The sequence below is a fragment of the Carassius gibelio genome, chromosome B19, assembly GCF_023724105.1.
Source record: "Carassius gibelio isolate Cgi1373 ecotype wild population from Czech Republic chromosome B19, carGib1.2-hapl.c, whole genome shotgun sequence".
Lineage (NCBI taxonomy): Eukaryota > Metazoa > Chordata > Actinopteri > Cypriniformes > Cyprinidae > Carassius > Carassius gibelio.
In genome coordinates, this window is record NC_068414.1 from 35,321,772 (window position 1) to 35,465,950 (window position 144,179).

Consider the following 144,179-nt stretch of genomic DNA (forward strand, 5'->3'; position numbering starts at 1 on the left):
ACTGGGATTCCCCGCACGTGTCTCCCTCTCTCTGTGGGGTCAGTCTTAAAGCAATAAACATGTCGACATAAGCAGCATATGCCTGAGTAGGCTGAGAGACAGAGACGTGTGTGTGTGTGTGTGTGTTTCGTAGCGAAAGGTGTAAAAACCTCTGACTCACAGAGATGGGCCCATGCACACGGCTGCTCCTGCGCTGAACTGCAGCGGAGAACTGCGTCCGCTCGCCGTCCCGAAGAAAGAGAGAGAGCGCCGAAATGCAGTTTCTGAGTCAGAGCTGTAGATGTGATAAAAGCCCTGCTTGTTCCTGAGTAACAGCACTCGCAGGCCGCCGGAGGACGGCACGCGGGAGTCACCGCATGACCCTCCGACGCGCACACACACACACACACACCGAGAGGATAACGGTGAATTATCTCAGCCAGTTAGTATGCTACGCTCAAAACACAGACTCACAAAGACTGATCTCAGAACAGCATCTACTGTAACTGTTTCTGCAGTATTTAGTAGACACACAGAGCACAGTATGCTAATGTTCTGATGCATCACAGAAAATACTGCATTCACTGAATACTGTATCCCACAATGCAATGTGCTCAACTTGACATTTTCCAGATTAGTGTTCTCTTAGTATCACTGAGACCATTAGAGTTGTTTGATCGTATAAATTAGTTTTCATTTTTAAACTTTCTGTTTCCTTTTAAATTTTAGATAAAGTTTTATTAAGAGATACAGAGGAGATCTCAACAACGTCTCAAACTTATTTAACTAAAAGTCATATATAAATCAGTGTATGTGCAGTAAACAATATTTGAGTAAATCGAGTACCAATCAAGGTTATTACTAACTTCAACTAAAAATATTATAAACATTTATGCTAGTTAAAATAAAGCTAAAAAATATATTACAATTTATAAAAAAAAAAATATTAGAATAAAAAAAAACATATAACAGAAAACGAATTGCTATAACAGAATATGTAAAAAAAAAAAAAAAAAAAAAATACTAAAATGGCACTGATTCTGATGCAGATGCCGACACACACACACACACACACACACACACACACGCATCACTCTCCTCAAAACATGTATCTCTGGCCTGCGCTGTCAAACTTTTAGCACCTGCCATCCTGCGCCCGGCCGGTCGATGGCTCCGCCGAACTGAGAGGAGAGAGATCAGAGGCGAGAAATGGGTCAGCGGCGGGCCGCGATCAAACCCATCCCGGGGTCAGCCAGAGGTCAGCTGAGGTTACGAGGCCAAGACCGGGGCCAGACAGAGAGTGACTGCTTTAGGATATCCACGTACGGTCCGTCTCATGCGTGAGGTTACACTCAGGACCCATCCATGTGTTTGTTAATGTTATTATGTGGTGTTCGATGGCTCCAGTTCCCTTGGATGACTACAGGAGATCAGATCGAGGAGATGTGCAAAAACCAGCAGAATATTCAATACACAATACACAATATGCACACACATCTAATCCACAGGCTTTATTGTTTCTGTCATCTTAGAGAGAATCACACACAGCTGGAATTCACAAATATAAGGAAATTCACACACCAAATCAAACGCAAACACCAAATTTCTCAATTTCTTTTGGAAGGCCTTGGGTTAGTTCAGCCAAAAATGTCAATTCTGTCATTATTTCCATGTAAAACTATTGTGTGGCTTCAAAAGATGTAGTCAGTTGCACAGCCATTTTTATGGTGTGTTTTCAGCAGCATCTGTACACATTTACTTCAGACAATCTGCAATTCATCTTCTTTCCACTGCTGTGGAAGAAAGTAATATCGGTTTAAAGTGCATAAATGATGACAGAATGCACATCTTTGGCTGGTTTATGGCTGGTTAACGTTTTTAATTATAGTACAGTGGGAAAAAAGGACACGGCTGGGAGAAAAAGAGAGAGTCTGGACCAGATCACATCACAGAAACATTATTGGACACTAATGACTATATAGATAAAGAAAATTAATGATCTTATTTATTCAATCAAATTGGGAAAAAGACAAGATTGGGAGAAATAGAAAGAAACTGGGTCTGATCATATGTACTAAGAAACGTACAACATTGGATTATTGTGAACTTTCACTGCATTTTCTTTTGAGTTGCACAGAAGCTCCTTATAAAGCGAGTAAATGATGACAGAACTAGCCTTTTGGGCTTATTTATTCCTGATTTATAATGTGATTAGCCTTTTTACTTGTTGTTAAATACTAAAAGAACAAGACTGGGTAAAACACCGAGAAACTGGACAAGATCAGCTAGTCTAAAATTCACATAAAACTGTCAACACCGGCCCCATTGACTTTAGACTGTCTCTTCTCTTAATTTGCAGCTCAAACAGGTTTGAAGCGAGTTACTGACGGCAGAGCTCTCATTTTCGGGTGAACTCTCTCTTTCAGCATTGATTTGTTTGGGGTTTGTGTTACGAGAAGTCGGGGAACATTTAAGGGTCACTTAACATTACTGAATATTCACCCGAAAAGCTCTGACAGCAAACAGGCATCCGATACTCAAAGAAAGCACTGACATCCATCTCTTTAAAGAGCGAGTGACAGCAGATGCCACGGGCCTGGGTGTGCTTCATGTGCGAAATAAATCCCCATAACGCAGATGAGAGCGCAGACCAGCACAGGTGAAAGCAGACGGGAGCGCAGACGAGACGCCCTAATGGCAGTGTTTCTCAGCTCGCCTCCCGCCGTGGCTCTCAGCGCCAGGATCCTCTAATGAGACGTACAGCGCTAATCCTGTCCACGGCGTTCATGAATCTCGCACCGATCGCATCATAAAGCAGGAATGCACCGCTTTCATGTGCGTCCGCCGCTGATGGACTCTGACAACAATATGGCGGTACTTCCTGACCTCTGGCCACCGGGGGTCACGCAGCTTTTATGGGTGGTCACGCTACATGGAGAACAGGTCAGAACGGGAGCGGGTTTACGAGGAAACGTAAACTGCGGGCTCAGTTGGAATGAATCAGTGCGTATGAGCTGTAATTCAACTTTATTTGGGTTTCTGCTGGTCTTGAGGTTCGCTGGAGTGATGGAAGCTTTAGAAACACCGGGGATCCTGAAGGATTGAGATATCTATACTGGTGCGAGTATCAAAAGTATCGAAACTCAAATGAAAAATATCGATAGTAAGGTGTGCTTCATTTCTAGTGATTTTATTTATTTTTTAAAAAAAAATGCAATGAACTGTAACCTATGTACGTGAACGATTGTGAAGGACAGAAATAAAGCTCATCTGAACACAAAGCAAATGTTGTAAGACAGAACCAATCAAACACGCTGTTTTCAAACAGGGCTGCATTTCCCAAAAGTATAACAAGAAAGCACTGATGCTTTTGGGAACAGTAGCCCAGAACAATGCTTATCAGAGGACAGAAAAACATATATGTTTGAGTTATTTAACAATATACTATTTGAAATTGTAGCCTACATAATCTGTGCAATTACATTTATTTAATTTAACGTTCATATCAACCATGTTATAATCGGTTATGTTAATATAAATCATACTCTGTCACAATAAATTTGCATTCTATGTGTGCAACATAAGTCGCTGGCACTCCCTTAAGAAACGAAGTATTTTCAGCTATATTGTTTGTAAATTTTCACGGTTACCACTACAGTAAACATATCTGAACTAAGTGTAAACAAAAATAAAATCGAATAAATTTGCATATTAAGGCCTATTAAATGTTAAATATGTTTCAATATAAAGTTAAGCGGGTATCATTACATATTTTACTCTTAGTAATTGAATATTTGTAATAATTTAAACGTTCAGTTTAGAAGTTTCATATCATATCAGTATCGGTATTGGTAATGACAATAATAGACTTTAAAAGTATCAGTATCGTATCGAAAACAAAATAGGTGGAATCGCCAATCCCTAAGAAACACTGCTTCAAGAAACTTCGAAATTTTAACATATTTTTTTATTTCAGACCATTGGTTTGGACGCGTATCAAATTGGGCAAGTCAGATGATTTCAGCAAATGAGGCTTCTTTACATCATTACTGTTTCAGAAACATTTCGAAACTCAGATAGTTGCCTCTAGGGGGCGTTGATCTCAAAGTGAACCCATGAAACAGTGTCTACTATGGTTTTAACTGATTTTGGACTACTTTTATGCATTAATATTAAAAAAACTGAAGTTAATCAAATGTTTTGTACTGATTCAGGATTAGAAGCCCAGTTAATCTCATAACGTGAAATCCAACAAGATTTTTATTATAAAAACTAAAAATAAGATGTCAGATGTTGTGGGTTACTGAGTTGCGAGAAAATTTATAATTTACAAAAAAAAAAATTCTAAAATGAGTAGAACAAAGAGACTAAGGGCCTAGTTCTTGTTGCTTTTACACTATTTTGACCAGCGGGTGTCACCAGTGTGTGGCGTTTTGGCTTCGAAACACTGAATTATTTTACGAAGCAATAGGTTAAATTGATTCAAAGCTGTTAAAAGCTTTGTTTCTCACATCCCTAGTGATGAGAGATTGATACACTCTTCAAAAACCAGTCCATACTCCTCATGACTGAAAAAGCTGCGCTTTTATAGTTCGTTTTATAGAGTTTTGTGCAGCCAACCGTGAAATATACCTGTAGCAGCGCTAATGCATGTAACTAATTACCAGGGTTTTTATAGTTAACTAAAACTAAAGGAACTTGAACTAAATACAGTTGAAATAAAATTATTAAAGTATAAAAACTGAAGTATTAAAAAAAATCTACTTCTTTTTATTAAAAAAATGTTTTTTTTATTTCTAGTAAGTAGCCAATGAAATTTTTTCGTACTAAAATAACTCAAACTAAATAAACTAATAAATAAAAACTATTATTGTAAAACTACAATTTTACAAAATGACAAAAACTTTAACTAAAAGTATAGACATAAAACAATGTGAAAATAAAAGAACATTAAAAAACTTATAAAGTTATATAAGGTTATTATAGTTAACTAAAACTAAAGGTGCTTAAACTAAATAGGCTACAGAGAAATTATTAAAGTAAAAAAAATTGAATTACAAAAATTCAACTTGTGAAAAAAAGGTTTTTATTTTAGTTAGCAGCCAAGGCATTTTTTTTTTTTCATTTTTAAGTTAGGATTCTTTAAACTAAAATAAAAATGTTCAACTTGTTATTTTTTTCTTTTTTTTTTTTTGCTAAAAAATTTCTAAAAAAAATACAAGTAAAAAATGAACAAAAATAAAACCACTTTGGCCCAGTATTACGTACTATGCTGACAATACGTACTATGCTGACAATAACCAATTGCATGTAAACAATAATGCCAGTAGTTTGTACTTAAAACGATTTGAAATGAAAAAATGTATCGATTACGTCGGGACGCTGTAAATGGCCTGTTTTCTTCCGTAGTTTAACGCGGTGTTGACAGCAGTTTGAGAGGTAATGTATTTCCAGTATGTCACTGACTTCAGTAACGGTACAGCGGTATGATACACGCCGAGAATCGTTTCTCTACCTTGGCGACCCCTCCTCAAGCCATGCGCTGATATGACGCTGTCACGTCAGGTGTGCGTGCAGCGGCGTGACGTCATAGGTCAAACTGGCGTGAGCGCGCGCTCGTCAATTTAGTAGCAAATAATATAGTTTTTCTTTCTTTCTTTTTTATATTATTCATTTAATTTGCGATTTACAATAATATGCATATGCAAGCTTTATCGACTTTTAATTGTCTACCACTACCAAGTAAAATAATATTTTAATCATTTTTGAGCTCTACTAAAAAGGAAGTGTATGTATATCTTTTAAATCATAACCTATATGATATTTATTTTTACCTTGTTAATTCATTACTTGGCACTTCTTTTATTGCTATTGTTAGCATATTTTAAATGCCAGTAGGCCTGCTTGTTTTGTGTGTAATACTTTGAGAATACTGTAAGTAAACACACATTATCATGCCAATAAACTCCTTTAAATTAAATGTAAATGAATCATTTTAATTTACTTTTTTTTATTTGCACAAATAAATAGCCATGTTATTAGCACAAATTTTAGATGTGCCATCTAAAAATAAATAGGCGTGTTATTAGCACAAATAGTGAAGCTGAAGATGCTCATGCAAAGCGTGTTATGATATTAATAATAACCTTGATCACCATCACCAATAAAAACTAAATTTACAATATATAGTTAATTTTTCATGTACTACTTTTCATGACATCTGAGGGGCCTAGAAATATGCATTATACTCATGAGTTCACATTTATCTGAGTGAAATCACTGTGACTGACCCAGATCTTCAGCTCTGTGAACCACAATGAAAATACTCACAATTTGCATTGGAAAACGTAAAAAAAAAAAAAGAGTCGTGATTTTTCAGGATTCCAAACTCCGTCACCCTTCTCAAAGCCTCTGAGAGTTACTAAAGAACATTTAAGACTATTACCATGCCTTATGTATCTGTCCCATCTAAAAGCACAGTATTGATTTTGCCTGACCCTGATTCACCCGCAGCCTTTCGCCCGACTCTCTCCTGTGTGCTCGGACTGGAGAGAGCGAGAGAGAAAGCGAGCGAGGGAAGTAAAGACTGGGTGGCATTTTGAGTCAATAATAAAATGAGAAAGACACTTTCAGAGGCAGAAGAGTGTTGAGGGGACGCTGCGGGGCCCTCGGGGGCCGTGGCAGACATCTTGCGCCTGGTCACCGAGGTCCCAGACCGGAGAGGACAGCAGATTCTTATTTCCTCCTCAGGCTGGCAGCCAATCAGTTTCCAGCTGAGCTCCAGACCCCCTCTCTGTCTTTTCACAGATTTTTAGCCCCTTTTCCCCAAATTCTTCACACGTCTCTAGATTGCACACATGCAAACACACATATACACACATATTCCCTGCTCATAACACACATCTGCACACAGATAATGTGCACACATATTTTGGCCTAAATATACAAAGCAGTAAACTAAAGCAATACATTTACTTCAGCATCACAGTATTGCAACAGAAAAACCATTTTCTTAAAATAATGGTTCTTTATTGTCTTCTGAAGAAGAGCTTTTGACATTAATGGAAACTTTCCATTCCACAAAAGGTTCTTTGGATGATTCAAATGTTCCTCACACTCAGGTTATTTTACTGAAAGATTCCAAAAATGGGATCACTATAAAAACTGCATTTGGGAACCTTTATTTCTTTAAAGTGAAAAAATAAAATAAAAATAATTATAGTAATAATAATAATCTTTGAATGATTAAAATGTTCTTCACACTCAGTAAATAAATGGTTCTTTTAAAAATAGTCCAATGAAAGGTTCCAAAAATTGTTCTTTCATGGCATTGCTGTGAAAATCTCCTTTTGGAACCTTTATATTTTAAAGTGATTTTAGAATCTAAAGAACCTTTTGTGGAATGTTGAAGATTCTTCATGGAATCATATAGACACCAATAAAGAATCTTCATTTTTGAAACCATCCCAAAAGCTTAATTTAAATCTTTTAATTACATGACGGATACACTTTTAAATATAAAGGTTCCCACAGCGATGTCATAACAGAACCATTTTGAGTTCCTCAAAGAACCTTTCTGTGATTAGGAAAAAAAAAATGTTCTACAACATTTTAATAATCCAAGCAACCTTTTTTTCCCCACTATTAAGAACATTTTGTCAAATGTAAATGTTAAGGGTTCTTAAAAGAACCATTAATGCCAATAAAGAACCTTTATTTTTAAGAGTGTAGAAGAACCATTTTTGGTTTTGGCTTCCTAAAGAACCTTCCACTGAACAGTTCTTTAAGAGCCATTTTTTTCCTGAGCAGGAAGAACCATCTAAAATACCTTTTGTGGGATGGAAAGCTTCTGTAGGTTCTTCGTGGAATCGTGCAGATGCCAGAAAACAACCTTTACTTTTAAGTCTGCCAGTCTAAAGCTCATTTCTTCTGCAGAACGCAGAATTGTGTATTGTGCACGGTGAAGTCGTTCTCGTCTCAGTATTCCTCTTAGCTGGGAGCTGATCCTTGTGAATCTCACACCTTAAAAACTACAAGGCACTTGGGACCCGGGATCTGTCAGGTGAGAACGCATAATCATTCCTGCCTGAGAGAGTGTGTGTGTGTGTGTGCTTTGTGTGGATCGTCTTTACATCACACCTTCTTATCCTATCAGTTGGGATGATTTCAGCTTTTGATTTCATAATTTAGACACACCGAATGAGCTGAAATGACAAGTCTGAATCCAACTTTGGTTTTGATTCCACTGATAATGATTGAGCAGGATTTAAAGATTGAAGATGTCGTTGATTTAAGGCACGATGTGTGAGAGAAATCATATGAACGAGGTCAAATGGGCCGAATGAAAAGTGTGAAGAGGTTAATGGATGACAGTGTTATTTTTGCGAGTAATATAATCACAACATGTGACTTATTAGATGTAGCTATAACTGACTCTCTTTAATTTGTCATGCGGCCCGTGGCTGTCATCGAGGGGTTTTAATTACAATCAGGAGCTAAAGAGAGTCAGCGGATGGGTTTGATGAGGACACCCGGTGGGGTTTTTCATTAAAGAGCTCTCGTGTTGAGCGGGTGACCCTTTCCGGGTAACCGACCATTATCACTTGTAGTACACTTCAACCCATCCTTTCTAGTACACTCAAGTGGTAACAAAATGCATTTTTTTTTTTTTTTTAATACAGATATAGTATGTTAAAAGCCCATTTTAGTGCATATTTTAAAATGGAATCATTACAAAAAACTGCATTTGGTAACCTCTATTTCTTTAAAGTGAAAAAAAAAAAAAAGTTAGGCATTGCTGTGAAAATCTAATTTTGGAACCTTATGTTTTTTAGAGTGATTTTACAATCTGAATCTGTTGTGGAATGGAAACGGTTCCATGGATGTTAAAGATTCTTCATGGAACCATTTGTTGTACACTTCAGTTTACTTATGTATGGTTTATATTCATGGTGTCCCAAAATAGCACAGTTGAGTACACTTTGTTGATCTTAAGTGTCCTTAGGAAGCACATTTTTAGTAGCTATATTAATAGAATTAGTGTGCGACATTAGAGCACTTTAGTATAGGCTACATTATGGAAGTGTACGTTTTTTTAACCTCTCTGTCTCTCGTTGATCATATTTGTGCTACAGAAGGGTTTTAATAAGGCGGTGTCTATCCTCCGGCTGTCTCTTCCTTCACTATCACCGGTTCCTTCACACGGAAAAATAATTGGCCGGTTTCCCCGAGCTTGGAGAGGGGTTGAGCCGGGTGGGATTTCCCCCGCCCCTCTCTTTTTTATTACCACCGCCTGATGATAAAGACAATCAGATATTACCTTATGGTGAACTGGGGCTCAATTGTTTTTCCATCTGTTGACCTGCGTTTTTTTTTTTTTTTTTTTTTTTGTGTGTAGATAATGTGTTCGGACAACGTTTGAATCGTTTTGATAATTACAACCTGCTTATTTCGAGCTTTTTATTTATTTATTTATTATTTTTTTAAACGTAATATTCCGCAGCAAACGTTTTGCTTATAATAATACGCCTATTTAAGAAACTAGCTTCATATGAGTACTAAATTAGAGATAAAGACTTTATTCAATAGCTTAAAGTAGTAATTTTATATTATTATTTAATAAGGAATTGTAAACAAATATATACGCCTGCTTTTGTTTATTAATTTTAATTCTAAAATAATACGCAAAAATAAACGAATGCTTGTATTTTTATTTACTTTAACTAAAAAAAACTATATATTTTGTTTTAAGAACTAAATCTAATCATATTAGAATTGTTATAGGCACAAGGTTTTTCTTTTCTTTTTTTAACCCCTGAGGTGACGCGTGCGCGCGCCTCTAACCACACTCACCTCGTGCACGCCGAAAACAATCTCCTGCAGTTTTTTCGTCCGTACCATGTAGACGCTGAAACAAGAGTTCACAATAGACACACACATCAGAACACGTAGATTAGGCTCGTAAATATGTAAATGCACAACACTTTTCACTGGGGGAAATGATATGAGCAATTACACGTTAATATCTCACTGGATTTACGAATGTTTCGGCTACTTGTGTGTTTCGTTGTCAACAGCAGAGAGAACTTACGCTGCTGCAGGTAGCTGACATCGATTTATTTATTTTATTTTTATTTTGCGCGTTGAAAAGAAGTGAATTTACCCCAAACACACACTGAGCCGGAGAGGTTCAACTTTAACCCCGGCTCCAGCAGAAACTCAAGGCATGGCGGTGTTTCCTGACAGTCTGTGGTGAGTTTGGTTTCCTCGTTAATCGTTTGTTAATTATTTGGTTTGCCAAGTTCAGCGGAGCTCCAGTGTATTTAGATAAAACCGTTCTCAGGTCAGCCTGGAGGACTCGTTAATTGTTTTGTTTTCGGTTCTTCTAAAACGGTGTCAGCTTCCTCTGTGGGTTCAATGTCAGTCTCAAATTAACACTCATTAATTGGCTGGAAACGAATTTTGAAATATACTGCAAGGAAAGTTTAAGTCAAAAACTATAATTATGGTACATAGTCCAAATGCAGCCATATAAAAAATGCATGTTTTTGAACAGCCTAGCAATACCAAGGATACATTATAAGTCAATAGAAACAGAAACCCTGAAATGTAAACAAGCGCAAGAAAATGTATTCGTTTTAAATGGTGTAGTTAAACCAAGGCCTCCGAGCCAATGAGAAAACAGTCAGAAGCCACGAATTGCCAGAGCCCCGCCCCCTCGAGCCGGATCACATATATAAACTCTCTCAAACAGTTCTGTCACTCACAGATTACAGTAGAAAGTCCGGAGGTGTCGCTTCAGAGGTCAAGCTGCGGGGCGCACGGATCCGCGTCCTGGTGTGATCCACTTATCGATCTCCACCTGCTTTGATTGATCTTCATCAGTGCAGTGAAGAATGCAGTTAGAAAGCATCCTCCCTGGCGCATCTGTAAACTTACCCAAGACCTTCTATAACCTGTCGTCGTCCTCCGGGAGCACCAACAACAGCCCGGGGGCAGCGCAGATAGACTTCCAGGACATGGACCGGACTGAAACCGAGCAGAGCTCCGGGGCAAAGAAGTTTCTGAGCGGCGGGAGCGCGCTGATGGATGAGGCTGACAGCGAGAGCTTCACCGGGAATAAAGCTGCGGCATCCGCCGCACCGGACGCGCGGAAAACTTCCCCGGTGATCGGTGGAGATGATGAGCTGTCCAGCGCCCGCCGTTACAACATCGACGAGCTGGGCACTGACCGCTATTTCATATCCTCCACCCAACCGAGCTCAGACGTCCCCAACCCGTGCTCTCTCTTCCCGTACGGAGGTCAAACCGGGTCGGTGTACAGCGGCTCGAACGGGTCCCGGTATTCGTCGTCTCTGCATTACGGCTCGGTTCTTCCGCCCGCCGGGTTCTCCTCCGCCGTGTGCGCCAGTCGGAGTCAGTTTGGGAGCGGGTATCAGTTCGGACAGGGTCCCGGGTGTCTGTACCCGTCCTATCCCGGACCGGGCTCCGGTTTGAGCTCGATGCCCATCCCCGGTTCGGGCTCCGCGGCGAGGGCGCAGGTTTACCTCTGCAACAGACCACTGTGGCTCAAGTTTCACCGCCATCAGACCGAGATGATCATCACCAAACAGGGCAGGTGAGAATGAGAAATTGGTGAAGTTTCGCTTAAAAACATAGCAGTAACCTTTAGAACATAAATGCATGAGTTAAAAAATATTCAAAATATAAGTTAATAAAATTATACGCATGGTTTGGAAAACGAATTAATTTTCGACGGGTGATAAAACGAACCCGAATCTGCCCTAATTCGTTATTTGTGTTTTATGAACGATTATATTCGCAGGCGAATGTTCCCCTTTCTGAGTTTTAACATCACCGGGCTGAACCTGACGGCGCATTATAACGTGTTTGTGGAGGTGGTTCTGGCCGATCCGAACCACTGGAGGTTTCAGGGCGGGAAATGGGTCACCTGCGGGAAAGCGGACAACAACATGCAAGGTGAGGAAAGAACAAAAATATAACCCCGAGATGATATGAAAATAATTCGAGCAATATGACAACCTGATATATCTTTAATTAAAAATGAGATGCGTTTTTGTTATAAACTTAATTACACATGCATGCAAACTGTGCGATCAAATAAATCGAAAATATTTAATTAGACTATTTGTATTTTTTTATTTTGAGTGGAATTGCAATTTTAATTTTATGTTGTGATAACTAACACATGGAAATAATGGAAATGCATGCAAATCAACGAATTTATTAAAATAATTTACCAGGTATTTTAAAACTAATACAGGATGTTACGATTTCCAAAAATGTTTCTGTATGCGCGCGTTTATTTTATTCTACCCTAATAAAAATAAAATCACCGTTTAAGAAGACATTTCGTTTAAAATGAGTGTATTTAGCATTGAAAGAAGTTTCATATTTACCGTGAGCGATCCGCACACTGGCTCCCGAGAGCGCGCGGGGGTGGACGTGTTATTCTGCTCTATGTATTAGAATTATTCAAAACAAATCGCTCTTAGTCACGATACATCTGTTTTCCACCAAGGAGCTTTTTTTAATGCTAAAGTTCACTGCTGCTTTTCTTTTCTCTCTCTCTCTCTCTCTCTCTCGGTGGATTTTTTTCTGTCTGTATTTAATACCACACAAAACATGAATATTCTTGTTTGTTTCTGTAGGAAACAAGGTTTATGTTCACCCAGAGTCACCAAACACTGGAGCACACTGGATGAGGCAAGAAATATCATTTGGAAAACTGAAGCTAACCAACAACAAGGGCGCAAATAACAACAATACTCAGGTAAACAAATACCACTCACACTCACACATCCGAAATTAATTCGGATTAGGAATGTTAAGAATTGTTGATGGAAGATATAATAAAGGCATGCATTATTTAATTTTTTTCATGCATGCATTTTTTTATTTGTTGCACACAAAAAAGAAAAGAAAAAAGATTGAGCTGACATAATGTTGTAAAGTGATGTTATTTTTTATTCTGAGAGTGTAAATCATGCTGTCTCCAACACCAAAAATAAATGTAAAACAGAACCTTTATATATAACTTATTTACTGTGTGATATTTTAGTACGTTTCAAAGAAATGATGTATCTGGCATATTTTAAAGATAAAGATAAATGTGTGTGTGTGTGTGTGTGAAGAAACTTCCAGTCATCTCAGAGGTCTTGAGTGTGGCTTTGACACCTCTGTTCGTCAAACTGCAAGCGCTGGCCATGAACTCTGCACAAACACTGATGCCTTCTCTGTGTGTGTGTGTGTGTGTTTGCTGAAATAGATGATCGTCCTGCAGTCCCTGCACAAATACCAGCCTCGGCTGCACATCGTGGAGGTGACAGAGGATGGTGTGGAGGACATGAGCAGTGAAGCTAAAACACAGACCTTCACATTCCCTGAAAACCAGTTCATCGCTGTAACGGCTTACCAGAACACAGATGTAAGCAGAAACCCAGCCGCAGCTCCCTGCAGCCACTTCTGCATTCTGCGCTGCTTCTGAACTCCTGCTGTTTTTTCTGTTTAATTGCAGATCACACAGCTCAAGATCGACCACAACCCCTTCGCTAAAGGCTTCAGAGACAATTATGATTCGTAAGTGCATTTCATACAGAAAGTGATAATGAGCGAATTATGAAACCCCTCCAAAAATATAAGGGGCCTTCCTTTTTTCAGTCCCTTTATTTTAGCAAAAGTTCTAAATAAAAACATTACACACTTAACCCTCAAGCTCCACACTTTACTTTCAGAGTCTGAAAACTTTCGGTTTAAATAATACAAAATTGAACATTTTCCAGTTTCATTTTCTATGCATTTATGCTGCAATGCAATGTTTACAAAATTCGATTGTATGACGGGTGAACATAGATGAATTGGGACTGGATTTACAATATTTATAAGGAAACACTTTACAACGAGGTCCTATTAGTTAACACAGTTCATGCATTATTAACTAAAATTATGCATTTATATAAATGCAACTGTTGATGTTTGCTCAGGTTAATTAAATATTACAATAACAACTTTTAATTTCAGTAATGGTATAAGAAATGCTTTAAGTATTTTTCATTGCTAGTTTGTGTAACCTAATGAATTTAATGTTTATATATCTATGAAATAGCATTTTTATATTTTTATTAATATACACATATATTATGTATTCTTTGTAATTTCTGCACCATGTTTTCCCCCCACTGTGCTTCGAGTGATATTCTAGGCATCATATTTTAAGCAGCTGACCAGTGCTTCAGAGTGATAATACACTTCTAACATCCTCTTCTCTCTCAGGATGTACACGGCTCCAGAGAGCGACAGACTGACCCCATCTCCTACTGATTCTCCGCGCTCGCACCAGATTGTCCCCGGCGCCCGCTATGCAATGCAGCCCTTCTTCCAAGACCAGTTTGTAAACAACCTGCCGCAGAACCACCGCTTCTACGCCAGCGAGCGCGCCGTGCCACAGACCAACGGCCTGCTCTCTCCTCAGAGCGAGGACTCGGCTGCAGGCTCGGCTTCGGCTCAGCGCTGGTTCGTCCAGCAGAGCGCTGCGTCCGGTAAACTGGACCTGTCCTATGACAGTGAGTACTCGGCCTCCAGCCTCCTGCCGTATGGCATCAAGCCACTTCCTCTGCAGAGTCCACACGCGCTCAGCTACTACCCCGACTCGGCCTTCGCCTCCATGGCGGCCGGCTGGAGCAGCAGAAGTTCGTATCCGAGGAAGATGACCACCGGCCTGCCCTGGTCTCCTCGACCGAGTCCTCCGGCGTATACCGACGACCTGCTGTCCTCTAAAGACAAGCTGCAGGACGAGAGCTCGACGGCGGGCCCCGCGGCCGGCAGCACTGGCTCCTGGATGGAGGCCCCTCCGGTGCTGAAGGCTGTAGACTCGGGGGACACCAGCGGATACTTGATGGCGTGTAAACGGCGACGCATTTCTCCTGGAGGCTCCAGTACAGACGCTTCACCTAGTATAAAGTGTGAGGACTTGAGCTCTGAGGAGTATAATAAAGAGAGCCATAAAGCCATGGGTTATTACGCCTTCTACACTAGCCCTTAAGAACTGCTTACTCGGGTCGACTCTCTCTCTTTCTCTCTCTCTCTTTATTTAGTTTGAAATGATCTGCCCATGTTGTGTTTTTAATCTTTTAATCTGCAAGGGCCAAAGCTTTCGTGCTCCCAGTTGTGCTTGTTCTTTTTTTTTTTTTTTTTTTTGCTCATTTGTGAAATAAGCTTCATTTTAATGGGGGTTTTACTTTGGATTCTTTTTAAAGCATGCCCTTCATGCTTTTTAATCATATTTTTCTATGAAGCCCGATGTGATTTTTTTCCTTTTATTTAAGATCCCTCTGTTGTACAGTATTTGTGCACTTTAGATTGTGATGTATCTTGTACAAATGTTCTAATGGCACTGTTATGAAAGGTGAAATAAAATGTGCTTTTCATAGTTTCTTTGTCTTTATTTGCACTGCTAATTTTTTTTTTTAAACAATATAAGTAGTTTTTATTTCTTATGTGATTAATAGCTGGTGTATTTATTTAACGAAATCTAATTTGAAGCTACGGTTCATTAAAAAAACTATTATTCGTTAATTTAATATTTTATTCTACGTCGGTTTTTAAACCTTTAACACGTCATTTTTATTAACAGGTTTGCTCGGGAACGAGCGTTTCGTAAAGGGCACAGAAAATAAAATGCGTTTGTTTATTTTGAAATATAACCAATGTATTGGATTTATTATTATTATTATTATTTCAACGTCTTAAAGCCATTTTAGAATCATCCGCAGTTCGCGCTATAAAGAAAAGATCAATATTGTTTTTAGAATGTTTTATTGATTTCTAACATTCTAAATCGAATACTTCAGTAAAATCGTTCTTTTTAAATGTTGCACTGTACTATCGTGTATTCTAATTATTCTTCGAGATTCTGTTCGTTTCGTGACGATCTCGATCTCCAGATCAACCACACACGCACCGTTGTGTCTTTCTTTAACCCTTGCGTGTGGCGTTTCTTTATTCTGAACGTGTTCTGGCGAGCAGGAGTCAGTCGTCTGTATTTTCCCGGAGTTATTTCGGATCATACGAAACGCATTTCTGGCTGAATGTGACAGAGGAAGTCAGTGCAGTTCCTCATTTGCTCTCTTCGCGTATTACGGCACTATTTTCTGCGCTTTAGATGAAAGTGACACAAATACATTTTACTTTTCAAGCCCTGCTGAACACATTTATAGCTGCTTCTGTACAGTGACCGCACGCTTGTATACTTCCAATGCGTCCAACAGATCTACATTTTATCGGAGAAATAACGCATTAGTGTCTCTGCAGCACAGAAGCTGTCATAAATAGCACAGGTGTATTTGTAGCAACAGCCAACAATACACGACAGGGGACAAAATTATTACCTTTTTCGTTTATGTCAAAAAATAATTAGGATATTAAGATATTTTGCAATGTTCATACGCAAATATTTTAAAACTTAGCTAATTTTTGATTATGCATTGCTCAGGACTTCATTTGGACAACTTTAAAGGCAAATTTCTCCATATTTTTATATTTTTGCATCCTCAGATGCCAGATATTCAAATACGTGTATCTCGGCCAAACAGCCTATAGGCCTATATTGTCCAAATATTGTCTTAACAAACCTTACACCAATGGAAATATTATTTATTCAGCTTTCAGATGATGTATAGGCTACATCTCAATTTAAAAAAACTGACTGGTTTTATGCTCCTGGGTCACATTTATGCAGCGAGCAACAGAAGCCTCTGTACAGCATTTATATGCGTTTTAGGAAAGCATAAACCCAAAGAACTTCAATAAACATCAACAGCTTATTCAAATAAATCCTTAACTAAACCTGATGTTGTTTTGAAGACTTTATTTCCAAAAGCGCAGTTGATTTATGTTGAACTATCATTAAAGACCGTGCGATTTTAAAGCTAAATTTCTTAATTGAGGAGGCAAGAGACTTCCTTCCTGCTGTATTTTTCGGAAGAAGCTCAATGAAAGTGTGAATGTTACGCATTAGATATGAGATGCTGGTCGTGCTGATAAACTTTCTAAGCGAGATGCACGAGGTTGGGCCGTGTTTGACATCTTTAATGAGAGTTGGACCCTCTCGGAGCTCTGTTCTGTCTGTCAGCTCACAATCCTTCCTCATCAGCGAATCCCTCTTCGATTCATTTCAATGCCCCGGTATTTTTAAGTCTAATGAATTCTGTTGTCAGACGTCTTGACAGAAATTGAAGACTCCGACTAACTCCAATTAACACCTGCTAATGATGCTGAGCTCCTGATGGCGCGGAGATCATCTGCCCCGGGCGGGGTACTGATGGGGGAAGAGGGGCTAAAAGTGTCTGTGCTGCTTCATCACCCGTGTCAACGAATCCCAGACCGGATCACTGATCCAGCGCGCGCAGCGTGCACCAACTCCTGGCGGTGACGAGCGTCTGCGCGGACGCGCGCGCCTCGCTGCTGCCGCGCGTTCACGAGCGGTTTCTGACTCTGAGTCCGCGACTGTGGCTTTTCTTGAAGATATTATTTTTCCTTATATAGTGCACTGTAAATATTGGTATTAGCTATCTAATTCTGGTAACAGTGTTATAATGAAAATTTTAATGGAATCTACCTGAATAAATCATGTAAAATTTCCTAAATTATTTAATTAATGAAACAAGTAATTTAATATTATTAGTGAAATGTGCTCAGTTATTTTGAGCTGGTTCTCAAAAGTTTGAGATTTTGGGTAAGGCCTGTTTGCATTTGACTTTGAGTTATTTTGTACAATTATACAGCCAGGTCGGTTAAAGCTTCACTGCATTAGTAAAGCTACTGCTCATACCTCACAGTGTTACATTCAGTTATCCATAAACATAAGTTCTGCTCTTCTGCACAATGGTTACGGCAGGAACTTCAACATAACAGAAACTCTTTCAAATGTCAAACACAACTGAACATTAAACGTTAATAATGCAGATGAAAATTAGCCTGAATGTCCCTTGACTAAAAAAAAACGCATAAAGTAGCACTTAATTTCAATATTTAATCTCCATATCCAGCCATTTGCAAAACATGCTGGGAACTTAAAATCGCACCACCAAAAATAAACTAGCTAATAATCTAAAAAAAAAAAATAAAAAAAAATAGGTGAAAAGTTAAATAGGTAGCCTTCTTTCCTTAAGTTTTTTTATTTATTTTTGTTCAATCAGTTCCTAAATTCAAACCTCAAACCTTAAAAAAATAGGAAAACATAACTCTTGATTTTATTAGTGAAAAGTTCTCAATATTTTCTATACCACACTGAACCACAATTTCTTTAAAGGTACATGCTATTTTATTTATCACCTTCATTTTTTAAATGGACATTACAAGACCCATGGTTCATTTTTACAGTGTGTCCTTCAGTCAAGCCTGATAGCTTTTAAGTCCCCTTATTTTTAAGGTCACAGCTTGCACACATTTGTAATGTATATATGCGTGTTACTCGCTTCCAGTTATTTTGCCCAAAGCCACTAAAAGGCAAGCCTTTGAAAGCACATTTCCACCACTGAATAAAAAATAGCTACTTTTTATCTCACAATTCAGATTTTCTTTCTTGCAATATTGACTTAACATCCCACATTTTTTCCTTTTTTTCAGAATTGTGATATAATCTCACAATTGTGAGAAAAAAAGTCAGAATTGTGAGATTAAAAGTCACTATTACCTTTTATATTTTCATTCAGTTGCTGAAATGGGCTTCCATACAAGCCTGCAACCATTAGCCAAAAAAGCGAAACGGCTAATCTTCAACACGTTTTAAACAATACTTTTGATTTGAACTATTTTTACCGCACCTCTCATTAATTACTGTAAACGGCGATTGACCCTGTGGTCCATTCAGAAGGACTCTAAACCCCTTCAGCCCTAATCCCTTCAAAGGGTTTACCCTCTGCACTGAGAGCTTTGAAAGGTTGAAGGGTGTAGGGGACCAAACAACTGTTTCTTGTAGTGCACTTCTGTGCCATCATTACGTGCCCACACTGAGGCATCATCATCAAGCAAAGAATTTGCAGAAAGGATCATGGGAGCCCAGAGTGTCCATCAGTCGTACCCTTCGAAATCCTTCATTCTGAAGGGCCCTATGAAGTGACCAGTTTTAAGCACTTGGGTTTGGAACAACCCTTCAATATGGCGGCCATGATTGTTTTCACTCTCAAGTGCCCTTCGGAACGCAACGTGAGAGTCGCACAACTCTGACTGAAATTCAGTGACGTCAAGGCTGTAATGCGATTGGTTTATTAAGAGACATGTGATCAATGTTGACCGTTATGATTTCTCCAATAGTAAGTGATACAGACCATCTCATCTCTCTATAGTATGACAATCTCTGATTTTACCTTTATCAGTTTGATGCTTAATATTGCAAACTTTGCTTATAGTGGCTAATAAACCAGAAGTCTCACACATTCATGTAAACAGGCCTATTATCAGGCAAAATAAGATAGATTTATCCGTGTACTCCTGAAAGATGACAAAAACTATTTTAGTGTTGCACATTTAAAAATTATAGTTATTATCTTTCATAAAAACAGACCAAACATATTGTTGGAATAATATTGTATGCAGCGGCTTATATATATATATATATATATATTTATAACCCAATAATCTATAGGTTAAGAATGTATCTCTCCAACATTATAAATAGCCCACCACTAACAGTTTCAAATAGAAAATCATGTCTTATGCCACATAAACTAAAGCCCTAAAGTTTTCTTGCAAGAACAGGAAATATTTTAATGAAACATTAAACTTCACTCGTCAGCAAATAAATGGTAACAAAATGTGATTTTGGGCCTATATGGAGATGATGTCAATGAAACACAGCACACATGCTCACATTCAGTTTATATGTAAGTAGTTAAGTAGTAGTAGGTTTTCAGTGACTCATTCCAGTAGAGATGAAACTATGTTGCGTGACAATTTTTTTATGTCCTCACCTCTAAAGGAAAGTTTTCTCCATGTGTCATTGTGCTTTGAGATTGAACTGGAGGATGCCTGATCTTGTCTTGTTCGTTTAGCTAATGGATCACATGCACACATGACCCTGAGCTTTGGGAGGACAGGAACTGTACTCCTACAACGAGTCAATCGACTGCAACACTAACACGCATTAATGCAGGAACTCCACTAATCAATAGACACTTCACCTGCGCTCTGCATGTCGAGTCACAGCATGTAAACGAGGAGAGAAAAACATGACCCGTCTGATCCCGGGCCATCAGACACCTGCAGGGATTCCCAAAGAGGAAGTGATCCGGAGTCACTCCAAACCGCTTTTATACTGCACTGGCTTCATGTGTGAACCAGTTTGGCACATGCCAACATCATGAAAACAGCAGGAGCTCTGAGAAACACTGCATCGTTGGCCTAAAGCATGAACAGTAAAGCAGCAACATGAGAAAGTTGATATTAACATGCAAAGCTCTTTTAAAAGTATTTTCTTGTCATTAGACAGTGAATTTGGACTGCGTTGCCTCATGCAAATCTGATCACCCATGATTCATTTATTCTACAACCAAATGTGTCTGGCAATAAGATTAGGAGATTAGACGAACATTATTAGTACTTCACTAGTCATTGTGTGATTGAAGCACCTTTGTCTTAGGACTAATATGACTTTGCACTAGTAAATCGTCATTGCACTTCACATTTGATTTTAGGTTTAAGGTGTAAAACTTATGAAAACATGAATTTAGTGCAACAAAAAAAGTGAAAGATCAGCAAAGCTAATTGCACTGAGTTCTTGCTGCAAAACAGCATTTTATTTTATATAATAAAAAAAAGATTAGCAGATCTATACAGGTGAAGCTGGGGTTTATAAAGCACGGTGAAAACTGCTACAGCAAGCACTAGTCATATATTTGAATGTTGAGCAGCAAGTCTATTGGCTGGATACAGGAGATAACCAATCAGCTGTGGCATGTGATGATGATGTCATCAGGTCAGACTGACTTAGACCTATCGGACTGCACCATCTAGAGTTTCATACCAGAACCCCTTCTCTTTCTCTCAAATAATAACAGGCTCTGTGAGCAGAAAAGACTAGTTTGAAGAAAAAAGCTCTCTCTCTCTCTCTCTCTCTCTCTCTCTCTCTCTGTCTCTCTCTCTCTATATATATATATAACTGTGGAACATCTGTTTTGTTTCACGAAATAAATAAACTGTGATCAAATGACGACAGTCTCTATTCTTGGGTGAACTATCTCTTTAAGGGCCTCAAACATCAGTAACAGACAGTGAAACAGTCCTCTAACACGGACGGAGTGAGTGGACATGTAGCTTCAGGAGGAGGTGTGGGGAGTGAGAGAGAACGGAGATCAGTCTGTTCTCAGATTCATCTCACTCTTCAGGCTGATTTGAGGAGGTCAGGTCTGTTTTGTTGGGTCGTGATCTCACAGATTGTCCAGCTGTATCCTGGCCTGTGTATGTGGCTGTACTGACCTCTCTCTCTGTGTGTGTGTGTGTGTGTGTATGGTCTGGGTCAGCAGTGCGTGAATAACAGTGTTGGGGACTGAAACTGTCCCCTGCTCAGACCTGCACTTAACACTGAATTGATTTCAGACACCCCTTGCCGTCCTGGGAGGGTCCCGGCTTTACCGCTGGAGAACAACCCCAACACACACACACACACACATATACTGTAAAATCAAACTTCTGCATTAGACTGATCACCAGCACTGATTTAGAAGAACGAAACACTGGCTATGTTCAGCATACTAACAAGCATATAGTAAGCAAACTTTCTTTATGCATGAAAAACACTGGACAAAAGTGCAGTATACAACCAGAGAGCACTGCACAACTGTATCCCACAATACAATGCACCCTATGAAACCCTTTATTTCCAGTATGACAAATGAATCGGAATCTAATCAAATAAAATTTTAAGGAACAGTTCACCCAAAAATGTTCACATGTTAATTCTGTTATAATTTTTTCACCCTCATTTCATCCCAAACCCATCAGATTTTAGTTAAGCGTAAAAAAAAATGACCATATTTTTAATGAGACCAGAGAGTTAAAAGTCCTGATAACTGAAACATAGAAGCATTTTTAATTGAATTCATAGGAAGTCTTGCAAAGAAATATGAATGCTTTTTATGGTAAACAGATTTAATGCAGGGGTTTATTTGATTGTATCAATTGCGTTATTATGATAGAGTGCATCAAATATGATCTGTTCATATAAAGCAAACATATCTCTTCACAATCCAGTCATATGGATTCATTTTAGGATGCATTTGTGATCTTTCTGGATCTTCAAGGTTTTGGTTGTACCAAAGATGGACAGGTTTCATTAAAAATATTCTAATCTGTGTTTCAAAGATGAACGAACGTCTTATGGGTTTGGAAGGATTGCACTGTATCTTTAAGATAATTTGACCTAAGATTGAGTTAGAAATGCAAAAATCTGGGATGATCTCATTTGTTGAATTAAAAAATGCTAATTCGGAGGTCATGTGACAACAATACAGCATATGGCTTCTTGATGCATAATGGGCATGGATTCATATACTGTAGGTCTACTATTCACTGTACAGTTACTATCATGCCAATAATCCACTTGGAACGCAGCCACACTTTTACTTCAACAGTTCTGGGTCAGGATAGCGGGTCGGGGTTGTTGTTCGGTACCAGCGCCCCCTGTGGCTCTCCCCAGAGACACCAGCAGACACACAGAGCACTAAAGCTTCCAACACGACTGCAAACATGTTCCAGTGAAGTGTGTGTGTGTGTGTGTGTGTGTACAGGGAGCGCGTTGTCCGTAGCCGGTGGGCTGGAAAGTCGCGGTGGATGAAATCAATGCACTGGCACTTTGAGGAGCGTTCGACAGATTTAAGATGTCCCTGTAGGGTCCAAGAAAAACATCATCCCTCCATCCCTCCAGAGCCCAAGGGAAAGAGGGATGCTATCTCTCCATCACCCCGGGGAACAAATGCAACACACTTGATAACCTCCATCCTAGATAGCCCACTCGACACACACACACACACACACATGTTTGTTCATTGGCTTTCATTGTTTTAACACTGCAATAATGATATATTGCTCCAAACCATTCTGCATTTTAGAGCTACTTATCAGACAAATGAATGTAAACTAATTATTTTAGTGTATACTATTTCATTATGTTAGAAGAAAGATTAGCACAGCTATGTGGGGAATCTTTTGCACGGGACAACAATAACATTGACCAATCAGAATCAAGTATTCCAAAGCACCACAAATAATACAAGTACATCTGAAAGTTTAGCTTTCTGTCTAATTATTGCACTTTTCTTAATGGTTTTAGTCACCGGTTATATCGTTATATGAAATAATACACATACACTGTGGAAAGGATTGGAGTCGGTGTGATTTTTAAAAAATGTTTTTAAAAATAAGTCTCTTCATTTATTTGATCAAAAGTAAAAAAAAATATTACAATTGTTAAGAACTATTGATATTTCAAATAACTATTTTTTTTATGAATATAATGTAAAATGTCATTTATTTCTGCATTTTCAGCATCATTACTTGTGCTGCACAATATTTTTGTGGAAACCGTGATACATTTTATTTTTCAAGATTCACAGATGAATAGATATTTCAAAAGAACAGCATTTATTTGAAATAGACATCCTAAAATGTAAAATGTCTTTACTGTCACTTTTGATACATATAATGCATATTTGATAAATAAAAGCAATATTGTCTTTAAATAAACAAATGCTAGTGTATTTTTAATATGCTAAAATATACTTCGCGGATCATGCCAGCTGTGATCAAATGCCTTTTGGAGCAGATGGTGGCTCCTCTAGAGCTGAACTGTTGACCCTGTTGGCCTCAGTTATGACAGACCTACAGGAAACCCAGAGGATGCATTGGTTCAGACTGATCTGTGGGAGTTCATCGGTCTTAGTTTAGTTAGCAGGAGAGTATAATCTCCTGAGCGTTGGAGGTGTGATGTCTCTGTGCAGGCCACTTAACCACAGCTTGCTCTAGAGATGGACTAAACCTGAGGTATAGGTCAATATGTGTCTTAAAATGTTTCTCATTTGAGGGTCTTGATGAAAGTTATTAATTTTATCAAGTAGAAGTACACAGTGTATATTTCCACACCAGGGCCAGTGTTTGTGACACAGAGCAGCACATTAATTTATAATGGGGTTAGTCTCCATGGAGTAACCTGAGGTTAAGTGTCTTGATAACAGACACAATGGTGATAATTCATAGGTCAGTCCTTGTGGGAATCGAACCAGCAACCTTCCAGATACCAGCTCTGAGTCCTGACCACAACACTAAACCACACAACACCACAAACCCTCTGGAAATCACTTCAGACGGATAAAAACAGCTCCTTCAGCACCAGGACAGCTGGTGTCTCTGGAGCACAGAGCTGGATAAAACAACCTGGAATTAATCCAAGCTCAAAACTATTAAACGCTCCCAGAGAAATGCTGTTTAAAGGGTTAGATCGCCACTTTCTCATCCTCATGTTGTTCCCAAACTATCCTCCAAGATTTACTTTCCTCACAGAAACACAAAAGGAGCTGTTGTACTCCATTCAACGAATAAACTAAATATAAAGGGTCTATGAAGCTCCTTAGAAAAGACAAAGAAAAAGCACTGTGACTTTATCGTATTTTGATGGGGCACTTTTGACACCATCCAATGTTCTGTTGCAGAAGAAATCAATAAAAATGATGGTCTGGTATTCCTTAAAGACTCGGTTTTTACCGCAGGCTGATGGTGTTTGTACCTAACGGTTGGACACGTGAATGTCTGAAGCCTCTGGCACTGAAGCGTTTAGACTCCATTGCATTTCATCGTGATGTCTGGCAACTCGCATCCAGACAAAATTCAGACAGCAGCTCTGTATGACACATAAATAATAGCCAAAAACAATGCTTTTCAGAGCAACGCAACAATAGCAGAGCTTGTTGACAATAAAAGGTGTTATTCTACAAGCTTGGCACTGAAAGAAATGCAGGCATTTAGGAGAATACTGAAGTTCATGCATTTAGGAGAATATCCAAATTTGTGCATTAAGGGAAATATCGAAGTGCATGCATTTAGAAGAATAATGAAAGATACTTGTAATACATGTATTTTATTTATAATGGTGGTAGCAGCCCAAAACGCAATTTTCTGGGTGCCAGATGGGTTTAATACAGTATATATATTCCTGGGAATTAAACCGGCATTTGCAAACTATTATAAGAATGATAGGAATCAAAGCAAAAGATTCCAAAGTGGATCTGATAACTTTCGTGCTGCAGTAGAAGCATCACATCTGTGCATCAAAGGTGTGCTCAGGTAAAGCAACCCACACACACACACCTCTGGTACTCAGAGTGTGTTAAAGGATCTGAACAGAACTACAATCGAGGTGTAATTCACTGGTGAGAGTGTCTGTGCTATCCGTCTTCGGTGGTGTGATTTGCCTTTTGGGAAAATAACTATTTGAAGACTGAACCCCCTGCACGGTGAGAAAGCCACATCTGACATCTTACAGTGCACAGAGCGATGTGCTGTCATATTTAGACAGACTTATGTCTATCTGTGTATGAGCACGTTTCTGTCTGATACAGCTGTTAGAAACACACTGAGAAAACTTGACCAAATCTGAATATATCAGATGAGCCTTCAAACCACATGACAAGCAGCCATCAGATCATTAGAGAGGGACTGAGAGTAAAGCAATCTGTTAATGAATGGATGAGCTTCATGAAGCCTTAAAGATGAACATGTGTTTATGCTCTAAGCAGATGTTTCATACCAAATTGACAATAAAAAGCACCATCACGTTATGTGTAAATTACCATGACAGGGGGCAGAGAAATACACAGCATGTGCTCAGATAGGCCTCAAATGACAAGAGGAATTAAAAAATAAATGCAAAAAAATAACATGCAATATTTGCAAAAGCATTGAACTATAAATCAAGCTGCTGCTAAACTAATATTACATCAGAGAGACTGCACAGACACACAGCTGTTCATATTGTGAAGTTATGCATCACTTTGATGATGAAGTTGCAATGCAATAAACTGAATTTAAGAAACCATACCTAAATATATATCTAAAGTATTATGCATTTATATCTTATTCAAAATACAGTGCCTGGTACAATGAATGTAAAACCTTGTGTAAAATGGTGTAAAATATCCCTCCACTTACAACTGCACTGCATGTAATCATAATGGTTCATACTAGTTGTTAGTAAATATGCTGATTCTGAGGACTCAGATGAGGAGTATAACCAAAATACCCACATCTAGTTTGATCTAACCCAGTCAGTTGTCTGATTCTGTGATCATTTAGTGAAGAATCATATATAACTGAATCATCGTCAGAGCATATATTTACACCTAAAGTTCCTAAGGAGCACAGAGTATTTATAGCGCAAGATCAGAGCTGATGAAGGTCCCAGAGCTGGCCCATCACGAGCAGGTGTCCTAACACTCATGCTATAAACAGCTTTTGATTGATATGAACATTAGAAACTGGGTTTTGACGGATGGATTCCTGGGATCACGTGACAGACGGAGGACAAGGCCTATGCTCGCTCCGAATAACAGAAGCTGTCTCAATCCTTCCTCTTTATTGAAGCGTTGAGTTTTTCCTCAGTTTTCAGTCTTTTGCTGCTATCTAGTGGTGTTTATGGGTAATTGATTTGGATCAACACATTTCTCACAAACTAGATCAGATAGGAAAGAAAGTGTCCCGCTTAAATCGAAGTCCCCATAAAATCATAGCAAAGCATAAAAACTTGAGTTTTTTTCGCCCTTACTTAAACAGCCTTCGGAAGCACTGTGGTACTGTGATGGCAGTATACCATGGTAAGTTACTCCAACAGGCCAATATAGCATGGTATTACTGTACTGATATATTATTTATGGTAGGCCTATAACATGCTGTTTCAACGAATGTCATGGCATGCAATATTACGATACATTTATAAGTAGCCTAATAGAAAACATACTTACATAAGGTCGCTGTCGCCTTCATAATCTTGGGGAGAAAGTGCTTTAACTGACGACACGCGAATAAAGCCGTTATATTTTTTTTCCCGCTCATCAGGCATTTTAAATGATTCGGCAGGGAAACTTTATAACGTAAAATATAAAAAAATAAGGATTAAATTACTAACATTAAAATAGGTTAATTATCATATGTAGGCTACCTTACGATATTGATTTGGTCTGTTAGTATTCCAAATCCCGAATAAAGTTTGAAGCTCAATTTGGATGTCCTCACGTGATCACATGTCTGCAGTGATTGGATGATCCAAACCCTATACTAAAAGTGCATTTATATGTATGCTGCTGATAGTTTACTAATTAAACACTTTGTACACTTTGAAGTATAGTCTCAGTAAACTACAAGTTTAGTAGTTTTATACTGCAAATAAGTTTTCATTGAGTGAACTTTACAACATACTTTAAATTTAAATATACTAATATGTCCCTATTTAGGTTTTAATGTGTATATATTTTGTTACATTAATATCTGAACATACAAAACATTCAAAGAAAGAACAGGTATCTGCTTCTAATCAAAAACATTTTATTCTAGCTTCATGCATTTTTTAAACACTTTAATGTGGGTAAGTTTGATAAAAAAATAAGATAAAAATAAAAAAGCTGAAAAAAGACTATGAATTTGATTCAGAATGATAATCAAGACGTGTAGTCGATCAACACCACAAAACTCGAATGTAATCATTACCTCTTCATCGGTAGACTTTTCATTCCATGACGTTACAGTTTTGATGCTGTTTCATGTCAGATGATCGTGTTGCATGTGTTTTCTTCTTTTTCTTCTTCACTTGTGTTTTTTTTGGAAATTCTGTGCAGAAGATGTTTTCTAGCGCCCTCTGTCGTATAATAATGAAAAAATTGATTCCAGGAATAGCTCAAATATATTTAGACTTTTTGTAAGTATAAGTCAGGTATACTTTAATGTCATTTTAAGTATATTTCTGAGAAGTACATAAAGCCCATTCCTGAGAAGTACATAAAAAGTAAACTAAAAGCATACTTTCCTATTTTTTTGTTTAAAAGAAGCATACTAATAGCACATTTGAATAAACTTCTTTTTCGTAAGGGTTAGCAAGCTAACACATTCACACTTGTATACAGTGAGCATTGATTAGGTCTATCATTGTTTACATACTACGTGTGTCTCTGAACAATGTTATTTTGTTGTAAGACACATCAAAAAGAGGATTTCATTACTCTTAAAATTATAGATATTGATTGTTGATCAACACTGCATAGGAATCGTCAACCATAGATGAGATTTTCAGATGTACAGCTGTTGAAATAAGTCGATGCTAGGACATACAGTTACATATTAAGTGTGACTTGTGTGATACATTAGAGAAGTATTACAGTATTTACAAATACTCAAAATATCACCTGAAAGCTTATTTAGGTTTAAAGTACCAGTGGTGTGAGCAGAAACAAGCTCTAATTAAATTTGACAAAGGCATTAGACTGGATTACATTGATTTATCAGTGTAACTGTCCACAGGGACTGTGCAGATGGACAGATCATTAATATTTCAGATGATCTGATGTGAAGAAACACTCAGTTACTATGAATAACCAGCAGGTGGCGCTGCAATAGAGCCAGTGTATGCTAGGATGGATAAAATAGTCACTCAAACACACATCAAACACACACACTGTGTTTGTCTGTAATGTTTATTAACATTCCTCATTTTGTTGTAAAGTTAAAATAGACAGACTGGTATTCAAGAAGAAACCATATACAAAACTTGTTTTTTATTTGATCACATTGCAAAAACTCAAGTGTGTCTCACTGCAATACACGCAATGCTCTCTCACTCACTCATACTCTATATGCAATGTCAGAAATCCTATTTTACAATCACATGATGAAACCTATCCTATCACTCCACTGTTCCATAAACATATTAAATCTAAGCTTTATTAATCATAATCATACATCACAAAAGAGAGTGTACTCTAAACGTGACACTTGGATAAAGAGGTTTTAATTTTCATTCATGAATAAAAATAATCCCCTTAAATGATGTAAATTATATCATTGAAGTCTATTCCAGTTATTTCTTAACACAAGCATTTTAAAATAAAGCATTCAGATCATAAAGATATTTTTTTTTTATTGTAAAACATGTTAAATTGTGCAAACCATCTTATCAGACCTGAGGACATGTTTCTGTGAATCAGAGCAGCACAGAGTAAAATTAAAATGATTATTATTATTTTTTTTTTTAAAATCTCTGAACATGAAACAGAAATGCTCTCAAAATAATTTCATGAAAAAAAATTCTAAAAATATTGTGCTTGTAAAGAATCTTTGATTCTCTGTTCGGACAAGTAAAACAAAAAAAAAAAAACACATTTAAAAGCATTTTTATAAAAACTTCATTACTTACACCTGCACATTTAAAGGATTACAAATTTAAAGGATGCCATGGTTTGTCATTTGGAAAGTCGTTTACAGGATTCATCTGGGGGAAAAGACAGAGAAAAATATTTTAAATCACAATAAAAATTATTTTCATCAATTTTGAATGAAATCTTTTTTTTTTTTTTTTTTTTTATTGGCTTAATGTTTTTTAACTGGAGCTGGACTGTGCCAGATTCAGTTTTTTATTTTTAAGGAAGTTCACCCAAAATTAGCTGAAAATTGCACTCGAGCAAGTGTTATTATGGATCATGAACTCATATTTTAGCCAAGAAGCAATGCCTGGATGTTTTAGACTCTCATTCTGACGGCACCCATTCACTGCAGAGCATCCATTGGTGAGACACTGATGCAATGCTACATTTCTCCAAATCTGATGAAGAAACAAACTCATCCTTATCTTGGATGGCCTGAGTGTGAGTAAACTTTCAACTAATGTTCATTTTTGGGTGAACTATCCCTTTAAGAGAAGTGCATGCAAAAACAATGATAAAGTCAAAATATGAGCTTTATGTTTATTTAGTAAAGCACACGTGCATAGACAAACTTGTGTTCTCCAAGCTCTCTAATACTACAGATCACACACACACACACACAACATCTACGTCTACATGCAGTCATTCAGCAGAATTAAAGATGCATTTAAAAAACACATCACAGTTATTTCTTCATCGAGGGGAATCAACCTCATTTAACTTGTGCACTTTCAGTGTCAGTGTAGCTTATGCTTCACTTCCTGTTTGACTTCATCAGAAATGAAAGTTATTAACAGAATTCTAAATCTGTCACTTCTTTGTCACAGAATGGCCAAAGAGTTTATTAATGTTTCTTTTAATAAAGAATATAAGGTTTGTTGGTTTTGCTCATATGCTGATGATGTAGTTTAAAGCCACTGACCCACTTTGAGGAACCGAGCCCTTCCTGCGCTCTCATTCACACCGCTGCGAGAGACAAGCGCCGCGCTCTCCTCGTCCTCGTCCTCCTCCGGTCCCTCGGCGTCCTGCTCGTCGTGAGGAGAGGAAGGGAGCGATGCTAGCGCACAGTCTTCTGAAGGATACTCACACACTCTCTCCAGCTCAGCCTCGTCGAAACACACCTTCACCTACACCAGAGCGGTCAGGAAACACATTACTGCACAGTCTGGGCAAGCCAAGTGCTCATGCTAAAAAAAAAGAGTTCGAAAAGACTAAAACTTTTATTTATTTTGTTTTCCACAGAAGAAAGTCTTTCGGGTTTGGAACAGCATGAAGGTTTGGCTGAACTAATGTGTAAATGCATACACTGATAAAAATTGATGCAACTGATGCAAATTTTAAACAAAAATGATTGTAGTATGTTTGACAAGAAAATGGAACTACTTCACATTTATTTCAAAGTAAACCTTGCACCATTTCTCTCTCTCTCTCGCTGAAAATTCAACCAGTTGAACAACACAAGGATAGACATAAATCTGCTCTTTTAATTCCTTCAAATAAATAATAGAAAATTGTCTAAATTATTCTTGAACTGATTTAAGTATTTAAAGGGAGAAGGTTACATTAAAACATGTATTTTAACATTAGATGTTACATTTTATAGATGTGTTCTAGTATACACAGCTTTGCAATTACAATGCATTTACATCAGAAGTAGCTGTAATTAATTAAATTACAGGGAAATTAAAAGTAATCCCTTACTTTTTCAAGGGCAAAGAAATTAAATTACAGTAATAATTATAAAGCAATGCGTTCCACCCAAACCTGGCACTAAGACATTTCAAAGAGTTTCTTCAAATGTGTAACTGTTCGAGCAGGACAGACATCATTAAAAGGTTAAACCACAGCTCCCTAAACGTATCTAAAATCAAAGCAGAAAATCTTCAATTCATAAGGTCATGACATTAAATGTTGCATGTATTGCAGAAAAAAATATATATATTATCTTGTTTTTCAGTGCAACTATTGAAACTTCCACAAGACAAGGTACATTTACTTGAAATGCGCAATGGAGATTTGATGTCTTCTGAGAAACAAGTCAAAATTAAGAGAGATTATGCTTAAAACAAGAACAAATATCTGCCAATGAGGTCAGAAAAATACACCTGTTTTCTCCTCGAAAAGGTCATTTTTCGAACCTCACTGGTAGATATTTGTTGTTGTTTTAATTAAACTCACTTAATTTTGATCAGTTTCTTTGTGCCCCTTCCATTTTCTTTAATTGGTCTTTAGAAATCAGGGATTTAGAGTCCATAAATGTTGTTAGGGATTTATCAGTTTATAGCCGTTTAACAACTGTTTATATCCAAAGGAACTTATACTGCAAAGGTGACATTTAACACTTTTTACAGCTGGTCAGAAGCGCTTAAATTCATTTGCACAAAAATTATGAATAGATTTATTTGATTAACTCTTAACTTGGTTGTATATCCAATAATCAATACATAGCATACTTGAAATCAGCTGCCATTAACCCTTTGAAGGTATTGTATATTATTCGAACAAGGCATCCAAATGATCAACACAATCAAAACTTTGCTGCTAAACCTGTTGCACACAATCTACTACATGTCTTTCATGGTAGAATAAAACAATTAAACACTAGCATTTGTAAACATTCAATTTTTTTTTACTTATTTCTTATGTCAGGTGTTTTTTTAGGGTTAATGCTGATAGTTCATAGCAGTGAACCCTCAAACATGCTGTACGATAAAACAGAAATAACACAGTGGACATGCAGCTATACAGAAAGAAGAGCAGCACTATAATGGCTTAAGGTTCAACAGAGGAAAGTGTAGCGTCACCCCCTCCGACAGATTAAAAGCTGGTGAAGAGTCTGACGTCAATCGCTCTGCAGGGGGCAAGCGGTAATACTGCCACACTACATACTATTTCTGTTTTACGAAGTGTGGAAACAGTACAAAACACAGGTGATCTTCTAGATGCAACAGAACGTTTAGCACACAGCCAGAGAAGTGTGTAAAATACTGATCCTCAAAGTCAATCTAAACAACAGGCCGAGTGAGCCCAGTCACAGATCAGAAAACTGCCTCCAAACACAGTCAACAAGCGTGAACTGTAAGGAGAGTGAATGTTAGATGTGGTCAGAGTGTAAACAGGGGTAATGACTCTTGGAGCCAACACACTTTCACACATTCGCTGTTAAATGTAGCGCATGTACACGTGATACTGTCCATCATACAGCATATAACTGATAACCCTAGGTTGCTCTTGGTTTTTTGCATTATCTTCTGTATGTGCTACAGGAAGTGACACAGCTCAGAGGAGGAAGTAGCCAGAGTTGTCAAAAGACTACTTTAAAGAACCCCAAATGTTGCAGCTATAAAAAACACATATAGCTTTTTTAAAAAAGAAAAAAAGAATACATATATTAGGCTCATCACCTTCCACCATGTCTACAGTTTAGCTTTTCATGCTATGCTCTGCTTTTAATGCCTTGTTTTTGTCACTCTAATTTGAATATATATATATATATATATATATATATATATATATATATAATATTTACACTACTATAAAAACATTTGGAATAATTAGTTTTTTTAGGTTTCCTAAAGAAGCGTAATTTTTTACTCTTTAATCTAAAATATTTACTCGCAGTATCCCTGATATTTTACATAAATATTAAAATATTTACCAAATTATTCACAGTTCTGTGATACTGGTTAGTCAGTTGTGAGGTAAACACATTTTTTTTTTAGTACGTGATTTAAAATTATATATATATATATATATATGTATAAGAAATACAAATATGTATATATATAAATATTATATATATATATGATTTAATAATTTAAATTCCATTAATTTTTAAAAACTTTTTTTTTATAAAACTATTAACATTTCATCAACTATGTATTTCCCCTACAAATCCCAGTTTAAGGAAGAAACACTTTGCCAGATATTATACTATAGTTCATTGCCATAAATGCCATAAATAAGTTTACGTATTCTAATTTCTTACATGCAGTTGTAGCTGATTTCACAAATTCACTTAACATAACTATTTCATTTATAAAACTGAATGCTTTCTCCACTATCATAGAAGCTTGTGGTCTTCTGTCTCAAGCGTCCGATTTCATTGTCATCTTCCCTTCATGTACATTTGACTCCAGTTCCTGGCAGAAGTTAGTGTATGTGGTTACACTGATCGCCACAATGCAAACATACTGCTCTATTAACTCCCTGTGAAAACCCAGCTAAATTAAAAGGTCATCCTTCTGTTCCGAGTAGAATGCTGCCAAATTCTCTCGTTCCCTCTTTCTGCTCTGCTGAGTTCTTTTGTGCTTGCTGTGTCCCACTTACTACAATGAGCTGTGTTTGATGAGAACAAGCAGTGCCATTAAACCTCATATCGGAAGACAGGAGCAGGACCGTATATCTCTCTGAGTAGTTGTTGATGGGTGAGATGCAGAGGTTTCCAGAAGTGAAAGTTTCCAGCATTGTGTGTTAGTATTTCTTTTGAGCTCTAGGGAGGAACTTCAAAGATATTGAGAGGAAGCCAAGCATTCAGTAGTATATCATGTGTATCAGCCTCCCTGACATATCCTGCAATCAGATGCCATTATAAATGACTTGTGGTCTCTATGTACTGTAATTCCCCCATAGTGTAACCGAAGAATAAAAATAAGACATGACTGGAAGTAATGATGATGTACAGTTCAGTAAGTCAGATGTCCATTAAGCAAACCCTGTGGTTAGGGATTAGTAAAGGATTTGTGAAACTGATAGTTCAAGAGTTTGTCTTTTGTAACAATCAGACTGCATTGGTCAAGGTTAGGTTTGTTTTGCGTGAAAACAGTATATACAGTGCAACACAATAGCATGTTTCTTCATGCGTGTAGAGATGTTGAGTATAAAGTGTTCTGTAAACATCCTAACATTGTTATTCTTATTCTTCTTTAGACTTACAGCTACATAATGCTTTGCCTTGGGTCATTCTTGACTAACAGACATCGAGGTCAGGCAGGACAGTGTCAGGGTGAAAGGTACTGAAGAAGGCATGACTGCAATAGATTAACCCCAATCTATTCATAGACATGCATTCTACTTTGAAGTCAGGTATTTAGTGTAATGGTCTTTTTTGGTTGATAGATTTTAAAGGTAGGAGTAATAATATTTTTATGACTTGGTTTGTTTGTTAATTACTCAATGAATGTTTTGTACACAATGCACAATGAATCGGGTGTTTCCGAAAATAATTTTCCAGTTTTTCTTTTTTTCATGAGGGTTTAGATGTTAACTCACACAGGGACTATCTTCACCTGTGGACTGTTATGGCGTGAGAGATAAGCCTAATCCAGGCTTAACGCTGAGCAACTGCTTTGGCCACAATCAAAGACGACAGAGATATTCTGGCATGACTATTGAGAGATCACACTTTGATTCGCTCTTAGGAATCTACTCTAAGTGTAATCGTCTCTTTCTTGAAATAATAATAAAAAAAAACTCACTAAACCATAACCACACATCTAAAACATTGCAAAATGCTAGCATATCCCATTATAGCATGCTCCGATGTATTGGCCTAATACTAAATACAAAAACCCACTCACCGCTTTCGGTGTCCCTTTGCTTTTCACCAAGCATGACCGTTCAAGGTTCTGGTAGCCTCCAATCACCTCAATCTCTTCTGCTTTGGGATACCGTTTCTTGCCTGGCTCCTTGGTGCTGTTGGGAGCAGGGGTGGTTATATGGCCTTGGGGGGCTGCTTTGGGCACTGCAGGGGTGACTGTTGGGATGTCACCAGACAAGGCTGCCCCCGCAGGTCTTCTAGGGGTGATTGTGATGGTCGTTCCTCTCTTACCTGGTCCACCTGAGGCACTCCTAATGGAGAAGAGAGGTGGAGATGGAGAAGAAGAGGGGGATGCGGTGCATGGAGAGGATGACGATTGAGAGTTTTGTTCTGGAGGTTTCTGAGAGTTTTCTGCTGATTCGGTGTTCCGGGCGTTGACTGTGAATGACCTGACTTGCTGGGGTTTAGGGGGTTGGCTTTGGACTTTCTGTTGGGCTTGTGGAAATCTGGGACTTGTAGATGTTTGGGATTTCTGCGTCTCTCTTAGTATGTCTGGTTTCTTCTGGCCTTCAGCTACCCTAATTTCTGGTTCTACAAGCGGACAGCTCTCCATGGTTGGCTGTGCCTTTTTGTCGTTGTTGGTACCACATCCTGCTTCCTGTTGTCTCAGCTGTAATCGTTCCACCTGCCGCTGTACCATCTGAGCACCTGTCGACGCCATCATCTCGTTTTTGTGACTATCCCTTCCATGATTCCACAGCTTAGCAGTTTCTGGCAAGATGTCTGGTGACGGTGATTGTCTGATGGGGTTGTACATACCCTGAGCTCCGCTGTGTGAGGGCATATCAGCTTTCCTTTCGCTGATAAACACAGTCCTAGACCCCACAGTCTTTAGGTTATAGATCCGGCTCATGGCGTCCAATGAGTCTGAAAGTGGAGGGGAGGGAGAAAGAGAGGGAGGAAGGTACCCTTCCTCTAACGACTCTTCCTCTCTTTCCTCTTCTCTTTTGTTAAACTCCTGTGATTTCCAAGCGATGCACGTCCCTCGCTCCTCTACATTCCTCTCTGCTTCCCTCGGGCAGATATTGCTCTCTGATACATCTCTTGAGAGCTCCCCAACTTCTCTTTCTGTCGAAGCTGACTGCAAGAGTGACAGAGAAACAGGAACAGGAAGCTGAGGGCTTGCCTTTGTCATGTTAACGTCCTGTGTGACGTCAAACAGTCTGAGAGTCTGTAATGTGGTTTCTTCCTGTTGTCTCGAAGTTCCCACTGCTTCTCTGCTGCCCTCTTCTTTGTCATCATCTCGTCTTTCCTTCTCTTGCTGGCGAATTCTCTCTCTCAGAGACTCCACTCGGGTCAGAGGTCGCACAGCCTTCCAGCTCCCTCTCCTCTCCACTTGTCCTCCATCTTGTTTATCCCCAGCAGGGTGACTTGCCCTCCTTCTTTCTGCTGATATATCGACTCCATAAAATACAGTCCTGGGAATGGTAATTCTCTCTTGTGTGCAGAGTTTGCTTTGGTTCAGTGTAACAGTTTGTTGTTGGGGTTCTGAGGTAAAATGTTTTTCCTCAGTTGCTTGTTTTGGAAAGCTTTGATACTGTCGATGCTCTTTTTGATCCTGGTTACCCATTTCATCAGATGGACTTTCCATGTCTCCATGTGAAAACTCACACCCTGCCCTCTTGAGTTCTCTGTCTGATTGGACTTTTACTATTTCACAGACTAGATCTTCTGTGTGTTGGGTAAGGACCGTTTGTTCAACATAGGCTGTAGTTGGGCAACTAGAGTCCGCAGAGGGAGTGTTGACACATTGGTGCTGAATTTCTGCAGGGAAATCTATAATACTGTCATCCAAGATTGGGATATATATGCCATGGGGTTGTTTCAAAACTGCAACGGTTATTTCATCCATATTACATCTCTCTTCAGATTCTTGTGTGGCTTTGGTTTGGAATTCTATGGGTCTCTGTCTTACCGTCGTCTCTCTCTCCACTTGGCTCTTATCTCTGTGTATCTCTTTATCTATAATTATCTCTCTCTCATTCTCCTCTCTCACTTTCTTAATCTTTCGTTCTGAGCTGCTTTCTCTCCCATCATGTTTGATAGGGACTCGTTGTGCAAACACAACTTCATCAGGCATTTTGACAGAGGCCAAAGTGAAGCCTTCTCCATCTACACTAGACATCCATTCCTCTGTCTCTCCATGAACAGAGTCGTTCCTCTTATTTTCAACCCTTCTTTCTTTTTGTCTCTTTTCATGAATCACTTCATCAGGTTTGGGTCGTCCCCATCGCCTGGTGACCTTTGGTTCACTTCCTGATTGGTCGGTGACCCTGGTTTTGACCCTGCGTTCAGAATACGACCTCTCCACCTTCTTAAAATCTGTCTTTTCCTCACAATCTCTAGTCTCCTGTTGGCAAACCACACGGTCAGAAAAGCTAAAGGAGCGTTTGGGAAGTCCCCTGAATGTCGGACTTGTGTCCATTTCTTCAGTACTCTGGTCCTCCTGCACAAACGGGTCTCCTGTGCTGTATCTGGCCTGGTTTTTGCCTGTTTGGTTGAAGCACTCAATGCTCTTGGAGCGCGTTGGAGGTTTTGGGTGTTCACCGAACCTACTAAGCAGCTGACTGACCCGACCACTACACTCTAGAGTCCTGTGGTTCAGGACTCTCTCTGCTTTTTGCATGACTGTCCTCGACGTCATTCGCATAGAGGACCATATCCCCTCTTTCTCTAAATGCTCGCTCCCTCTCTCTGGGATCCCTATTGTCTCTGTTTCCCTTCTCCCGTCCGTAATGGGAGGTTTGATGATTAATACTTCAGAGGCCGTAATTTCCGTCACGCTCCCTCCACCAGCAAGAAACTCCCTCAAATCCATCCTCATCCTTTTCTGTTCCTCCTCAGCCTCGTTTTCTCTCTTATCCAGTTTTTGCTTACCTTTTTTGTCTTTCTCAATAATGATAATATTGTTTGCCTGGATGGTGCGAAGACCTACGACTGAAGAAAACAGGGATGTACTACTCTCTGCCTCACTGCTTTCTCCCCCAATGCTTCTGTCTCGCTCTCTTTCCTCACTTTTATGTCCCATCTTCTCGACCCACATCTCTACATCACGTCCTCTCCAAATCTCCTTCTCCGTTTCCTCATTTCTTTCTCTCCTTCTATTATTGGCAGACTTTTTATATTCATTTTCTCCATCTTTATTCACCACCTTCCCTCTGTTATCTCTCCTAAAGCTGTTCTCAGAACGAATGAAGGGGTTCTGTTGGATGGGGCTGATGGTTTCTTTGGATATCTGTTTATGCACTTTATACCCAGTTTGATCATTCTGGAGGTGAAGTGTGAATTTACGCTCCACCTGCTCCGTGATAATCTCCTCAGTAATACCCAATATATCTGGAGTTTGCTGTCCTCCATCTCTCTCTTTCTCCCTCTCTCTTTCCTCATCCTGCTTTGCCCTCCTTCTCTGGATGATCCCTCGCTTCCAAGCCGGCATGCTGGCCAGCCGCTCCTCTTCTTCCCTCTCCTGTCTCTCTCTCTCCTCCTCCTCTCTTCGCTTTCGCTCCAGTAGCAGCTGTTTCCATTCCGGTAAAGCAGAGAGAGACATGACCACAGAGTACCTGCTGAAACTGTGCTATTTTACTAATCAGAAATTTTGCCGAAATGCAGTTTTATCCAATGACATCCAGGAATCCTGTCAAAACAAAATGATGCATACATTAGCTGTTGTATTTTTTTATGTGGTAAGTCTGCAGTTAACAGTGCAACACTGCTGTCAGAATAAACACTGATGCTCTTACAGGTATATCTAAAACGGATATGTACACATTGTCAGATAAACTGTCTTATATCAGCAATATCCAGCGAAATGCAAGTCTCCCTGAAGTTAAAATGGGTAAACATGTTTTAATTCAAGCATCAAGATATTAGCTTTAAAATAAATCTTAATGGAAAAGAGAATGTATATTTACGGTACACTGACTGATCACTTTTTGATGTGTGTGCAAAATTTAGCTTTTTGTTTCAGGTCATTGGGTTTTCAAATTAATTTTTAAAGCACACATTTACGTGCAATTTCTTGTATTGCATTACATACGCAAATGCGTATCAATGGCAATTTTTTTACATTCCATTTATATGCAGAAACTTTGGCGTGCATAGGATACGTGCGTGTTATAATTGCGTATAATACGTGCAAATAATAGGCATTTTTTGCGTGCATTAGGATTCTTGAATGGTGATTTGTTGAATAAAATAATTTTCTAGAAAAGAAAAAAAACATTCAAAGTTTTCTATATTTTGACACTGATCTACTTGAAACACAAGAATCAATATATAATGCTTTAAATAATTGTTTATACTTACCTTATTGCTTCAGATTGTGTGGTCTGGCTGAATTCCTGATTCAACTGAATAAAGTTTTCCTCGTTTCCACGCGCTCGACGTTCATCTTTCCATTAGTTGAACCACAAAAAGATGCATCACCAGTCCAGATAATCCCTTCAATCCTCGCAAAAGCGAAGCAGCAACCTTCTTTCTAACACGTTCCGATTAAGAAACCTCCAGTTAATTCATATTTCTGTGATTCCTTGAATTTAAGACTATATCGGTCTCGTGAACCGGAGCAGCAGTGTAGTAAATATCACCGGCTTTAGAGGCGCAGGACTGTAATCCCATAATTACATTAAACTCCAGCAGGAGAATCACAGGCACACACACACAAACTAATGCCTAAGAAAAGACGTTTAACTAAAAGCGCCGTCTGCTGCCCTCCACCTCCCCCTCATCTGAGTCCCTCCTCCCGGAGCCGTTAACGGGAGAGTGACGTCACGCGAGGTGACGGATGCACGGAAATTAAACGTCAACTCTTAGATAACATAACTGCTCAGTTGCAGTCCAAACATGCATGCATTAATTGGTGTCTTTATAAGATATTATATAAATATCACACACAAACGTTAAAACAATAAATAAATGCAAAACAAACTCTCCTTTCACTGTATGCATAAAAGTTGACATAAATTAATCTCATAATAGACCTATTTTGTTGTCTATCCGATTTCCTAGAAATATACTTTTAATTTCTTATTATAATAAACGACCAAAAACATAATTTCTTGCAGCATTTTATTTATTCCGCATTATTTAGCAAATTTGATAACCTTATAAAACACACATTATGGTACAGAAAAAAGCCATAATCAAGTCAATAAACAAAGTTTATTAACGGTTTTTAGCTCTAACAAACAACAGTGCATTTTTTCATACTTCTACAAAAGTAATTTCAAGTTTATTGACCATATAAAAATACATTCTGTACCAAATTCTGAGGTCTTTATGTAAACACGCTTCAAGCATTGAACATTTCCATAAAATAAAGGCATGTTTTGCAGTAGTATGACACTTAATCATGAAAAACACAGGAGCTCGGTAAATAACACAGCATTGACCCCATCACCTCTTAGTTGTGCGATGCTAAAGTATTTGCAAAAATAAATGTGTTATATAAAAACATGCATTAAGATGCAAAACTCTGGTTGTACAAAAAGATACAAATGACCAAAAAAAAAACTTCATCCAATCTGTCTTTGTTTTCCCCCCAAGTAAATTGGCTATCTATATAACTATTCATTTGTAAATGCTAATTTTTGAAAGTTATAGTAAACACTGCAGATAGAAAAAAAATTAACATAAAGGATGAAGACTTCAAATACTGGCAGATTTTGGAGTGGCATACTGTCATATTGCTCAAAAATACACAATAAACATATTAATTTCCGAGATAAGTGGCCAACACTTGCTGAATTAAACATTTAATTGAAGATTTGAAGCTTTTGTGAATCATTTGTTTTGAACCAGCAAATACCAAACTGCTAAAGTCTCGATTTCACGGTTTCAAAACATTTCAGATGAGCTATGGTTTTTACCTGATCTCAGATCAATATTATACATGTTTTATTATATAGAGAGATATTTGATGTGTTAACTGCATTCAGACTGTAGTTTGCAACTGGTTTATAAAAGGGGTTTATGTATATTTGGCCGTAGTTAGCGTTCACACAAGTTGTTTTGAGCGCTCTGGGGGACAAAAAGGTTAATCATTTTGCAAAGCAATTGGTTCAAATGATTCAAAAAGCTTTGTTTTACCATATAAAATGCATAGTAATGATAAGAAATGCAATATTCTGCATTTATTATCACATTTTGCATTCTGAAGTTGATGCATGCAAATAATGTTTCAAGTACTTTAAAAAAAATATATATATTTTGGACAGATTATAGTGTGTATTATGCAGTATTCTAGTATTTCATCCCAAACATAGCTTTAATTGTAATGCTGCCTTCAAGTCACATCAGTATGACCATATGTCACCCAAAGTCAGAAAGTGGCAGGACAATTAAAGCATCAAGGTGCAAGCTATTTAATTTTTATTCTAATTAGTTTTAACTGTTAACAGCACAATTTAGTTTGTGTGCATTTTGTTGACTGTTGAAGAACTACAATATAGTTGGTTTTGAGATGCTTGTGCAACAAAACTACATTTCCCATCATTCTCTGCTGCTCAGTTACTCACTACATCTGCATCACTTGCTGTTCGTTCGGTTGCACTAGTGATAAATCTTTTTGAGTGAACAGAAATATTAAAATGATTTTCTAAGTGACAACGGTGAAGGCAGCATTACACTATTATTTGACCATAACTGTCCTTCAGTCGGTCTTATTGGTGCTGGGGCTCTGATCGCTGCCCTCCAGTGGTGCGGAGAAGAGCTGCAGTTTGCTGCGGAGCTGGCGGCGCAGGTAGCTGCAGTCCTGGGTGTCCAGCGAGTGAGCGAGGATCAGGTAAACGGACAGGTACACGGCCAGCAGGAGCCGGTCCAGCGGGAACGTGGGGAGGAGCCAGAGCACCGTGAGCAGCTCCACACAGACGGGATGCCTGAGGTGAGCGTAGAGCCGCTGCGCTCGTTCAGACTTCAGCAGGAGAGGGTCGCCCAGACCCAGACACTCATAATACACCTGACAAACACACGACAGATCAGCACTAAGTGCAATATGATTTATGAAGTGTGAAATATGCAATTTGGTGCATATGCATGCTCCTCAAAAGATCGTGAGGATCGGATTTGAGACTCTAAACATGAGTGATGGAGAATCAAGTGAAGCTGAGCTGCTTCAGTCCAGTAAGAAATCATCTGGGGATATTACTGACGTTACTCTGACCTTTACTTGATCACAATCAGGAAAGAATTTAAAACAAGAAGCAGCAGCTGAAACTGTATGTTTGTGCAGTTACACTAAAATAGCTTTCACTGGATTAAAATGACAGAATGCATGTAGTAGATGGTATGCAACAGGTTTAACTTTAGAAATGTGCATATCAAAATATAGCTTTTGTTGTTCTGAATTCTTATTGTAGATGCAGATGTACCTGTTTGATGCCCAGTAGTTCGGGATAATCGAAGATGAGCAGGATACTGCAGATGATGGCCCAGCACAGGAAGTGTAAGATGAAACAGATGAGCGGGAACCAGATATCCCAGGGTGCAGTGCGCACTGACCACAGGCAGGGGGCGCTGGTGACCGGCTGCCAGTACTGCATCAACATCTACACAGAACACACTTGAACTTATAGTGTCACATATCACTGCTACATTTGTGTTATTAAATTAACTGCCTAGTTATTTATTTACAAATGGTTTACAGGTTATTTTTTTAGGAAAGGGGTTTCAAGAGTGCTGGGAGGATATGAGGAAAAGTTAAAGAAAAATAAATAAATAAATAAAATAAAAAAGTATTTTATTGTTGCATGCGGTCACACACTAGTTTTTAAGAAAATCAGGCAGTTTGCATCCAATATATATATATATATATATATATATATATATATATATATAAACGTAGATATACCTGCAGTGCTGCGGCGGTGGTGAAGCAGTACACGGATCTGGATAAAACCCCAAACACTTTCTGACAGACCTGCTTCACCGGAGTCCAGGCCAGCAGACTGTGCTGGACACTGAAGAGGACCAGAAGGAAAACATCCACAGCTACCGCCTTCAGCACCACCACATCCCGCAGAGCCACGGACCAGGGCACAGAGTCTGAGAAACACAGACAAAACAGAATAAAAACTTTCCGCCCAACGTGGGGCTCGAACCCACGACCCTGAGATTAAGAGTCTCATGCTCTACCGACTGAGCTAGCCGGGCTGTACATTTACACGCAGTAATTTACAGACTTTCCAGCATATTTAAACAGCTTGACAAATAAAATCGTAAAATAAAATTTACAAATACTTAAATAGGTGAATTGCATTTAAAATGAACATTAAAACAAGAAAAGGCTGCTCTGAATCGAAGTTACCGCGAAAGTAAAAACTTTGAACAGACTTACTAGTTATTACAAAGCAAATGTAAGTCAATTAAACAAAGACTATTCCTTAATATATTTATGTGCACATGGGTTCAGAAACCGCATATTAATATTTAGGCATAACCTCTTTATTATTAAACTTTCAAAGTTTGTGTGTAGTTCGAGGCGCGCTCCCTTACCTCGACACAGAGGCGCGGCCCCGCTCAGGTTGTGATAGATGGCACGAAACGACACGAAGCGAACGAAGTCTGCACCGGTCACGAACACGGACACGAAGGTAATTAAAGCAGAAACGCAGAGAAAACAGTCGCGAAAAGTCACCGACGCCATGATAATATTTATATCTCCAACGGACAAACACGGAACTTCCGGAAGGAGCGGCTGCAGTAACGCGCCAAAACCAGCAGTGGGCGGAAATGGTCATGATTTTCATATGTGTGCCTGTTTTATCTATCTATCTATCTATCTATCTATCTATCTATCTATCTATCTATCTATCTATCTATCTATCTATCTATCTATCTATCTATCTATCTATCTATCTATCTATCTATCTATCTATCTATCTATCTATCTATCTGAGCAACATTCTTCTATAATGCCAGTAGCATGAGCAACATTTTTCTATAATGCCAGTAATAGTCGGTTTATTTTCGCTTCATTTTGTGGTTTTAGTTGCATGATCTTAATGCAGTCAATCAGGAAATCATGTTCGCTCATTGCACGACACTGAAACCATTTATTCTTGTTCTGAAACTGTGACAACGGATCTGATATCACTGAACATAAACAGTTCTGCCAGAAAATGTATTGTAATATGTACATGACATTCTTACTTTGTTTACTCCTCTCGAGAAAGATACATATATAACTTACACAGGCAATACAAAGTAGCCTATAAATGTAGAAAATATAGTAACGAAAGTAAAAATAGAAATAACTTAAAAAACGAAAGTGATGAAAGAGAAAGAAAAGGAAAAGAGAATCCGTATGCTAATTAGAAAACAAATGCACAAACACGTGATTTCTCAGATTTACGGATGTTTATTTATCATAATTCTCAATAAACACATTTAACATTGAAGACATTTTAATTAAATCAAGTGTTATATGCCATAAAACAGATGCCATTTACAGGTTCTCTTAAACTTAGCTTATACAGACATAATAATGCTTCTAGATGAACATAATAATGTACAATAAAGCATGTTTGCTGCATAAAACTAGCTAATTTAACTTTTGATTCGTTGATCAGAGTTTTTTTTTATCCTTCAGTAGACAGAGTTTGCAGAAATAGCTTTTTTTTATTGCTGTTATATTGTAGTTAAGCTGGTGTGTGTCTCTGTGCATACTTTTAAAGAAGTTAGTACATTTTCTTTATAGACATAATGTGGTTTTATGGTCCCATTATTTGTGAATGTTGTTGTTCCATGGCCACAGGGAATTATGCCATAGTACATTCAGATTACATGAACATACATTCATATTAGGGATGGGCATTTTGGGAAATTTCTCATTTCGATCATAGATAGGTTTCAAAAACGATTAATCGATTAATCGGGGGTGGGGCTTAATGCGGGGGGCGGGGCATGGCCATAATGTATATAATGAAGAAATCTGAAGATTGTTATGAAAATGAAAAAAATTTAAAATTAAAATACAAATCTGACATGAAAATCCGTCTATGAAAACATGAACACATGATAAGGACAGGTTAGATTATGATTATGATCAAGCAATGTTATTAATAAAGGAGCAAGAAATATCTGCCTGAGGTGAAGAGTGTACTAATAAATGGAAGCTAATTCTATGACACATTCTATGATAAATCAGATAACTGAGATACATATCAGACGTAACATTACAACTTGTATTAGCACAAAAGGATGCTAAGTTATGCGTTAGACCGAGAGAGATATAGAGAGAGCGCGCGCGAGCTCCCGCTGATGCGTTTTCATTCGTGCTGAAAGAAGGACAGATTTTACTATAGATTCCTATAAAGTTCTCATTATAAATGTATGGCAGATTTGTGCTATATTTTCATCTACGTTATTAAATGTAATGGGTGTAATTACGTTTTATTTTTAAGTTAAGTTTTATTTTCCATGAACCACCTGCGCGTTTTCGAAGCCATATGAATTGCATTATGCCCACAAATATGACGGGAAAAAAGCTCGGCTGCATTATTATAACATCAATAATAACAATAATAATAGAAAAATAAAACATTTAAGAGCAATATCATTATCGGGCATTGCTTATGTGAGCATGAAACGAATTTCAGCATAATTGTTCATGTTAATTAATCAGATTTAGAATAACTCTTGCAACTTTTATCTGAAAAAAAATTCATCCAATGCAGATGTGAACTTGATCGAAAGTGTAACTCGGATTGCGCTTTACAAACACGAAAGTACAATAAATTAAAATTAGTGTCACTATCGTTATTTTTTTATGTATTCTAATATTTAATTAATATTTTGTATTCAATTTGCACATTCTGGTCAACCAAAATATTATTTAACAGCATGGAAATCACTGATTATTGCTAAATAATTGAATAAGATTTAAAATATAGATAAAAACTATGACAAACAAATAATTTTGATTTCGTCATCTCTATGAATATGTTTAATGTAATTAGGCTACAAATATATCCAGTGCATTTTTATTTTATAAAGACCATTTCATTATTTGTCTGTGATTTAAAAATTAACCCACAAAGATACTTTTTCTTTTTTTTTTCTTTTTTTGCTACTTTATTCAACTGCATTTTTTAACAAAACATTGTCTTCCAGTATAACTTTAGCAGAATATTTTGATCATGCGGTGAAACGTAGTTTTTAAAAGATAAAGAAAAAAGTTCACCAAGTTTAACCAAACAACTATTATAAGGTATAAAACAGAGACCAAATAGCCTAGATAATTTAACTATGGCTAAAGCTCAAAACTAAAATAATAATAGCTATTATTTTAAAAAATGGATATTATATTTGCCACGACCGGTGAAACATGCAAAATTCAAAAAGATAAGTCGGTCTACGTGCTCAGATGAGAGCCGAGTGCGCAGCCTGTTCACATTTAGAGGAATAAATTCGCTCTGCTGGAACAGATGCTGCAGGAACAGCCAGGTACCACTGGACAAGTAAACATTCTCTGTCCCTGAAACTAATGGGCAGCTACTCTTTCACCACCATTTTAGCGAATAGCTTTGTCGTCTTCTCGGTTCTGCCTGCTGCGTTGCATTTAGGTCTTACGGCAAGTGATTCAATGCTCGTCTGAGAATGTTCAATGCTGAGTTGCCGCTCTGTTATCGCCATATTTTATGTACATATTTTAGATGATAGCGTTTTTGTTGTAGATTTGTGTGACAGCTTGGCGCTACACAGCTTACCCTGAACTGTATTTTCATCGTTCTTCTCAAAGGGAAACCAGCCATCACTATGTGACTGAGGCCATGATTATCTGTCTTCTTACGTCTTTTGAGGCATCAAGTGGGAAGCTAACCAATCAGAGATCAGGGCGCCGCCCAACGTGCTGCCATAACCAATCAAAAAAAAATAATAATAATTTCGATCATCGTTTACGTGATCGATCATCGCTGTCGCGGTCGAGTACTTGAGTACTCGATCACTATTGTAATTTCTTCATCAAATGTAGTACCATCTCACACAATCCTACTGTAATAGTAGGACAGGGATCCACTTTAGCTATGACCCTAATAAAACACACCTGAGCATGCTCATAAATGTCTTCAGGATCATTAGAAATCACCGGTGGGTGAATTTGATTTGCAGTCCCTCCCTATAGGAGAAATTCTGCTTTATTTAGTTTTTTTTTATTTGTGGCGAGCCAGATAATGTGGCTCAGGACTGGATCGTTCAGTCTGAAAACGTAAGAGCCAGTCCTTGTTTAGTACCACTTTTCGCTTTTATTCACCTTACTTTGCAGCATTACACAGTTTTGTGCGAATGTGTGCAACTTTTAGGTAAATAACTAGAAGAATACCAAAATGCAGTAAACCGTACAAACCAGTATGTTTATACAGTAATTACATTAGCATTTATGCATTCAGCATACACTTTTATCCGAAGCGACTTACAGTGCATTCAGACTGTACATTATTATTTATTTATTAGTGACTACAACAATAAATGATAATAATGTAACAGATACCATTTGCAGTATAACTAGCGTATCTGGTGTCCACTGCTATGGATAACCGAAAGCAAATATAACCGGAGGACTTGACCATTGAAGAAACAGCAGCCGAGCCGGATTTACATTGCAAAAAGGGTTAATAACGCAGCCATGATTTGACCTGTTATCAAACACCATGTAAAGTGTTCAGTGTAATTATATTATATTCAGTATAAAAACCTTAAATAATATAAAACATCAAACACATTGACCGAACATCACAATTATTCAATATGGAATAATAGGTGCTGTCCAGTCGTTATATAGTTATGTTACAATGTGCAAAACAGCAGCATCCAATACATATTGTGATGTGCCCTGAAACACTGTAACATTGTGCGCTGACTGAACGCTGTATGACTTTCAGTCAGATCTGTTGGCTGTGGAAGCGAATCTGCACAGATCCAGAACCACAGACAGGGTTTTTTGTTTTTTTGGGGAGGGGGGGCTGATATTCTTAAGACCGAAGGAGGAAACCTGCATGGGAAGAGAGCACAGATATTACTTATGTTACTTTTAAAACATTAGTAAAGCTCTCGATGCCGTGTGTTTTACTTGCTCCGTGTCTTGTGTCATCAGTTCCCGTCAGTTCAGTTTTTCAGCTGTAGATGATATTGAAAGATCAGTCACAGTTTAGCATCAGTTTGCTGTTCAGCTCATGATGAATAAACCTCAGTAGTGTACGTGGATTTAAACAGCGTTTCTCTCACCTCTGACTTTCACCATGATCAAGATCTTTCCATCAGGGTCCAGAACTTCGTATGATCCTTTGTCTCTGAATGTAAACTCATTAATGATCAGGTTTCCTTCTCTGAAGTTGATCCGTTCGCTCTGAACTCCATCAGTTCTGCTCCAGATCTTCTTCCAACCTGTGCTTCTTCTGCTCTGATGCTGCACTTTATCAGCGTTTGACACCAGAACATCCAACTCCAGCTCCTCGCCCATTTTCACAGAAACCTCACCTGTAGACATGAATCATAATTACAATCAATCGAAGCCATGAGCAAATATTTAGGACTTGAGGAACTAATATAATCATAAATAAAATCAGCGATAGGAAACCCATATCCATTCAGGGTCTCTTAGATGCAACATCAACACAGTTACTAAAAGAAAACCAGACTAGATGCTGATAAATTGACCAGTTTTGACCGTACCATCGACACGAAGCTGGTACATCCTGATGTGTGGCTCCAGCTCTGTCTGATGATAGACACTCAAAGTGTATTTCCCGGCGTCCCTGAAGCTCAGATCCTTGATGAAGACGTCACAGGCTCCTATCTTACAGACTCTACAGCTGCACTCTTCAGTCTGACAGACGCCGATGCTTTCTGACCCACCGATTAAACTCATATCAGCAATCTCACTGCCTTCGTACTCACATGGCAGGGTGACGTTGCCTCCTTTTTGCCCATCTATAGGGGATACTATAGGGGAGGTTTCTGCAAAAAAACAGAGTATAATATGCATTCTGTGCTGAAGAGAACATGTGGTCTTTCTCTCTATTGTCTGTAATCGTCATCACGAAATGCAGAGGTATTTTAGTCAACTGGATTAAATTATATATACAAATAAAGGCATTCGGGAGTGCCCTGTTTTGACATTACAGATGTTGATGACAGTAGAATAAAGCTGTAGAAGATGTACAAGTTCAGTTCAGTGAATGAATAAAGAGTGTGGGATGACAACATGCTAAAGAATGTCAAACAAAGACTGAGTGACGAAACGGATAAATAACTCTGACACTGAATACCATAGAATGATTAGAATATGCAAACAAAAATGGTTGTATACTGACCGCAGTTTTTGTAAAGGCTCCAAAGGAGCAGTAAACAGAAGCCGTTGAAACTGTGGAGAACACAAGAGCTGCTTCATTTGACAGATACAGGTTAATGCTTTCATGAGACTAATATCTTTCACTTTATCTGAATGTTTGACACATGTTGATCCTGTATGATAGTTGTTTCCATCTAAAAGACTGTGTTACGCTGACGTGTTCGTGCTTACAGGAGCTTGAGATCACATTGTGGGTGGATTCATTGAGCACTAATCACATCATTGTGACTTGTTTGTTATATTTGCATGCTAAAAGAGTTACGTTTAACATGAACAACTGCTGTGCTGGATATAGCCTGGCTATTGATATTGAATGAAGAGGATAAATGATTAAATGTAAATGTAAAATAATTAATAAATAAGAAGAAAATAAATTAATTCTAGGACTGCTACAACGTTTACATTGTCAACATATGTTCTCTTCAGCATAATAACTTCTATAAACTCTTTTACATGTCCAACATAACACTCAAACGTCACGTAAACTAGTTTGACTAAAGACCCATCAACAAATCATAGAAGACATCGAATTAAATCAGTGTGTTCACAGTGAATTAAGATTCATTTTTCTCATCAGGATACAATTCAGTTCAAATCAATCTATTCATCTCTGTGGAAATGTTTTTTTTTTTTTTTTAAAATAGACCAACAAGGATTAAAATGACCCTTTAAAGCAAATTATTATTTAATAACCACATGAAAATAATTTTTTAAAACTCCCAGAAATTACCTTTTATGATTCATCCCAGCTTTTTACTTTTTGTCAAATGGGGAGCTTCTGTTGATCAAACCGGTCTTTTTCTGCGTGTTAACTTTAAGACAACAAGATGACCCACTTTAACATAAACCAACAATATATTTTACCGTGCACTAATAAACACCATCATAATTGCAATAATAAATAAATTAAGCATAAAATCTACACAAAGACTACATCTAAACAAGTTTCCAAAGAAACAAAATGGGTATAGAACCCCAAAACAACTTTATATTTAAGCTTTATATTTATACTAAGATGTTTATAGCCTATTAAGAAGCATGAACACTTACATGGTCGTGTGTCTTGTCTTCATGTGACAACTGACGTAAGGCCACAGCATATATAGTGAGAGTAAGTACACATTTAAGTAGAAACAAAACTAAAAACACACACAGACACAAAGGGGAGTGTGTTGAGAGTCTGGGAGTATTTGATCATTTTAGTCCTCTATTGGAAGTTTATTCAAAGCAGACTGAGCTCTGAGAAGATTAACGTAATATTGTATGATACTTATTTATTTAATAATCCACAAATTAATGTAATGATTAACTTATGAAACACTCTGACTTTTATTTTGAAGGAAACACCTGTTTCCACGACAGCGTCACGTGACTGATGTGAAACTCAGCAGGCTCTGTTTGTTTGGATTCGTGTTCATGGAGACAAGGAAAATGAAACTGATGATACGATGGATATATTGTTATTGAAACGATACACTGTGGATTTAAATGTTCTATTTAGTAGAACTGAGGGGAATAGTATTATAATGTCTTGAATGTCTGATAAATGGCAACAGCACTGAGATATAAACGACACGGGTCGACATCTTTATAATATTAAGGTAAAAGTTGTGTTGGCACAATCATTTTTACCGAAAAAATACAGGATTGATGGAAATAATATAATTAATTTCCTTGTTTATCACTTCAGTCTGGTGTGTGGCGATAATGCGCCTTTAAAATCAGCCACCAATCAAATCTAAAGAAGAAAACTTCTATATCGACTTATATAAAATAATATAACGTTAGTCTTTTTGATTTTTTTTTTATTCGGTTTGTTTTCATTTCTAGTTTGTTTATGCTTTCATTGGTTTTTAGGGTTTATTTTTGCCCAAAAAGCAAAATCTTGATTCATAAACGTATTCCAGTCGGTGATGCACCAGTCAGTGAACAAACACCAAAGAAGAAGAAGAAGAAGAAGAAGAAGAAGAAGAAGAAGAAGAAGACGAAGAAGAAGAAGAAGAAGAAGAACCGCAGCAGGCGCGTGCGTCACAGAGCAGAGATACACTGAAACGCGAAGTCTTCCTCTTTCATTTCAGAGCAGTAAAAAACATTGAAGAATAGACTCTATATCAGTACAAGTGTTGCTGCACACTTGATTTACTGCATAAAACCATATGTGCAACATAATATGATGGGGAAATTATAACATATTTTATAATGAACTTTGACACTGAATTTTATTTTCAAACAGTGCTTGCTTCCGGGAAAAAAAGCCTTACCTCAACACAGAGGCTGCAGTAATGCGCTATGACATATTTCATTATTTTAAATTTTTGTTAAATTAATTAAATCAGACAATATTTCCACTTAATACTCGTAATAATATGAATAATGTATCATGAATGAGTAATGAGTAATGAATAATATATCATTCTGTACATAGGTCAAAAGTTTACATCCCCTTTGCAGAACCTGCAAAATGTTAATTAACCAAAATAAGAGGGATCATACAAAATGGATGTTATTGTTAATTTAGTACTGACCTCAATATGATATTTCATATAAAATATGTTTACATGTAGTCAGTCCACATGAGAAAATGATTAATAATTGACAGTAAAGAAATATATCTTTCAACAAATGACTTAGATCACTTTTTATTATAGCAGATAGAAAGAGATTTAACCTGATTGCAATGGTAGAATAAATGAAGAAAGGTCTCTTCCTCAAATCTACAGAATACACATAAATTAGAGAAATAAACAAAATTATAAATAAACATTATTGTGGTATCTGTTGCTAGATTTAGCATCTTTTTCTTTCAGATAGCACTTAGCAACAAATTCATTTCAAAATCACGTCTAAATTAAACAAAAAAGAAGAAATTAAAGGCATCTAGCAGTACACACATCACATGAACTACGTTGCTAGATGCAACTGTGCAATAATAATTGTTCATTTATGATAACACCTTGTAATTACTTTATACCAGTATTTTTTTTATCAATTTTAAAATCTAAGTAAACTGCTAAACTTCTGCCAGGACATTATCCCTTAAGTTGTACATTGTGGCCTATTTTACAGACTCTTCTTAGAGTGTAGCATACTAACTACACTTCTTAAAAATATAATTGTGCAGAATGTGTAGTTAATTACAAAAACACAAAAAAATGTAATTGTTCAAAAATGTGTAAACATACCCCGCTCTTGTGCTCCAGGGTCAATATATAGAGAGCCAAAAAAAGCCAGTATGAGCAAACATATTAATATCATTACACCAGCTGGACTCATGTTAAAAATGTGTCTGCTTGTATATTTAGACATGATACACATTTTTAAAATATTTTCAGATATATTCAAAATCCATTTGGTAGTATTTAAAACGCACACTCGAAATGTGAAATTGAAATGAGCAGTAGGTGGAGATATTTAATCAACTGATTGAGTCAGGAATGATAAGAGGATCCTCTGCAGATCTGTTGGCACTGAAGGTACACTAGTAAAGGTCTCTACATCGTTTTGCATTGGGACCTTGGTAGGAACTGTTCCTCGTTCCTGTTCCGACATTTACGTTTCATGATGATAGTAAATGCAATCAGTCCCACCACATCACATTTACCACAATCAAAGTCCAAACCCAGGCAGCTGAAAGTGGGAAGAGAGTATGAAGTGTGGAATGGACTGGAATGAAGTGTGGATCAGGATAGAGCTTGTAGGACAAAATAACTGTTGTATTTCATACAATGAAGCAGTATTGACCCATGGAAAGGTAATGGATTTCAAGATATGGGTGTGTTGATTAAATTGATGTACGGTTTGATTAGCATTCTGAATCCAATTCAGACATAGCTTTTTTTTTTTTTTCTCAGATTTTCGTCCAAATATTAGTTTATTTTGTTATAAAATTTGCATTCAAGTGCCGTTAAAAAAGACTGCTTGAAGATAGAATAAAATGTTATTTTTGTATGTTCAGATATTCATACTACAAATTATTTTGGGGGCCATGACATTTTCATTAAAATTATCATAAATATTGGTGCTGTTTTACTAAACTAGTAGTTTACTGAGAGTATACTACAAAATATACTTTCATAGCCTAAAAATGTGCTACAAGTATTTAACTAGTATAAGTTAAATCAGTATACCTGCATACCTGTAAGTTCATTTCTAGTATAACTGCAGTACACACTAAGAACAGATGTAAACTAGTTGTGTTCTCGGTTTACTACTGTTACACTTAAAGTACTTAATGAATAGTGTTGTCCACTTTGTTTCCAACTCCACTGTTGCTGAACTGTAAAGTGAAAATATTGTGTGATTTATTTGTATTCAGTTTTCAGTTAAATATATTTTACAATATCAAAGTTATTGTGAAACATTGTGAACATACCTAGTTGATTGTAAAGCCATTGCTGCCAGCCATTTGATTGTTAGCCTTTATCCTGTACTGTGTTGATCTAAAGGCAAACTAGGATCTAATTGAACATTACAAGTGTGTATTTATACATGGTGCCAGGTATGACGGTGAAACAATATCGTTTTATCAATGTTGATTCAGCGTTAATCCAAGGTCTGCAGAACGACCGTAATTCACCCGTGATTAAGGTAAGATGGTGAAACAGTGTCGGGATTTCAATCCCCAAACTGACTCAAATGATACGAAACAGTTTTGAACTCCCGAACTGACTCAAATGATTCGCGATCCCCAAACTGACTCAAATGATTCGCGAACCCGCTTTGAACTCACGAACTGACTCAAATGATTCGCGATCCCGCTCCGAACTCCCAAACTGACTCAAATGATTCGCGATCCCCCAAACTAACTCAAATGATTTGCGAACCCGCTCCGAACTCCCGAACTGACTCAAATGATTCGTGATCCCGTATCGAGCTCCCAAACTGACTCAAATGATTCGCGATCCCCAAACTGACTCAAATGATTCGCGATCCCGCTACGAACTCCCGAACTGATTCAAATGATTCGCGATCCCCAAACTGACTCAATTGATTCGCGAACCCGCTTTGAACACACGAACTGACTCAAATGATTCGCGATCCCGCTCCGAACTCCCAAACTGACTCAAATGATTCGCGATCCGCCAAACTGACTCAAATTATTCGCGAAGCCGCTACGAACTCCCGAACTGATTCAAATGATTTGCGATCCCCAAACTGACTCAAATGATTCGCGATCCCGCTACGAACTCCCGAACTGATTCAAATGATTCGCGATCCCCAATCTGACTCAAATGATTCGCGAACCCGCTATGAACTCCCGAACTGTTACGTTGGATATTCACAATAACAGACCAGGACTCCACCTGATGCACCGTATAACTCCTTTACTCAGGAACTTACATCATAACAGTGTGTCCCAACTTATCTCCGCCAGAACAACAACAGTTCCTTTAAACATAGTTCCCATTACAGAACACCTCCCCCTTTTAAGAAAGGAAAGACAATTTTCCCATTGTAACATATCAGATATCTCTTTCCAGAACTTTTAAGCAATCAGTTAGAAGTTACATCTGTTTATAAACAAACTGTGAACATTTTACTCTCATTTTTTTCCTTATGAACAAACAGTGAACGTTTTACTCTCTTCTTTTTTTTTTCTCACAAGTTCAAACGTTCAGGAGCCCGTGAAACTCGGCCAGAACTGGTCACGTAAGATGCTCTACTCAACTCAGTGTCCCTGGACACATTCTCTCCCTTAGTAGTGTGCATAGAACTGTCAATGTCACTATGTTCAAGGGCTGTGTCAGTCTTTGCCACGGGTTCTTGAAGACACGGCGAAAGAACTGGCCGCATGTGAGTGCGGTTTCTCCTGATCAGACCTCCCTCAGTGTGCACCAAGTAAGACCTAGGCGTTTCTGCCTGGCGTATGACAGTCCCTTGTGATTTCTCTTTCTGCAGCCACACGCTCTGTCCAGGCTGCAACGTTGGTAAGGGACGTGTCTTGTAACGCATATTGTACCTGCGTCGCTGTCTCTCTTTTGCCCACTTATCAGATTCTCTGAATCTCTTAATGTTTGGCCATCGTGGGGTCAGAAGAGTTGGAAGCTGTGGTATGGTAGTACGCAGTTGTCTCCCCATTAGCAGTTGTGCTGGAGAGTATCCGTTCTCCAGAGGGGTAGAGCGATATATCAGCAAAGCTTTTGTTTTCTCATCTCCCCCTTTCCAAAGTCCTTTTACTGTAGCTACTGCGCGCTCTGCCTCCCCGTTTGCTTGCGGGTATCCCGGGCTGCTGGTAATGTGTGTAAACCCGTATGCACTGGCAAAGTTCTTAAAGAGTGCACAGCTGTATTGAGGTCCATTATCAGACATAACAGTCTCTGGAATGCCATGGCGGCTAAACACATCCCTTAAAGCAGCAATGACAGTGCTGGCCGTGGCTACATTGAGACGCGCTACTTCAATGTAACGTGAAAAGTAGTCTACCACCAGGAGGTATGTATTTTTCTCCCAGAAAAATAAGTCTGTGCCCACCCGCTGCCAAGGTCTCTCCGGCACAGAAGAGGTTAACAGAGGCTCTCTATGCTCAGCCCTGTGCTGTGAGCATGTGCTGCAGTTTTCCACGAGCTGATTGATGTGCACAGACAGACCCGGCCACCAGATGGCTTGGCGAGCTCTAGCTCGACACTTGACTATACCCTGGTGACCCTCGTGTATACTGTGGAGGATTTCTTGCCTCATGCTGCGAGGAATCACGATTCTTTGTCCCCGTAAGAGCAGCTCTCCTGCTACGGTAAGATTTTCTCTTTCAGGCCAGTATGGTCCCAGCTCAGGTGGAAGAACATGTTTCTCCGGCCACCCAGTCTCACAGTATTGGATGAGTTTAGCGCAGATGGGATCGTCTTTCTGGTTCTTGATTATCGTCCTCAACCTAGTCTCCGTAGCTGGGAGGGTTTGTATTACCGAATCCACAAACACCTTAACATCACTCTCATTCTCCTTCTCTACCTCTGTGAATGTGTGTTTCACTGGAGCTCTTGATAATGTGTCAGCGGTTATCAATTGCTTTCCTGGCACATGGACTATATCAAAAGTGAACTTCATCAACCTCAAACGGAACCGCAGTATTCGTGGTGGGAGTTCCTCTAGCGCTTTGGTGCTTAGCAGCGAGACCAATGGTTTGTGATCTGTCTCCAGTCGAAACCTCAGGCCCAGGAGGTAAGATGACAGTCGTTCACATGCCCACGTAGCTGCTAAGGCCTCCTTTTCAATCTGGGCATAATGTTTTTCCGCCTCAGAGAGGCTCCGTGAGATGAATACAACCGGTTTCCATGTTCCATCTGCCTGTTTTTGATTCAGTACGCCCCCCAAACCAAAGGAAGAGGCGTCAGCAGAAACACATGTCTCTAATTTTGGGGAGTATGATGCCAACACCTGCTGAGAACTCAGTTCTGACTTTAATTTTCCAAAAGCCTCCCGTTGTGGTGATCCCCAGCACCATTCATTTTTCTCACTGAGCAACTCTTTGAGGGGGCGGGTGTAAGATGCAAGATGGGGTAAAAACTTACCCAGATAATTAGCCATCCCCATCACTCTCCTTACTCCATCCACTCCCGTTGGTTCCGGCATCTCCAAGATCGCCCTGACTTTGTCTGGATCTGGTGCCACACCATCCGCTCCGATTCTGTGCCCCAGAAACATCATTTTGTCCACTGCAAACACACATTTCTCGTTAAGCGTCAAGCCTTCATCTCTCAGTCTCTTAAGGACCCGATGCAGTCGCTCATTGTGTTGCTGCATGTCCCCACCATAAACTAATATGTCGTCAGCATGACACACAACTCCTTCACAATCTTCCAGCATTTGCGACATACGACGCTGAAAATGCTCTGGGGCCGACGAGATCCCAAATGGTAGACGGTTGAATGCATATCTGCCAAATGGGGTGATAAATGTGGTTAAAAGTGAACTTTCGTTGGACAATGGAATTTGCCAAAAGCCGGACGTAGCGTCCAGCTTTGTGAATACTTTGGCCCCAGCAAGCATTGCGAGTGTCTGGTCAACAGCAGGGAGAATATGACGTTCTCTCCGCACCCATTTATTTAGGTGTGTCAAGTCAACACACAGTCGTATTTTCCCTTGGGCCTTGGGCACAACCACCATGCCCGCACACCATGGAGTGGGCTGAGACACTTTCGAAATCACCCCCATATCCTCCATGCGTTTTAATTCTGCTTGCACTTTATCTCTCATTGGCAGGGGCACACGGCGTGGAGAAGACAGAGCATATGGGACAGCAGCTGGCTCCAACTCAATTTTGTATGGCTCCTTTAATTTGCCTAAGCCAGAGAACACTGAAGGGTATTCGGCTATAATGTCCTCCTTTCGCTCTTGTACTGTGTGGAGTCGCTGTATTAGAGTGAGGGCTTCAATTGCAGGGAGCCCTAATAAGGGCTTGGACAGTCCCGCGACTACATAAACATCCTGTTCTGTCGTTTTCTCTTTTATGCTTAATCGCCCTTTGAACCGTCCCTTCACATCCAGCCTTTGATTTCCTGGCCCGAACAGCACTTTCCCTGGTGGATGTAAAACTCCATACTTCTCTGTGGAGAACCTGCTGCTTGGAATTGCTGTAACTGCTGCCCCTGTGTCTAGTTTGAAAACCGTGTTTTCCCCATTCAGTACAATCAATTCATTCCATCCATCAGTGTCTTGTTTATACACCTCACCCAGGAAAGCAAAATCCCCCTCCTCCTTACACTCTGACTGCCCTTCTGTTATGTCATGAACTCCTCCAGCTGACTTACATTTTTTTGCAAAATGTCCCTTGCGGTGGCATCTCCTGCAGTTTGCATCTCTAGCTGGGCAGTCTTTCCAGAGATGATTTTTAATGTTTCCACATCTACCACATCCACGCGAGTTTTCTACTTTCATTTTAGGTGACTTTTGTGATCTCCTTTCCTTTTTGTGTATATATTCAACGTGTCCAATCGGTTGCTCTGCCCCGCGGAGTATTGGCTGTTGTTTTTTCACAGCCGCACTTTGTCTCACTCTCGTTATCGCTTTCTCTAGCGTCAAATCCGCGTCCAACTGCAAGCTTTCTGACAGTTTGGCATCACGTATGCCGACCACGATACGGTCCCTTATCAGATCTTCTTTTAGAGCGCCGAAATCACATTGCTCCGCGAGTGAATGAACAGCTGTTATAAACGACTCAACGCTCTCTCCCGGCTCTTGATTTCGCTTGTTGAATCGCGCGCGTTCAAAGATAACATTCCTCTTGCTAACGCAGTGCTTGTTAAAAGCCTCCGTAACGGCAGCATATGATCTCTTCTGAGCATCAGTCAATGGTAACACATACAGTATATCTTCGGCATCATCTCCCGCCGCATACATGAAAGTGTTCACCTGATATTCCTCTGTCTGTTTATCCAAACCGGATGCGATTCTGTAGCGCTCGAAACGCTTCATCCATCGTGGCCATTCGCTTGTATTAGTAAAGTCGAACTTTCCAGGCATTGTTAGCTGTGAGGCTAACATTGGTGGGGCTGGCGCTTCTCCGTCCATTTTCCCCTTATCTCCGGTATTTTTTCTCTTTTTTTAGGTTCGGTTTGTTTCTGACACCATGTTACGTTGGATATTCACAATAACAGACCAGGACTCCACCTGATGCACCGTATAACTCCTTTACTCAGGAACTTACATCATAACAGTGTGTCCCAACTTATCTCCGCCAGAACAACAACAGTTCCTTTAAACATAGTTCCCATTACAGAACACGAACTGACTCAAATGATTAGATCCCACTCCGAACTCCGGATCTGATTCAAATGATTCGCGATCCCCAAACTGACTCAAATGATTCGCGATCCCGCTCCGAACTCTCAAACTGACTCAAATTATCCGCAGTTTCAATACTGAAAAAATAAATCTTTTGATTCTGTTTATTGTCTGTAATCAAGGTCACCATAAAATATTCTACTAGAGTTATTTTAGTCAACTGGATTAAAAATATATAAATGAAGGCAACAAGTAACCAATGATTGCATGACAATGTTTATTAATCAGTTAAAGAAGGAACTTCATTTGATAAACCAGCGATGCCATGTGTATTATTTATGTAATATGATTGGAGATTTCCATAAATGATACTGACAAATCCAGCAGCAGCAAATTTAACCAGAAGAGAAACCAGAAACCATTATGAGACATACAGACTACTATAAATAGTTACACAAACTCTCAACATTCACTTTCATTTTATTTGAAGATCTGTATATTATATATATCCAGTAGGAAACATAAAACTTTATCGTTTTATCTTTGTTTCTCTCATCATTGTCAATTACAATGCAAAAAAGAACAAGGCAGATATAAAGCATATTTTTTGTCAAAATATAAAAATTAAGAATAAGAATGACAACAAAAATATAAAGCATACATATCTGAAAAATAAATACGAATTAAAAAACCTATTAAATAATAATTGGGCAGTTACATAAATATTACATTTGTATTTAACAATTTCTATTGCTTTTCTAAGTTTCTTGTTTTGAGTTCTGAAGTTTAAAGGGTTTTAAAGTACATTGTGTGATCAGTATCTATTACTAATTGTAAATGTGTACTGCTTTTGTTTTAAATAGATGATAACTAGTGTAATCAACTATTATTGATTACATTCATAACAGCATCAAAGAAACTTACAAGAGGGGACAGGGGATAACTTACAAAACATTTCCAAAAGAGAAGGTTTGAAAAATGTTAAACTTTTCGCTTTCTTATTTCTTACATCTTTTAAGGTCTCAATCAATGTGATGCTTAAGTTCGTATTTAATGTTAGTTTTATTATTAGTCTGTGTTTGTTTGTGTACGTATTCACCTTCAAATTAAACACCAAATTTTTCTTCAAATCCTATTTTTACGCAACCAAATTATATCCTTACCTTAATTTTGTAAAAATCATCACATTTAAAAGAACCAAAGACTTAAACTACTTCAGTCTGTGTGCATTGAATTTATTTAATACACAAGTTTCACAATTTGAGTTGAATTACTGAAATTACTGAAACTTTTCCACGACATTCAAATTTACTGAGATTCACCTGTACTTTAGCCACAGGGGGGAGGCGGAGCGGTGTTTCTGGTATCAGTGAGCACGGAGTGGAGCGGAGCGGCAAATGGTGAACCCAGAGCATAGCAGAGTGGAGCGGAGTGATTATTAAATGCTCTGAGCGTGGAGGGGAAATTGTTTCCGCCTTACTCCACTCACATACTCTGTTGAAAATTATCACTTTCCACTCAGCTATTGGCGTTGGCATGAATTGAACTCCTGATGGAGTGGTGGTGGAGTGAATTCCTGGCTCCAGTCAAAATCACACCGTTTCCACTCCGCTCACATACTCTGGTGAAATAACTGTTATTCCACCATTTTTAAGTTCGCTGAAGTTGTGTTCCCACATCGTTAGCAAGTTTGGATTGCTAAATTTTGAATGTCTGACTGTCAACTGTTGAATGAATGAGTGTCATGTCCCGGCCTCATGGGGCGTAGGGCACTTGTGGATAGAGCATGTGGCCTATAGCACTTTAGTAAAAGCCACAACGCCAGGGCCCAAACCGTCTATCTGCTGAAGGTGAACTAAAAACAACTGACAGCAGCTCTCAGTTATATGTGTCAGGTCCCCGCTATAATAGCAGCAACATTCACAAATGCTTACTGAACAAGCGGGAACCCAGTGTGCCTGTAGCTTTCTCTATTTCAGTTTTATCACGTGATAGAAAGTCTAAGGCCTTCTCAAGCCGAAGGGCAAACTCATATAATCTGCAGCCTATTATGCCTCAAACTAAGGTTGGTGTAAAGACACAAAGCACTGCCATCAAGTTAGCATCTTTAAACATTTGCTCACTAAAAAATAAATCATTTCTAATCAATGACTTTATAACCACAAACAATCTGGATTTTATGTTTCTAAATGAAACATGGCTTGAAGACAGCTGCAGTGCAACAATCCTTAATGAAGCAGCCCCTCCTAACTTCACTTACATGAGTGTTTGCAGGACTGTTAGGAGAGGTGGGGTGTAGCTGCTCTATTTAAAGATGTCTATCAATGCAAGCAAGTGTCATTTGGTCAGTACTTGTCTTTCGAATATCTAGGGATTGTGCTGAAAGGTGCTCCACGCATTCTGTTTATTATTATTTACAGGCCTCCAAAATACTCTCCTGCCTTTGTTGAAGAGGTTACAGAAATGTTATCAATAATTTCCTCAGAGTTTGACAGTTTTGCAATTGCAGGGGATTTTAATATTCACATAGATAATGCAGAAAACAAAACTACAAAAGAAAAGATAACGGTTCTAAACACTTTTGACCTGATTCAGCATGTGCATGGTCCCACACACAAAGGTGGACACACTCTGGATCTAATCATCAGTAGGAGTTTAAACATTTCATCCATTGTTATCAAGGACGTAGCACTATCCGATCACTTCTGTATTTTCTTTGATAAACTGATCTCTGCTACCACTGAATCTAGATCTGTCTCTGTCAGAAGGAGATGCATAAACGAGAACACAAGTGCACTATTTATGGAGGCTATATCTTTAACACCAAGCATTTCTGCAGACTCTGTTGATATTCTCCTTGATTCCTTCAACTCAAAAGTTAAGAATGTTATTGATGATATTGCACCAATAATAGTCAGTAAGAAATCAAACAGACAGAAATCAGTTTGGAGAAGATCAACAGCAGTTCAGACTATGAAAAGACAATGCAGAAAAGCAGAGAGGATGTGGAGGAAGACGAAACTTGAAATTCACTATAGCATCTATAAAGACATCCTTCACGCTTTTAATGTGAAACTAGCCACAGCTAGACAGAATTTCTTCTCAAACCTTATAAACAGTAACTTAAAGGTACCATCTGTAATGTTTGGCAAAAAAAAATCAAGTCATACTCCACAATCCATACCAGATGGGGGCAGTATGCCTCAATAAAGTGAATTGGTCTACTCTAGAGTAACAAACGAGAAACGGCATAGTCTCTATGCTCCGCCCCTACTTTCACAACAACACTACAGCCATAGCCGAAGCCTAACTGTGCGTTCACACCGCCGGCGTCTAGAGCGTCAAAAATCGCTCTTGCCACTCTGCTCACGACGCTGCAGAAAGATTTGTGTACGCTCAGACGCTCTAACATAGATCGAATGCTTATTTTGTATTTAAAGCGGCCGCAAAGCAAACAAGCTTGTTGATCTCGTGCAGACTAACCACAAGGAGTTATCAGTTAACCTCATTAAATATTGTTGTGGACGAAATATTAGGATCCTTTACTTAAAATGAACAATCTCAGACACCTTGGTCCACGTATCACTTTTAATTAATTTTTTTATGTCCCTGTAGGCAAACAGGGACACATCATAGATTAATACAAACGCTAAACAGCAATAATCAACCGGTCCTTTATTCTGCTTGAGAACTAATGTGCCAACTCTCAAGCGTGAGACACACGCAATTGACTCTTTTCACACGCTTTCACGCCACACATCAATTTTTTCACGCACAGAAAAACCACGAAGCAAAGAGGACACGGAGACCAACAGACTAGACAGAGCAGGTTAGTTATGATATAATAAAATGAGTAACGTTAAGTTATAGCTAGCTAATTATCAAACGCAGCTACGGTCAGCCATCGCTAACATTAGCACGTTTATCGAACAGCCTTCGATACATTTCTATGTTATAACTTCCCGAAAACAAATACACAAACACATAAAACAAACTTCTAGCGAAATACTAACAGCATCTAACTTACCAATGCAAAATAAATGTTGCAAGTTTGGAGTCGAACCTCATTTCTTTCAGGTCCATCAGTTGTCTCCAGCGATTAAAAGCAGTGCCGATGTTTACTCTGGTTCGGCTCCTTTTCTTATCGGATTTGATTTGTGATTCCGAGCGCGGTGGTGGTCTCTTGCCAAGGGCTTCAGTCATCCTTTCTCTCTCTTCCTGAAATGAACTAGTGGGCTGTACTTTCTACATGATTGACATCAGGTTCAGGTACGCCAACAAGCCGTTCGAGTTATTCGTGTTTTGCAGGTTGGCTGGTGGTTATGTTGCCCGCAAATCGCCTCCCATGGCCGAAACTGGTATTACGACACCTGTCGGGCCGGGGCTAGTAATGCTAATGCTAATTAAGGTTGATATCTCTGCAGCACTATAACTTGACATTTTTTTTAATGACATCATCGCCCTCATTTCTTCTCATTCTTTTGATGCGTGTAGGTCATGTTATGGATATGCTTACCTCAATTTTTGCATATGGCACCTTTAAACAACACTCATACTCTTTTTGCCAGTGTTGAGAGACTGACAAACCCCCCTAGTCAGATTCCCAGTGATATGCAATGAGTTTGCTTCCTTCTTTTCTGAGAAGATCATAAATATCAGGAAGGCGATTAGCACATCCTCAAGTAATGCAGAGGTCAGACAGATTCGGCCAAAATATCAAAAAGATACTATGTCTATTTTTGAACCAATTGATAGCAAAATTCTGAAAAAAACCATCTAAAACCATGGTTAATTTTCGTAAGGGAAAAACATCATATCTACACGTCTTTTATCATTCATCCAAGTAATAAAAAAGATGACACACTAACATTTTCATACTCATGTAAGCATGTACATAACCAAACTGAGCACACAACTTCATGGTAAACAATGCGTTAGCATTAACATTATAGTGCTAGCGTGACATACTGATAAGACGCTCGGGAGAAAACAGACACATAACTTCATAATCATACTTACAGGTTGTGATTCGGAGATGCTTGTTGATCCAAATAAAGTTGGTAATGAACCATCTTTTATGGCCAAACGCTTTGAAAATCCCACCTTGAACTCACCGAGATTAGAAAAGCAGTCATCAGTGCAATGTTGTGAACACAACAAAATAGTGCAGGCAAGGCAGGCAATTGCGGCCCTCGGCATCTGAATCTGCATCCCCCATAGGGCCCCCTTCCTCAAATCTTACCCTGGAGGTCCAATGCACTGCAGAGTTTAGCTCCAACCCTGGTCAAAGTCACCTGCCTGTGATTTTCTAATGATCCCAAAGACATAGATTGGCATTGATTAGCATGCTCAGGTGTGTTTGATTAGGGTTAGATCTAAACTCTGCTGGAAAGTGGATCTTGAGGTCCAGATTTGAGGATCCCTGCCCTAGGGGGACCCCTCTCGCATCACGCTGGATGTACTTGTTTTTTTTCTCGAGATGCGTAAGCTGGCGGTTTCAAACTGGCACAGCGTTTACTCGTGCATTTGCTAATGTAAACATGAAGAAGACATCTGACGGCCAGAACCCTTTTTGTGGTATTACTGCATCACCAGAGTATGGAAGCCCGTTTCCGCCACTGTTGTGAAAAATATGATTCTGTAAGTCATAATAATGAGAAACCTTCTCATATTTATGACTTAGTATCTCGTTATGAGAAAATTTCTCAATAATAATGTAATAGTAATAATGACTCAATCCACAAAAAAACTTGGTGCATGCACAACACAAGAGTGATGGCACGCTAGCGACATCTGTTAGTCAAAGCCATGCAAGAACACCCGCAAACATTGCTTGTACTGTAATCTAAAAGAGAATCTGAATTCTCTTAGAAGAGCCTCATCTTTTATTTTTCAGGGGCCCACAATTCACCTTGGTTCACCTCTGGGCAAGGGAGAGGATGAGCAAGAGGAAAGAGCACCACTTTATCAAGAGAGAGACACGTAGTGATATATAATCATAACCATAGTCAGCTATGAGATCATCATATGAGTGATCATAGTTATTGGTGATTCTATTGTATGGAATGTGAATATAGAGACACCAGCCACCATAGTCAAATGTTTACCGGGAGCCAGAGCGCCTGACATCTTGGCAAATTTAAAAGTGCTGGCTAATGCTAAACGTAAATACAGTAAGATTGTTATTCATGCCGGCGCTAATGATGTTCGACTTCGCCAGTCGGAGATCACTAAAAATAACTTTAAAGAGGTGTGTGAACTTGCAAGCACGATGTCAGACACTGTAATATTCTCTGGCCCCTCCCTGCTTACCGTGGTGACGAGATGCATAGCAGATTGTCATCACTCAATGGCTGGATGTCTAAGTGGTGCCCACAGAATAACAGGTTTCATAGACAATTGGACAAGCTTTTGGGGCAGACCTGACCTGTTTAAAAGAGATGGTCTTCATCCCTCCTGGGGTGGTGCTGCTCTTCTGTCTAGAAATATGGCACATAGTCTTAGTGTTTATATTTGACTAACTGGGGCCCAGGTCAGGAAGCAGACAGACTGGCTAAACCGACCGTCTGCTAGCTGCCTCCCGTCACAGAGGTCAGTTAATTCTCAGCACATAGAGACTCTTTCACCTAGATATCACACTATAGAGACTGTGTCTGTTCCCCGAACTAGAAAATACAAAAAACGTCCAAACCAAGTTAAGGTTAACAATTTAACTGAGGTTCAACAAATAAAAAACAAATGCAATATGGATAAACAAATGATAAAGATTGGCTTATTGAATATCAGATCCATTTCTACGAAAACACTTTTTGTAAATAATATGATAACTGATCATAATATAGATGTGCTCTGCTTGACAGGAACCTGGCTAAAACCTGATGATTACATTATTTTAAATGAGTCCACCCCCCAAGATTATTGTTATAAACACGAGCCGCGTCTAAAAGGCAAAGGGGGAGGAGTTGCTTCAATTTATAATAACGTTTTCAGGATTTCTCAGAGGGCAGGCTTCAAGTATAACTCGTTTGAAGTAATGGTGCTTCATATAACATTATCCAGAGAAACCAATGTTAATGATAAATCCCCTGTTATGTTTGTACTGGCTACTGTATACAGGCCACCAGGGCACCATACAGACTTAATTAAAGAGTTTGGTGATTTTACATCCGAGTTAGTTCTGGCTGCAGATAAAGTCTTAATAGTTGGTGATTTTAATATCCATGTCGATAATGAAAAAGATGTATTGGGATCAGCATTTATAGACATTCTGAACTCTATTGGTGTTAGACAACACGTTTCAGGACCTACTCATTGTCGAAATCATACTCTAGATTTAATACTGTCACATGGAATTGATGTTGATAGTGTTGAAATTATGCAGCCAAGTGATGATATCTCAGATCATTATTTAGTTCTGTGTAAACTTCATATAGCCAAAATTGTAAATTCTACTTCTTGTTACAAGTATCGAAGAACCATCACTTCTACCACAAAAGACTGCTTTTTAAGTTATCTTCCTGATGTATCCAAATTCCTTAGCATATCCAAAACCTCAGAACAACTTGATGATGTAACAGAAACTATGGACTCTCTCTTTTCTAGCACTTTAAATACAGTTGCTCCTTTACGCTTAAGAAAGGTTAAGGAAAACAGTTTGACACCATGGTATAATGAGCATACTCGCACCCTAAAGAGAGCAGCCCGAAAAATGGAGCGCAGCTGGAGGAAAACAAAACTAGAGGTATTTCGTATTGCTTGGCGGGAAAGTAGCATATCCTACAGAAAAGCATTAAAAACTGCTAGATCTGATTACTTTTCTTCTCTTTTAGAAGAAAACAAACATAACCCCAGGTATTTATTCAATACAGTGGCTAATTTAACGAAAAATAAAGCCTCAACAAGTGTTGACATTTCCCAACACCACAGCAGTAATGACTTTATGAACTACTTTACTTCTAAAATCGATACTATTAGAGATAAAATTGCAACCATTCAGCCGTCAGCTACAGTTTCGCATCAGACAGTGCACTATAGACCCCCTGAGGAACAGTTCCACTCATTCTCTACTATAGGAGAGGAAGAATTGTATAAACTTGTTAAATCATCTAAACTTACAACATGTATGTTAGACCCTATACCATCTAAGCTCTTAAAAGTGGTGCTTCCAGAAGTCATAGGTCCTCTTCTGACTATTATTAATTCCTCATTGTCATTAGGATATGTCCCCAAAACCTTCAAACTGGCTGTTATTAAGCCTCTCATAAAAAAGCCACAACTTGACCCCAGAGAACTAGTTAATTATAGACCAATCTCAAATCTCCCTTTTCTGTCCAAGATACTAGAAAAGGTGGTATCCTCACAATTATATTCCTTCTTAGAGAAAAATGGTATATGTGAGGATTTCCAGTCAGGATTTAGACCGTATCATAGTACTGAAACTGCTCTCCTTAGAGTTACAAATGATCTGCTCTTATCATCTGATCGTGGGTGTATCTCTCTATTAGTTCTATTGGATCTTAGTGCTGCGTTTGACACAATTGACCACAACATTCTTTTGCATAGACTTGAACACTTTGTTGGCATCAGTGGAAGTGCATTAGCATGGTTTAAATCGTACTTATATGACCGCCATCAGTTCGTAGCAGTGAATGAAGATGTATCATATCGATCACAAGTGCAGTATGGAGTACCTCAAGGCTCAGTTCTAGGGCCGCTACTCTTCACGCTTTATATGTTACCCTTGGGAGATATCATCAGGAAACATGGTGTTAGCTTTCACTGTTATGCTGATGATACTCAGCTCTATATTTCCTCGCAGCCCGGTGAAACACACCAATTTGAAAAACTAATGGAATGCATAGTCGATATAAAAAATTGGATGACGATTAATTTCTTACTGCTAAATTCAGAAAAAACAGAGGTGTTAATCATAGGGCCTAAAAACTCTACTTGTAATAACCTAGAACACTGTCTAAGACTTGATGGTTGCTCTGTCAATTCTTCGTCATCAGTTAGGAACCTAGGTGTGCTACTTGATCGCAATCTTTCCTTAGAAAGCCACGTTTCTAGCATTTGTAAAACTGCATTTTTCCATCTTAAAAATATATCTAAATTACGGCCTATGCTCTCAATGTCAAATGCAGAAATGTTAATCCATGCATTTATGACTTCAAGGTTAGACTATTGTAATGCTTTATTGGGTGGTTGTTCTGCACGCTTGGTAAACAAACTACAGCTAGTCCAAAATGCAGCAGCAAGAGTTCTTACTAGAACCAGGAAGTATGACCATATTAGCCCGGTCCTGTCCACACTGCACTGGCTCCCTATCAAACATCGTATAGATTTTAAAATATTGCTTATTACTTATAAAGCCCTGAATGGTTTAGCACCTCAGTATTTGAATGAGCTCCTTTTACATTATACTCCTCTACGCCCGCTACGTTCTCAAAACTCAGGCAATTTGATAATACCTAGAATATCAAAATCAACTGCGGGCGGCAGATCCTTTTCCTATTTGGTGCCTAAACTCTGGAATAACCTACCTAACATTGTTCGGGAGGCAGACACACTCTTGCAGTTTAAATCTAGATTAAAGACCCATCTCTTTAACCTGGCATACACATAACATACTAATATGCTTTTAATATCCAAATCCGTTAAAGGATTTTTAGGCTGCATTAATTAGGTAAACTGGAACCGGAACACTTCACATAACACCGTACTTTCTACATCATTAGAAGAATGGCATCTACGCTAATATTTGTCTGTTTCTCTCTTGTTCCGAGGTCACCGTGGCCACGAGATCCAGTCTGTGTCCAGATCAGAGGGTCACTGCAGTCACCCGGATCCAGTACGTATCCAGACCAGATGGTGGATCAGCACCTAGAAAGGACCTCTACTGCCCTGAAAGACAGCGGAGACCAGGACAACTAGAGCCCCAGATACAGATCCCCTGTAAAGACCTTGTCTCAGAGGACCACCAGGACAAGACCAAAGGAAACAGATGATTCTTCTGCACAATCTGACTTTGCTGCAGCCTGGAATTGAACTACTGGTTTCGTCTGGTCAGAGGAGAACTGGCCCCCCAACTGAGCCTGGTTTCTCCCAAGGTTTTTTTCTCCATTCTGTCACCGATGGAGTTTCGGTTCCTTGCCGCTGTCGCCTCTGGCTTGCTTAGTTGGGGTCACTTCATCTACAGCAATATCATTGACTTGATTGCAAATTAAAACAGACACTATTTCAACTGAACAGAGATGACATCACTGAATTCAATGATGAACTGCCTTTAACTATCATTTTGCATTATTGAGACACTGTTTTCCAAATGAATGTTGTTCAGTGCTTTGGCGCAATGTATTTTGTTTAAGGCACTATATAAATAAAGGTGATTGATTGATTGATTGAAATGTTCCCAGAGTCATAGTAAGGACATCAGTAAAACAGTCCATGTGGCATCAATGCTTCAGCCACACTATTACAAAGGTACAAGAATACATTTTGTGCAAAGAAAACAAAAATAACGACTTTATTCAAAAATTCTTCTCCAAATCACATATGCCGCCATTATGGACAGTAACAAGAGGCATGAACATTGCTTTCCTCTGCGTGTAATCAAGGCTCAGTGCATGCGTGTTGTAGGTCAGCAGCACCATGCGCATGAATTAATTACGTGCTGTTGCTTAATGGTGGAAGATGCGATTTGGAAAATAATTGTTGAATAAAGTCGCTGTTTTGGTTTTGTTTGCACAAAAAAGTATTTTTGTTTACTTTGTAAAATTATGGTTGAACCACTGGTGTCACATGGACTGTTTTACTGATGTCCTTACTATGTTTTTGGGTCTGGGAACATTCCAGTTCTGTTGCTTACCGTACAGGGTCCAGATGTGTGTTTCATTTTCCACTGTAATGTTTGTGAGAATCCCATCTTGACTGCTTGCCAGGATTTCCCATAAGAAGATGAATGGCTGACTTTTTTTCATGTAATTTTAGGAAAAAAAAAAACAAAGGCTAAATTTTGTTGTTTTCATCTTCAGACTAATGAAATTGAAGTATCCAAATGAGGACCCTAGCAGTATGGAGTATATGGTGAGTTCAAGGTTAATAAATTATTTGTTAAAGTTAATACACAATAATTTGAGTTCTCCATCCTTTTAAATACTTCTAGGATACAGAGGTTGCCAGCAGTCAGGAGGTGATCCAGAAGACTCGTGGGAATCTATTTGAAGCTGCATCATTGAAGACAGTCCAGCAGAAGTTGGAGTTTTAAAGGATACAGTTCTTCAGGACCTATAGCAGTTTACAGTCTGTAAAACCATGTTGCTGGGACTGATTTATGGACTGAACTTGAGCAACCCTCCTGAACTCAGGTACACATTTGGAATACTGAAGAAGTTATTTCTGGAGCCAGTTCCTGTTCCTGGAATAAGGTTTGATTGGTTACCCATGAATGCCAATTAGAATTTTATTTGCTATTTTGTGTAATTTTGTAATGTGGTTTAAACTGTATTTTACTGTGTGTGATTATGTATTGCTTGTTTAACAAATACACTTTGATCATTTGTGACATCTTGTCTTTTGTCTCATTACAAGACAAATCACACAAAAATGCTTTGTTGAAGGGAGTAACTTTAAATAGAAAATATTGTGTTAAAGTAACTAGAACTAATTGTGTGGAACCACTGTCCATAATTGAAATGAGTAGTTTGAAACAAACCTCCTTATGTTGATAGAGTGAAACAAATTTGGCTAGATTGTAATAAACCAAAACATGTTGAGTTAACTTAACTGGTTTAAGTTGAAGCAAAGTGAATAAATTGAGTTGGTTGGACATTACTATTTCACATAGATTCTACCTCATTCAGTTGTGCTGTCACAACACAAGGAGTTTGCATAGATTCAAAAAATTCCATTAATGTTATCAAAACACAATTTGGTTGTGTGGAACCACTGTCCATATTTGACTTGAGTAAGTTTAAAGAGTAATTTTTTTTGAGTGTGTGTTTGTCTTCAAAAATCTAGGGGTTCTTAATTTAAACACATTTCTCTAACTTATGCAGCTATGTAAACCTGGGTTCTCCACTAGCATTCAAAGAAAATAAACTTTTGGTGCTTTCATCAAAGTTTGGCAGAGCTGCAAAAACTGATGTCACTGATGCCAGACATTATATATATATTTTAAAAAAAATTAAACAGTTACAGAGGCATGTACAGCAGTTAGGTGAGACCGCACCTTCTCGACTGGATGAAAGTGTAGAGGATTTTGAAGCTAAGGCATGTCATGTTCATTGCATAACATGTTTGTAAGTACATATCCATAACCTATATTTAAAAATATGTACGAAATTAATGAAATCATTTTTTTTTTTTTTACATTTGTTTAGTTTATATCATGCATTAATTCAAGATATTTTGCAAGTAATATACATAATATAAGAACATATCATTTAAAATGTGCACACAATGTTTTTATATTTAATTTATATATTGCATATACATTAATCAAAATTATATTTTATATATATAGAGATATTTCATTTTAAATGTAAAATATATACTAAGACTATATAAAAACATATATAAGGGACATATATATGTCACATATATGTAAGCAATATGCTATGCATATATGTTTAGTTTGTATATCGAACATATATACAAAGAAATATATGTCATGTATATTGAAAATTATATATGTGACATATATAAAAAAACACTACATACATAAAATATATGGGCTAGTTTTATATGTCAATATATGAAATTGTTCCATTTTCTAATAGGTTTTATATATGGGCAGATATATATGTACATATATGTTTTCCCTTTCTATGTGGATATATTTCATATGTGTACATATATTACATTTCCGTATGGGCGAAGGAGGAAACCTGCATGGGAAGAGAGCACAGATATTACTTATGTTACTTTTAAAACATTAGTAAAGCTCTCAATGCCTTGTGTTTTACTTACTCCGTGGTCTTGTGTCATCAGTTCCCGTCGGTTCAGTTTTTCAGCTGTAGATGATATTGAAAGATCAGTCACGGTTTAGCATCAGTTTGCTGTTCAGCTCATGATGAATAAATTCCTCTCACCTCTGACTTTCACCATGATCAAGATGTTTCCATCAGGGTCCAGAACTACATATGATCCTACGTCTCTGAATGTAAACTCATTAATGATCAGGTTTCCTTCTCTGATGTTGATCCGTTCGCTCTGAACTCCTTCAGTTCTGCTCCAGATCTGCTTCCAACCTGTGCTTCTTCTGCTCTGATGCTGCACTTTATCAGCGTTTGACACCAGAACATCCAACTCCAGCTCCTCGCCCATTTTCACAGAAACCTCACCTGTAGACATGAATCATAATTACAATCAATCGAAGCCATGAGCAAATATTTAGGACTTGAGGAACTAATATAATCATAAATAAAATCAGCGATAGGAAACCCATATCCATTCAGGGTCTCTTAGATGCAACATCAACACAGTTACTAAAAGAAAACCAGACTAGATGCTGATAAATTGACCAGTTTTGACCGTACCATCGACACGAAGCTGGTACGTCCTGATGTGTGGCTCCAGCTCTGTCTGATGATAGACACTCAAAGTGTATTTCCCGGCGTCCCTGAAGCTCAGATCCTTGATGAAGACGTCACAGGCTCCTATCTTACAGACTCTACAGCTGCACTCTTCAGTCTGACAGACGCCGATGCTTTCTGACCCACCGATTAAACTCATATCAGCAATCTCACTGCCTTCATACTGACATGGCAGGGTGACGTTGCCTCCTTTTTGCCCATCTATAGGGGATACTATAGGGGAGGTTTCTGCGAAAAAACAGTATAATATGCATTCAGTGCTGAAGAGAACATGTGGTCTTTCTCTCTATTGTCTGTAATCGTCATCACGAAATGCAGAGGTATTTTAGTCAACTGGATTAAATTATATATACAAATAAAGGCATTCGGGAGTGCCCTGTTTTGACATTACAGATGTTGATGACAGTAGAATAAAGCTGTAGAAGATGTACAAGTTCAGTTCAGTGAATGAATAAAGAGTGTGGGATGACAACATGCTAAAGAATGTCAAACAAACACTTAGTGACGAAACTGAGAAATAACTCTGACACTGAATACCAAGAATGATTAGAATATGCAAACAAAAATGGTTGTATACTGACCGCAGTTTTTGTAAAGGCTCCAAAGGAGCAGAAAACAGAAGCCGTTGAACCTGTGGAGATCACAAGAGCTGCTTCATTTGACAGATACAGGTTAATGCTTTCATGAGACTAATATCTTTCACTTTATCTGAATGTTTGACACATGTTGATCCTGTATGATAGCTGTTTCCATCTAAAAGACTGTGTTACGCTGACGTGTTCGTGCTTACAGGAGCTTGAGATCACATTGTGGGTGGATTCATTGAGCACTAATCACATCATTGTGATTGTTTGTTATATTTGCATGCTAAAAGAGTTACGTTTAACATGAACAACTGCTGTGCTGGATATAGCCTGGCTATTGATATGAAATGTAAATGTAAAATAATTAATAAATAAGAAGAAAATAAATTCATTCTATGACTGGTACAACATTTACACAGTCAACATATGTTCTCTTCAGCATAATAACCACAAAAATCATAACTTGTATAAACTCTTTTACATGTCCTACACAACTTTCAAATGTCATGTAAACTAGTTTGACTAGAGACCGATCAACAAATCACAGAAGACATCGAATTAAATCAGTGTGTTCACAGTGAATTAAGATTCATTTTTCTCATCAGGATACAATTCAGTTCAAATCAATCTATTCATCTCTGTGGAAATGTTTTTTTTTTTTTTTTAAATAGACCAACAAGGATTAAAATGACCCTTTAAAGCAAATTATTATTTAATAACCCCATGAAAATAATTTTTAAAACTCCCAGAAATTACCTTTTATGATTCATCCCAGCTTTTTACTTTTTGTCAAATGGGGAGCTTCTGTTGATAAAACCGGTCTTTTTCTGCGTGTTAACTTTAAGACAACAAGATGACCCACTTTAACATAAACCAACAATATATTTTACAGTGCACTAATAAACACCATCATAATTGCAATAATAAATAAATTAAGCATCAAATCTACACAAAGACTACATCTAAACAAGTTTCCAAAGAAACAAAATTGGTATAGAACCCCAAAACAACTTTATATTTAAGCTTTATATTTATACTAAGATGTTTATAGCCTATTAAGAAGCATGAACACTTACATGGTCGTGTGTCTTGTCTTCATGTGACAACTGACGTAAGGCCACAGCATATATAGTGAGAGTAAGTACACATTTAAGTAGAAACAAAACTAAAAACACACACAGACACAAAGGGGAGTGTGTTGAGAGTCTGGGAGTATTTGATCATTTTAGTCCTCTATTGGAAGTTCATTCAAAGCAGACTGAGCTCTGAGAAGATTAACGTAATATTGTATGATACTTATTTATTTAATAATCCACAAATTAATGTAATGATTAACTTATGAAACACTCTGACTTTTATTTTGAAGGAAACACCTGTTTCCACGACAGCGTCACGTGACTGATGTGAAACTCAGCAGGCTCTGTTTGTTTTGATTCGTGTTCATGGAGACAAGGAAAATGAAACTGATGATACGATGGATATATTGTTATTGAAACGATACACTGTGGATTTAAATGTTCTATTTAGTAGAACTGAGGGGAATAGTATTATAATGTCTTGAATGTCTGATAAATGGCAACAGCACTGAGATATAAACGACACGGGTCGACATCTTTATAATATTAAGGTAAAAGTTGTGTTGGCACAATCATTTTTACCGAAAAAATACAGGATTGATGGAAATAATATAATTAATTTCCTTCTTTATCACTTCAGTCTGGTGTGTGGCGATAATGCGCCTTTAAAATCAGCCACCAATCAAATCTAAAGAAGAAAACTTCTAAATCGACTTATATAAAATAATATAACGTTAGTCTTTTTGATTTTTTTTATTCGGTTTGTTTTCATTTCTAGTTTGTTTATGCTTTCATTGGTTTTTAGGGTTTATTTTTGCCCAAAAAGCAAAATCTTGATTCATAAACGTATTCCAGTCGGTGATGCACCAGTCAGTGAACAAACACCAAAGAAGAAGAAGACGAAGAAGAAGAAGAAGAACCGCAGCAGGCGCGTGCGTCACAGAGCAGAGATACACTGAAACGCGAAGTCTTCCTCTTTCATTTCAGAGCAGTAAAAAACATTGAAGAATAGACTCTATATCAGTACAAGTGTTGCTGCACACTTGATTTACTGCATAAAACCATATGTGCAACATAATATGATGGGGAAATTATAACATATTTTATAATGAACTTTGACACTGAATTTTATTTTCAAACAGTGCTTGCTTCCGGGAAAAAAAGCCTTACCTCAACACAGAGGCTGCAGTAATGCGCTATGACACATTTCATTATTTTAAATTTTTTAAGACAATATTTCCACTTAATACTCGTAATAATATGAATAATGTATCATGAATGAGTAATGAATAATATATCATTCTGTACATAGGTCAAAAGTTTACATCCCCTTTGCAGAACCTGCAAAATGTTAATTAACCAAAATAAGAGGGATCATACAAAATGGATGTTATTGTTAATTTAGTACTGACCTCAATATGATATTTCATATAAAATATGTTTACATATAGTCAGTCCACATGAGAAAATGATTAATAATTGAAAGTAAAGAAATATATCTTTCAACAAATGACTTAGATCACTTTTTATTATAGCAGATAGAAAGAGATTTAACCTGATTGCAATGGAAGAATAAATGAAGAAAGGTCTCTTCCTCAAATCTACGGAATACACATAAATTAGAGAGATCAACAAAATTATAAATAAACATTATTGTGGTATCTGTTGCTAGATTTAGCATCTTTTTCTTTCAGATAGCACTTAGCCACAAATGAAGCCATTTTTTACATTTCAAAATCACGTCTAAATTACACAAAAAGAAGAAATTAAAGGCATCTAGCAGTACACACATCACGACGTTGCTAGATGCAACTGTGCAATAATAATTGTTCATTTATGATAATTACTTTGTATTTATTACTGTATTTTTTTATCAGTTTTAAAATCTAAGTAAACTGGTAAACTTCTGCCAGGACATTATCCCTTAAGTTGTACATTGTGGCCTATTTTACAGATTTTTCTTAAAGTGCAGCATACTAACTACACTTCTTAAACATATAATTGTGCAGAATGTGTAGTTAATTACAAAAACATAAAAAAATTGAATTGTTCAAAAATGTGTAAACATACCCCGCGATTGTGCTCCAGGGTCACATCTAGAGTCAAAAACAACCAGTATGAGCAAACCACTATAGATTCTGTAGAAAATGTTGAAAGGTCAGTGACACCGTTTAATATTAATTTGCGATTCAAATCATGATGATTAAATCTCATCTGTCCACTTTTATAATTAAAATTACATGCCTGTAATGCCTGATCAAGCAGTGTTAGAAACTGCGATTTTTACCGCTCCAAGAGCGCCCCCTAGTGACAAAGAATGAATTTGTATTTTGATTCAGACCAATGTGAAAAGAGGAATGGGTGGAGGAATATGCTAATGAAACATGAAACGGCTTGGGATTTGTTTTAAAAACAACTCGTTTCAATGATTCAGAATCAACTCAAGACAATAACTTTATACACGGTGCACTTTCAGATTTCAAACTTTGCAGGATGTTTTCATTTACTTAGAGCTGTGTTGCATGAAAGGTAATAGAAAAAAAAAAAATCCATAATAGGGGCACTTTAATATTTCTACACTTCGATCAAATATCTTTCACCTGTGACCGTCATGGTGACGAGGATTTCTCTTGTCGAGGTTTGAGCTGTGTAAGTTCCTTCATCACTAGATTTAAAGTTTCAATGGTCAGGACGGCCATTCTTTTCGGTGAGTCGATCAGTCAGGACGCCCCGTTCTCTACTCCACACCTGTTTCCGCCCAGACTTTGTGAAATGCTCAACCCTCTCAGCCTCATGCAGCAGTTCATCAAACATCAGTGCTTTGCCTTTCTGTGCTGTTAAATGAACTAAGGAGAAATAAAACAAGAGCATAATTGTGACATTGATGATGATGTGTGGTAATATACTGGTGTAACATGAAATAAACACTGGTACTGAAAGCAACAAAAAGCTCAAATCAATAGGGGTGTGTGGTATATATCGTCTACAATAACATCGTAATTGCTTTTTTAACTATGTGCCATTTGACATCATCAAGTATTTTGCAAAAACATTCTTTTTTTTTTTAGTTTCAGAACGCTTCAAGATGGTGCATGTATTCATTACGTGAAGTCTAGACTAGTGCACATGCATAGAGTGTAATTTCATTGCACTTTAACTACATTTAGAATAGTCACAAAATTAAAAATATATTGGGGGCAGAAAATGTATATAGGCTATTTATACCACTACATATAGTCTTGTTTATCATTTTCACATGAAGAGTAACAAAACAAATACGCTCCAAAAATCAGCATGATTACAAATGTGATATAGTTTTTTTTTACAACAGTTAATTAAGATGCTTAAGTTTTAGACATCATATTTCCTGTTTTTGCGCTATTTCGACAACAACAAAAAAATCACTGCAAACACAGCCACAGCGCTCTTTTGCAATGAGCAATGAGGTGTTTCATTCCTGAATGAATCAACCTTTAAATAATTCAGTTCAATCGTAATGACTCACTTTTTAACAGTGATTAGCTCCCACCTACTGGCGTTTTTAATTTCACATTCAAGGTATATTTTATTAATTAAATAATTAAAAATATCAATATTTAAAGTTTTATGTTTGATATATCAAAACATGATTGATGCATTTGTAATTGCAGGTTAAATGCATTCATGTCCTGCATTAGTCAGTAAATGCAACTTCAGGTAGCTTCCGTGTTTTCTCTGCATTGCAATTTTTTGCATCAATTTTTTTTTTTATCTCACAACCCTGACTTTTTTTCTCATAATTGTGCTATACAAGCTCGCAATTGTAATTGCAATCATAATTGTGAGATATAAACTTGCAATTCAGAGAAATAAAAATCAAGACTTCCAGATAAAAACTCACAATTTTGACCATATAACACACAATTGCGAGTTTATATCAATTCTAAGAAAAAAATCAGAATAGCGTTATATAAAATCACGATTGCGAGAAAAAAAGCCAGAATTGAGAGTTTTTATCTTGCAGTTGTGAGGAAATAATTGTGAGATAAAGAAGCAATAACCTTTTTTTAATTTTTATTCAGTGGCGGAAATGGGCTTCAATACAAGTCACCAACACAATAACACAATCAGCAAAATATCATCTAATTATCGTTATCGATAAAATCCCAGAAAATATGAAGATATTATTATTATCATACACCCCTAAAAATCAATATTTAAACTAGCTTACCTACAACATGGACGTCATGAGTGAAGCTGTCAAGTAGTTTACCATTGGCAAACACTTCTAAAACATATCTTCCAGCATCAATGGTCTTTAAGTCATGCAGATAGAAGCCAGAACTCCCACTCTTGTGCACACGACCACTGAAATGCAAATCCTGACTGAAACCATAAGCAATTTTGGACCCAAATTTCAGAACAGGAGATAAATCCTCTCTGTTTGCCAAACTACACATCAGGATAATACTGCCACCCTTTCGTCCCAACACAGTTATAGAAGTAGCACCTACAAATAAAAACTGTTCAAATCACAACACAATATTGATGCTAATATAGTATGTATCAATTTTATTAATGTCACCAATCCTTATTTTTACAAATAATTATTCTTTGTTCCACATTCTCACCAGGCAAGACAAGCAGCAAAACAAAAGTCAGGCACCTGATAAAAAAGAAAAGAAAACAAGGTAGTTACATGGTACTCAAATCTCACCAAAAGTGATTTTTTAAATAAAAGCACTGACCACAACGCAACACTAAACTCAATGGTTTCTTCTTGTTTTATTGTTATTCAGCTCTTCTTTATTTCCCTGAGAATAGGGAACGAGTCACTGCATCCTCTAGAGGGCGCTATGGGGATGCTGTCAGCGTGACCGGTGTCTGAAGCATGAATAGCCGCATTTCCACTGTCGGGCCAGTGCGAGCCAGGGCTTAAAGCGGGCCGGGCGGGGCTCATAGTCCCGGGCCAGTAGCACGAGGCCAGAATAGCGCAGGGTTTCCACAGTCAGGGCTTGAAGTACGCTGCGCTTCACTAAAACACTTTACACGCCTCTCAGAACAACGTCATGCAACCTCATCATTTCACCAACAAAGAGAAGTTATCAGAAAACTAATGGAACATGCGTGATCACACACAAACATGATAAAAGCGTCCGTTTGTTTGCATGCTTTGGTAAATATTCAAATTCAAAAGCATTGATGTTTTACTAAAGTGATACATTGATCATAATGAATTAATTTATCAGGACTTAAAATTAATCACACACACAAATAAATGTATTTAAATTTTATTTATTTATTTTTAACGCTTATGAACATAGCCTGCTTATTCAGTCAAGTCTGTTTCTGTTTATTTGTAGTCACAGCAGCCTATACGTCACATTTAGAATAAATGATAATATCTCTATTTTTATAAAAGCTCCCGAACATAAACCATTATTATATTTCTATGATAGGCTACGTGGAGCTAAACTCTCGAGACGAGACTTATGACAGATAATATAAGTTACTAAATAAATACACAATTGTGATGGAGAATAAGAAGCTGACATCTGATTTCTTCAAGCGGTCATATTTACCATGTTTACTATGGTAATGTTAATGTTTAGCGTGCATAGTCTTTTACATCGCTTATACACTCTAAAAACTGCTGGGTTGAAAACAACCCAATTTGGGTTATTTTGACAACCCAGCGCTGGGTCAAAAAGGGACGAACCCAGCGCTGGGTTATTTTAACCCAACCAATTGGGTAATCATATTTAACCCAGCCTGCTGGGTTGCCTTTTTTATGGTTTAAAATGACTATATTGCAGGGTTTAAAAAAAACAGAGCGGGTGTTTTTTTATCACTGTATTTTACAAGGAAAACTACTGTATTTAGAAAATGTTCGATATGATTTCGCATGTGCTTGATAAGGCAGCGTTTGTGAGCTCAGTACCGCTCTGCAGCCGTTACCGGAGAAACCTACCTCTCCCGCTCTTAGCGCCTCCTGCTGGCAGAAAATAAACTCGCAGAGTGCAGCCATGTGGGGAAACAATGCATTTCTACGTTAAAATTAACCCAAATTGAGCTAGGCATTAAACCTACAAATGTTGTTCATTTTAAATATCACTTTTACACACAAATAATAATTATCAAGAGGAAAATATTTATTAAAAACAAGAGAAAAGTCAAAAAGTAACATGTTAGAAGAAATGCAGAAAAGGATGGCATTAACAGCTACAGAGTTCATAAACAAAGCATTGAACATTTGATGAATATAACTTAAGATCAAATTGGACTTTGTTCAATTTTATACATTGTATAAAAATATACGAAAACACATACAATAAATTTACAATTAGTTAGGTTTTTTTCCAACTATTCTGGCATGACAGTACACAAATAAATCACAACATTAACTTTGATATTATAACATTCAACAGACGCATGTGTGTGTGTGTGTGAAAGAATGTGACAGGTGTATGAATGACAGAGTGTAAACTCTTCTACTAAACACAGAAAAAGCATTTAACTTTTTTTTTTAACAAATTATACACTTACAGTTTGTTTCATAGTCCATGAATACAGATCATGCATCACAGTCAATTTTCATGATCTCTTTAGCATAACTGATGTAATCATGAAGAAACCCCATCAGCACAGCATGTGACATCTTCTACATCATCCAGGGCAGCGTCCTCCTTTAAAACCACCGCTGTTTAGGGGAAAGAAGATTCTCCTCTCTGACCAGCATTCATCCCAGTCACCGCCTGTTCTTCATCAGTGGCCTAAGAGAAACACATTTGAAAAAATTAAACATTTAATTAAACTATCCATTTTCAGAGGTGTATTCACATCCGTAAGGATAGGTAAATAATCGGTTTTAAAGTTTCAACACTTTGTGCGGTTGTTTAATGTCTCAGTCCACCACAGCTCTCATGAAGTCTATAATGGCAGCACTAGTGTGAGGACATGCAATACTGTTTGAATAAATATTGCTTTCAGAAAGCTTCTTTACTGAAACATTAAAACAGTCATGACATTCACATACCTCACAAATGTTCATGTACGTGGAGGGCTGCTCTTCAAACCGTTAGTTCAACAAATAATTAAAATGTTCATAATTTACTCTCCTCATGTTTTTCCAGACTCATAAAAAATCTGCTAATTTTTTGGAAAAGGTATGAATATATTTAATATTCTCTTTTTGTGTCCTCCATTGCTGGTCTGGGAGACCAGTATTTTATTTTGAACATACATGTTTGCTATCATATAATTTAAGATGTATTCACATATAAATATCAGAATTTACTTCTACAATAACTCTATATTTATGAAGCTTGAAAATACTGATTATATAAACTATAAATGGATTAACAAATATTATGAGAAAACTAAAAATATATTAATTTATGTTTGTAAAGACAGACAAAAGTCTTATAGGTTTGGAATGACTTGAGGGCAAGTAAATGATTTTTTGTGTGAACTTTACCTTTAAGAACGAAGACCAAGAATAATGACTCTCCAAATCAGACAACTCCAAAGTTGGTTTGAGTTCTGCAATAAAAAACACAGACATCAATGGTTTTAATGAAATGAGCACGTAATCACACTGTTGTTGCATCAAAATGTGAAGTAAACTGGCAAGAGACAACAGAAAAATTTATTTTCTAAAAATAACTTACATAAAATCTCAAAGGAATAACGCTCTCCCATGTCTCTTGCTTTTAACATCTACAAAAACAAAAAACAAACATTATTTTACTCTTAGTAAAACACAACGACAACTGATAACATGAAATTATGAAGTTTACTTGCCTTAAACGATCTTTCCCTCTCTTCAGAAGAAGCTGAGAAAACCTCCTCCTCACACAAGCAGACTTGTGTGTCCTTAACTCCAGTTAGTTTGAGTTCTGCAAAGAGGAACATCAATGGTTTCAATAAAATATTAACATATACATACATACATATATAAAATCACACTGTTTTTGCATCAAAATGTGAAGTTAACAGGCAGGACACAACAGAAACATTAATTTTCAAAAAAAAAAAAAAGTAATAATAATTTAACTTACATCAGTCTCAAAAGAATGAAGTTATCTTGTCTCTGGATTTCAACATCTAAAAAAAACACACACATTATTTTAGTCTTAGTAAAAATAAAAGATAACTTGATGTTATGCTGAAGTTTACTCTCCTTAAACCGTCTGTCCCTCTCTTCAGAAGAACACCTCCTCCTCATCCTCACACAGGTCTGTGACTCCTCACACAAACAGCTTCTGTGTCTTTAACTCTCAGCGCGAGGACAATGAAGACAGGAGCTGGACAAGTCTGAAATATTACATGTAAAACATACTTTTAACAGTTACCACTTCAACAGCCTCAAAATAATTATGCTAGTCTTTACTACACAATGCCGTTTCCTTTAGGAGACAAACATACATTCAGTTTAACCGCGAAAAAAAAAGACAAATTCACATGAGCGTAACCGTGACCATAACCGTCTGTTAACGCCTCAAAGAGAACAGATAATGTAAAATCTTATGTAAATATGACAAAATACATTCACAGACGTTATATTAAAAGTACATCCTCCGTTCAGTAACGTTACATGAGGCAGTTAAGACCTCCGTGTCCGAGGCGAAAACCGCGTCTGTTTTTTTATATATATATATATAACGTTAAGCTCCTTTGTTTCCGCCTTTCATAAAACCTTCCGCCTTTCATACAACCGGGTAAACAATAAAAGATAACTTTACATTTTGAATATTTAACGTTACTTACCATAGTCTTTCACTCGCTTCTCGCTTCTATCACGCTGAGAAAATGGCGGCTGCTCGCACTGGAGACGTACGATTTTGACGTGACGTGCGTGCTCTCCTTCACGTCCGCGTCCTCAACCCACCCCGCTGGGTTGAAAAAGAGAGTTATTTTCAACCCAAACTTGGGTTAAAACATCCCAAAGTCCTATTCAACGGCCTCAACCCAGCAGTTGGGTTGAAAAAACAACCCAGCGTTTTTTAGAGTGTATATTATTCTATCTTGTTTAGTGATTATAATCCACATCGGATCAAGGTAATATTTCATTAAAAAAAAGCAAAGTAATGCAAACATTACATAATTGGTAAGGTAAAAACACATTAAGTAGTTGTGTGTACACTCCTTGAGTTCAACATTCATTTCGTGAACATTAGTGTATTTAATTCATTCATCATATGCAAGTTTCAAATCCACTGGCTCCGTTAACATTTATAGTAGTGATAATAGCGTTGTAGATCTTATTTCTATTTGAAGTGATATTCTAAATCCTGTAAACATACAGAAGGTAATATTTGGATTTCTCCGGTTCTCTGCACTGTCGTTTAGCAAAACTGTATGTAATTATGCACACACTCGCAAGACCAGAAATCCAAGACTGCGGAGATATGCAACTAGCCAATAGTGTACTTAAGAACAGAATGCATTTATCATATTATACACCTTTATCGGAAATCGCTCACTCATTCTCTCATTCACTAATCCCTGTACAGTGTATGGCACACTAAAAAAAAAAACTGTTGGTTTAACATAAAAAAAAATGTACATCGGTTGCACATAATAAAGTTAGGTGTACGCAACATGATTTACTCATGTTAAAGCTACATCATTTTTGCTTGTTAAACGAACATGAATTTTATATGTTAAAAATACATAATTTGTTTGTTAAGGGGGGGGGGGGGGGGGGGGTGAAATGCTCGTTTTCACTCAATCTCCTGTTAATCTTGAGCACCTATAGAGTAGTACTGCATCCTTCATAACTCCAAAAAGTATTTAGTTTTATTATATTCATAAGAGAAAGATAGTCTGTACCGATTTTTCCCGGAAAAACACGACTGGCTGTGTAGCTTCCTGGCTTAAAAAATGTTGAACTCTTTCACTGATGATTCATAATGAGCTTTATGAAAGATCCGTCACCGTAGATTTGCAGTAATCACCGTTAAATGCCATAAGACATCACGAATCACCATAAGAGCTTCACATGAAAACAAACAAAACATAACATAAATAAACCATTGAAACAAACATACATCAAATCACATACAAACTTATACCCATTATTATAAAACAAAAAAACCAAAACAATTCAGATAAATCAATTTTACCTTATTCTCCACTTAAACCAGAAGCTAAATACTTGAAGTTCTCTTTAACCATATGCCTTTGGAGGAATCAACCATGTGCGCCATAGCTGCGCTCCTTACTACAATGCTTTGAGCATGCCACAATATATAGGCTTAAGTGGATGAATTTCAAAATAAAAGACCTCATTATCACAGATATACAAACTAATAAAGAAAAACAAAATCCAACGATTAAACAATGCACATTCAAAATAGACACCATTACAAATCATTTAAATATGAGAAAATTGAAAGTAAACTGTAGAAAAGGATATAACCAAATCCTTAACAGGCTGGAGGCGTGACGTGTGGGCGGAGCTAAAGAATCACGAGCGCCAGTAGGCTTTTGCGTTGAGAGCATGTGGAAGCTGTGACATTACCTTGAGGGAAAAGACATCCAAAACAAACCATGGCTAACAGTCAGATTCAGCGTATATTTATGATCCAGAATCAGATCCCGAGGCTGAAACTGAACGAGAGCAGCAGCAGCAACGACTCGCTCCGAGCGGGGCTCGAACCCCGGTCTCCAGCATGGGAGGGGACGCACTAACAAGGAGGCAGAGATATTTGAAGCAGTTTTACTCACCGCCTGCGGTTCCAACACACGATCGTGACCCTTTTTCGTTGGGATTGCATTATCCTTAAGAAATAAACGATACGCAAATCCGTCGTCAAACTGGGCTTTGTTTGTAAAACAAGCATCTTCGAAATGCAGGGAACAAACACAAACACTTGCACAACTCCGTTGATGCTCTGTAAAAATAAACTCCATCCACTGGTCCCTTAATGCTGTTTCTCTTTTGGTAATCTGTGCAGGGTTGTCTTGCCCTGGCAACCAAAAACACACTCCTTTTGTGACATTTGGCGACGCTCTCGCTCTGATCACAGAGCCATACTCGAAAAAAACTTTCCGAAACTTGTGACAAACCGGAAGGAGTATTTTTGGAACAGAAATACTCCTTCAAACGTACAACTTAATTTTTGAAATTCAGTCCATGTTTAGCATGGGAATCCAACTCTTTAACAGTGTAAAAAACTCAGTATGCATGAAATAGCATTTCACCCCCCCCCCCCCTTAAATAAACATGATTTATATATGTTCAAAATACATATTTTTTGCTTGTTAAACGGACATGATTTTTATATGTTAAAAATACATCATTTGTTTGTTAAATGAACTTGATTTATATATGTTCAAGATACATAATTTGTGCATGTTAAACTATTTTTATATTTTGCATTCATATATGCTGAGGTTTCAATAAATAAAACTAACCTGATTAAGTTTTAGAATACTATAAGCTGACGTTAATAAAAAAAAATATATATATATTTTTTACATCAACTAGTTTTGAGTACATTAACAACATTACTACAGTTTAAAAGCAGTAAGACAAGGAAACACATTCCTTGAATCAAATCGCTGTATTCTGTAAAGTTACAATAAATGTTGTGCTATTAGAAGTAAGCTTTCTGTGTGGATATTTGAAATTAAAAATTGCTTAGATTCCATGAACAAATGTCAATGAACAATGACAGCACATAAGTACTCATATCACTTTACTCATTTCATTTATTCATCACTTCAAGTAAAAGACAATGCACAGTCAAACATGTCGTGGAAAAGGTGAACAGTAATAACCATTCATACAGTAACTGCAACAAAACAAACATTAGGACAAATACACAGTCAAACAGGTGTAGAGGAAAAGGTGAACAATATCAAGTTGTCAAAAGCATACCTTGACATTTTTGTTTTCAATTTTAAAATCATAAGAAGTCAAATTCATGCATTTATTTTAAGAGTACAACTCATTTTTATGTATGTGCTACAGAAGTAAACGAACAGTATCAAGTTATTAAAAATCAGAAGACTATTTTCTGCAGTACCTCAAATGTATTTTTCATTTCAGGTGGGTAGTTGAGATTTAAGGCATACATAAGACCAAAAAGCATTGCCATAGCTAACGCAAAGTTGTCCAAGCCTTGCAAGATGTTCTGGCCTTCCAGAGCAATCCCGATTTCATCTGATCTGTCACGGAATTTGAGAATGTAGATTCCCACTGTGGTCTCCTCTGTGGATTTTTGGATGAAGGCGTCGTCATCATCCTGCAGAATGCACAGACAAAATGAGGTTCGACAGAACACCGGGCACTGCTCTGGGAATATTCAAACAAATGCAATTTCAATCATTTAATAATGTAGACATCATGAAAAATGTGAACTTGTATATAATGAGAACCAGACAAGACCAAGAAAGACAGATGACTGATTACAATATGAACACAATAAGTACATTGTACTTATTTTTTTTATGTAAGTACATAGTAGTTAAGGCCACCTAATATAAAGTGGGACCAAATAAAGTGATAAATTATTATTGTGACAGTAAGGCTTAGTCTATCCATGATTCATACTGACTAGGCTTCAGCATGCATGTGATTTGTGGATTACTTGCTATTTTAACCGCCATAGACATGGAAGATAACCATTTGCAAAAGTTTTGTCTTGATAGTTTACACATTTAATTTTCTCCTCTTGTAAAATTACACGCATGCGCAGTATCATCAGCTCATCGATTCTAAAATCAGATGCATAAAACACAAGAGCATATAAGATTTTTAGTGTGGATTTGAAATATGATAGTAAATTTGAGTGTGGCATGCATTTTATGATTTTTTGGTATTTCCCAATTTAAGTCAATTACGTTCTGTAAAATCCCATCCCCCACACAGTTAGCATCCCAAAAAGCATTTTTCCACTCATTGCAATTAAGGGGCAGAGTGAAAAGACTTTCTTTAAAAGAGAATTCGAAATAAACAGAGAATAACAAGTATTTTCTTTGTGATCAAGTTTAAAAGATACATAGTTCAGCCAGACGGCCTAAACGTTCTGTAAATAAATCCTTACAGTTACACCACCCAAAAGTATTTGGCGCCATCCCTCTCTGAAGATAATTAGTTGTCATACACAGAATAAAATACGAATACATATGCCTTAAGGAATGTACACAATTTGAAAAATGTTCATAAAAGTAAATAATGTTAAACAAGTAACTGTTAAACATTCGCACTAACTTTTGCCTTTCCATGAAATCAGAAACGTTAAGGTAACTTACATAAAAACATTTACCTCAGTGAAAATTTGTTAAAAACTGATTCTCAAAAGCATTTCAGTTCAAAATGTTAATTACCTTCAGGCTTTAGCGTTCCACGATAACTTGCAGCTGACACCATCCAAAGCATCCAAAGCAAGAAAGAAAATGGCGAACTGCGTATTCGCAGGGGGCGGAGTTTCCAGAGGAAACACAACAAATTTATATAATTTAAACATGATTATTTCTAACAGGTTGAACATTCGTCAGCATTAAATGAATGGCACAAGACTAAAATATGTTTAGATGAGAAACAAAATAATCATGTAGGAAATAAGAAATGCATTTGTGCAAATTGAACAATCTGCCCATTGCCATTTTTTCAGTGTAGTGTGTGTGTGTAAGGACTTGGCGCATCCGTGACAAGTTTAATATTTCTGCTAATTTGTGAACTATTTATTGCTTGTTTAACATACGCTTTGATCATTTGTGACATTTTGTCTTTTGAATCACACAAAAGATGCTTTGTCAAGTGAGTAACTTTAAATAGAAACTAATTAGATGGAGGTTATTTGAAACAAACCTCCTTATGTTGACAGAGTGAAACACATTTGGCCAGTCTGGAATAAAGCAAAACATGTTCACATATCCTAACCGGTTTAAGTTAAAGGAAAGTGAATAAATTGATTTGGTTGGACATTACTATTTCACATATTTTCTTCCTCATTCAATTGTGATGCCACAACACAAGGAGTTCGCATAGATTAAAAAAAAAATACAGTTAATGTTAACAGAATACAATTTGATTGTGTTGAACCACTGTCCATAATTAAATTAAGTTAGTTTGAAGAATCCTTTTTATTATTATTATTATTATTATTATTATTGTTGTTGTTGTTGTTGTTGTTGTATTATGTATTATTATTATTATTATTATTTGTGTGTGTAATGTACTAGACAGAGACATATCCTACGTGTTGCAGTGTATGTCATGTGACATTCTTACCTGTCAACTCCCTCCAACCAGTATTACATATAGTGTAAATGCTAGTGAAATAGGTTATATCTAGACCAGATATACTGTAGGATGATGTTGAACATACAAATAAAACAAGCAACACAAACAAAAGGGTTCACATGAGTTAGACAAACTGTGTTTGCCAAAAAAGCATGGGGAGGGGTAAGTGATCTGGCATGCTCTTTTATCTGGGGTGGTCTTTTTGGATTGGTAACAAAGAGATGGATGATGTCAGTGACTGATGATGATTGACAGGTGACAGGACCAATGACCGGAATCTGAGAAAGTGAAAGTATTAAGAAAAGCAAAGACTCTTTTGCTTCACACAGCATTTTTGAATAACACAGCACCACACGAACACGTGACAGACTCATTCTGAGAGAATGTGACATAAATAGATTGTTTTGAAACATTTATTTTACCATTATGATCTTTATTATTGCAGCTACAAAAATGAATAAAAAGCAAGCAAGTCAGGATGAAAGCAAGTAATTTAATTATTCATTTCAAATTGCATTTTTATTATGAGTGAAGAGGTGAATATGTTTATTTGACAGAACAGAAAAGTGTAGTCTATAAAATAATTATACCAACTGGACATCAAATCTCTAGACCCATAAAATCACACCACTGTTATAACATGTATCCTTAATGAAATATCAAATCTGTATTTTTTTTTTTCCAATGCAACTGACATAGTTGAAGTTTAGAAAGTACTTTGGTTAACATTCTTTAAAATCTTAGTACAATATGTTATATAATGATGTACCCTAATCATTCATTAAATTTGAGTCAATGTTTGAGCTGCTTGAAGATGTAGTTGAGGACCTGCTGACTCTAGAATCGTTCCCATCTGTAAATAGATATTTGTTTGTTACCTTAGAAATATATGGACACATTCGATATTAAGAGCAGTTTAATAGTACACACACACACACACACACACACACACACACACAATTATACATAAGTATATATTTTACCAGTTATTAATTTATTAACTTACTTATTCTCCTTCTCCTTCTCATTCTTGTTCCCACTCTGCTTGAAAATGTTCTTTCAGTAGTATTCTGCAATTTAAATATTTAAGATATCAGCTTTAAACCAAGTACATCAAGGTATCATGGATCGTATGCATTGTTTTGCTGCCATTTACCCTGGTAAGGTTATAACGGTTAGAGCTGATACGGTTGTGTAGTGACAATCTTCCTGCCACAGCCTGACGGATCTGCAACCACATATGACAAAATGGGTTAAAGCACTGAAGATATACTAAATAACTTGAAAATAATTTCAGAAATATGATTTTGACAACATTTTTTTCAAATTGCAAATAAATAAATACAAACAACAACAATAATAATAACAACAACAACAACAACAACAACAACAATAATAATAATAATAAATCATACCTTGCTGTCTAGAAGTGTTCCAAACAACAAAATAAAGAATCCCTGCAGAAGTGTTACAAATATTCACAAAAAGCTTTACTAAAGCATTCAAAGCTTTTTAAAGCTGTTCAATTTTATATTCATTACAACTTTGGAAATAACTTATTTCCCATTACATGTAGCTTTAGATTGGATTGTTGGAATAATAGAATATGACAATTATTGCATTACAATTGTTGCATTTAAACCAAGCACACAAAATCTAACCTATAAAGTCAAAACAGAAATTCAGAAAGTGATACCTGTAGTGAATTGAGGAGTGCAAACACCACATGCATGCCAAAGTCTTGTGAAACCATAGTTCCAATTCCAAATCCCCATGTTAGACCAAAGAAAGGAGTCAAAATGGCCACACATATGGCAATGACCACCAAGGTATGTTTCTCATCTGATTGAATTCTGGCATCAACTCCTCTCCCCAACATCTTGTACAGAACCACAATCAAAACCACAAAGTTTATGGCTAGAATAGTGAGAGCTGGAATCACAAATGCCAGCAGGGCCTTCGATTCATACCAGTTCAGCCAGCATGAATTTCTTTTAGAAATATAATTTTCTTGTCCAGCTGTTGATGCAACGGTAATGACCGCTATGAGCAAAGGTGCACCATAACTGACTATGAATGCAATGACCATCATTTTGGCCTTTGACATTTGAGACGAGACCATGACTGTACGGTAAAACAACAGCAGTGCTGAAAATAACATCCAGAAGAAAAGAGCCAGGTAAAAAAATTGCATGAAGAAAACCACTGGACTGCAGCGACCCACTGAGGTTGGTTGCTCTTGTTCTGTGATTGCAGCTCCAATGATAAAACAGATGTTCGCGATCAGCAGGGACATGGCAATGTTGACTATAGAGACATGGTGCATGTAGGATGTGTTCCTTGTGTCATTGTTTGTGTCATTGCTTGACTTCAATATGATACTCTCAATAATGAGGCACAAAATCAAGCTGGCCATCGAAATAGATACTCCAATGTAGGTTATATAGTCTAAGGCTATGTGATCATTAGGATTGAACATTAGGATTGAAAAAGTGGTTGTGTGGTTACATTCACATGTAATCTTGCCAGTTTCATTCCCTGAGGGCTTTGCTTCACATCCAGTGGAATCCCATGCGTTGAGATTGAAGTTCCAAAAGACACACTGAGGATTTACCAAAGACTGATCAGTAATGTCAAATGTAAATGAAATGTTGTTAAGCGTTTCATTAACTTTAACAATAACCACATTTCCATTGATGTGGGAAACTAGATTCCTACTATTACGGCTAGGTAGTACTTTGTCAAGCTTTGTGAAGACAAGAACAGTTAAGGACGTTGTTTTTAGAACTCGTGGTATCAGAATCTCAGTGGTTGAGTTTGGCAGGTTTGACTTCCCATGATATGAGTTCTTTATTACAGTTCTATTCAGCTCAATGAATGTGTCAGTAAACATAAAATCAACATCTGAGAGACGGTCTGTTACATTTTCAATAGCGCTCAGAAGTAAAATGCTGGTGTTTTCTTTTATCAAACTTTGCCATGATGCAGCAGCTTTATCTGAAACAAGGACATCCACTGTTTTAAGGAAATTCTGGAAATGAAATAAAAAAACATGTTTAGTAACAACAAATTGTTTTTATTTCATAGTAGGTGACAAAGGCACAAATGCACAGGCTTCCTTGAATGTATAATTGAAAGTATTGGCATTATTTTTGCTATTAAGAAAAAATATATATATTTATGTGTTATAGACTGTAAGTATTAAATTCAGTGGCTATAACAAGCATATTTTTTATTATACCATTGTCTGTCTGATTACTCAATTCTGATTGTCTGGCAGGTATGCACTGTGTGTTCATTACTGTGTTTGTGCACTTGGATGGGTTAAATGCAGAGAACAAATTCTTAGTATGGTTCCCCATTCTTGGCCACACATCACTTCATTCTCTCTCTCTCTCTCTCTCTCTCTATATATATATATATATATATATGAAGACACAAAAAAAAACTGCACAACTGTACACTTGACATACATTTAAAGACAAAGATCTGCAATATCATATAAAAATAAAAAGGAACTAAATAAGTAACAAAATGTCTAAATTGAATATGTCAACAAAATAAGCAACAAAACTAATAAAAATCAGCAAAATTAAGAAAAAAGGCAAAGCTTTTTGTTGTAAGAAGGTTTTCCTGTTTCAGTTTCATGGCTGAGTGAAAATTCAGTGCACACAGTGAGTCCCAAAGAAGTCCCAAAACTCCACATAAAATATTAGTGTGGTAAATTTCAAATAAATTCCACACATAGTTGAAATAGAAAAACAAATACATTCAACAAATGATCAAAATATATTCTTATATCAGAGTGCAGAGGCTTAGTTTCATCGTATTTCACAGTTATGTTTTCTGGAGGTGTATAAGAATGTTTTTTTTTCTAAGACAGAGATAAATTTCTCATTTTGTATCAAGTTGTCAATGTTTCTACACTAATAAAATTCAATGTTCTATGCTAGGCTAAGCTAAAAGTGCTACCGCCAAACCTGGAGATCTACTGAGTGGATTAAAAAATGTTAAAACTCAACTGTTTAACTCTAGTTAACTCTAAAAAAAAAATAGCAGCATGTTCCTTTAACACAAATTAGCATGATTAGCATGTTGTTAGCATAATGCTATCATGCTTTTAACATGATGCTAACATGATTAGAATGTTGTTAACACAAAGTTAGCATGATTAGCATCATGCTAGCATGTTTTTTAGCAAAATTCTAATCTTTACAATTTTGCTAATACAGTTATTATAATGACAGTGTCATTAACACAATGTTAGCATGCTATTAGCATCTCTTACGTAGCACATGCTAGCCTATTTTACCATAGTTTAACACTTAGCTAGGCAATGCTAGCATGATATAGCACATTGTTATCATGATGCTAGCACATTTTTAATTATTTTTAATCATTTTAGCAATAACCTATATATATATATATATATATATATATATATTTTTTTTTTTTCACTTAGCTAATCACTAATTAAATGTAATTGTTCACTGCAAGCATGTATAACAAATTGGAAGTCCTGTTTGCTAACATGCCCAAAACCAACTCACATGTATGTACGATGTGCTGATGCAAAAATATAGATATTGCTAAATGGTTGCTAGGGTACTTTGTTTGGTTGCTTTGGCATGGTTTGACAGGTGCCAGTGGTGATACTCAAAAGGCTGTTCACCAGTATGAATGATATAATCCAAACTCCATGTCTCTATGACCTTCAGATTTGAATATATGCCTCTTTGGGATTGGGTTCCTAGGGTGGTCAATAATGGTAACTAAGGTGTGGTTAGTAAGAGGTGAAGGTGATTCATGATTTTTTGGTGTCCCGAGTCAAACGAGCCCACCCTCATGTCTCTACAACCCTGTAATCCTAAAATATCCAACTGGGTGTTTTATAATGGCAGTCTATGGGATCAGTTGCTAGGGTGATGTAAATAGTTGCTAGGTCGTGGTTCGACAGCTTCACAGTGATCCTGAGAGTCTGACTTGTTTACTTAGTAAAATGAGCCCACCCCCATTTCTCTATGACATTGTGATTCAAAGTTATGTTCAATGCAAAATTCCAATGTAAATGACCATAGTAGGAAAAACAAGTAAGTTCAGGTGCTATTTCATGGGCAGTCCCTCATCATAGTATGTCTATGGGGAAATTTCGGTGGCTCTTGCACCCCAGGCGTACAACTTATACCCCATTGCAGGGTATGTTATCACACAGCTTGCCAGCCTCAACAAATGTGGTGACCCACGTTTCTGTGAAATTCTCACTTGGCAGTATGACCTGTCAAACTTTGCCACACTGCAGTGCAGCACCAATAATAAGTAGATCAGTAATTTGGCTTTTTCAAGACAACATAATGAATGTTCTAAGTAAGGGATAGTGCATTATACCTTACTTAGAACACTCATGAAATTGGCAAAAAAGTTAAATATACATACCTCCATCACAGCCTTATCGATGATAATGTTTTGTAAGATACTTGCAATTTTTACAAGTATCTCAACAATTGTTTGAACAGTCGTAGGAGACTGTGTTATTATCTGATTATTCTGCACTGTAACACCACTGAGCTGAACCATAAATGTTGGCATGTGCTCCACATCCAAGAACTAAAATAAAAGAGGAATATATATATATATATATATATATATATATATATATATATATATATATATATATATATATATATATATATATATATATAAACATTCAGTTTTTTTAATTGACTGTGTACATTTTTTTTAAGTATTTCCTGAATTGATGATAAATAGCTTACCTCAACAATCCTTTGAAGGTCGCTGACAACTTGAAGTATGCAGTCCCTTCTAAACTCCATCCAGTTACCTGATGTACATTGATAAGTTATACTGCCATCCCAGTTTTTTTCACAAGGTCCTGTCACAAATTGATTTTCATATCCATCTCCAAGTGTGTCATTTTTACAGCTAAATTCTGCAGTTGAAAAATATTACAGTTTCATCAAAATTGATTAAATCGACTGTTATTTCGACATCTGAAACAGATGGAACATGGTGCTGCACTATTTAAAAGATGAAAAATTAAATATTTACCCTCTTTCATTTTCTGAACTGTGACTCTGTTCAGACCATAACCAAAATCTTTTAGTACTGGGTCCTTAAGTCTGCATGTAAAGGTTTCATTCTCACAATTTCTTTTCAGAATTTTGTGTCTCAGTGTGATGCATCCATCCACTGATTGCATGAAACAAGTAAATACAATTATTTTATTTTTACATCAACTGATAACAGCACAGAACATTTGTAAGAATATATTGCTTGTATGTACAACCTTGAGGTGTCACTTCATCACCAGAAGGAATTGGGATCCACTCAACATCATATTTTTTTTCACAGCATGTAAGCAGTACAAGCTTGTCCACACATTGAAATTTTAATTCATTTTTACCCAGTATAATATTAGGACGTTCTTCAAGAACTATAGTTTGCCACTGAATGTAAGGTATTGTGTCCCTTTCTATTATGCATGAATATCTACCTGCAAGATAAAACACACACACACACACACACACACTTGAAAATTAAAAAGAAAATAATAATTAATTGGTTCACTCCAAGCAAAATCAATATTTTAACGTTTCTGGTCCTGCATTCCTCTGTAATATTACTGTTCCGAAATCAGTTTGAGTAGAAGAAATACTACCAATTAATAACGTATGCTACTAAACAAAAGAAAAGTATAAGATTCCGTTTTGAGAGTGAAAAAAAAAACGTCTCGGTTACGTACGTAACCCTCGTTCCCTGATGGAGGGAACGGAGACGTTATGTCGACCGACAAATGGGGTCTCACTTGGGAGGCCAATCATCTCTGATTTTAAGAGAAAACGCCAATGAAATTGGCAAGTGGATTAACACACCTGAGCCACTCCCCGTGCCAGCGGGTATAAATAGGGCGACAGGTGCATCCACTCATTAGGTTTTACGCTGAGGAGCCGAGAACGTGTCCCGGCAACAGCGAATGGTTCAAGGTTGTGGCATGGGGACATAACGTCTCCGTTCCCTCCATCAGGGAACGAGGGTTACGTACGTAACCGAGACGTTCCCTATCTGTCGGTCACTACGAGTTATGTCGACCGACAAATGGGGTCCTATGGAAAACGCCATAACCTGAACCTCGTCACAACCCTGAGGCGCTGCAATTGTTGACAAGCCTTGGCGTGCCACAAAAGCTACGCTTAAGGTCGTAACCTTCCCAAAGCCCCAGCGCAAATTCACTGACCTTGGTACCGAAGGGGCCAAAAGGTGAGTACATCGCTGCTGGAGAAGGCCATGCTGCTGTTCCGCCCACATAAAATAAATGGAAGGGATTTCAACCTTCAGTGAAAGATTGCTTCAAATCTTCCCTATTTGTTCTTTCAGCTGGCAAGACAATGGGGAAGCGAGCCTTTAGGAAAGGTCGCTACGGAGACCACATCCTACCCGTAGGGAGGTGACATGTGGATATACCGATATGGACTGACCCAGGGGGCAGTACTACATATGGAAAGGGTCTCTGAGGCAGGTCCTACCTTGGAGTAGGGATGGAACGGCCGCCGGAAGAGACCGACAGAGCGATCTGTCAAGGGAAGACACGGGTTTGCCAAGAGGGAAACCTTACCGTGGAAGAATACACATATGGGATTACCCGCAGGGAACCCAGCCATATGGACACCTAGCCCAGTACAGGGGCTGACCGCCTCCGGGCATGCTAACGCCAGTACTGGGCCTGGCGCCAGACTGCTCCGCCAAGTCTGACGCCGAGGGTGCTGGAGGATGCTCGACCAGGGTACGCCAACCGGGGAACTCTACTGGGAGAAGAAGGCGCTCACATCCCCGTGTTAGGGGGAATGGCGCAGCAAGCGAGACACCCAGCCAGCCCTTCCCGCCAATTACCTGTTACCCAACACACGGGAGGAAACTGGCTCTACACGGAGGTTGTAAAACCTCGCAAAGGTGTTAGGTGTCGCCCAGCCCGCGGCTCGCCTTGGGAATGGTAAGCCAAGGCGATGGCGTCCACTATCCAGTGGGCCAACCTCTGCTTAGAGACAGCCTTCCCCTTCTGCTGACCTCCAAAGCAGACCAGGAGCTGCTCAGAGCTTCTGAAGCTCTGGGTGCGGTCCACGTATATGCGAAGCGCTCTTACGGGACACAGCAACGACAAGGCTGGATCTGCCTCCTCCAGGGGCAGCGCTTGCAGGTTCACCACCTGGTCTCGGAAGGGAGTGGTGGGAACCTTGGGCACGTATCCAGGCCGGGGTCTCAGGACAACGTGAGAGTAGGCCGGCCCGAACACAAGGCACTCTTCACTTACCGAAAATGCTTGGAGGTCCCCGACCCTCTTGATGGAAGTGAGCGCGATCAGGAGCGCTGTCTTGAGAGACAGGAACTTCAGCTCAACCGAATCCAGCGGCTCAAAGGGACCCCTCTGAAGTCCCGCCAGGACAATAGAGAGGTCCCAGGAGGGAATCAGGGGTGTCCTAGGAGGATGTAACCTTCTGGCACCCCTCAGGAACCTAACGATCAGGTCATGCCTCCCCAGGGACCGGCCGTCCACTGCATCGTGATGTGCTGCAATGGCAGCCACATACACCTTCAGGGTGGAGGGTGACAGCCCACGCTCCAGCCTACCTTGCAGGAAAGAAAGCACGACTCTGACCGGGCATCTCCGGGGGTCTTCTCGGTGAGAAGAACACCAATTCGTGAACAGACTCCACTTCAGAGCATAGGCCTGCCTCGTAGAAGGGGCTCTAGCCTGAGTGATAGTGTCTACCACCGCTGGGGGCAGATCACTTAGGTCTGCCGCGTCCCGTCTAGAAGCCACACGTGGAGGTTCCAGAGATCTGGACGCGGGTGCCAAATGGTGCCAAGCCCCTGAGAGAGAAGGTCTCTCCTCAGGGGGATGCGCCAGGGAGGGGCTGTCACGAGGAGCATGAGTTCCGAAAACCAGGTCCGGGTGGGCCAGTAAGGCGCAACCAACAGGACCTGTTCCTCGTCCTCCCTGACCTTGCACAGTGTCTGTGCGAGCAGGCTCACTGGGGGAAACGCATACTTGCGTAAAGCCCGAGGCCAGCTGTGTGCCAGTGCATCTGTGCCCAGGGGGGCCTGGGACAGGGAATAGTACAGCTGGCAGTGGGAGGACTCGTGGGAAGCAAACAGGTCTACCTGGGCTTCCCCGAATCGACTCCAAATCAGCTGGACCGTCTGGGGATGGAGTCGCCATTCCCCGGGGAAAGTGAGCTGTCGTGAGAGCGCGTCGGCTGCACGATTGAGCTCCCCCGGGATGTGGACAGCGCGCAGCGACTTGAGCCACGTCTGACTCCAGAGGAGGAGATGACGGGCGAGTTGAGACATGCGGCGTGATCGTAACCCGCCTTGTCGGTTGATGTACGAAACAGCCGCATTGTTGTCCGTGCGGACCAACACGTGCTTGTCCAGCACTAGCGGACGAAACCGTCGCAAAGCTAGATGCACTGCCAGCAACTCCAGGCAGTTGATGTGCCAAAGCAGTCGAGGTCCTGTCCAGGATCCTGAGGCTGCCTGCCCGTTGCATGTCGCGCCCCAGCCCGAGTTGGAGGCATCTGTTGTGACAACAACGTGCTGGGACACTTGTTCTAAGGGCACACCGGCCCGTAGAAAGGCAAGGTCCGACCAAGGACTGAATAGGCGGCGACACATCAGTGTGGACAGCAATCTCCTCGCGCAAGACAGGGGCGTCCTGGACTGCCACCGAAGTCTCGAGCACGCCATTGAACTTGGGGGGTCGCCGGGCGAATTGAATCGCATAGCCGAGTCGAACCGTCCGGATGAGCCAGCGTGACGGGTTGGGCAGCGCAAGCCACGCTCCCAGATACCGTACAAGTGGCACCAAAGGGACAGTCGACATACCCGCAGTGGTGCAGCGATGGGGAGTCGTGCCGGAAGGCCCAGAAGGCACTGCGTCCTGGGTCATCGCAACCACACTCCTCGTGTTCCCGGAGGAACTGGCCAGAGACGCGTGGAGAGGCGTTGCGTCTCCGAACCGCGACCTGCTGGCCGCTGGCGAAAGGGGGCGTCGTGGGTGAGAGTGAGGAAGCTGTGCGTCGCTCATTGTCAAGCCACGAGCCTTGCAACTCGGAGGAAGGAGAATTTGCTCTTTTATTGAAAATGTGGGTACACGGCCAGTGGCGGAACAGAACAAAACAGAAACTGAAGATTCTCCGCCCGGCCCTCCTCCGGGGGAAGGAGTGGCGCTGTCTTCGCCATCTCCTGAAGATCAGTTCTCGGCATCTCCGAGTTGCCCGTGTCAGGGCCGCTTGGTCGACTTCCTGGAGGACTTCGCAGCCGGGAGTGACACGGGGGGCGCCGCTCTCCTGCGCGGGGCTCGACGCACCGGCCTCGAAGAACTCTCAGCACGGGACGGAGCTGGCGTAGAGGACGCAGGGGGGCGCCCACGGCGACGAGCAGGCTGAGGCGCTACCCGCGACGGAACGGTGGCAGCCGGAGAGACACGTCGGGGCAGGATGTGCTGGATGGCCTCAGTCTGCTTCTGTACCGCCGAGAACTGCTGGGCAAAGTCCTCGACAGTGTCGCCGAACAGGCCTGCCTGGGAGATGGGGGCGTCGAGAAAGCGCGCTTTGTCCATGTCCCTCATCTCAGCCAGGTTCAGCCAGAGATGCCGCTCCTGGACCACCAGCGTGGACATAGCCTTCCCGAGGGACCGCGCCGTGACCTTCGTTGTCCGTAAGGCGAAGTCAGTTGCCGTGCGCAGCTCCTGCATCAACCCCGGGTCGGTACCACCCTCGTGCATGGCTTTGAGTGCCTTGGCTTGGTGTACCTGCAGGATAGCCATGGCATGCAGGGCAGAGGCAGCTTGGCCCGCAGCACCGTAAGCCTTGGCAGCGAGTGCGGCCGTCAGCTTACAGGCCTTGGACGGGAGGCGCGGACGATTCCTCCAAGTGGCGGCGTTTTGTGGGCACAAGTGCACCGCAACCGCCCTCTCCACCTGGGGAACCTCTACGTACCCCCTGGCTGCCCCGCCATCGAGGGTGGTGAGGATGGAAGAGGGAGAAGAGCTTCTGGCCGTGAAAGGGGCCGTCCACGACTTCGTCACCTCTTCATGCACCTCCGGGAAGAAAGGCACCGGAGCAGAACGAGGTTGTGTGCCGCGTCCCGCGCCGAGAAACCAATCATCCAGCCGTGAGGGCTCGGGACTGGGCGGTGTAGTCACCTCCAGTCCGATACTCACGGCTGCCCGGGCAAGCATGGCCGACAACTCCAAGTCCGATTCGGCAGTAGCGACAACACCCGAGGGGGGCAGCCCCGCCGAACCTTCATCCTCAGAGGTCGATAACCCATCCCCCGATGCAGCAATCGACATCTGGTCTTCGGGCGGCGCACCGAAAGACACGCTGGGACCGCTGTGAGACGGCCCAGCAGAATCAATCGGCAGCTGCACGGGACAGTCGCTGCGTGAGGAGTGAGAGGTCCGTGGGGCGTGGCCCGGCGGAGAAGCTCTCACTGTGATCCTCAAATCTCCCAGAGCGCCAGCCGGCGGCCCTCTGCTCGAGCCAGAGAGACCGGGACGGGTGGCGACAGAGGGGTCTGCTGCACTCCCCTTGAGGAGTGAGAGACGCGATCGCAGCGCTGCCATGTTCATACGCCCACAGTAGACGCATGAATCATCCACGAGCGCAGCCTCAGCGTGTTGGACGCCCAGACACTGCAGACAACGCTCGTGACCGTCAACCGAAGACAGGAAACGACCGCATCCAGAAGGACACGGACGAAACGGCATCTTGAAAAAGACGCGAATCGTCCGTGATTTGCTCTTTTAGAACTGTCTCTTTTAGCCGAAGCGCCCAGGGGAATCGCCGTCTCGCAGGGACACCGCTGTAACGCGCCGTCACACCGACCAGGAACAGTTCAGCAAAAACAAAGATGAATGGCTTTGTAGTGATCTTCTTCATCGACTACTCGGCTCCGAAGCAAAAATCTAATGAGTGGATGCACCTGTCGCCCTATTTATACCCGCTGGCACGGGGAGTGGCTCAGGTGTGTTAATCCACTTGCCAATTTCATTGGCGTTTTCTCTTAAAATCAGAGATGATTGGCCTCCCAAGTGAGACCCCATTTGTCGGTCGACATAACTCGTAGTGACCGACAGATAGGGAACCTAAGTTGTGTACATGCTCAAGTCACATTTTATTATTACTTTTAGAAATGCTGGCTAAAATGCCGGTAAAGCAAAATGTTTACAAACATTATAAACACAGTTATTAGTTTCTCTCCACAGTAATTCCTCTAAAGTTAAAGGTGCAATGATTGTCTTCAGAAACATTTTTTTTATGCTTGTTGAAAGTCTCTTTACATTCCGATAGTGAGAGTGGCAGACAAACATCAACAAACCGATCTTCCTTCCTGATATTGTAGTACTTTTACTAACCGTACTCATGGCTGGACTTACCATTTGGTTTGAGTGGCCTTGTAGGGGTCCTGCCTTTGCCCGTTTATGTTTGTTTGATTTGTTCATTATACGAATTTATTAACTGCGTTTCCACTGCACACGCAAAATCTATTCGGGCCACTGGTCTGTAGTTCTCTAAAAGAGATGGATTGAGGGTGGGTTTCTTAAGTAGTGGAGTTATATGAGCCTGTCTAAATGTTGAGGGAAAATCACCAGTGTGAAGGGATATGTTAATGATGTGAGTGAGTGCAGGTACAATTGCTGGAGAAATGGCTTGAAGGAGATGAGATGGAATAAGCTGAGAATAAGCTGACCAACTGAGAGAGCGGAGAGCCGCGCTGGAAATCTCCTGTGCTGACTCTTACAAGTCTGGGGTAAGTATTCAGCACTCTGCTAACAGTCCCACCACCTGTACTCCATGTGTTTCTCTGCACAGGTCTGGATGCAATCTTCCCAGATGTCCTTCACTTCGACGCTGGGACACCACAGACCCTGGGTGCATCCACAGTGGAGGACGCGAACCAGGCCCCGGGCGATGACCTCTCCCCCTCCGCTGCCTATGATCTTCGAGATCTCTGCCTGGAACTGCTTCGCTCCCCTCCGCGAGATGGAATGCGACGTTGTGATTGTTGGAGACTCCATCGTCCGAAACGTCCATGCTACATTAGCCGAAGGTAAAGTGCACACTCACTGTTTCCCTGGTGCTCCTGCTTTTGATGTTTCTGTGCAGATACCCACGATTCTGAAGGGCAATGTGAGCCCCGGAGTGGTCATGTTTCATGCCAGGGTTAACGACCCAACGCTGCGGCGAACAGACCACTGAAGAGGGACTTCAGGAGCCTGATCAAGACGGTGTGCAGCACATCACCTGCGGTGATGATCATCATGTCAGGACTGCTTCCCACGTATTGACGAGGACACAAGCGGTTCAGTAGACTTTTTGCTTTAAAGGAAAACTCCACCGTTTTTTGAAATAGGGCTTATTCACATTATTTCCTACATTTAGATAGGTGGGCAAATGCATTTTTGTGTCAGTGCATGCATTGTTTTAGTTTGACTGGTTCGGCGTTAGCTTAGCTTAGCACAATGAATGGAATCCTTTGTTGCCAGCTAGCATGGCCTCAGTAAAAGTGATCAAAAAAATAAAAAAAACCCACCTAATTACTTCTTGTGGCCTGCGTATTCACAGCGAGTACAAATAGCGATCCAGATTAACACTAGGCGATTTCCTAGGCAGATATTGACTTGGGACTATATTATGGGGAAGCACAGGCGAAGCACTGCTGCTTAGGCGAAGCACTGCTACTTCGGTGCAGAGATATCACGCAACACATGAAATCCCACGACTTCCGTCAACATACCGGCGTGAATAGTAGCAGTCTGGCTATTTTCCTTACAGTACACGAATGGCGATGAACATGGCTGATTTTGAGAGAGACGAAGAGGGTGACTTCTCAGACAGTCAAGAACCAGAACCATACCTATTTGAACCAGAGTTTACAGAAGACGAGCTGCGTGCTTTGGAAATAGAACGACAGGAGGAGGAGGTTGAGATCGCTCAACAGCCTGAGGACGTGAGGATGAGAGCCAACATGAACTGGTGGTGTGAATGTGGGGGAATATGCCAATCTATAACCGACGGAAATAGAGTTTCTGTGCTGTAGAGAGTGGGACATGTTTTTGACATTGATGACCAGGCTCAACACGTCAGATCAAGATGAGCGTGCCCGAAGTTGTGTCACATCTACAGAGGATTTCACGGCGCTGATCCATTCTGCAGTACTCGATTTTTTTTTCCGGTGTGACAAAGTGAACTGGAAAAAACGCCCCACGCCGAATGGACCAAATGGACAGCTGTCCACAGAGTAAGTGATTATTTTAATCATGACGCATGTATAGATCGACCCATATTATACCTGTATTCACATAGAGTTGATGTTGTCATGTGTTGCGTGATATCTCTGTGCCGAAGTAGCAGTGCTTCGCCTAAGCAGCAGTGCTTCGCCTGTGCTTCCCCATAATATAGTCCCAAGTCAAAATCTGCCTAGGAAATCGCCTAGTGTTAATCTGGATCGCTATTTGTACTCGTTGTGAATACGCAGGCCACAAGAAGTAATTAGGTGGGTTTTAAAAATTTTTTTTTATCACTTTTACTCAGGCCATGCTAGCTGGCAACAAAGGATTCCATTCATTGTGCTAAGCTAAGCTAACGCCGACCCAGTCAAACTAAAACAATGCATGCACTGACACAAAAATGCATTTGCCCACCTATCTAAATGTAGGAAATAATGTGAATAAGCCCTATTTCAAAAAACGGTGGAGTGTTCCTTTAAGTGAATGGTTGTTGTCATGGTGTAAAGAACAGAAACTGCTATTTGTTAATAATTGGAATCTTTTCTGGGAGCATCCTAGGCTGTTTCCCGCTGATGGCCTGCCCCCCAGCAGAATCGGAGCAGAGCTGCTCTCTGACAACATCTCCAGGACACTTCGCTCCATGTGACTAGTAAGCCAATTCTCAAATAACAATTATGATGACTTTTATTCTACACGCTCAAATGATAGAAGTACTTGCGCTGTCCAATCTATTAAGACTGTGTTGTTCCCCAAATAATGAGGTCAAAATATAAATTTCATGTAGGTTGTAGAAAAAATCTGATTGTGATTAAACCAGAAAAATGTAAAATAAATGAACAAAAACATTTTTTTACATTTGGGCTCATAAACATTAGATCACTCACACACAAAGCAGTTGTTGTAAATGAAATGATCACAGATTATAGTTTTTATGTACTCTGCTTGACTGAAACCTGGCTAAAACCAAATGACTATATTGGTCTAAATGAGTCTACTACACCAAACTACTGTTATAAGCATGAGCCCCATCAGATTGGTCGTGGTGGAGGTGTTGCAACAATATATAGTGATAATAATAATAATAATAATAATAATAATAATAATAATAATAATAATAATAATAATTCCTTACATTTATATAGAATGTAGTCTCGGGTATGTTGGATTTTGCAAAATTTGTAGCGTCTCGTGAGCTTGTAAACACAAGTCTAGTTAAGTTTGATGACCTGAGAATTTTAGAGCATGGAGATCTGCCTTATTTTGGAGCCACAGAGGGCCTATGCCTGACTGCTGGTGAAAAGTTGGACCTGATAATTATTAGGTGGCTCGGCAAAGAATCATCTGACCATGTGAAAAGATTACGATTAGCCCATGTTAGTGATCCTAAGGCAGCACTAAATGTGGCCTGGGAAAGATTAACAGAATGTTATGGTGCTCCAGAATTAATTTAAAATGCACTCCTGCAAAGTTAGAACATTTTCCAAATATTCATAGCAAGGACTATGTCAGATTAAGAGAGTTAGGTGATCTCTTGACAGAACTACAGGTGGCTAAGCAAGATCGCTATCTCCCTGGCCTAACATATCTGGGCACCGCTAGAGATGTAAATATCATAGTTGAAAGGCTACCACACTTTCTTCAAGAGAAAAGGCCCTCTCACGGCATGAAATACAAAGAAATGTACAATGCCTCTTTTCCTCCATTCTGGTATTTTATTAGCTTTGTTTGTTACGAGGCAAAACCCAGAAATGGTCCAAGCTTCTCAATTTCTAGTTTTCCTAAAGGCGAGAAATTCTTGAGCAAACAAACACATCAGAGAATGCCCATTTCTGTTCATAAAATTGATGTTTCGCAAAAGGTCTACCCTAGTAAGGATGTAGGCATCAGTGATGAAAGCTCAAAAAACTGCCAGATACATAAGAAACTGAGAAAATGTGCAGTTTCTGAATGAAGCCATTGGATGTATGTAAGGCCTGACTAAAGGAGAATGGAATCTGTTTTTGATGTTGTGTGTCTTCTTCTCACATTGCACGTAATCAGAATCAGAAAGAGCTTTACTGCCAAGTAATTTACTAAGGAATTTGTTTTAGTGACATAAGCTTCCAGTACACAGAGAAAACAACACAGACAAAAAAATTGCAAATAAATAAATTTTATAAACAGTTGTGCGATAGATGATAATGGAATAGAATTGAGTAAGATGCAGGGATGTACTAGGATGGAGGGGTAACCAATACATATAAGGATGTTGCACATTTTTATTGCATAAGTGGGGAGCATTTAACTGTTCATGAGGTAGATTGCTTTTTCGAAGAAACTCTTCTTATGCCTGACTGTCCTGGTATTTGCGACTCTGAAGCACCGGCCAGATGGCAAAAGTTAAAATATGGTTTAACTTGGATGTAAGGGATCCAGAGTGATTTTTTCTGAGCCCATTTCCTCACTCTGGATGTATACAGTTCTTGAAGGGTGGGCAGGGGAGCACCAATAATCCTTTCAGCAGTTCGAACCTTTCTCTGTAGTCTTCTGATGTCTGATTTTGTAGCAGAACCAACCACACAATTATTGAAGTGCACAGGACAGACTCAATGATGGCTGAGTAGAACTGTTTCAGCAGCTCCTGTGGCAGGTTAAACTTCCTCAGCTGGCAAAGGAGTAACATCCTTTGTTGGGCCTTTTTAACAATGTAGTCAATGTGATTGTCCCACTTCAGGTCCTGAGAGATGGTGGTTCCCAGGAATCTGAATCACTCCACTGCAGCCACAGTGCTGTCTATGATATTGAGTGGGGGGAGTGCAGGGAGGTTTCTCCTGAAGTCCACGATCACCTCCACTGTTTTGAGTGTGTTCAGCTCAAGGTTGTTAAGACTGCACCAAAAAGCCAGCTGCTCAACCTCTTGTCTGTAAGCAGACTCGTAACCGTCCAGAATGAGACCGATGAATAGTGTCATCTGCAAACTTCAGGAGCTTGACAGAGAGGTCTTTTGAGGTGCAGTCGTTGGCGTAGAGGGAGAAGAGCAGTGTGGAGAGAACACATCCCTGAGGGCCACCATTGTTGTTTGAGCACTTGTTGGACATGAATTTCCCCAGAAATTTTCTGTCAGAAAGCTGGTAATCTACTGACAGATAGAGCTAGGAACAGATAGCTGGGTGAGTTTGGAGTGTTTGATGCAGGAAGGCACTTCACACAACTCCAGAGATCAGTTGAAGATGTGTGAAAAGATGGGGGTCAGCTGGTCAGCACAGGTTTTCAGACAGGCTGGTGTAATGCCATCTGGGCCTGGTGATTTTCTTCTGTTGTTCTTCCTGAAAACCTGGCGCACATCATCCTCACAGATTTGAAGTGCAGGCGGGGTGGAGAGGGGGATTGCAGGAGGTGTTAACAGTTGTGTAGAGAGATGGTCAGAATGGGTGTGGGGAGGGATAAAATCTACAATAAAACTCATTCAGGTCGTTAACAAGTCATTGATTGGCCTAAGTGCAGAGGGATGGTATTTTGTAGTTTGTGATGGCTCTCAGCCCTTTCCACACTGAAGTTAAGTCATTGGAAGTAAACTAGTCTTCCAACTTTTTAGCATAGGTCATTTTAGCCACTCTTTGTTCAGTGTGTTCCTGGCCTGATTGTACAAAACTCTGTCCCCATTTATGTAGGCATCCTCTTTGGCCTGACGAAGATGTTGGCCTTTTGCTGTAAACCATTGCTTATCATTGTTGAATGTTAAATAAGTCCTACCACCTACTTGAATGAACTCCCATGAACCAGAGTGAAACTCCTGTGGCGAACAGAATGGCTTGCAGTTAACAAAGAGCATTTCTAGATTTGAACAGCACATCTTCTTTAACACAGTTACATCTGCCCACCACCGTTCATTGATGTAAAAGCATGTCCTGCACTGAAGCAGCCGTGTGTGGTGCCATCGAGAACTATTAATACTGTCATCCCTTGTGTGCTTGAACACCGAACAGCCAAGGTGATTTCCTTTGCTTGTACATGCACCCTTGTAGATATTAGGGATTCCTTGTACTTCACACGTGAGATTGAAGCTATCCTTCACATTGATGCGACAAGCAGGCGTGAGATTAGGGCTGACCTCCAGAAGGAAGGTATTTACAACGGACACCTCCAACTTTGGGGCACCCTGTTGGAGGGCAAACCAGTGTTCAGCTCCTGGTCAGTCTCAGAGCACGGCCTGCATATCAACTGTCTAGAGATGTTTGTGGTGTTCTTATCCCTGAAAGCCTTCCTACTGGCCTTAAAGGGGCTCCACATCTTAGTCCATCCAGACAGTATGACGGTGGTTGCCTACGTCAATCACTAAGGTGGTTTCAGGTCATGCTCTCTTTGCAGGATGGCTCATCATCTCCTCTTTTGGGTACAGAGAGAACTCCTCTCGTTAAGGGCCGTTCATGTGCTGGGCATATTGAACCTTGGTGCAGATATGTTGTCCAGAGGCAATGTAGCCCCAGGCGAATGGGAGCTACATCCTCAAATGGTTCAAAAAATCGGGTCAGTCTTCAGGAAGGGAGAGGTTGACCTCGTTGCCTCAGAAGACAACTCTAACTGCCCAATATATTTCTTGATACAGGGAGATGCTCTGGCCCATGTCTGGCCCAGTGCTCACAGTGACCTCAGGTCCTCAGCAGCAGCCCCTAACCCATTACACTAAAAATAGACCTTCTCTCACAGGCGAAAGAGTACCTTAAATGGTACTCTGCACATAGTTTGGCCCCGGTATCATGTGACGTGTCACATGTGCAAACCTTTTTGCAGGTGCTGTTGGATAAGGGGCGCTCCCCTTCCACGCTCCAAGTATATATGGCAGTTATCACAGCGAACCATTCTTTCAAAACTGGCCTGATTGTTTACTTCTTGAAGGGTGCTCGGAGGCTGAGCCCTCCTCGTCCTCAGACTGTGTCATTCTTGGGAATTTTCTATAGTCCTACGAGCCCTACGAGGGACCCCTTCCAGCTTCTCTGTTCAGCTGATTTGTGGCCCTTATCGCTTAAAACGGCTTTGGCTTCAGTTAAGCGGATGGATGACTTGCAAGGGCTGTCAGTCAGTGCCTCATGTCTTGAGTTTGTACCTAACAACTGTAAAGTCATCCTAAAACCAAGACATTGTTATGTTCCTAAAGTGCTCTCGACTCGTTCAGAGCCCAGGTGATCACCCTGTTGGTGCTCCCTGTTGCAGATGGTGAGCAGGGTCTGAACCTGCTCTGTCCAGTAAGGGCACTGAGTGTATTTATAAAGCACTCTAGACAGCAATCTAGTCTGTTTAGACAGTCAGAGCAGGTCTTTGTTTGGTTTGGAGTCTGCCATTAGAAACTGCTGGCAACAAAGCAGCGACTTTCTCGCTGGATTGTAGATGCAATTGCCTTGGCTTATGCTTTAGAAGGCTTACAATTCCCTATAGGCATGAGGGCCAACTCTACAAGGTGGATGGTCTCTTCCTGGGCATGGTCCAGCAGAATTTCTATTGGAGATATTTGTGCGGGTTCTGGCTGGTCGTCGCCATCCATGTTTGCAAGATTTTACAACTTAGATATTTAAATTTACATTCATTCTTCCTGGGTGAAGCTGGTTATTTTTGTGTTTCTCATGCTACTACCTTAGGGCACAAAGTGCTTATGTTCTTAGGGGCCCTTATTTTAGCACTATGAGACCGGGCTCGCAGTGCAGATTGGTCTGTGTCTGCTCATAATACAGCCTGATTGGATAAGTTCCTTAAAGATTCCCATGCAATGGTAGAGACCATTGGAAAGGGAATGCTCCGGGTTACGGACATCTATGTTTAAGAAGACCTGATATGGCACAATATATGGAACACAATGTGTATGATCTATAAAATATTTTTGTGATGTATTATCTTGTCATTTTAGCATTTGATAGCCTGCATACATTTACTTGATTTACTAAATAACTACCCAATACATTTTTCAACATGTATTATTATTTGTAATTTATTTATGTTTTATTCCTAAATAAAACTTCAATGCAATAACCTACCATAAGAAACAAGACTAGACAGTAGCTGCAGTCATTAGCTATTCTTTCTCCCATTCATAAGTATAGGAATGAACCGTATTTGTATTTCTAGTCTTTGGTGTGACTCACCAGCATCTCTCTCTGTTGCATTGTTCACAATGAGAATACTATGGTCAGGTGAAATTGAGTATCTAACAGTGTCTGTAGGATCTTGGTCATTCACTGTCCATCTCATTGTACCATTAACAGACTCTGGGTATTTACATCTCAGCTCCATCTTTTGAAAAGGATAAAATTTTTCTGCGGTGGACAGGATAGTTTGTTCTGAAAGTAAAATTTCTGCAGCTCAATATAACTTTCTTATATTTACTGCTTATGTTGGTAAATCAACAGAAAAACTAATGAGCAATGAAAACCAATATTAGATATTGGTTATGTAAAATGTTTTAAGATTAGATACTATCCATACCACTTTCAGAAAAAGCCTTCAGAGCTACAGGGATTCCTGCATTCAGGAGAGTTCTTGAAACCTGTAAATTTGCTGATGCAAAATCATTGCTGTTGCTTCCATTAGTGCTACTGAGGATGTTGGTTGTTACACTAATTTGATAGTCTGCTATAATGCTACCAGGCCTATGGAGCAACACACAAACCAGAACAATTAGAACAATGCATTTTAACACAAGATATAACCAAAAGTTGCTTAAACAATTCATCCTGCACATTTAAGTGAAAGTTTATATTGTAGACTTTACCTGAATTTAGTGATGATTACAGAATTTTTAATGTAGACAGGCAGAGATTTGTAACTGTCTTCAATCTGTAAAACATAGAAGTAACCAATGTACGTAAGTATATACAGTAACACCCTTTATAAAACTGAAAGTATGAGCTCACAACAAAATTGTACTCTAAGAACCAGAGACATTTAGGCTAGACCTGAGCACATTAAATTTCTCTTTAGGCTGCTTTACTGTCAGTAAACATAATTAAAAAAGTAGACATTTTATTACTTATGAATTTATTTGCTCTCTAGAGGTCAAGAGTTCAGTAATTTACATTTTAATCAATATTATTCAATTAATCATAAACAACATTTATAAATGAAATATGAAATACTCACTGCTGATTTAATAGTGCTTGCATATGTTTGGTACATCACTTCATTTTGGCTGTTGAGACTGGTATCAAAATCTTTATTTACTCTAATTGACATTTTACGAACTGTAAAAAAGGTGCAGTAAATTAGTGTTGTGCTATAAACCAGCTTTATGGAACAATCTTCAATAATAATGAAAACTCATTTGTATTTTACATACCTTTTTTTGTTGCAGTAGTTGACGTTGTTTCAGCAGTAGTAGTAGGAGATGTAACAGCAATAGTGGTAGTAGTTGTAGCAGAAGTAGCAGCAACAGAAGTAGTAGGAGAAAGAGAAGTAGCAATAGTAGTTATAGTAGTAGTAGTAACAGTAGTAGGAGGAGGAACAGCAATAGTGGTAGTAGTAGTAGGAGAAGTAGTAGCTGTAGTAGTAGTAGTAGTAGTAGTTTGAGGAGTAGAAGTAGCAGTAGTAGTTTTAGTAGTAGTAGTAGTTTGAGGAGGAACAGCAATAGTAGTATTAGGAGGAGGAGAAGTAGTAGACAAAGTAGTTGAAGTAGGAATAATAGTAGCAGTATTAGGAGAATAAGAATGAGGAGGAACAGCAACACTAGTAGTAGCAGGAGGAGTAGCTGCAGTAGTAATAGCAGTTGTAGCAGGAGAAGTAGTATTAGTAGTAGTAGTAACAGAAGTTTGAGGAGGAACAGCAATGGTAGTAGTAGGAGGAGGATGAGTAGCTGCTGCAGTAGTAGTGGCAGTTGTAGTAGGAGAAGTAGCAGCACTAGTAGTAGGAGGAGGAACTGCAACAGTAGTAGTAGGAGGAGGAGAAGTAGTAGATGCAGTAGTTGCAGTAGGAATAATAGTAGCAGTATTAGGAGAATCAGGAGGAGTAGCTGCAGTGGTAATAGCAGTTGTAGTAGGATAAGTATTATTAGTAGTAGTAGTATCAGAAGTTTGAGGAGGAACAACAACAGTAGTATTAGGAGGAGGAGTAGCTGCCGTAGTAGTAGTGGCAGTTGTAGTAGGAGAAGTAGCAGCATTAGTAGTAGTAGGAGGAGGAACTGCAACACTAGTAGTAGGAGGAGTAGGAGTAGCTGCTGCAGTAGTAGTGACAGTTGTAGTAGGAGAAGTAGCAGCAGTAGTAGTAGTAATAACAGTAGTAGTAAGAGAAGTAGTATTAGTAGTAGTAGTAGTAGAAGTTTGAGGAGGAACAGCAACAGTAGTAGTAGGAGGAGGATGAGTAGCTGCTGCAGTAGTAGTGGCAGTTGTAGTAGGAGAAGTAGGAGCATTAGTAGTAGTAGGAGGAGGAACTGCAACACTAGTAGTAGGAGGAGTAGGAGTAGCTGCTGCAGTAGTAGTGGCAGTTGTAGTAGGAGAAGTAGCAGCAGTAGTAGTAGTAATAACAGTAGTAGTAAGAGAAGTAGTATTAGTAGTAGTAGTAACAGAAGTTTGAGGAGGAACAGCAACGGTAGTAGTAGGAGGAGGATGAGTAGCTGCTGCAGTAGTAGTGGCAGTTGTAGTAGGAGAAGTAGCAGCACTAGTTGTAGGAGGAGGAACTGCAACAGTAGTAGTAGGAAGAGGAGAAGTAGTAGACTCAGTAGTTGTAGTAGGAATAATAGTAGCAGTATTAGGAGAATAAGAATGAGGAGGAACAGCAACACTAGTAGTAGCAGGAGGAGTAGCTGCAGTAGTAATAGCAGTTGTAGTAGGAGAAGTAGTATTAGTAGTAGTAGTATCAGAAGTTTGAGGAGGAACAGCAACAGTAGTAGTAGGAGGAGGAGTAGCTGCTGCAGTAGTAGTGGCAGTTGTAGTAGGAGAAGTAGCAGCAGTAGTAGTAGTAGTAGGAGGAACTGCAACACTAGTAGTAGGAGGAGGAGGAGTAGCTGCTGCAGTAGTAGTGGCAGTTGTAGTTGGAGAAGTAGCAGCAGTAGTAGTAGGAGGACGATATGCAAAAGTAGTAGTAAGAGGAGGAGAAGTAGTAGACGCAGTAGTTGTAGGAATAATAGTAGCAGTATTAGGAGAATAAGAATGAGGAGGAACAGCAACACTAGTAGTAGCAGGAGGAGTAGCTGCAGTAGTAATATCAGTTGTAGTAGGAGAAGTAGTATTAGTAGTAGTAGTATCAGACGTTTGAGGAGGAACAGCAACAGTAGTAGTAGGAGGAGAATGAGTAGCTGCTGCAGTAGTAGTGGCAGTTGTAGTAGGAGAAGTAGCAGCAGTAGTAGTAGGAGGAGGAACTGCAAAAGTAGTAGTAGGAGGAGGAGAAGTAGCAGTAGAAGTTGTGGTGGCAATAGTATTACTAGTAGGAGGAACATCAATAACAGTAGTAGTGGGAAGAGGAGAAGTAGTAGAAGCAGTAGTTGTAGTAGGAATAGTAGTAGCAGTAGTAGGAGGATGAGGAGGAACAGCAACAGTAGTAGGAGTAGGAGTTGCAGTAGTAATAGCAGTTGTAGCAGGAGTAGTAGCAGCAGTAGTAGTTGGAGGAGGAGGAGTAGCAGTTGCAGTTTCAGTAGTAGTAGTATCAGAAGTTTGAGGAGGAACAGCAACAGTAGTGATAGTAGGAGGAAGAGAAGTAGCTGCAGTAGTAGTAGGAGAAGTAGTAGCAGTAGTAGGAGGAGGAGGAACTGCAACAGTAGTAGTAGAAGAAGGAGAAGTAGCAGTAAAAGTTGTGGTGGCAGAAGTATTAGTAGTAGGAGGAAAATCAACAACAGTAGTAGTGGGAAGAGGAGAAGTAGTAGAAGCAGTAGTTGTAGTAGGAATAGTAGTAGCAGTAGTAGGAGAATGAGGAGGAACAGCAACAGTAGTAGGAGTGGTAGCTGCAATAGTAACAGCAGTTGTAGCAGGAGTAGTAGCAGCAGTAGTAGTTGGAGGATGAGAAGTAGCAGTAGCAGTTTCAGTAGTAGTAGTATCAGAAGTTTGAGTTGGAACAGCAACAGTAGTAGTAGGGGGAGGAGTAGCTGCAGTAGTAGTAGGAGAAGTAGCAGCAGTAGTAGTAGGAGAAGGAACTGCAACAGTAGTAGTGGGAGGAGGAGCTGCTGCAGTAGTAGTGGCAGTTGTAGTAGGAGAAGTAGCAGCAGTAGTTGTAGGAGGATGAACTGCAACAGTATTTGTAGTAGGAGGAGAAGTAGCAGTAGTAGTTGTGGTGGTAGTAGTATTAGTAGTAGAAGGAACAGCAACAACAGAAGTAGTGGGGGGATGAGAAGTAATAGAAGCAGTTGTTGTAGAATTAATAGTAGTAGCAGTAGTAGGAGAATGAGGAGGAACAGCAACAGTAGTAGGAGTAGAAGCTGCATTAGTAATAGAAGTTGTAGTAGAAGTAGCAGCAGTAGTAGTAGTAGGAGGATAAGGATCAGTAGTAGTTTTAGTGGCAGTAGTATCAGAAGTTTGAGGAGGAACAGCAACAGTAGTAGTAGTAGTAGTAGAAGTAGGAGGAGGAGGAGAAGTAGCAGCAGTAGTAGTAAGAGGAGGAGTAGTAGCAGTAGTAGTTTTAGTGGCAGTATTATCAGAAGCTGCAGTTGTTGTAGGAGAACTAGCAGCAGTAGTAGGAGGAGGAGGAACAGCAACAGTAGTAGGAGGAGGCGGAGCAGTAGAAGCTGCAGTAATAGTACCAGTTGTTGTAGGAGAAGTAACAGTAGTTGTAATGGGAAGAGGAGAATTAGTAGCAGCAGTAGTAGTAATTATAGTAGTAGGATTAGTAGTAGCAGTAGTAGGAGGAGGCAGAGGAACAGCAACAGCAGTAGTAGTAGTAGGAGGAATAGCTGCAGTAATAGTAGTAGCAGTTGTAGTAGGAGTAAAAGCAGCAGTAGTGGTAGGAGGATAAGTAGCAGTAGAAGTTGTGGTGGCAGTGGTAGTAGTAGTAGTAAGAGGAGGAACAGCAACAGTAGTATTAGTGGGAATAGGATAAGTAGTAGTAGCAGTAGTAGTAGATGTAATAGGAGTAGTGGCAGTAGTAGTAGGAGGAGGAACAGCAATAGTAGTATTAATAGGAAGAGTACTAGTAGGGGGAAGAGGATGATGAGGAGTAGCAGCAGTAGGAGGATGAACAGCAACTTTAGTAGTATTAGGATTAGTGGTTTTAGTAGAAGGAGTAGGACTAGTATCAGTAGTAGTAGTAGGAGGAACAGCAACAGTAGTATTAGGAGTAGTAGTTGTGGTGAAAAGAGGAGGTGTAGTAGCAGCTGTAGTAGTTGTAGAAGGTGAAGGAGTAGTAACAGCAGCTGTAGCAGTAGTAGTAGTAGTTGTAGGAGGAACAGTAACAGTAGCAGTATTAGGAGTAGTAGTAGTTGTTGTAGTGGAAAGTGGAGGAGGGGTTGCAGAAGTAGTAGTAGTTGTTGTAGAAGGAGTAGGAGTAGTAGCAGCAGTAGTAGGAGGAGGGACAATAACAGTAGTAGTAGGAGCAGTAGTAGCAGCTGTTGTAATAGAAAGAGGAAGACTAGTAAAAGCAGTAGTAGTTGTTGTAGAAGGAGTAGGAGTAGTAACACTAGTAGTAAAATGAGGAACAGCAACAGTTGTTGTAGTAGTAATGGAAAGAGGATGATTAGTAGCAGCTGTAGTGGTTGTTGTAGAAGGAGTAGGGGTAGTAGCAGCAGTAGAAGTAGAAGTAGTAGGAGGAACAGCAACAATAGTAGTATTAGGAGTAGTAGGAGTAGTAGCAGCAGTAGGAGGAGGAGGAGGATAAGGACCAGCAAGAGTAGTAGTAAGAGGGGGAAAAGTAGTAGTAGAAGTAGTGGTGGCAGTAGTAGGAGTTGTAGCAGTTATATTAGTAGGAAAAGTAGTAGCAGCAGCAGTAGTAGTAGTTGTAGTAGAAGTAGTAGAGGTAGTAGAAGTAAGAGGAAAAGCAACCTTAGTGATATTAGAAGTAGTAGTAGTAGTAGTAATTGTAGAAGTAGTATGAGAAGTAGCATCAGTAGATGTAAGAGGAGGAACAGCAACAGTAATTGTATAAGGAGTAGCAGTAGTAGTAGTAGTTGTAAAAGTAGTATGAGTAGTAGCAGCAATAGTAGTAAGAGGAGAAACAGCAACAGTAGTAGTACTAGAAGTATAAGTAATAGTGGCGGCAGCAGTCGTAGATGTAGCAGTAATTGTTGGTGAAATTGCTAGCACTGATGAAAACAAATAATAAAATAAGAAGAAGAAAAAAAAGAACAAAATATATTCAATGAACTCATCTAATAATAAATATAAATGTAAAATGCTACCTTAGTGTTTGTGTGTGATATGGTGCACAACATAAGTTAAAGACCTTTAGAGAATGTCAGAGTTTGTTGCAAGTTTATATCATCATGATTTAAACAGAAATACTCTGTCAAATGAGAAAAAAATATGGTAGCCACCTACTTAGTGTTACAAACACGCCAGGTTCCACCTCCACACAATCACAGTGCACACCCTCACCTGAATACTAGTCATCACCACCTGCTCCTCATCATCCACTCATCAGCGCTGCACCATAAAAGCCACACACGCACTCAGTACTGGTCCGGTCACGTTCGCGACAAGATCATTCCTGTATGCTTACTATTAGGACTAACTCCTCTTCTACTCTCTCTCTAAGGATTATCTCCGAAGGAACCTATTCCCCGAAGTGCGTGTGTGTGGTTCACCTATCCCTCAAGAAGTCACTACCTTACCGGCACGGATCCCAACACCCATTCACTCCTCACTACCTGCTCCTCTGCTTGTGTCTTTAATAAATATCTTCATCTGTTACTCCTCAGTTTCCCGAGTGATCCGTAACACTTAGAAAGAAAATTATGGGGCGAACATTATTGTAACCATGTGGCTATTGATCAGTGATATCCAACCCTGCTCCTAGAGAGCTAACATACTGCAAACTTCAGTTGCAACCCTGCTCCAACACACCTACCTGTAGGTGTTTATTTTGACAGCAAATTTTGTATTAAGCTTTTTATTTCGTCTCATTTTTATCTGTGAAATATCTAATTGCTGAAATGCATGACGAAAATTATTCATCAACAAAATTAATGATGCTGCCTTTAAATATCAAGTAACCCTGAACACCTTGATTAGCTGGTTGGTGTTTGTTTGATTGGGGTTGGAGCTTAAATCTGCAGAAACGGTAGCTCTCCAGGAGCAAGTTTAGAGATCCCTGCTGTAGAGCTATAGATAAAGTGCACAATATAGAGAAATTCCAATGAAAAGTCTTTAATACATAAAACATTAATAGAATACACTAGAGAACAAATGAGCAAATGCAACACAACTGTAAAGCACAAACCATCACACAATTTTACACAGTGCAGGTGTGGAAAATCTTGTTGAGACAGCTCCAACCAGTGGAAAATAACTATACCCCAGGAGGTAGACAGTAAGGGCTGGGCGATATGACGACATACAGTACAGACCAAAAGTTTGGACACACCTTCTCATTCAAAGAGTTTTCTTTATTTTCATGACTATGAAAATTGTAGAGTCACACTGAAGGCATCAAGGGCTATTTGACCAAGAAGGAGAGTGATGGGGTGCTGCTCCAGATGACCTGGCCTCCACAGTCACCGGACCTGAACCCAATCGAGATGGTTTAGGGGTGACCGCAGAAGTAGCAGTAGTAGTCTACTACTGGACCGCAGACAGAAGGCAAAAGGGCCAACAAGTGCTAAGCATCTCTCTGGGAACTCCTTCAAGACGGTTGTAAGACCATTTCAGATGACTAGCTCTTGAAGCTCATCAAGAGAATGCCAAGAGTGTGCAAAGCAGTAATCAAAGCAAAAGGTAGTTTATTGGATCTGTACTTCAGTCTTAAAATGATATATAGTTTGTCAAGATAAAATTTGTCCCATTTCATTGAATCTATTCATAATTATTGACATGTGAAAACAGGGGCATCAGGACATCATCATCGGGTGCAGGTTAACAGGTTAAATACATGTGACCCAGAAGACAAAATTAGTACAGTTTACCCTGATCATCCAATTAATGAAAATTACACCCCTCAAGAAAAAAAAAAAAGAAAAAAAAAAGGGTAACACAAGTGGCAGGATCGCTATCTACAGTCAAGTTACCTTGATTTATAAAGCGCTTTAATTCAGTTTAATTCAGAAAAGCTAGTTCATGCATTCATGAACTCTAGACTGGACTGTTATGATGCACTTCTAGGTGGTTGTCCAGCATCTTCAATAAACAAGCTAATAATACATAGTAACTGCTGTTCATAGTGTTCATCGTCTGGTTGAGTACATCTTGTATTACTTTTTCTGAAAATTCCTTTCATATGCACATACACTTACAGTCACCACTTATAAGCTACTACTAAATATTGTAGAAACTTAATTTCCCTTTCAAGGGAACTTTGAACTGCTCCTCTAGGGGCCGCTATGGGGAACACCTCGTCGTGACCCGAATCTGAAGCAAACATTGAAAAGACACCAACTTGTTTGCTGGCGCAGTCTCTGACGTCACTACCGGCACGCCTATAAACAAGCACCGGGATAACACGTCATTATCTTCTTCGTCTTCACTGACTGTTCTGTTTGAAGCGTGCATCTGAAAGAACTGGTAAGAGCGATCTTTCTCTGTTTATCATGGCGACAACTAGCAAGCGTTTTGACAATGTGTGCATCTGTGTCGGCGTTATTTGACACCTGATGACACACACGATCTTTGCATCATTTGTTTGGGTGAAGAGCACGCACGCGATGTCTTTGAGGTGGCAATCCGCATGCATTGTGAGCGTTTTTTCAATGGAAAAAGCTCCGCTCTTGTTCGTCTCTCTTCTGAAAGAAAAAGGAAAAAAAGGCAGCCATCTGCTTAGACTTCAGAGGGTTAACTTCTGCTTTTATCCTCCCCTTTCTAATTCCCCTGTAACCACCAGCTCTCCACCTGATCAAGGTTAGGTGGAAACCTCTCGCATAACAGTCTCCTGTGCTGGACCTATAATGTTTTCTATGGTTCTATGTTCCTAGCAACCACCCTACTGATGGTCCAGACTAAAAGGAGGCCCCCCTTGAGTGGGGGTCCGGCGCAGGAGGGTGGTAAATGTAACCCTCTCTGTATATACTTATGTGTATTAAATTGCTGGTGGTTACGTGTCTACTAATAAACTCTGTGAGTTTTATTTGCAGTGCTCAATTACAGTGTTTACTAAACACTCGCCAGCACCAGCCATCTGGCTTCATGTTCCAGTATTAGGCGATCACAGGTTTCTTAGGGAGCCTCCTTGATCTTCAGGCCTGGCACAGCACTGCAGGGAATTTCATGGATGTCCGGCCAGGTCACCCTGAGGGTTCTCCTAGCCGCTTAGTGGTGCTGTCGCATCTAGCGGGAAGTGGAGGTGGCAGTTACAGAAATCTTCTTGTATATGCTGCCTCAGGTGATGCTCCCTGTAAATGTAAAATTTAAAATTTGAGCTTGCCTCTCCCGTGCAATTCAGTGCCTCTGCGATGCTTAGGAACCTTTAAGTACACACGCTAAGATTTGTGTACTTTCTCAAAACCACATGGTGGTCAGTGTGCACATGAACACTTTGCGCACTTTCTAAAATCCATGTGGTAAGTGTGCACGCACTGTATGAAATCCTGTTTAGCCCCTGTTTGACAGGCAAGACTGGGTAGAAAATGCTAGGTTCTTAGCCAGATCCCTTTAAAGAAATCTTTCCTGATTCCAAGCCTTCAGCTCTACCCTGGGCCGAGGCCCTAACAATTAAGTTGGGTATCTTAGGCCTTTTGGCCTTTTCCTCTCACCAGAGGAAACCAGTAGTTCAATTCCAGGCTGCATCAAAGTCAGATTGTGCAGAAGAATCATCTGTTTCCTGTGGTCTTGTCCCAGTGGTCGTCTGAGACAAGGTCTTTACAGGGTTTCTATCTCTGGGACTCATCTAGTTGTCTTGGTCTCTGATGTCTTTCAGGGCTGTAGAGGTTCTTTCTAGGTGCTGATCCACCATCTGGGCTGGACACGTACTGGATCCGGGTGACTGCAGTGACCAAAGAAAGCAACTACGAGTGCAGTTGAAATTTACAATCAACAGAGGCTAGATGTGCTCTCGTAATGAGAACAGCACCTTTCTGTGACCACAGCCTCTGCGTGTGCTGGCCTTAACAGGTAGCATGCTTGGAGTCCTCATCCAAGGAAAATTGGAGGACCCCGCAAGAACCACATCCATGGCACGCACTTTGCCATTCGAGTCCCACGGAGGAGCACCCGAAGGATAAAAAGAGGAGTTACAACTATGAAGGACAAGAGAGGACCATGCCTGGGTTTTATTTTGTGTTTTGCTTCTTGTTTGCGCTCGGCAGTCGTCCACAAGGGGTTGTCACGCTGTTTTGTGTTTGTTTCGTTATTAAAGTTTTATTTAAATATCCGCAGGTTCCCGCCTCCTTCTTCCCAACTTACAAAGTGTAACAATGCTCTTTTAGGTGAAATATGCTCTAATTGTGTTGCCAGATAGCCACAGGGAAGAGAGAACATTATCACCTACAGGTGTTTCTCAATAAATTAGAATGTCGAGGAAAAGTTCATTCATTTCAGTATTTCAACTCAAATTGTAAAACTCATGTATTAAATATATTCAATGCACAAAGACTGAAGTAGTTTAAGTATTTGTTTCTTTTAATTGTGATGATTTTGGCTCAAAGTTAACAAAAACCCAACAAATCTCAACAAATTAGAATACTTCATAACCCCCCCCCCCCCCCCAAAAAAAAAAAACATTTAGTGAATTGTTGGTCTCCTGTAAAGTATGTTAATTTACTGAACATGTACTCAATACTTGGTAGGGGCTCATTTTGCTTTAATCACTGCCTCAATTCAGTGTGGCATGGAGGTGATCAGTTTGTGGCACTGCTGAGGTGGTATGGAAGCACAGGTTTTTTTGACAGTGACTCATCTGCATTTTTTGGTCTCTTGTTTCTCATCTTCCTCTTGAAATAGCCCATAGATTCCTTATAGGGTTCAGGTCTGGTGAGTTTGCTGGCCAGTCAAGCACACCAACACCATGGTCATTTAACCAACTTTTGGTGCTTTTGGCAGTGTGGGTAGGTGCAAAATGCTGCTGAAAAATGAAATCAGCATCTTCAAAAATATGATCAGCAGAAGGAAGCATGAAGTGCTTTCTTGGTAAACGGGTGCTGTGACTTTGGTATTCAAAAAACACAATGGACCAACACCGGCAGATGACATTGCACCCCAAATCATCACAGACTGTGGACACTTAACACTGGACTACAAGCAACTTGGGCTTTGAGCTTCTCCACCCATCCTCCAGACTTTAAGACCTTGGTTTCCAAATTAAATACAAAACTTGCTTTAATCTGAAAAAAGGACTTTGGACCAATGGCAACTGTTAATTTCTTCTCCTTAGCCCAGGTAAGATGCCTCTGACGTTGTCTGTGGTACAGGAGTGGCTTAACGAGAGGAATACAACAACTGTAGCCACATTCCTTGACACTTCTGTGTGTGGTAGCTCTTGATGCCTTGACTCCAGCCTCAGTGCATTCCTTGTGAAGTTCTCCAAAAATCTTAAATCCAGTTTGCTTGACAATCTCCATAAGGCTGTGGTTCTCTCGGTTGGTCGTGCATCTTTTTCTTCCACACTTTTTTGTTCCATTCAACTTCCTTTTAACATGCTTGAAGACAGCACTCTGCGAACAGCCAGCTTATTGGCAATTCATTTTTGTGACTTACACTCCTTGTGAAGGGTGTTAATGTTTGTTAGAGACCATTTTGAAGGCTCACGAATCCTTTGTATGTGTTTTGGGTTGATTAGCTGATTGGCATGTCATCATATTTTAATTTGTTGAGATCGTGAATTAGTGTTTTTTTTTTGTTAACTGTGAGCCAACATCACAATTAACAGATCCAAAGACTTAGACTACTTCACTCTGTGTTCATTGAATTTATTTAATACACGAGTTTCACAATTTGAGTTGAATTACTGAAATGAATGAACTTTTCCTTGACATTCTAATTTATTGAGAAGCACCTATATGAGAGTATGTTTTCCTCCAAATACTAAAGCCTGATTTGATAATATTTGTGTAACTGCACAAACAAATGGCATTTTAGTCTGCCAAAATGAGCAGGGCCATCTACCACTATTAAGTTGGTGCTGAGTTCCATTTTATCTGAATCTTCTGAATAATAAGTAAAAAATAACTAAATAACAACAAATCGTTGTGCTTTTGTAAAAACAAACAAACAAACGGTGTGCTTTCTGCTGCTTGGATCTCCGTGAACATCTTTTACTTCACTTTTTGCAGAACTTCCTTGTTTAAAAAAACAAAACAAACAAGATCAAGAACCAACATGACAGATCGGTCGGACGCAGTGGCTACTCTGTGTCCCAAAAATTGTGTGTTTATTTCTCTTAGTCTTGTTTCCTCATCTTCTAACAGTCTCACTGATCGCTAAATCGTCAGATTGTTCCAGTGATTGGCATGGAAAGACCAGATAAAAAGGCCGGGTGTGAGCTGGAGAAGGGAGAGACACTGACTGCTGTCTGGTGTGGTGACCGTACCCAGGCCTGGTCCTCTCTCGTCCTTCACTGTTGTAACTCCTCTTTTTATCCTTCCGGAGCTCTTCCGTGGGACTCGAGACCAATGAGTGGCACAGGTGTCGCTCATTTCCAATTACTCCACCGGCCTCCACACGTTCCCATTGCTCTTTGCCCACTAAACTCATCCCAAACACACTGGACTTTGTTTACACAACAGAAAATAATGTGTACAAGGCTGTATCCAGCCCCAAACTAGGGTATTTGAATAGCATCTCTGTTATGCAAATTCCAGCATACAGACCACTTCTGAAACTCGCCAAACCGGTTAAAAAACTTGCCAGATGATGTTACAGCAACACTATAGGTCTGCTTTCAGTGCACAGGCTGCAACATATTTAAAGAAGCAGCCACCTACAACCAGAGATGTATAGTAACGAAGTAGAACTACTTCACTACTGTACTTAAGTACTAAAAGGCGGTATCTGTACTTCACTGGAGTATTATTTTTTTTCATATTTTCGCTGAGTTTAATACTTTTACTCCGATATTTTTTTTATGTGCTGCATCGTTACTCGTTACAATTATAATAATGTTACGAATCATTCCATTACAAACCACTGCCAGAAGTGTAGATGGCAGATTTGATGAAGCTGGCACATCATTGAGCGAATCAAGCGATTAAGAAGATTGCACGTGCTGACTGAACTTCTGTGAAGAGAGAGATGAACACCGAGCCGAGCCAGATAATGACTCGTTCACGAGTCAAGAACCAGTTGCATCTGTTCTCGGATGACCAGTAACGTTAGTTCTTTCTGACAGTTCGATTCAATAAACCAGTTGAAGTAAACAGTTCACTGATTCTTTTGCGCTCGATGCAATGGCATCATTGGCGTTGACTGCACCTGGGCTCATAACATTAACACAGAATTAGTTCAGAATCAATCACCAAAAGAATCAGTTCGGTTCAGATGCTCTGTGTGTCAGTTTGCTTCACGCTAAATCACACATGCGCAGTATCATCAGCTCCTCGGTTCACGAATCGGACAGAAACGGTTCTTGACTCGTGAACGAGTCATTATCTGGCTCGGCTCGGTGTTCATCTTCAGTTCTCTCTTCACATCAGTTCAGTCAGTGTACTGTTTGAGTCAATGAATTACTCCGGGATATTGGTTTGTTTTAACTCAGAGGGAGTGTCAGACACATTAAACAAGTTAACAGCTTATTCATCTGTGGAGTAATGCGTATTGGAGACGCGAACTGTTTAAAACGATTCAATTCTATTTGGTGGACTGTTTCAAAAAGATCCGGTTACATCGAATGATTAGTTCGTGAACCGGATATCACAAACTGCTTTGTTTTTAACTGTCTTACAACAGACACGGAAGAGAAGACAATGCTGAATAAAGTCGTAGTTTTTGCTATTTTTGGACCAAAATGTATTTTCGATGCTTCAAAAAATTCTAAATGACCCTCTGATGTCTTACGGGTTTGAAACAACATGAGGGTAAGTTATTAATGACATCATTTTGCAAATTGGGCTAACTAACCCTAGTAACCGTTTTTTGTTACAGTCAAAGGAATTGTGATTGTCCTTTAGGTTAATCATTTGAAATAGTAAAAACTTTTGACTACTTTCTTTAATAGCTACATAACACAATATTTCTACTTTTACTTTCAGTACTTGAGTAGTACATTTTAAAATAGACTACTTGCAATACTCAAGTACAAAAAATGTTGAATACTTTAGTACTTCTACTTAAGTGTGGTGCTTAAAGAGCACTTCAACTTCTACTCAAGTCACTTTTTTGATAGAGCACTTGTACTTTTACTCAAGTCTGCGTCTCTAGTACTTTATACATCTCTGCCTAAGACAGCCTCACAGACCTGGAGGAGTACACTGAAACTGTGAGTGCTTATATTAAAAAGTGCGTTGATTATGTGACAGTCACCAAGACCATCACCACACATGCAAACCAGAAGCCATGGATGACAGCAGAGGTTTGTGGGCATTCAGATCAGGAGATAGAGCAGCCCTCAAAACAGAAAGAGCCAATCTGTCCTGTAGCATCAAAAATGCAAAACGGTCATATGCTCAAAAAAATCAACAATCACTTCACAGACAGCAGAGACACATGGAACCTGTGGCAAGCCATTCAGGCCATCGCTGACTTCAAGCCCCCGCCACAGGCATGTGATAATGACACATCCCTCCCAGATACACTCAACCACTTTTATTCATGGTTGGAAATTCAGAATGACACACCTGCACAAAAACTGCCATATACCTCCCAACCACCATGCACTCTGTCTGTCTCTAGCCGACATAAGGAAGACCCTATCTAGGATTAACCCACGCAAGGTTGTGGGTCCTGACAATATACCTGGCCATGTACTGAAAGACTGTGCTGCACAGTTGACAGATGTGCTTAAAGATATCTTCGACACCTAGCTGAGCCAGGCAATAGTCCCCACATGCCTCAAATCCACAACAATCATACCAGTACCAAAAAAATCACCTGTGTCCTGTCTAAATGACTACCGTCCCATAATGCTGACTCCAATCATGATGAAGTGCTTTGAGATGTAAGTCATGCACAACATCAAAACCAGCCTCCCCAACACACTCAATCGGCTCCAGTTTGCAGAAAGTCAAAACCATTCTACAGACGAATTTCCTCCACCCTCCACCTGGCTCTTACCCACCTAGAAAATAAAGACTCCTATGTAAGAATGCTTTTCATTGACTTCAGCTCAGCATTCAACACAATAATCTCACAACAGCTCATTAAAAAAATAAACCTGCGGGGCCTTGACAGTTCCCTCTGTAATTGGATCCTGGACTTTCTAACTGAAAGGCCTCAATCAGTACGTGTCGGCCACAAAACCTTGAGGACTACCACACTAAGCACGGTTGCCCCACAAGGCTGTGTACTCACGCTCTTCATGCTGCTGACCCATTACTGCACTGCCAAGTTCAGCTCTAACCACATCAGCAAGTTTGCAGATGACACAACGGTGGTAGGTCTCATCAGCAACAGCGATGAAGCGCACTACACAGAGGAAGTGGCACAACTGGCTGAATGGTGTGGCACTAACAACCTGTCCCTCAATGTGGAGAAGACAAAGGAGGTTGTGATGGACTCTGTTGAAACTTTGTTGAACACCCCCCAACCCCCATTGACCATTGCCAGCTCGACTATGAAGAGAGTCAGCAGCACTGAATTCCTGGGGGTGCATATCACAGAGGATCTCACCTGGACCACCAACACCATGTCACTCTCCAAGAAGGTACAACCGCGCCAACACTTTCTCCGCATGCTGAAGTGCAAGTCTCCCTCCACCCATCCTCACCACATTCTACAGGGGAACAATTGAGAGCGTGCTGGCCAGCTGCATCACTGTCTGGTACGGAAACTGTAGTGCAGCAGACCGCAAAACCCTCCAGCGGACAGTGAACATAGCTGCAAATATTATTTGTGCCCCTCTTACCTCCATCCTGGACATTTTCCTCACACAATGCTCCAGCAAAGCCAGTAGCATCGTGAAGGACCCCACCCATCCCTCCCACAGTCTCTTCCAGCTCCTACCATCAGGAAGATGGTACCAGAGCATCAGAGCCCGCTCCACCAGACTGCTCAACAGCTTTTTCCCCCAGGCTGTTAGAGCCCTGAACTCAAATCATCCCATCTCTCCGCTGAAACCCCCACACAAACCCCCAATCTCCTGAAACATGAACCATCTCACGTCCTCTACCCCAAACACCACCCAAACTTACCACATCACAGAAAAAACTGTCTGAAACTTTCTCTTTTAGTGCAATTCAAAATGTGCTACACACAGGTGAGTGGGCCTGTACAAACCACCTGTAGTAACACACTCTCCTCTATGCGCACTAGACAATTTTTATACACACTGCTGTGTGTATGTTATCCCACAAAAGACTCAGTAATATGTGTTTTCTCGTTCAATACAAATCATCTTGCACTGCTCCCCAGCCAACTGCTTGACTTGTGATGTTTCTCTTGCACATGTACAGTATTATGTGAAGCTTTCGTATAGCTGTATTTTTTTAGTTTATGTAATTTACATTATTTTATGTAGTTTTTTAGTTATAAATTATATATATATATATATATATATATATATATATATATATATATATATATATATATATATATATATATATATATATAATTTATAATTATATACATTTATAACCCAATTCCAAAAAAGTTGGGACACTGTACAAATAATGAATGAAAACAGGATGCAATGATGTGGAGGTTTCAAATTTCAATTTATTTTATTCAGAGAACAACACAGTTCACATATTAAATGTTTAAACTGAGAAAATGTATAATTTTAAGGAAAAAATAAGTTGATTGTAAATTTCATGGCATCAACACATCTAAAAAAAAATGGGACAAGGGCATTTTTACCACTGTGTGGCATCCCCACTTCTTTTTTAAAACATTCTGCAAACGTCTGGGGACTGAGCAGACAAGTTGCTCGAGTTTACCATAGAACAGTTTTCCACTTTGCCACAGTCCATTTTAAATGAGCCTTGGAGCCTTTCTGGATCATGTTTAGATATGGCTTCTTTTTTGACCTATAGAGTTATAGCCAGCAACGGCGAATGGCACGGTGGATTGTGTTCACCGACAATGTTTTCTGGTAGTATTCCTGGGCCCATGTTGTGATTCCCATTACAGTAGCATTCCTGTATGTGATGCAGTGCCGTCTAAGGGCCCGAAGATCACGGGCATCCAGTAAAGCCTTGACCCTTACACACAGAGATTGTTCCAGATTCTCTGAATCTTTGGATGATATTATGCACTGTAGATGGTAATAACTCTTTGCAATTTTACTCTTTTCTCTTTGCAACCCCTTTCTTAAATTACTCCACTATTTTTCGCTGCAGCATTGGGGTAATTGGTGATCCTCGGCCCATCTTGACTTCCGAGAGACACTGCCAATCTGAGTGTTGCCAATTGACCTAATAAGTTGCAAATTGGTCCCCCAGATGTTCCTTGTATGTACATGTAACTTTTCTGACCTCTTATTGCTACCTGTCCCAACTTTTTGGGAATGTGTAGCTCTCAAGAAATCCAAAATGAGCCAATATTTGGAATGACATTTCAAAATGTCTCAATTTCAACAATTTATGTTATCTATATTCTATTGTGAATAAAATAGAAGTTTATGAGATTTGTAAATTATACCATTCCTTTTTTACTCACAATGTTCCAACTTTACATTGGAACATTCGATTCAATGTCACTGGCAACACTCAATGATCACCTCTCAACATTCCGATCACAGTCTCTTTCCGAGCGGTCGTGTTCGGTCATGCACATTCTGTGCCACAAGGGTCTACTCACAGGCTCACCTCGAGATCGCCATCATCCTTTGCGTGGTGGACGCAGAAACAAAATTCTCGCTCCCCTCGCGAACCGCTTACAGCAATACAGCTCACAGCCCAAAGACACGCAGGCTGGTTAAATTGAACATCCTAAATTGTTTCCCACTTGATGCGTATGTATTACAGACTTGTGCATGGATTGATTTTAAGTATTAACTGATTTTTGCCATGAAATATAGCCACATATGCTGGTATGGATTAATAAGTAAATAAAATAAAAAAACAATCAGCAATATGGCTCCATGTTTTCTAATTATTCTCTATAGTTACTTCTAAATTCCAGATGCCCATTCACTGTCCCTTACGCCATTCAAAACTAAAGGAGTGACACGTAAGTAAGTAAGTAAAGTTTATTTATAGAGCGCTTTTCACAGATACAATCACAAAGTGCTTTACAAGGTACAACCACAATTAATATTCAAATAAATTAAAACAAATAAAAAGTCCAAAGTAAACTTAAGCCCAGTCAATTAAAAGCTTGTTTGAATAATAGTGTCTTGAGTTGCCTTTTAAAGGACTCAACAGAATCAGCCACACGGAGGAACAAAAGCAAGGCGTTCCACAGTCTGGGGGCTACAGCCGCAAAGGACAGATCTCCCCGGGTTTTATAACGAGTCTTTGGGACAATTAAAAGACTTTGGCTTGCTGATCGAAGGGAACGACCTGGGGAGTATGTGCATAGCAAATCAGTGATGTATTGTGGGGCCTGACCATTTAAAGCACTAAAAGTTAAAACTAATATTTTAAAATCAATGCGAAATTTGATAGGTAGCCAGTGTAGGGAGGACAAAATAGGGTTGATGTGAGACCTTCTGCCAGATCCTGTTAAAAGCCTTGCAGCAGCATTTTGTACCATTTGGAGACGATTTAGAGCAGATTTGTTAAGAAAAGTAAAAAGAGAGTTACAATAATCTAAACGTGAAGAAATAAAAGCATGAATTACCATCTCAAGATCAGAGTCCGTTAATATCAGCCTCAATTTAGCAATATTTCTTAGGTGATAAAAACAATTTCTGACCAAAATTCTGGAATGGCAGTCCAAAGACATTGAATGGTCAAACCAGACACCTAGATTTCAGATGTTCGACTGGACAGTGGATCTCAGAGAACCAAGGTGTTGGACAATTTGTAGAATTTTGTTGTCTGGGGCTATAATCAGGGTTTCGGTCTTTTTCGAGTTTAATTGGAGACAGTTACTAGCAAGCCACGATTTAACACAAGATATACTATTCAATAAATCTGTTAGTTTGTGGAACTCAGAATCATTAAACGAGCAATACAATTGTATGTCATCTGCATAAAAATGGTATGACACTTTGTTCAAATGTTTCAAAATATTTCCAAGAGGTGTAATGTACAGTAAAAACAGAAGTGGACCCAGGACAGATCCCTGGGGGACACCGTTCAAGAATGGAGTTGCTTCAGACAATATATCATTTACATATACAATAAAAGTTCTATCACTCAGGTAAGAGGAGAACCATTTTAAAACAGTCCCAGCCACACCAATCTCATTTTCCAATCTATGTAACAATATTTTGTGGTGCACTGTGTCGAAGGCTGATGATAAATCCAATAAAACCAATACTGAGTATCTTCCTGAGTCGGCCGCCATTTGGACTTCGTTAGATACTTTGAGGAGAGCAGTCTCGGTAGAGTGCATCTTTCTAAAGCCAGACTGATACTTATCCAGGAGGCCACTGTTACTTAGAAAAGCTGTCAGCTGCTCAGCTACTACTTTCTCCAAGACTTTTGAAAGAAAAGGCAGTTTAGATATTGGCCTATAATTGCAGTGTTCCACTGGATCCAAATTGGGCTTTTTTAAAATGGGGCTTATCACTGCCTGTTTATAAAAATTTGGGACGATCCCAGTGGAAAGTGAAATGTTAATAATTTTGACAACAATAGGACCAAGAAGATCTATTACTTTAACAAACATGGATGTTGGTAATATGTCCAATGGGCAAGAAGATATATTACTTTAACAAACAAGGATGTTGGTAATATGTCCAATGGGCAAGAAGATGGCTTCATCTTTTTAAGTAAGATCATGAGATCATCTATTGAGATGACAGAAAATTTAGCCCAGGAGCAATTCGGGGTAGCTACCACAATCCCCACGTCTTGGGTATTCTCTAGTCTTTGCTCACACAGACCAGCTGGTCTCCCTTCAACCTCCAATTCTATTTTCAAATCTTCTTTTCATTCTCTCCCTCCAAACCTCCATCTCCCCACTCACAAACATACTTTCATCCCATGTCTATAGTTATCTCTAACAAATCTGACATCAACCGTGTCAAAATGTTGTTACTTCTGCTCAAATAGCATTATTAAAACCACAGCTAACACCACCACCACCACGGCGGCACCTCAGGTGGATGATCACACAGTTAACAACAGCACCACCGCTACAGCGCCACAGTGGTCGAGCCTGCAGCTAACAACAGGACACCACCACGGCAGTGCCTCAGGTGGACGATCATACAGCTACAACAGCACCACCATGGCAGCAACTCAGGTGAACGATGATACAGGTAACAACCGCTCCACCACAGCAGTGCCTTTGGTGGACGATCATACAGCTACAACAGCACCACCACGGCAGCGCCTCGTGTGGATGATCATACAGCTACAGTAGGTGGCCATCCAAAACGCCGGTTCTACCGCCGCACGTATCGCCGCTGCGGCGTCTGCAAAGTGCATTTGCATCTTTTGACCGCTGAGTGGCGCTTTAACCACAAGTTATCAAAGAAGCGCATCAAAGAGCATTTTTTCGAAAATAGACATCAGTTATGCCTCACTGATGTGTTACATTTGATGGCTGCAGTCTGGGAAAATTAAAGAAAAACACTGTAGTTAAAATATTGAATATTCACAGATGAAAGTTATGAAGTTATAAGTTTCTTAGAACGACTAGGATAAATGTCAAGCCTATGAGCATGTGCTTATATTTTCTCTAAGCTGCACAGTATTACACCATATTTTAGATTTGACACATTTAATAGGTGTGCAGTATTATTTATATAATATACATTTTGGTTTAATTTGCATCAGAGCATTAAATGTGGTAGCCTATTTTAGTGAGCTAGGCTACATAGATTTATATGTAAAATGTCAATATTTTCTCACATATTAGGCCTTTATCTCATTTATATTTAAAAATTAATTTAATAAAATAGCATGTATTTTTGTCACGCACTACTTTGTTATTCGTTACCTGCCCTTTATTTTGACAGATAACTTCTTGGGAAATACATATCTCTTTGTACACTGATTAAGAAATTGTTGCGTCTTTTATTAATTATTTTCTTTATTTTAGTAAAATGTGAGACACTGTATAATTTTGCTCCCATTATTTAGGCCTAATTAAAACAAGAAACAAATAAATTAAACCTGCACGGTTTAGCTAAATCATTGAAACCCTAAAGAATGGACTGATTAATAAAACGTCCTCATGTTTAAACTCAAGTTCTCTCATTATAATCAACAAAATGCTCACAATGTAAAAAAGTGCTTCATTAATTGACAACTTCAGTGATTTTAAAAGGAGCCTTCTTTACTTTCTTTCATATAATTTAAGTAAAACAAATTGCAGCAGCATTTAAATGCAGGTGTTTAAAATGTCATTTCAAGATTTGCGTAGTGCGTGTGATGCTGAGTGCGACTTGCAGCATTTACTCTTATTTGTTTTCATTTCATGTAAAAATATTTTACATTGTAATGCATATGCAAAATGTGAATTATTATTCATCTTCAAGTGAATGTGTGAAAAGTATTAATGTGCATGCATGACAAGGAGGTGCCCTCTTGATCACTTGAATTTTTTCGAAATAACTGCAAATTGTTGTGTCTCACATACATGAGAAATATATCTAAAGAAAGCTTAAAAATTCTGCTTTTAAATGCATCAATTCAAAACGAAAGCATTATGTAATCTGTGAAGGCTGCATTTCTCTCTAAAGGCGTGTCCATGTGGAGAGAGTCGACACTGTGAATTTAATATTGCAGCTGACAAGAAAACATTTGTTTATTGATAAATAATTAAAATGTCTCCTTTTTCACAATTATTAAGCTAATTTTGCCTGTGCTTTGTGGCAAACTTAATGCATGTGTTTGAGCGTGGAATATATTAAGGCTGGATTATAGATGTAAAGTTAATATAAACCTGCAATTAGTTGAATAATGACAAATGAACGAGATTTTTCCAGATTATCTGAATCTTTGGATGATATTATGCACTGTAGATGGTAATAACTCTTTGCAATTTTTCTCTTTTCTCTTTGCAACCCCTTTCTGAAATTGCTCCACTATTTTTCACTGCAGCATTGGGGTAATTGGTGATCCTCGGCCCATCTTGACTTCCGAGAGACACTGCCAATCTGAGTGTTGCCAATTTACCTTATAAGTTGCAAATTGGTCCCCCAGATGTTCCTTGTATGTACATTTAACTTTTCTGACCTAAAACTTATACTTATATTATACTTATACTTTTGCCTGTGCTTTGTGGCAAACTTAATGCATGTGTTTGAGCGTGGAATATATTAAGGCTGAATTATAGATGTAAAATTAATATAAACCTGCAATTAGTTGAATAATGACAAATGAACGACTAGTAACTAGAAAAATCTTACATGTGGGGGCAGACTTATTAAATAACCTCTAGAAATCTCTCTTAAAGTTTTTAAATAATTTTATTCTCGTTTGAATAAATTCTTCTTTAGAACGCTCTGTAATGGAGAGATGCCTTTAACACTGATTTTCCTCTAAAAACAAAAAAATAAAATTGAAATAAAATTTATATTTTATGTTTTGAGAATGGCCAACATTTCTCTGCAGATATAGTTGCTTCTGGTTTGTGCTTTGTAAAATAATAATAATAATATAGTGTCTCCAAAAGCTCTGGTGTTTTTTGTCACATCTGTAACGCATGTGTATTTCCCAAATCTTAATCTGATTATAAAACATATTCATAGACAGATACTTTATTGATGTCTGCCTCTGTTTGGGATTTAGAAAAACATAAAGAGAGAATCTGTAAGAATTTATATATTTCAGTCCAAAAAAATGTAACACAACAGTTTGCATTTTATTTATTTATTTATTTTTGAGTTAAGGCAACCGTGATGAGTGGGGTGGGGCCGAGAGCTGTGGGAACAGGAGGGAGGCTGGTGGAGTGATTGGAAATGAGCGACACCTGCTCGACCCACCGGTCTCGAGTCCCACGGAGGAGATGGAAGGATATAAAACAGGAGCAACGACAGTGACGGAAGAGAGAGGACCAGGCCTGGGTTTTAGTTGTGTTTGGTTTTTATTTGTGCGCGTCAGACGTCTGTGAGGGGTTGACGCACTGTTTTGTCTTTATTTGATTATTAAAGTTTCATTTTGATTGTCCGCCGGTTCCCGCCTCCTTCTTCCTGTGATCATGGAGTTTTAATTCGTTACAGCAACTTATTCTGAAATTAAGTTATAATGACTAATACTAAGCTATATTGCTCTATATGGTAGTCAACATTTGAAGTGGATCAAACCGTTCTTCAAACTGTCCTAAAACCAAAATGACGAGCCCTATCTAAACCTGCTCAGCAAGTTTGAAACCCTCATAAGACAATGTGAATATGAAAGAGCAAGAGATTCAGACTCTTATCTAGACCCCCACAAGCTATACAGAACCAACCCCCTCCATCTGAACTGAACTCGGTCTGTTTTTTTTGTCTGCGAGAAAGGTGTGTTTTCATGTTACTGGATTGAAACATGCCTGCACTCACGGCAGCCTTACTCTTTTTATTCATTATTTTCTCGCAGCCCATATAATTATTTTCACCAGACCATAATAATAATAACAAAATATCAAATGCTATTTCATGCATACTGAGTTTTTTACACTGTTAAAGAGTTGGATTCCCATGCTAAACATGGACAAAGTTTCAAAAATTAAGTTGTACGTTTGAAGGAGTATTTCTGTTCCAAAAATACTCCTTCCGGTTTGTCACAAGTTTCTGAAAGTTTTTTTCGAGTATGGCTCTGTGTGACGTTAGATGGAGCCGAATTTCCTTATATGGGTCCTGAGGGCACGTCTGCCGGAAGAGCGCGCGCTCCCGTATAGCAGAGCACTGAGAGCACAACAGACTTCACTGATCAGAGCGAGAGCGTTGCAAAAAGTCACAAAAGAAGTGTGTTTTTGGTTGCCAGGGCAAGACAACCCTGCACAGATTACCAAAAGAGAAACAGCATTAAGGGACCAGTGGATGGAGTTTATTTTTACAGAGCATCAACGGAGTTGTGCAAGTGTTTGTGTTTGTTCCCTGCATTTCGAAGATGCTTGTTTTACAAACAAGGCCCAGTTTGAGACGGATTTGCGTATCGTTTATTTCTTAAGGATAATGCAATCCCAACGAAAAAGGGTCACGATCGTGTGTTGGAACCGCAGGCGGTGAGTAAAACTGCTTCAAATATCTCTGCCTCCTTGTTAGTGCGTCCGCCTCCCATCGGGGACCCGGGTTCGAGCCCCGCTCGGAGCGAGTCCTTGCTGCTGCTGCTCTCGTTCAGTTTCATCCTTCACAGCTGTCACACAGGGCCGTCGCCAGAACAAACCAAATGGGGGGGCATTTAATTTTCATAGGGGGGCACACTTTTTTTACAGACCAAAACATAAACCCATATTAGGCTATAACTAAAATAGACCACAATAGTCTTGTTTTGTTAAATTATTCAAATAAAATACTTCACCGTTTGACCTCAACGTCTCTGTTTATTGTCTCTTAACATTTCCAAAACCGCCAAAAATTTATTCTGAGATCGCATGCAACGCGCAGCTCAGCTGCGCAAAGGAATTGCGTATAAACAATACAATACTGTATGCTTAACTAAATGAATTGCATGATTTATATATACATATACATATACTTATACACACAAACTGCATATTGTAATTTGAATTAATAAAACTACTAACAAAAAAATAACATATTGAAAGGTCTGCTGCTGGAGACTTGCCATTGGCTGTTGTATTTGAATAATTAATGAGGTAGGTCTTTGCAAGGTTTGGGTGCTGTTTTGGAATGTTTTAACAGTCATTTATGAATATAATTATATTTAAAATTATGTTCTGTGTAATAATGCCTTGAATAATGAATCATCTGAATCATTTCTGAAGGTAATGTGTTATGCATTTCTAGTGTTACCGTTGTAGTGATTACTGTTCATGTGAGCCAAGTTCTGCTGAAACAACGCTATTAGTGCAATGATCTAAATCAATAACTATCAATATCAAACGTCTAACTGCGCATTCACACCGGCGGCGTCGAGATCGTCAAAAATCACTTTTGCTGCTCTGCTTACCACGACGCAGAAAGATTCGTGAGCGCTCAGACGTTCTGACGTAGACCTAATGCTTATTTTGTATTAAAAGTGGCGCAAACAGACTTGTTGATCTTATGCAGACTAACCACAAAGAGGTTAACGTTATAAGTTAATCTCATTAAATATTATTGTGGACGAAATATTAAGATCCTTTACTTAAAATGAACGATCTCAGACACCTTGGTCCACGTATCCCTTTTAATTATTTTTTTATGTCCCTGTACGCAAACAGGGACACATCATAGATTACTGCAAACGCGAAACAGTAATCAACCTGTCCTCTATTTTGCTTGGGAACTAATGTGATCGGAGCTGCGTCCTCTGGAATCCTCTCAAGCGGTTGACTTTTACGTTCTGATTGGTTGCTGCCTAACCGCGTCATAGCTCATTACCATAAAGTTGCCTTGATTTCAACTCTGCTCGACGCTCTCAAAGGCCAAGTCGCGCCGCGCCGCGCCGCTCCTCGCCGCTGCTCGACGCTGGTTTACATTGAAAATGAATGACTTCCGGCCACTTAAACGCTCTCGACGCCGGCGGTGTGAATGCACAGTAATGCAAGTTTGGTTAATTGTTCTGTGCGTTACGTTTAAGGGGGCACAAGAAGTCATTTGGGGGGGCACTGCCCCCCGATGCCCCCCCTTGACGACGGGCCTGCTGTCACAGCTTCCAAACGCTCTCAACGCAACTCGCACTCGTGATTCTTTAGCTCCGCCCGCACGTCACGCCTCCAGTCGGTCGTGTTTTTCCGGGAAAAATCGGTACAGACTATCTTTCTCTTATGAATATAATAAAACTAAAGACTTTTTGGAGTTATGAAGGATGCAGTACTACTCTATAGGTACTCAAGATTAACAGGATATTGAGTGAAAACGAGCATTTCACCCCCCCTTTAAATGTAACAAATTTCTCAGAACAGAACAAGAATTAAAAATATACAGCTAAGTCTAATGGATAAATATAATTGCAGTATATAATAATATAGGCTTAGCTATAAACAAACAAAATAAAAATAATAATAATAATTTAAAGCAAAACACAAGGTAAGGTTGGGCTCTCTCATTCGGGAGAAATCCAAACGTTTCCATATTCATGATGTTGCATTTTGAAGCTTAACTATTATTCATTAGGTAAAATAGGCTTTGTAGTTCACGCGTGTTTCGGTATCGATGAAAAAAAAAAAAAAATGAGCAAAATCATGCCAAAGTGGACCGCTGCTCGCACCGGATGGCTCGGTGAACGACTGCTGTTTCCACTGAATATGTGTGCGAGGCACCAGTGCGATCAAACAGCTGAAACAGAAAATACTCCATTTTTGGTAGGGCTGCACGATTCTGGATAAATTGAGAATCACGATTTTTTGATCTCATATAGAGATCACGATTCTCCTACGATTCTTTATTATTATTATTACTATTAACATTATCATTATCACAAGTATATAAATTAATTATTTTATTTTGCAAGGATTCTTTAAATTGATCAAGTGTGACAAAGACATTTATAACAAAATATTTCTATTACACACAATTATTGTTCTTCTGAACTTTCTATCAAAGAAACCTGAAAAAAATCTACTCATCTGTTTTCAACATAATAATAATAATAATAATAATAATAATAATGTTTTTTTTTTTTGAATGGCAAAACAGCATATTAGAATGATTTCTGAAGATCATGTGACACTGAAGACTGGAGTAATGATGCTGGAAATACAGCGGTGCATCACAGAAATACATTACATTTTAAAATACATTCAAGTGAAAGCAGTTATTTTAAATGGTAAAAATATTTCAAAACTTTACTGTTTTTGCTGTACTTTGGATCAGATAAATATAGTTTGGTGAGCAGAAGAGACTTTAAAAAAACATTACACATCTTATGGTTCAAAAACTTTTGACTGGTAGTGTATATATAATATATTTAAAACCCCAGTTTTTTTAATATTAGAATGATGAAAAAGTTGTTTAGATCACTGATTCAACGACTCACTCATAAACCTACACTTGTTTCTTTCTGGATGAATCAGCGTTTTTGAACGATTCTCTTGAATGAAAAATTAATTCATTGACAAATAAATAAAGACACTTGCAATCGACACAAACGTTATTTAAAGCGCAGTACTTTCAAAAAGGGATTTGTTATATTTTGATCGCTGCAATATAGACATCAATGTTTATATTTAAACTATAAACTTTATCCCAGTATTTCTGTGATAATATAAATGACTGTAAGACAGATATAATACTGTGTAGTTGAAAAGACTGTTTGTGAAGATGTTTCTTAACCAAACATGGTAAGAGCTCTCTCTGTGTCAGCGGCAGTGCGCGCACGGATTTGAATGATCCGGTAAGACTTTGTCAAAGGTTTAACAGACTCGGGGAATCGTCGTCTTTTAGAAATGAGATCGAGAGGGTGTCTGAATCGAGATCGCGATCTTTTAACGATTAATCGTGCAGCTCTAATTTTTGGTCACACAGTAAAGGCATAATTTAAAAATGCAAACTGTTAGCAGTTTGAAAAATCAAGAATAATATCAGAGTTAATAAGAATTATTTCTAAATGCTGGACCGTTCTCATTTCGCTCTGCATATGGAACCTGAAGATTTTTTTTAAACCAAGAATGAACCGACATGAAAGCATTTTTTTATGAGTAGACTTTAGCCTAAACCTATCCTACGTTTTGAAATTAAATCACTGTAATTTTTTTAATGGTTTTTAGGGATGTTACAATGTTATATTACAAAGTTATTGTTGTTTTACTTCATCATTTCTTCTCCATTAACAAACCAACATTTTACTATTACATTCAGTTCCCAATCTGTCCCTTTGCACCACCTAGCGGTAGTTTCGCGAATGATTTTAAGACGCGACTGACTTGCAGTTAACGCCAGTCCTCTTCTCCTGTGTCTTATTCTTCGTGAAATCCAGAATAGCAGCACAGCTGGTTTGAGCTGCTGTACAGACATGAATGTACATTTCCTTCAACCTGAATTTAATTATTTTTTATAACACATTATTTTGCATAAAAAAGTAACTAAATAACACAATTAGTTACTTTTAGAGCTTAACAAAGTGAAAGTGACGTGACATTCAGCCAAGTATGGTGACCCATACTCAGAATTCGTGCTCTGCATTTAACCCATCCGAAGTGCACACACACACACACACTGTGAACACACACCCGGAGCAGTTGGGGGTTCGATGCCTTGCTCAAGGTCACCTCAGTCATGGTATTGAGGGTGGAGAGAGTACTGTACATGCACTCCCCCCACCCACAATTCCTGCCGGCAGAAGACTCGAACTCACAACCCTTCTATTGCAAGTCCAACTCTCTAACCATTAGGCCACAACTTCCCTATTGCAAATATTGCAATGCCTGAGATTTTAAATAGCAGATCCTTGCACAATGGCTGACACACATGCTGTTGGGAAGTGCTGATTTTAACTACTTGGTCTGCTATAACAGTGATGTTTTGTTTGGGTGCATACACAGTGAATGGAACGAACCATTTGCAGTAAATACAAAGCCTCTAACACCTGGAGCTAAACATGTGGTCAAGTGCAAGACTTCTTGGAGGATCTGGCCACGGTGCTTAGCACTCTTCTCTCCTGATACATCACTGTGGCTTCTGTGGCTCAGGAACCATTGTTGAGCTTGAGACAGGGCCCAGGTAATTGGGGACGGGATAGCATTTGGCTAGATGAAGGCACTGTTGGAGCTCAGTCTCTGGTTTGTACTGAGGCTGAGCAGCTCATTTCCCGCTTAGTGCACACCCAAGCAAACTACCGCTGTGACAGCAGATCCACATATGCAAAACAGCCATTTCCTGTTTCTAATTCCCCCGAATGTCAGGTCCTTTCCTCACCTCTATGCCACGACCTGCCACGCGAAAGACTCAGACCACTTGTCACCCAGCTTCAGGCTTGGAAAGCCATCCTGGGCATGCTTCAGAGGTATTATTTAATATTTGGTACAGGACAATAATTCACACATTCTTCATATCAAAGTGTAACTGACAGATAAATGAGTTTATATTTCTTGCTTATTTAAAAATATTTTGTCAAAGATATTTAATTTGAAACTGCTTAGTAAAGAGCTGATTTGAAGGGAGACATAATTGATCATAAGTCATAATTGACTCAGGAAGACAGATGTCTGCACCGCATGGCAAGTTAAAGTGTGTTTCATGTTCTAATGTTTATATTCTACACATCTGGAGTTAAAAAGTACATCAGATGCAAGATTCTCCTTTTGATAACAAACAGCCAATGAAGTAAGTTTTCATTTATATTATATGCGATTGTTGTGGATTGTGTTGCTTTGAGGATGAGAACAATATCCGTACAAAGAATATAGTTTAGCTGTTACTCTGTTTCTCACTGCATCTTCAGTTGGTTGGTTATACTCATGGTGAACCAGTCAATAAATTGCCTGTCTTCAGAGAATCCTTATGTTTGTGAAATTACTGGAGGAAGCTACACAAAGTGCAAGTCTGCTTGCAAAAGTGACCATAGAGAAGGTCAGTGAACAGTGAGTAAGGCTTTTACAGCTGTTGCTTAATCATTCCCAAGAGAGATTGCAGGCTGATACTGGTTTTCTTATTAAAAATACACTCAGTATATTTGTGATCTAATGTGATTCCTCACCTCTCTGGCAAAATTGACCCTCTGATGGGAGAGCTTGAATACATCCACAAGTGCCTCCCACAATACGATCACACACCTGATAGGCCCTGCAGGTGTCACTGGGCCAAACATGATTCTCCTCACACTTGCACTCATATTCTGTTCCATTTAACACACACACTGTAGCAAAAGATAAAGCAGAGTTTTCACTGTTAGGCTTTATTAAAAAAATCAGGGGAGACATGAGTAATTTTTTTTGGTCAAAATAATGTTATGTGTAAAATAAAAAGATTTATATATATATATTTTTTATTTAATTTGCTTATAGATGCATATTATGTGAATGCATTGGTGTCTGAGAATATTTATATCCAAATACCATCTGCGTATGTGTGGCAATGAGGGAAATAATATTCTCTTCGCCAAGATCCCAAATGTGACAAACTTATGGAATCAACTTGGGAACTTATAAAATGATAGGAAATGTAAAACAAATCATCTTGAAATTACTACTTGTGCTCAAACACAGATTCAGCAAAGGTTTCTGATCTCACCGGTAGTTACGTTGATATCTGTGATATTTATGTTGTGGCTCAGAGTCAAAGGCAGGCTGATGTTTGTGAAGAGTTTCCGTAAGTCATTCATTAGAAACCAGTCAAAGAATCTCACATCAATGTCAATCACATAGTTTGAAGGTAGGGCTGCAAGATCAAACAGATGCAATCTGAGCAGAACATAAGTGAAACTATGTACCTTCACTGTCAAAAACAGGTTTTTCTTGGTGCCACTGCCTTCTTGTTTTCTACTGGAATCTTGTTGTGTTGCTGTATTTTAATTAAAGCTCTTACTCTGCAATAGAGATCAACTGATACTGATTCAGACTTTTTTAAACTCTTGTGTCCAGTTAATGATATGCTGAGCCAATTTGTAATAAAGCTATTTTTTTTTTTCACAATAACTGGATTAGACTGCAACAACGAAAACATAACATTCATTATATTTCATTAACTGTAATTATTATTGTATTTATGATATTATTATTATTATTATTATTATTATTATTACATTAGTTTTGCCATATAAATGGCCTGAAATTCAATTTAATTTTTATTTTGGGCTACACCTAATATTTCGCTATACTTTTCTCATTTGAGAATAAATAGCTGTTACTTAAAAAGTTGAGAAATTACAAAAAAAAATCATGAAATAAGTTATTTTATCTGTGAATACTGTGGATGGAAACTATTCTTCAGAGACATATGGTGCCTTTTATCACTAGACCAGGGCCCATAGTCACAAAACATGTTATTTTACCACTAAGAGTTCTCCTAAATAGTAGTAAAAGTTTTTAGTTAAGAATTTTTTCTTATCCCCTTTGCAGTCAAAGATCGTCATCCGCCCCAGATTATTGTTGTTTCACTTTCCCAGCACATTAAACACTCGGGACAAACTGTGCAATCACTAGAATGATTAAAGACTCTAGCTTCCATATTTGACCACTGTTTTGGTAACGGTAACGTTAATGGTAATTTAGTAATTTATGTCAGTAGTGCAAGATAATATTATGCCACATTTTGAATAGAAATTCACCAAACATTCATATTCAGTCACGTCAGCAGCGGTTTATTTGTGTTCACATAGACTCACTGAACAGCGTCAAGAAGGATTTATAGACCAAAGATGCATGTACATTGAGATACTGTATATAGATATATTTACTCTTGTTTACTTCATATTTCTTCTGACAGAATCATCATTTCTATTAATTTTCCACTGATTTAAGCGATCTGATGAAGCTTAGCAGCTTCCTGGGCTCTCTGTGTGTTTACACTGTTCTGTGCTCATGCTGTGACTCAAACAGAAGCCGATTTGTTGGTAAAAATGTCAATCATATTCTAGATCTCATCCCACCCCGTCGTCCAGTGATGTGTTTCCTGTTTACTTCCACATACATATCTTACCATAACAAACGCAGATAAACACTTTTACAGACAAAGACCAAAGATAATAAACAGACGATTACGAAAGGATATGTTTTTTATGTGATTTGCTTGAGATTTGAGGCAATTTGAAAACCATAAGGAACATATACATATGAAATGCTTTGTGCAGTGAAATAAAAGGCTATAAAAAGCATATTTTAAAAATAGTAAACAACCAAAATCCACATGTGATCTCAAAAGGCAATTATTACAAACACTCGTTGGTGGTTTTAAGTGAGTTTTGAGTAAAAGTGTACTAATAATTTCATAAATAGTCTGATGTAGCTTGATGCTAACGTTAGCTGTAATGCTACTATAATAGCAGGTGCAGTTCTTCTTCATAATGCATTTTGACAATTCACGTAAGGTCGTAAGAAAATGTTTTGTTGTATTATAGTAAGACTTTTGATAAAAGTGGGGTAAATGTATACTGGGATTGAAGCGATGTGGTTTGGTAAACCTTGTAATCCCAGAATAAAGCCTAATAATGGCTGAATAAAGCAAAATAATAATGATAAAAGAATAATAAGGATTCTGTGTCATACCTGGCCAGTGTGTGAAAAGCTTGTTTTCGTAAGAACAATAGAAGCCTAAATGGGGCAGTCTGCGGGACAGACATGAGATAATAGCTTACAGGGGTCATAAATAAATGTTATTAGCCTTTTATTAGCCCTCTCTAAAAACACACATGACATGATCTTAGAAAATGTTTCATAAAATTCAGAGTTTGTGAGATTATGTTATAAAAAATTAAAAGAAAGATTTGTAGACTTCTAGCTTGGTAGACTTCTAGACTTCTTTCTAAAATCATATCCTACATCAACAATTTATTTTGATACATTTTTCTTTTAATATTTTTATTTTTGTTTTTATGTTTGAGCTTATATATCTCTACTGTTATGATTACTGAACAATAAACTTTGAAGTGTCATCTTTGTGAACATATGCAAATGTAAAAAAAAAAAAAACACAAGAACAGCTGTTACTTCTTTCCCAGCTGGTTAACGGAAAGAAAGATTTGGAGTTGGGATAACCTCAAAAACCAAAGGTGATAGGCCTACCTTTTAAAAAGCTCATTATTGTCAATACGAAGCAGATTGCGGGAAACAGCCAATTTAGGACAGTTTGTGGCTTGGTCTCAGTGACTTAGGAGTCCTCTCCACTACTCATAACCTTTCAAAGATTTAGGAGCTAGTTTTAGCGCTAAAATGCTTTGTGGCTAAAATACTCTTGTGAAAAATTTGGGAGTCCTAAATTTAGGATTGACACTCCCATTATTTTTAAGATTTTCTGTGAATACAGACCCAGGTTACTTGAAATAAGTAGTTGGGTCAAGTATTTAGCTATGGCAACTTTGAAAGAACATAGAATATTAAGTTAATATAACTTAACAGTCAAATAACTTTTTTTTTCAGTCATATGCAAATTACATGCAGATTTATACATTTTACCTATTAAAGTTTTTTTTTTTTTTTATGTTTTTAATTGTTAATTGTAACTTTTGAGTGCATTTGTCTTGTCGTTGCTCTTACCACTCTCCAACACACACATCTCTCCATCACTGGGAATACCACTGATACATCCACATGAGCCAAAACTGATATTGTCACAGGCCTCATATGTCTGGCAGTTGTTGTATGACCATGCATAACCATCTTCACATACACACTGGTATTTGGTCACATTTGGCTGGCACACTGTTTAATAAAGAAAATGAAGAAGTAAGAATGATGTAAATAGGTTTTGATCAGCGGTTTAATAGACTCACCTGTAGTAATGTTTGCAGCAGTAATTTCAGTACTGTTGTCTAATTGAAGAGGAAACATGCTAGAGGCCAATAACGCCCTGATCTGTTCAATCACCACAGCTTCGGGTGCATTAACTTCAACAATCAACTCCAATTGCTCTATAAATTTGGGGGAAATGAATGATATTTTAATAATCATACATGCAGATGGAGGTCTCCACTCTTTAAGTTAAGGTCAAAACAAAATAATTGACCGATTGAATCACAAAAAACAAAGGCAAAGCATATTAAGTTAATGTATCAAACTATTATGAGAACAGAATGTATGAGTAGAGGAAAACAAAATGTCAGACAGACCAATGTTTCTTGGACTTCTGTGATTCAATTGCCCATCTGTGTAGCTGAACTGCAATAAAATAACACAAAAATACAGTAATTTATAGTTGATAATGTAATCATGGCTCCTTTTATTTAATTTAAGCTTTATTTTAATTATTTTAGATGTTCTTTTAATTTTCTGATTTGTTTCAGTTTCTGTGTTGTTTTTTCCTCCATTAGTTTCCTTGGTTGTGAATTAGCTCCACACCTGAGGCCCATTTCAATAAGGAGTCCAGTGTTGGGCAGTAACGCGTTATAAATAACGCAGTTACATTTGACAGTAACTGATACTGTAACGCATTACTTTTTAAATAAATTAACTCTGTTACCACTACCATATGGTGCATTGTCCGTTACTTTTTTAAATAATACATTTTGGCTGAAGTATAGCCTACAGCCTAACCTGTTTGCAGCAGCGACGCATTGTAGGATTGGTGGATTCCAACCACTGTAAACACGAAGACGCACTGTGGGCGTGTTTCTGTTTATTCAAGTATGTGCGGCAGTCATGGCGAGTCAACGCGAGAGCAACACGAGTGTCTCAAAGTGGAAATATGCTCATTATTTCACTTCAGTTGAGCATAAAGACATAAACCTTTTAGTCAAATGTAAGCTGTGTCTTTCTGGTTCCAATGTCCTATCTGTACGCTCAGATTTTGTAAACGGTACCCTCGTTTTTTTGAATCCGTACACACGAATACATAATTGGTGCATACGCTTTCGCAATCTGTTCCCCGGATTTGTAAACTTTACTCACGGATTCATGCAGCAAGCTCCTACGTGTTAACATACAGTTTTAATGAATATTATTATGTGGAATAGGTCTACAGCAAAGTGTTTTAAGTGATTATCTATCAAGTGTATTACGAGGTGGAATACAACGATTTAATAAGAAAGATGTGCATCAAAATCTTGTTTAATTTGTGATAATCTTAGCACTTGATTATTATTATAAAATAAACCTGGCATTGTGACTGACTCTGGAGTAATTTGTTCCTCTTTTGTAAGTCGTTTTGGATAAAAGTTTCTTATGCATAAACTGTATAATAATTAGTGGTGGGCCGTTATCGGCGTTAACTTGCTGCGTTAACGTGAGACTCTTATCGGGCGATAAAAAAAAATATTGGCGTTAATCTATTCTCAAAGTTGGGTTGGGAGCTGGGTCTATACTAAGCAAGCTATGATGACTTTCACCTTGATATTTTATATAACTGACTCGCTGAGG

The 144,179-nt window shown here is 39.0% G+C and overlaps 5 protein-coding genes, 2 long non-coding RNA genes and 1 other non-coding gene across 15 annotated transcripts in view; 1 reads left to right on the plus strand and 7 right to left on the minus strand.

Annotated features, from left to right (window-relative positions):
- The first annotated feature begins 9,817 nt into the window (after nucleotides 1–9,817).
- On the plus strand, nucleotides 9,818–15,427 carry LOC127978667 (eomesodermin-like). 2 transcript variants are annotated; one of them, XM_052583511.1, is made up of 7 exons: nucleotides 9,818–10,230; nucleotides 10,748–11,596; nucleotides 11,804–11,958; nucleotides 12,651–12,772; nucleotides 13,268–13,426; nucleotides 13,517–13,578; nucleotides 14,272–15,427. In XM_052583511.1, exons 2-7 carry the CDS (start codon nucleotides 10,875–10,877, stop codon nucleotides 15,038–15,040), a joined length of 1,989 nt encoding a protein of 662 aa, XP_052439471.1. In that variant the 5' UTR covers nucleotides 9,818–10,230; nucleotides 10,748–10,874; the 3' UTR covers nucleotides 15,041–15,427. The 2 variants fall into 2 exon arrangements, with proteins under 2 accessions (XP_052439471.1, XP_052439472.1); XM_052583512.1 differs by having other exon boundaries at nucleotides 9,831–10,230; nucleotides 10,733–11,596.
- Nucleotides 15,428–28,704: 13,277 nt separating this feature from the next.
- LOC127978663 (trichohyalin-like) lies at nucleotides 28,705–39,771 on the minus strand. Its single transcript, XM_052583472.1, has 4 exons — nucleotides 39,355–39,771; nucleotides 35,030–38,683; nucleotides 30,373–30,577; nucleotides 28,705–29,518 (listed from the first exon to the last, which is right to left on the minus strand). Exons 2-4 carry the CDS (start codon nucleotides 38,594–38,596, stop codon nucleotides 29,490–29,492), a joined length of 3,801 nt encoding a protein of 1,266 aa, XP_052439432.1. The 5' UTR covers nucleotides 38,597–38,683; nucleotides 39,355–39,771; the 3' UTR covers nucleotides 28,705–29,489.
- A 331-nt stretch (nucleotides 39,772–40,102) lies between these two features.
- On the minus strand, nucleotides 40,103–43,742 carry nrm (nurim). Its single transcript, XM_052583546.1, has 4 exons — nucleotides 43,540–43,742; nucleotides 42,896–43,089; nucleotides 42,417–42,593; nucleotides 40,103–42,004 (listed from the first exon to the last, which is right to left on the minus strand). Exons 1-4 carry the CDS (start codon nucleotides 43,688–43,690, stop codon nucleotides 41,699–41,701), a joined length of 828 nt encoding a protein of 275 aa, XP_052439506.1. The 5' UTR covers nucleotides 43,691–43,742; the 3' UTR covers nucleotides 40,103–41,698.
- Nucleotides 43,125–43,197, minus strand: trnak-cuu (transfer RNA lysine (anticodon CUU)). The gene has a single exon. It is a non-coding gene; the product is annotated as a tRNA-Lys (tRNA).
- Nucleotides 43,743–47,282: 3,540 nt separating the features above from the next.
- Nucleotides 47,283–74,436, minus strand: LOC127978685 (uncharacterized). 6 transcript variants are annotated; one of them, XM_052583552.1, is made up of 7 exons: nucleotides 50,447–50,505; nucleotides 50,127–50,208; nucleotides 49,359–49,408; nucleotides 48,718–49,002; nucleotides 48,271–48,522; nucleotides 48,120–48,162; nucleotides 47,283–48,037 (listed from the first exon to the last, which is right to left on the minus strand). In XM_052583552.1, exons 2-6 carry the CDS (start codon nucleotides 50,138–50,140, stop codon nucleotides 48,146–48,148), a joined length of 618 nt encoding a protein of 205 aa, XP_052439512.1. In that variant the 5' UTR covers nucleotides 50,141–50,208; nucleotides 50,447–50,505; the 3' UTR covers nucleotides 47,283–48,037; nucleotides 48,120–48,145. The 6 variants fall into 6 exon arrangements, with proteins under 6 accessions (XP_052439512.1, XP_052439510.1, XP_052439511.1 ...); XM_052583550.1 differs by having other exon boundaries at nucleotides 48,116–48,162; XM_052583551.1 differs by lacking the exon at nucleotides 50,447–50,505 and adding an exon at nucleotides 74,369–74,431 and having other exon boundaries at nucleotides 47,283–48,162.
- Nucleotides 74,437–80,258: 5,822 nt separating this feature from the next.
- LOC127978714 (uncharacterized) lies at nucleotides 80,259–82,068 on the minus strand. Its single transcript, XR_008158620.1, has 3 exons — nucleotides 82,018–82,068; nucleotides 81,825–81,889; nucleotides 80,259–81,120 (listed from the first exon to the last, which is right to left on the minus strand). It is a non-coding gene; the product is annotated as an uncharacterized LOC127978714 (long non-coding RNA).
- A 79-nt stretch (nucleotides 82,069–82,147) lies between these two features.
- On the minus strand, nucleotides 82,148–83,359 carry LOC127978697 (uncharacterized). Its single transcript, XR_008158596.1, has 3 exons — nucleotides 83,117–83,359; nucleotides 82,408–82,663; nucleotides 82,148–82,245 (listed from the first exon to the last, which is right to left on the minus strand). It is a non-coding gene; the product is annotated as an uncharacterized LOC127978697 (long non-coding RNA).
- A 5,682-nt stretch (nucleotides 83,360–89,041) lies between these two features.
- The window catches only part of LOC127978660 (mucin-2), a 59,127-nt gene continuing 3,989 nt past the window's right edge, over nucleotides 89,042–144,179 (minus strand). For both annotated transcript variants that reach the window (XM_052583467.1, XM_052583466.1), the window contains 19 exons: nucleotides 142,934–142,982; nucleotides 142,598–142,735; nucleotides 142,362–142,526; nucleotides 139,402–139,548; nucleotides 138,869–139,027; nucleotides 110,216–115,093; nucleotides 110,020–110,120; nucleotides 109,652–109,716; nucleotides 109,366–109,529; nucleotides 109,026–109,220; nucleotides 94,909–95,115; nucleotides 94,671–94,811; nucleotides 94,376–94,551; nucleotides 94,038–94,208; nucleotides 90,301–91,635; nucleotides 90,020–90,061; nucleotides 89,761–89,832; nucleotides 89,611–89,674; nucleotides 89,042–89,457 (listed from right to left, as the gene is read on the minus strand). In XM_052583467.1, the coding sequence (XP_052439427.1) occupies nucleotides 89,375–89,457; nucleotides 89,611–89,674; nucleotides 89,761–89,832; nucleotides 90,020–90,061; nucleotides 90,301–91,635; nucleotides 94,038–94,208; nucleotides 94,376–94,551; nucleotides 94,671–94,811; nucleotides 94,909–95,115; nucleotides 109,026–109,220; nucleotides 109,366–109,529; nucleotides 109,652–109,716; nucleotides 110,020–110,120; nucleotides 110,216–115,093; nucleotides 138,869–139,027; nucleotides 139,402–139,548; nucleotides 142,362–142,526; nucleotides 142,598–142,735; nucleotides 142,934–142,982 (8,352 nt within the window). In that variant the 3' untranslated portion in view covers nucleotides 89,042–89,374. The remainder of the gene's footprint in view (nucleotides 89,458–89,610; nucleotides 89,675–89,760; nucleotides 89,833–90,019; nucleotides 90,062–90,300; nucleotides 91,636–94,037; nucleotides 94,209–94,375; nucleotides 94,552–94,670; nucleotides 94,812–94,908; nucleotides 95,116–109,025; nucleotides 109,221–109,365; nucleotides 109,530–109,651; nucleotides 109,717–110,019; nucleotides 110,121–110,215; nucleotides 115,094–138,868; nucleotides 139,028–139,401; nucleotides 139,549–142,361; nucleotides 142,527–142,597; nucleotides 142,736–142,933; nucleotides 142,983–144,179) is intronic.

Coding starts and splice junctions, on each gene's coding strand:
- LOC127978667 (XM_052583511.1), top strand. CDS start 10,875: ATGCAGTTAGAAAGCATCCTCCCTGGCGCATCTGTAAACTTACCCAAG. Junction 11,959..12,650: donor AGCGGACAACAACATGCAAG/GTGAGGAAAGAA, acceptor TTGTTTCTGTAG/GAAACAAGGTTTATGTTCAC. Junction 12,773..13,267: donor CAAATAACAACAATACTCAG/GTAAACAAATAC, acceptor TTGCTGAAATAG/ATGATCGTCCTGCAGTCCCT.
- LOC127978663 (XM_052583472.1), bottom strand. CDS start 38,596: ATGTCTCTCTCTGCTTTACCGGAATGGAAACAGCTGCTACTGGAGCGA. Junction 30,578..35,029: donor GCAAAGGGACACCGAAAGCG/GTGAGTGGGTTT, acceptor GCTCTGGTGTAG/GTGAAGGTGTGTTTCGACGA. Junction 29,519..30,372: donor GGCTCGGTTCCTCAAAGTGG/GTCAGTGGCTTT, acceptor CTTTTCCCCCAG/ATGAATCCTGTAAACGACTT.
- nrm (XM_052583546.1), bottom strand. CDS start 43,690: ATGGCGTCGGTGACTTTTCGCGACTGTTTTCTCTGCGTTTCTGCTTTA. Junction 43,090..43,539: donor GGCCGCGCCTCTGTGTCGAG/GTAAGGGAGCGC, acceptor TGTGTTTCTCAG/ACTCTGTGCCCTGGTCCGTG. Junction 42,005..42,416: donor AACTACTGGGCATCAAACAG/GTACATCTGCAT, acceptor TGTGTTTGTCAG/GTGTATTATGAGTGTCTGGG.
- LOC127978685 (XM_052583548.1), bottom strand. Junction 72,937..73,289: donor GAGCCTTTACAAAAACTGCG/GTCAGTATACAA, acceptor GTTTTTTCGCAG/AAACCTCCCCTATAGTATCC. Junction 72,457..72,651: donor GTACCAGCTTCGTGTCGATG/GTACGGTCAAAA, acceptor TCATGTCTACAG/GTGAGGTTTCTGTGAAAATG.